Genomic DNA, 131,582 nt, shown 5'->3' on the forward strand with positions numbered 1-131,582 from the left:
ATTTGTTTACCTGTGCTTAAATAGGAACTAAGTCAGACAGATTTCCTTTTGAAACAAATTTGACCGAATAATTGCATGCAAAGTTATTTTTTTCCATGTGAAAATCAACCAGACGTAACAAATAAATAGTAGTGAAACCCAAACACGTCAACGAAAGAGATTAGCCGCATTGTAAAATATTAAACATGTGGTGTTATGCAGATGATTTCAGTTTCAATGCATCACATGAATAATTCTTATATAGGAATAGACGCTTTTTTATGACTTTTTGGAAACAGCTTTCGGTGTGAAGAGCTATTATGTGTGAATCTCTTCCACTTAAACAGTTTGCGAGCAGTGCAGTTGAAAGAGAAAGCTTTAAAATTAAAATTTTATACAAAAATATACATTTATATTACTTGTGTGTGTGAATATATATTACATAAAACATTTAATAAAAAGGATTAAAATCAAGCATAAAATCCCATGTTCCAACATGATGCCACTGGCCTTTAACAAGCCTCATCTCAGACTGATCTGCATACAAATGTTCGGAGGGCACAGATGATCATTTTCTCTATAATGAGGTGGAGCATGTTGCTGTTTTGCACAAGAATAGAAAGTCTCATTCAAATGCAAATGAAAGTGTCATCCATGCTGTCACCCCTGGCTGAAATAAAGCCTCTCAAAAATCCAGCTATTTATTCTGGCGCCACCTTTTGGTTAGTCCTAACATTATAGATATCATTTGAGAAGCTAGTTTGCGAGCCCTCTTTAATTATTGTCAGCTTTTGGGTGAATTATTAGAATGTACAAATAAGAGCAATGACAAATAATACGACAATCGTAAGGAAAAAGCTTTAAACAAAAAAAAGTTTCAAATGCATGTACAATATTTTTATTTTTGTTTTAATGTAATCTACCGTATTTGTTGATGCTGGTTTTCCGTGTTACCTTAAGATAACAATTATCACCTAAAGTTCTGAAGTGGTGTAATAATCAAATATAAAGTCACAACATATTGAATTTTTTAAATAATCTTTACCTAAAAGATTTTGCAAACATATTTTTTTATTATGAAGTTTTCTTGGGGGTTTACAGATTGATAAGCAGTATTAAAAAAGGCTTGGCACAGTCGTGAGGGTCGACAGTGGGGTTCCCTGTGATGTCATTTCCTGTTTATGGTAGTATTGTCACACGACAAAAAAATGGCTTTTTGCATGATGACTACATAAAATGTACATTAATTTAGCTTTTTAATTTTTTTATTTTAACATTTTGTAACTTTTTAGTTTTAAAATAAAACAGCTTCATCTGTTATTTTTGAATACATTAATATTTTTTAAGACTTTTATTTTTATTTTTTTACTATAGATATATAGGTCTTGAAACATAATTAGCAGGGCGAGTGCATTGATTGGTAAATACATCATTTTTTAAAATATGCCAAATTACTTTATAATTTGTTTTTTACAATTTATATTTTTTTTATACAATTTCCATTTTAATTAATCTTATTTTAAATATTAGAACACTATATTATTTAATATAATAATATTTATTGAATAATATTATGTTATATATAATATCTTTTGTTTTTCTTTATTTATTTTTATCTGGACTGTAAATCTTTTAGACATGTTAATTTTAAGCGCAGGATAAAATATCAAAATAAATTTTATTTCAGATATTTTAATACTGTTAAATCAAATAAGGTAAAGTCATTGTCTGTACGAAATGCTTTGGTTATGTTTTTTTTTTGTTTTTTTTAAGTGTGTAAACTGATACATACAGAAATGTCATTGGCCCTTCAATGTTTAGTGCTTTCATGACAACTAAGAAAAGTTGTTCTGAATCATGAAAATGTGTTTTAACACAAAAATTAAAAAAAGTGTGTGATCAAAAGAAACGAGAAGAAAAAAAACAGATGAGGTTACTCAAGCTACTTGACTCTAACCTTTGACCCTGAATCCTTGTCGAGTTCATCTTCTCTGTCTGAAGCTGAAAGCTCGTCTGGTTTCTCCTCGTCTGGCGGTGAGAGGGTGCTGTCGGCCTGCTAATCACAAGAAAAGCAGAAGTTACACTTCACTAAGATCAAATAGTAAGGATCTCTCCACTGCACTTCAATCAGCTGATGCTGACAAAACAGCAGATCAATGGGCCAAACACATTCTCACAGACATACATGGATGGATATGCATTCTTATACAGAGATCAGAAAAACTTAACTACAGGAAGATTGTGTTTTCATGCAGCTACTTTCATATTATAGGCTATTTCTGTTTAACGGTTTTCTAGACAAAGTTGGCTGAAATAAGCGCTGACAGGAAACCCACACTATTATGTGTTGAACTCTATGTTGAGATGAACTCAATGTGTGGCTGAAAACTGCCAATCGGCAACCAGTATTATTTTAGTACAATTTACTATCAAAGTTTATATTAAGATTTTGAAATAAATTTACTTTCAGGTTTCATTTTATTTTTAGTTTAATTCTAGTAGTTTTGTCATGTGCTTAATTCTTTTATAAAAACATTTGCTAGTAGTTAGTTTTAGTGCTTCAGCTTAAACTAATTCCTTAAGAAATAAGACATTTGAGTTTTTCTTTGAACATAACATTCTCATATTAAAGACTCAGAATTGGTTTCAATTTTTTCACTTTAAATTTTTAGATTGAATTGCATTTTTTTGCATTTTTATTAGATTTCTTAATTTTATATGTATATATAAAATGTATATAAATGTAAGATTTTTCCCAGTTAGTACTTTTAGTGCTTCAACTTAAATTTCAGTTTGGCATCATTTCTAATTGTTCAATCAAATACTTATATTTTATTTTAGTTTTACTTCAATAAAAAAAATAATAATAATACTTTTAGCTAACTATAATAACCCTATCATCAGCTCACAAATTCTTGTAATAGAGACTCAATGGATATGTTTATGATATTTACCTTTATAGAGAAATATAAAAATTTTCACATTGAAATCATAAGACCATCACCGATTTGCACAAACAGTTATGCTTGCAAATAAAAGTCATGTTAATGTTGTGCTGAGACACTTTAACACATGACATTGTACACAGATCTTCTGTGTGAGGTTTTTGTCAAGGCCGGCACACAGAGATGCAAACCTCAAAAACTTCTATGATCCAAAAATCCTTCAAGGATTCAAAGATAAGTGAAGATTATCTTAAAACCAAGCAAAAAAATTAATAAAAAAACAGCAGCAATGAGTCATTCCAAAAATGAAAATTTACATGCTCACTATACTCTCCCTTGTTGGAAGTTTCAATATGCAAAGTTCAAAATAACGTTTTTAACGGCTGAAGTCCTCCAGCTAAGGGACAGGCAACTGAAACACTATGTTATCTTCTTTTGACAAGATTTCTCTGATCACCAGCTGCTTCTGTAATGCAGCTAGAAAACATTTAGTAAAAACACCTGACTCTGGGTGATATCCTGGAAAATGATTAATAGTGACCTGAAATTCACAAGAGTTTTACACTAGTTGATGAGAATATATCATGCTAGGCATTACTCAGATTTCAGATTCCTTTTCAGCTCATTTCTTCTTCGTAAACATCTCCACACGTCTTCCTTGATACTTTTACCGTTTTTGTTTGTTTATCCTTTCTTAAGCATCATTTTTCCGATTAGCTTTACAAGAAAAAAACTCTTGGACATAAGGACTAGCACGGATACATTTTTGCCGACGTAGGAACATTCAGACATTTTACTAAACATTTAGTCGGAGGAGCTGTGTTCCTATACAAGCACTAAAGGCGTCGCAAGCAATGGAAACACACTGTATGCTTGTGAAATTCCAACATCGTGGTTTTAGGACTCTGCTGCCGAGTATTCATCTTCCGAATCTCTGCTCCCTTGAAAATAAATCAGACGAACTACAACTCACCCGCACAAAAAATGACTTTTTATACTCCGCAGCACTCTGCCTTATGGAAACCTGGCTGAACGGAGCCATCCCGGACAACGAGCTTTATCTAACAGGCTTCCAGATGTTCAGAAAGTACTGCATCACCAAAGTCGTCTGGGAAAACGAGAGGTGGTGGATTATGTTTCTGTATCAATGAAGGCTGGTATACAGACATGGCAGTTTTAAAGAAGATGTGCTGCCCAAACATGGAAGCTCTCTTTATTAACTGTCAATCATCCATCTTCACACTGATCTTCAACAGATCACTGGAACTGTGTGAAGTCTCCTCCTGTTTCATACACTCCACCATCATCACTGAAACCAAAAAATCTCAGGACTTAATGACTACAGACCTGTCGTTTTAACGTCTGTGGTGATGAATTCATGTAAGAGAATGGTGTTGGCCCACAGGACATTACTGGACCCTTGCTGTTTGCTTACAAAAAAACAATAAAGGTCTATGGATGATGCAGTGAATATGGGACTACACTACATCCTGCAACATCTGGACAAACCAGGGACTTATGCAAAGATCTTGTGTGTGGATTTCAGCTGTGCTTTCAACACCATCATCCCGGACCCCCTTCAGAATAAACTGACCCAGCTCTCAATGCCCACCTCCATCTTTCAGTGGATCACCAACTTCCTGACAGACAGGCAGTGGCTAGTGACGCTGGGAAAACTCACATCCAACACCTGCACCATTAGCACCGGAGCTCCTCAGGGCTGCGTTCTTTCCCCACTGCTATTCTCCCTCTACACATATGAATGCACCTCTAAAGACCCCTCTTTCAAACTCCTGAAATTTGCAGATGCCACTACAGTCATCGGCCTCATCCAAGAACATGCTCATACCTGTGGAGGCGATAGTGGACTTCAGGAGAAACCCCCCTGCTCTCCCCCACTCACCATTATGGACATCACTGTAGCTGCAATGGAGTCATTCAGATTCCTGGGAACCACAATCTCTCAGGACCTGAAGTGGGACACTCACATTGACTCCATCATGAAAAAGGCTCAGCAGAGGTTATACATCCTTCGTCAACTGAAAAAGTTCAACCTGCCACAGGCGCATAGGACACAGTTTTATTGGGCTGTTAGTGAGTCGGTTCTGTGCTCCTCTGTAACTGTCTGGTTTGGGTCAGCCAGCAAATCAGATGTAAGAAGACTGCAGTGGACTGTTAGGACAGCAGAAAGAATCACATTTGTGTCCACCTGCACAATCTTCAGGACTTGTACAACTCCAGAGTGAAGAAACGGGCAGGTAACATCATCACAGACCTGTCTCACCCTGGACACAACCTGTTTCTGTTCTCATGTCAGATATGAATATATGATATGTATATATTTATATATGCACGTATGTACCAAGGGCTTCTTAAAAACCACAACAAATTCCTTGTTTGTTTGTGTACACTTGGTGAATAAAGCTGATTCTGATTAAGAGTAAAGGAGAGCTATCATAATCAATCACTCACATTATCTGTATAGGTCGGTTCTGTTGCCTCTGTGACTGTAATCATGGGTCCTGAGCACCAGCCCACCAGTGCCGGTTTCTGAGCTGTTGGGTTACGGTTCTGCCCTGGATTGGAGACCTGGAGATCATTTTGTGTGTTTGGATGAAACTGCTTGATTGATAGTCCTTCCTTTCCAGAGCCAGGCTCTTGATCTTGCATTTGCGGTCTATACTTCTTCTTGAGGACAAGATATTTCTCCCCCTAAAATTAAAAAGGAACCATTACTTTTATACTGTTATATAAAAATCTAAAACAAAAAATAAATGGTTTATGACTACATTTAACAGAATTATATAAACATAAGTGTTTTTCTTAAAGAAATTTATATTTTTATATACTGTATCATCAATACATTAAATTGATCAAAAGTGACATTAAAGATATGGTTACAAATAATTCCCATTTCTATCTCAAAAAAAGAAAAGAAAGAATTGATCTCAGTTTCCACAAGAATATAAAGCAGAAAAACGTTTTCAACATAGATAAGAAAATCTTTTTCTAGAGCAGAAAATCAGCATATTAGAATGATTTCTGAAGATCATGTGACACTGAAGACTGGAGTTATGATGCAGAAAATTCAGCTTTGCATCATAGGAATAAATAACATTTTTAAATATATGTAAACAGAAAACAGTTAATTAAAATTGTAATAATTTCTCACAATATTTTACTTAATTTTTGATCAAATAAATGCATTCTTTGTGAGTACAAGAGATACCCTTCAAAAACACTACAATTCTTACTGACCCCAAATTTATGAATGGCAATGTATGGCTGGAAAACAATGGATTACAGTTCATAATAGACTGAAAGTGATCTCATTCCAAGGGAAAGTAAACACGTAGGACAATGATCTTAAATCATAAGGGTGTTGTTATAGCATAAACGTGAGAAAGTGAAGCCTATCCCAGTCACAGTGTAAATAATGAGTCACTGTGGGAATAGAAACCTGTTGCGAATATTCTTCAGGGACAGGGAATAAAATCTGATCGTATTGAAACTGAACGATGAGTTAATTCATTTAAACTCTGCAATAATGATTTGACAACACATGTACTCACATTTTCAGATTTCCCCACTGCAATTCTATCAATGACGAGTTTGAACTCTTCTCTGTATTTGGCTGGAAAGAAAAAAGGGAGATTAAAGTGTCATGAGTATGTGCTGGCAAACATTTTTTTCACAACATGTTTTCCCAATGTATCTTAAAAGAAAGGTTACATTTACAATATGACCTTGCATTCGTTCTTTCCTTTGTAAACCAAAACTCAACATTAGAAGAAATCCCAAGCATATCAGAGGCTAGAGGCTTTATTTTGTGGAACACAAAATTAGTTACTTGTTCTAAATGCACTTTTTTCTTTTGTGTAAAAGATGAAAGAATTAGCATTAGCTTTAAAAGGAATAGTTCACCCCAAAATTTACATTTTGCATTTTGAGATGTAGTTGTGCTTGTTTTTTTCATCGTAACAGATATTTAGCATTCCATCACTTGCTCACCAATGGATTCTCTGCAGTGAATGGGTGCCGCCAGAATCAGAATCCAAACAGCTGATTAAAAACATTACAATAATCCACAAGTAATCTGTAAGAAACGAATCCATAATTGGATTTGTGTGGATTACTTGTGGATTATTGTGATGTTTTTATCAGCTGTTTGAATTCTCATTCTGATGGCACCCATTCACTGCAGAGGATCCATTGGTGAGTGAGTGATATAATGCTACATTTCTCCAAATCTTTTGCGATGAAGAAACAAACTAATTTCCACCTTGAATGGCCTAAGGGTTATTTTTGTCAACAAAATAACAAAACTACTAAAAACAATATTACCTGTTTTCTGTGATTAAAATTAACCCTTGAACCAGTGCTTTAAGTGGCCCGCTTTGAACTCCCGAACTGATTCAAATGATCATTCGTGATCACCAAATTGACTCAAATGATTCGCGAACCCGCTTTGAACTCCCGAACTGACTCAAATGAATTGCAAACCAACTACGAACTCCCGAACTGATTCAAAAGATTCTCGATCCCGCTCCGAACTCCCGAACTGACTCAGATGATTCGCGAACCCGAACTCTCGAATTGATTCAAATGATCCGCGAAGCCGCTCCGAACTCCCAAACTGACTCAAATGATTTGCGATCCCCAAATTGACTCAATGATTCGCGAACCCGCTCCGAACTCCCGAACTGACTCAAATGATTCGCGAACCCTCTACGAACTCCCGAACTGATTCAAATGTTAGATGTTTAACGTTTGGCACACACAATGGACTCCGATTCCTGATCTGTGGGAGTTTGTGAGGTTATGCAACATCACTTCAGCACAGACCGACTGCAGCAGGGAGAAACCAGAAGCTGGCTTGAGTTACCATACCAGAACAGAAAATTATTAAATAACAGAGAGGGAGTATCCTCATATGCCTTTTCAACAACCATTCCTGCTGGATTGTAGTTTTATTTAGATCCCAGGAAGACATTTCCCCTCCTTTAGTTTCATTCTATTTCCCTAAGTAGAATATATATTTGCTTTATTTGTGCCACAAATAAGAATACCTATACTGACATAATGAGCTTTGTCATGGAACTTCCAGTTCAGTTAGCGAGTAATATGATGATTCAGTAGCCCCTCTGATGAAGTTCATACAAAATAACATTCATCATACTGATTCAGTCAGTTTGTTTGAATCAGTTATTAACCAACTCATAAGAGTCATTTGTTACAACTTTCGGACTACACAGTAGATGCTGATATATTCCTACGCACATTTTCAAACCAAATATGCATTTAAAAAAAAATAAAAAATCGATGGTGCAATGGTGCTGATTAATATTGTGAATATAGGGACACAATGAGCTATGAAATGCAAAGTGAGTCATATGTTGATTCAGTAGCCACTCCGACAGAGTTCATTCAGCAAGAGATTCAGCACACTGATTCAGACTCTTAAGAGTCATTTGTTCATGAATCAGACTACACAGGTGGTGACTGTTTGTTTTTAACATGCACTGCAGACCGTGAGGAGAGGGAGTTCAGGAAGCGCTGCTGTAATGCGTCATGTCAGAAATATGTAAACAAGATGTGAACACCATGAACTGAATCTGAGAACACAGACATTTCACATTTCTGACATGAAATGAATGTACCATCATTCTTCCACTTATGTCCCCTCTGTGGTGATTTGAGACCCACAGTTTGAAAACCGCTGCTTTAGTTTTAACTGTACGTGGTCCTGTTAAATTTTTCTATCACACAGGCTTGTTTGCAGATGCTGTTTTACTGGATCCAAGGTTTCATTTCTGTGAAATAGTTATTTTGTTGCCACAGCAACAGACAGTTGATTCTAGATTTTGAGCCACTTTGTTGAAGGTCAACATGCAAGATTTTTCTGAAGTATTCATCTTTCAAAATAGCATAAAAATATAAATAAAATAAAAAAAAAACATGTCATATTGGCTCAACACATATTTAGTGCATTGCATAGTCTAAGTCTGGGCTTTTCAATCTTTAAGTTGCCACTGACCCAAAAATGTAATCACTCTCACTCAAAGGGACCAAAAGACTTGTAGCCTATAATTAGCTATATAATTTGAAAAAAAAAAAAAGTTTTATAATATTTTATCTTTGTTAAATTATATTTTTACATCTCCCCTACTCACTGTATTACTGAACTGGCAGATTGATTGATTGATTTCAAATGTTTTATTTTACCTTTTATTATATTCTTATTTTTATTATTGTTTATTTTTACATTTGTTCAGTTTTTTGTAAAAAAAATAAAAAATAATAATACATAAATTTATTATAAACTTTCAAAAACTTGTTTATAAAATAGGTTAAAAATGAGAATAAAGGGTTAAACGTTGAGAGCCACTTAAACTGGACTGTGCCAAACAGGGAAAATATATCTGGACTAAGATCTTTAAGTACAGAATGTACCCTACACAACCTTTCCGTTTTCCTGCCAGAGGAAAAGACAGGGATGACAACAGGAAACCATAAGGGAAGTCAACACTTAACAGTTGTAGCCCACAGAATTCCTGTCGGGGTGCTCAGAGGCACACAGTTTAGATTTCTGAGCACATTTATTAGTCTATGCTTGCCAACTACATGAGGACTCTATCTTCCCACACAGAATATAGCAACTGCCTGAGATCCCATCAAAACATCCCTAAAAAGGACTAAAATAATTTTAACTCCAGAATTACACAGCACATCATGCCTGACTGGTGTGGTAATCACAAATAATTATGAAAATTGGTTAGCGATGTCAGATGGTACCAGATGAATGCAGATTTTGAAACCTCTGTACACAACTGTACCAGCACAGCTGGACAAGGCATTAAAGCCATTACAGATAATTGCTTCATAAATTCATGTTTGACACATGCATGTAGGATTAAATGTAACATCGTCTAATTTAATTACAATTTAAATGGCTTATGAGAACATCATGTTTGATAATTTGGCCCACTTTGCTACACTATTTCATTTTTACAAAAAAAATTAATTAAATATTAATGTTCATACACAAAACACTAGTGTTCAACCAATATGTTTTTCAGTGGCAGATGCTGAGATCTATAAATTATTCAGGGAAGCAATACTGAGAACACATAAACACACACACAAATAAAAAATAAAAAAAATAAAAAATTGTGAAAATAAACTGTGCATCAACCAACCGATAAATGTGCTGAAACTGAGCATTAATGAGGTGTAAATCTAAAAATTATCAAATATTTGACAATTTATCAGCAAACACACATCAGTCTATTAGGGTAAAACAACAAACGATTCATTTGAGCCATCAAAAAAGAATTAATCAGCATTATCAACTCAGCATTTATCAAAATAAGATACTGAATGTGTTCACGGGGACAGGAATATTCCAATATTATTAAAAATGAGGTCATATTCAGATTCAAGGAAAAGAGTCTCTTCCTTGTGCCAAATCCCAATAGCTCAACTTTTCACAACTTTCTATACATAATAACACTCAGATTTATCTTAATTTGGAAATGCACAGATACAAACGAACGCCAGATGTGTTATTCAGATTTACAGAATTCGGAATATCAGCTTACTCCGGTTATTACTGCATTCAGTGTGTTGCACAATTCACTATGACCATTTGATAAATACCGGGATATGAATCAAGTAAGTGAATATTGCATTTAGAGCTCAACTGTTATGGTTTGGGAATGTGGAGACCCTTTCTGAGGGAGCAAAAGGAAATGACAGAATGCTGTGTGTAATTCTATCTGATGGAAGTTTTCTTTGTATTTTTTCTTTTTATCTAATTGCCACAGTTACTTACTTTACAGGTTTTTAATCAACTAAAAACGTTACAGACATTCCTCAAGCGAAGCGAGTTTTTAATTCGACATAACGTTAATTTAAAAGTGTATTCTAACCTAACGCGTTCTGTCACGTGCGTCAGTTGCTTCGCTCCTCGAGCGTTTCGTTCGCGTGTCAAATAAAAAAATCGATTTTATTAAATTAATTTACCAAAATTAGTCTCGAGACCCCACGCGTTGTGTTTCATTCAGTTGAGCTTGCTGTGTTTCTAAACGCAAAACGTTGTTTGTGCATGTGAGCGCGCATTCCGTCGCGTGCTTGCAGTGCTCGAACGCGTAAGTGAAAAATTATATTCTTATTTACTCACCACGTAGCTGCAAATCGCTATGGTTTATAAAATGCTTATATGCTTTGGACAGATCAGAATTTTTGACTTTTCCTCCAGAGGAACAGATATAATCCAGCAAGGACGCTTCACTGATCTCGCCCATCTCTGACAGGGAACTGAAACAAGATGTTTTACAATATTTTACAATAAATGTGATGTAAGTTAGTCGTCACGGGTTCTTCTCGAAGATGCTGAGACATGGCTTTGCTAGAAGCCAAATAGCCAATGCTGGAAAAAGTGTTCACACACAGATTGGCCAAACTCACTCCACCCTTCTCTGCAAACAGAACCTCCTACAGTTAACCCTTTGTGTTCTGAAGAGACCAATAAAGAGAATTAATAAAGGATAAGTAAGGATATCTGTGTGTGTGTGTGTGTGTGTGTGTGTGTGTATATATATATATATATATATATATATATATATATATATATATATATAGCTATATATATATAATGTTTAATGACTGGATGTGACTGAACATTTCGCAACAATCTCTTCTGGACACTCATTTGATGACGCTTAGCCACACGCTTCACCCGCACTATAGTCAGACTTATTTAGCTTCTGTTCAGTATGGAGTAACATGATAAAGATTTGGGTAGGAAATCAAACACAAATAGATTGCTGTAAACAGCAATATTTTAAAGCAGTGGGCTGTTTTTCTAATAATACAGCATATTGCTGTAAACTGCAGTGTATTCTGTGGTCACCTGGCGTTTTGAAGCAAACATACAGTATATTGCTGTAAATTTCTAATTTCAGAGGCATTGTGAGTTATTCACAACCGTGGTAAACAGAGGCAGAGTTAACCATAGGCAAAGGTAGGTGACTGCCTTGGACCCCTAAAGCCAAGGGCCCCTAAAATGCTTTTCATATATGATATACACATAAACGCTAAAACATGAAAGGTTGCTATTTTCGCTCTTTATTACCAGGACAACCATCTACGTGTGCGCCTTGAACGTGTTTCTTGTTTACCCTACTTGTAGCAAGTATTTTTTTTTTTTATGTGAATGATTCTTTGAAAGGAACCAACTGTCTTCAGAACAGTTTCAATGGTATTTTCATTTTATATGATAACATTTATTAGCACAGCGCTGCTCTGTTTACAGCCATTATCTGTCTGTATCTGACTGTGTCTGTCATCCCTATATCCGTTTTTGACTGTGTCTGCCATCATTTATCTATCTCTATTTCTGTCATCCCTCTATCTACCTGTTTTGTTCTTTTCAATATTTCTAGCACTCTTTGCAGCTGTGATGGAATAGCATCTGTTCCAGCATCAGTTTGTGGTTTTTAGAACTGTTTTATTATGAGAATGTTTGTTAATTTTGGTTTTAAAGTCATACAGGGTAATATGTTTCAAGTTCTCAATTTATTTTGGAATTCAAAATAATAAATACATAAATGCAAATTTGTGAAATTCTGTGGAAAACCCTGTTTTTCAGAAGTGTCAAATTATTATTTTCATTATTTTGTTTTGTGAAATAATAAATTAATATGCATTATACAACATTTCATGCAGTTGAATACTGTTTAAAGCTTATGCAGTTAATGAATAGTTTAAATAAAAAATTCAGCTGCCAGTCATTAATATTCAGCAATCAGGAAAATATATATTGCATTTTACATCCTTCCTCTAAATATGGCATACACATTTTAAAGTAAAAAAAAAATGCAGTTAAAATAGTTATTTAATGTAATATAGGAATATACTGTAAATTAAACTACAGCAACACCAGTATTTTACTGTAAAATTCACATGGTGGTAAAAACAACTCTACCTCCTTTCTCACTGGCAGCGTCTGGCATCTCCAAATGGATTTCCATTTCATTAAATAATATGCTTTTCATTTCATTATCATGTGCATTAACCTCTTTAAAAATACAACAGTGGAATGACAATAAGCTTCTTAGGGCTGATACAATAACAGTAATCTCTGTAAAGTTGTTTTTTTTTAAACTGTGCCGTATGGTCACTTTCATTTTTCGAAACACCTAAGTAATGATTATGAGCTTGCAGACATATGTTATGACTAATGGGACAGAATCAGAACAGAAAAACAGCTTAAATATTAAGCCACACAGAAGTCATAAAAAAGGTTGCCTGGTTCCTTATGGCATATAAATTATGTGAACCTTATTAGTAATAGTTTGTGATGCTTTTTAATGTTTATATTTATTATATATTTATCTTTATTATTTGTCATGACAAATAATCACCAAAAAATAAATATAATTAAATAAATAATATAATAAGTATTATTAATCATCATATTTTTCCTAATATTATATTATATTATATTATATTTGTGGTAACAAATAATGACAATTAAATAATACATTAAGATTAAGCAGTAAATTTGTCTTAATAAAGTGGTCGGGACAGGACGGGATGGGAATGTGGGTGGTAAGGTTACATCTTCTTTAAATATTACAAATATTATTAATCTATTATATTATATAATCTTTTATTTTGCAGCTAAAATATAAATTATTAGCTGCAAAAATAAATATAATAATAAAGCGGTTTTAATATTTATTTGAGATTAATATTATAATTTTTTATTTTTATTATTTTAAATAATTGATTTTATTTGTGGTAACAAATAATTATGATAATTATATAAAATAATAATAACAACGGTAATTAAAACTGTCCAAACACTATTTCCCCATCTTATCTTTGGCGAGATATCAAACCTCAAACCAGATTTTCCATGTCTCCTCTTTGGATCTGTATGCATTATTCCATGTCTACCTGATAAAAACCACTGTGCCTAATGATGGCAGATGTTGTTTGGCAGCTTTAGTGTCAATACAAAGGTCAGTCAGTGTATAATGGGCTGATGATGGAAGCAGCTGTTCTCACAGTGAGTCTCTCCATATGTCCACTGCTTGTCGCGGGATCTTTATGCACATCCTAGTAAACATACCTCAGCTCTCATTCCCATTTCTCCCTCTCTCACAAACACAACCTAAATCCAATCACCTCGGCCTCTAAAGTGGATGAGGTTGATTAAAGAGAACTCAGAGAACGATGTTCACTCCATCATGACCAGAGGAACAGCAGCAGGATTACAGGGGGATTGTTTCGACAGACAATGGTGTCTACCTGATCCTGATCCCAGAGCTGCAGAGAATGCTGGGATTGGCAGCGTTTAATAAAGGAAAGTGCTCTCGTAATCCGGATTTACCAAAGTGCCCTTTTGTGTTAATCAGACAGTTTTTTACAGGATGCTTTATGACATCTGTCACAAGGAGAAGCAGGAGTTCATGATCGTTTGGGTCAGACATGGTGACAGACATAAAGTACAGTGTCCATTTAATTGGAGAAAAATAACAATCTTTTCACAATACTCTTTTCATCGATCTGTATTATTATTAATATGCATCAGAACTACACATTTAAGAGGCATATACATTTATGTGTAATATATTACAGAATAATAATATATTGTTTTAGTATCTTTGACATACTATAGTTTATAGTCAAAATATTAGTATATAATATTTTGAATATTTTATGTCTATATTTTATGTTTTCATCTTGGTTTAGGTTGTAGTTTTAGTAATTGGTTTGTGTGTCTTCTTTCTCTGTCTCTCTCTCTCTTTAAATTTAAATTTAATATAATTTTGCCTCGGCAACTAGCTGAAATATAAAAATATATTTATTTTACTTAATGTTTCTTTAAAATAAATGTAAATCTTTAGTAACATTATTATGAAACTTTACTGTCACTTTTCAGAATGTATAATATGCCCAAAATGTATATACTTAGGTTAAAGCTTTAATAATGTTGTTGTTTTCTCATTTTTATAATTGATTGTATTTTATTATTATTATTATTATTATTAGTAGTAGTAGTAGTAGTAGTAGTGTTTTAGCATTTGTTATTTCAGTAAAAGTTAAACTAAATTAAAATGTTGCCTCGTCAACTTTATTAATTACATTTTAGATAATGTTTCCTTTCAAGTAATGAAACGTGTGTGTGTGTGTGTGTGTGTGTGTTTAATTAAAATGTAATTATTTTTCAAATTAATGCATCCTTGTGGAGTAACGTATTTTTTCAGTGTATATACTGAGTGTGTGCGTGTATACACACATGCACACACACACACACACACACACACACATATACACATATATATTACACAGAGAATCATGAGATACTGTACCACGAGGTGTGTATGAAGGTACACACACACACACACAGAGCAGCTAATCGACTAATGTTGTGTAATTACTTTTGAGTCGCAGCGAAAAGCTGCATTTTTATAATGAAAGTGCAGTGTATCAGCGATGGAGCATAATAAACTACTTCTAAAATTGAGGATTACATTGATAAACCTCAGAAGGCCAGATGTGGGAATCGAGGAGGTTGGGGCTGGATCCGGCAAATCTAGGATGGGATTAATGTAGAAAATCCCACGGGCCGGAACGCTGCCTTTTCCATGAGGATTAGGGTCTTGTGTGGAGTCAACATGCTGTAATCCACCGATTAGCTGAAATAATCACCTGTAAATACACCTTGGCCCGCACACATCCCAGAATACCAACCGCTGCCGTGAACAGAGAGTCAATGAGTTAAAAAAAAACCCAGAAAAATCTGAACATACACGAATGAACAGAATAAAAAAAAAAAAAAACATAATTCTTCCCATGAAACAGGCCATGCAAGGTTCAACATCTGCCACATGTAAATACACAGATATGTGTATCTTGTGTTTATGTTTCTATAAAGTATATTCAATGTGGTAGATATCTGCCGTTTGTAATGCATGATGAATCAAAGTCTGTGATTATATGTGGTCAGTGCTCAACAGATTTAGTAATTGTAGCTGAATTTCGATCAGTGGAAGTAACTGTTTAGATGGACTGTTTATACAGCCTCATATTACCTCTTTCTAGATTACACTTTCTAATGTTTGACTGTCCGGCTGCTAAAAAAACATCATAAAGGAATATGAATTGATATGATGGTCATCAGTCACTGGCCTTTTTTTAATGCGAAGTACGTTTAGCAAGTTATTATGACTGCCCAAATACTACATATACTGGGAAAGTGAGCGATAAATATTAACTTAAAAGCTAAAGTACTATTAGCTTTCTATTGCAGAGCCAGTTCACAGTTTACTATGAATCAGCATCACTGAGCTAGAGCTTGTCAACTGTGACTCGGTATTTCCCTCTAGTGCTCATAGTGAGGAGTTACTTCAGCCTGAAAGTCTTTTAGTGTGCACTAACTAGTAGGACAGGCAGGGGCGTAGCACCAAATTTTGGGCCCTGGGTACAAACCATCTTGCTGGGCCCCCGTACCAAATACCATAGTGATACCAATGGGTGGGATATTTTGAAGAAAGTCGGTAACCAAACGACTGATGGACCCCATTGACTTCCATAGTAGGAAAAAAAATACTATGGAAGTCAATGAGGACCAGCAACTGTTTAATTGCCAACCTTCTTTAAATTATCTTTTGTGTTTAGCAGGAGAAAGGAAACCATACAGGTTTGGAACAACTTGAGGGAGAGTAAATGATGACAGAATTTTTGGGTGAACTGCCCCTTTAAAGTTTAAATGTGTACAAAAACAATGTACCCATTTTGCTCATTTCCTCTTAACACTTAATTACTAATTACTAAGTGTTAAAACAGGCAATTCCGCTAAAAGCTCACATTGTCTCACTGTCACATCCACCTCACTGTCACTGCTTTCACCTGGCCATGATGAGGGGCCTGCTGCTGCAGGGTCTGAAACTGAAATATATGGCTTCAAATGGTTGCTAAAATATCCCTTATTGTCATAATACCTTTTTAAAAGTGTAGGCTAAGTACAAGTTAATTGCTGATTATTTGTCTGTTTAAAATAAATGCTGACTATAGAATCACAGGGTACACTAACCACCAAACTATAGACATTCAGTCTTTGAATTACGTTTTAAAATAAGTCATTTTCAGTCATTAAGATGTGCATTAAACTGATAACAATCCTGAGCGTGCGCGAGCTAATTTGCATAACAATGCGTTAAAATAGGCGCTAATGATCTGTGTTTTCGCGGGTGTTAGATTTTGACAATGGAGGGAAATATACAGTGTTTTCATGTAAACTTCTGACTCTGGGGAGAACTCCTCCAAGAGTAGATATTTATGTTAAAACAATGTCAATGCTCGATTATGCATTTGGAGCTCACCGTTCTTTTAAAAAAACTGAGTGAGCAACTGTTTGCCCTCATTTACTTTTCTCTCTTTAATCTTCCTTTCTTTTCGTTTTTGAGCCCCTGATTTTCCTTTTTAAGGAAAGACATGACTCTTCCCCTGTCTTCCTAGTTCATATCACGGCTAACTCCAGCTCTTGTCTTATTTTACTGTTTATGCTCCTGTCTCATTAACTGATTCACCACTGGTCCGTAGCTGAAGCACCTGAACTGCGGGTCGTACCATTTACATTGAATCGAGAGGGGTGGTGGGGCCCTGCACAGAATGAAAATGACTTTGTTATACCAAACCAGTGCCTAACTACAAGTTTAGTTTTGCACAGGAATTTTTTTATTTGTACATAAATGCTATACAAATGTTAGTGCATGTATATGTATGTATAGAAAACTGACTTTTAAGCCCCCCCCCCCCCCCCCCCGCCTCCGGCCTTGGGTACCCCCCCCCCCAGTCCGACGCCCCAGAGGACAGGGCTGTCAATCTTTTAGATGATATACAAAGACTCAATTTATATAGTGTAAAATATTATTTGCATCATATATTGTTTCTACAACGTAATATATAACATTATCATGTTTGTTAATATGTAGGTTTATTAATCAGAACTAGAGGCATTAGAGGCATATTTTAATTCAACACACACACACAAGATTATTCGATGAATGTGAAAATCAAAACAATGCCATTTATTTAAAAGAAAAATCTTTTGCAACATTAAAAATGTCTTTAAATAAAAGTTTCTTCCTACCCACAACAGAACTGTACTCCTAATTGTATTATTTAAATTATTATTTTTGAAATAATTTATTTCAGTCAGTTTATTTATTTTGTATTATAATATTTTATAGGTATTTTTGTGTGTGTGTGTGTGTGTGTGTATATATATATATATATATATATATATATATATATACACATCTATCTATCTATCTATCTATCTATCTATATTACATACAACAGAGGTCATTAAATAAGGCACACCAAAATCGACAAATACTGAAACATGTCTTTTATTTCGAAAGACATTTAAGGAACACTCCCTCACATGGGAAAACAAGGTTATTTTGGTTTTTAGCAGATTGCGAAATGAATTCATCAAATGACAATGAACAAATTAAACTAATTAAAACGAAGAAAAAAATATAATACAACAGTAAAGTGAAATTAAACTATCATAGACCATATTTTATATATAAAACAATGCAAGCTCAATAAATATGACAAACACAAAAAGCCTAATCAGTAAACAGACAATACACCATCTTTTCTTTGGGCAGGGTGTTTTTCTTTTTTGTTTCTTTCAAAACGGGAGTTCAGAAGGGCTTGGTTTAGTGAAAGCACCAGTTAGTTTCAGTCTAACCTTTCGGGGAACAGCAGTATCTGTGAAATCAAAAGAGTACCAAAACATACAATAAATCATCAATACATCTGTTAATGCTTGAAAACTAACATGAGCTTTCACTTAAACCAAACACCCTATTCAGTGTCAGCTAAACTCGAATAAGTGCTCATCTAGTGTCAGGCGACGCTTCCTGAATCCTTAAATGTTAGAAACCAAAATACAGAGTTTTTTCAGTTTCTGTTTGCCTTTAGCTGCACATCTGCTGGAGCATTTTGGATATCATCATGCATCTATGAATCCAACTTGACCCACACAACACAATATACAGTAAAAGGTTTGATGTGCTCATGTGTAACTAAAATAAGCTACGTCAACCCAAAGATTCAATAGTATAAGCAGTAGCATGACAGAAGTATTCCTGCCATATGAACATAACACTGGTCCTAAGTTAATGTGTAACGTGCCTTAGTGGCTACTCAAGTTATCTGAAGTCAAACAGTGATTGGGTTTATAATGCACTCAGTCATACACAAATGCACGTGAATTCGCACACTTTCTCATTCATAAACACACACACAAACATTCACATAACAGTAGTGCAGTTAACATGAATCACTTCCATCCTCAAAGCAGAAATACTCTTAGAAAGCAAACAGGGTGATAAAGGAATCCAAGATGTGGTGTTTTATTCTCATGTTCTCATTTCTACTTCCTTTCGGCATCACGTGACCCTCGGAAACCTCAAATGTCCTGCGGTAAGGGCTCCGGTCACACTTTCTCTTTGATCGTTTGGTCTTGGGTTCTCATTCGGATAATGGTGCAGTTTCACTAAAAGCTTTGACCTCTTAGTAGTTGGTTGTTTTACAAAGTGCAAGGAGTTAATGAGTCTGAGAAACCACAGGAAGCTACACGCTGAGGAATCCATCCGACTGGAAGAGGGCGCGAGAGGGCATTTGTGTCCTGTAGAATTCAGTCTCACAATGTTGTCCCAAAACGTCTGTTCCAGAGGGATGCTACACTTCTCTGAGGAGAAAGAAGACAAGAGTCAAAAAACTGAGCTTTTAGCAACACTAAACGTTTCAGTGTCGATCTGAGACCAACATTTTATCCATTTAATTTAAAAAGGTAAATCTTTTCAAATGTAAAAAATAAACCACTACAGCCTCTTACCAATTTAAATAATAGTAATAATAAAATGATAAATCAATGAATCGTCCTATTGTATTTTTTCATATTTTTATGAAATCTGATGTCATTGATTACCAATATAAAATTACTATTTGAGAACTCCTATCTTAATGTGTAATTTTTTTTAAAATATAATATAAATATAAATTCAATAATATAAAGTAAAAATAAAGGAAATTTCATGTATTTAAAATTTTTATTTCATTACAATAAATAAACATTCTATTATATTATAAAAACTAATTTTATTAATTAAATTGTCCATTTTTCTATTTTCTGGTAATCTGGAGAAATCTATATTGTAAAACTGAACACAAAGGTCAACTGATTGCCAATGTTACAATAAAATAAGAGCATAAAATTTGTATTTAATTTAAAAAGTGTTTATTTCATTTAACATATATAAAAAATATTATATGATAATTACTTTTTACTATATTTTTACCCTATATTTTATTTTTCTGTTTTATGAAACCTGCATTGGATCAAGCTATTTTGTAACAAGAGCTACAGGAATTGATAACATCTCAGTTCCTTCATACAATAAAACAACTACCATATTTTCCGGACTATAAGTCGCACTTTTTTTCATAGTTTGGCTGGTCCTGCGACTTATAGTCAGGTGCGACTTATTTATCAAAATTAGTTTGACATAAACCGAGAGAAATGAACCAAGAGACAACATTACCTTCTCCAGCCACCAGAGGGTGCTCTATGCTGCTCAGTGCTCCTGTAGTCTACACTGAAGACATAGAGCGCCCTCTCGTGGCTGGAGACAGTAATGTTTTCTCTTGGTTCTATATAAATGCGACTTATAGTCCAGTGCGACTTATATGTTTTTTTTCCTATGACCTATGACCTATTTTTGGACTGATGCGACTTATACTCAGGTGCAACTTATAGTCCGAAAAATACGGTAATATATCATAACCTAATTAAGGAAAAAATAATTTAGGTAAAAGCACTAAACAAAACAATCTTTAAATACATATGCACTCAGAACCGAGTGTTACTTACGAGGCTGTGAGCGTTGAGTTGAGCACCAGTGTGGTCTGTATCCTGTGGAGTTGGGCCAGTGTGAGTTTTCGGTGCTTCTGGGGTCTCTTACATCGGCCCTTTCGCTCCAGGCGACAGGGTGGCGAGAGCTCCCCGTCTGACGCACTGCAGGGAATCTGGTTGCTGTCAGCCTCATGTGCAGTTCTGGCTCGTCTCAATGTGTCCATAAGCATGCTCGAGGGCAAGCTGCATGTGAGACTGAGGCTTTCATCCGTCTCTGGATCAGTCGGGAGACTCTCGTCTGATTCAGCAGCGTTGAGCTCCGTCAGGCTCCTGCTGAGCGGCGCTTCTAAGTATTTAACCCTTTGTTCCCATTTGAGCCGACTTCCTGTGCACTCTGTGGCTGCCCTGGTGACACTGTGGTTACTGTTACAATGGTGTACTGTGGACAGCAGGTTGTCCTCGGAACAGGATTTGACAATAAGTCTCTCTAAAAACGGCAGGCGACACAGGATAGGCTTTCGGCGCCTGTGCTTTACAGAAACTGAGTTTTCGTTTTTCGCCACTGAGTTCTGAGATCCGAATGAGCTTTTATCTTCCTCATCGTCCACCTCATCTTCCCCCTCGTCACCCGTCGTCCCCTTGTCATCCTCAGAATCATCTTCCTCTCCCAGGGCCACTCGACTCTGGGTTTCCAGTATGGTCTCTGGCGAAAGGGTCCCGTAAGCGCTATCCATGGACATGGAGCAGCACTGAGGGTCCAGGTCTGAGCCCTCCTGACTGTCCGGATGGGGCTCAAAGTCCCGCTGTGGGACGCCAGGGTCAGAGAGCGGAGACACGCGGGCATCATGGTCTGAATGGCCAGCTAGGTCAGACTGAAGAGTAGAAGGATCCAAAGATGATACAGACTCATCCATATCCATCACCGACAGGGTTTCTGCGGAGCCATCTGATTGGCTAAGACAGGAAGAAAAATGTGAGTTTATTTATTCTAAAACAACATGCCCAACAGGTCAGCTAATTGATGGTGTTGCATTAATAAAAAGAAAAGAAAGAAAAGAAAAATGAGAAAATGGTAATTAAAATATGAAATACAAAAATAATATAGTAATTGTCAGAATATTTTAAATCAAATGTATAATTTTTCTAATTGATGAAAATTTTATTTCTTTAATTAAATACAATTGAAATTAAATATTCTTAAATTATTCATTAATAAAATAGAATAATGTATTTATTAAAATAAAACACATTTTAAGAATAAAAATTTTTTAACAACATTTTTATATTATTTAAAAATTAAAGTCAACCTAAATAAATATTAAATATTTATTAAAAGATTAAATAATTAATTAAATTGTTAAGTAAAACATGTATTTTTTTTCAACAAAACTAAATAAAATAAAATACCTGTTGCTCTGATTTTTGTGTATAAATTGAGGAGAACTAGCTGTGGAGTTACAGCTGTCCTCATCTTCCTCCTGATTTTCCAATAGTCTTTTCTTCAGACAAGCCTTCTGTCGGCGAGCTTCCTCTGACCGCAAACGCTGCAGCTGTTTCTACAATGCATGTAGAAAACAGCTAAATCAGCAAACTACATTACTGAGCGAACACTTTAAATGATTTCTTATATAAGATTATTGGTAACAGACAAGTATGATTTTACCTGGACATTGCAAATCGCATCAGTCCAACTTTTCCCCTGGGTGGCGCTGTTGGCCTGGAAAGAGTAAGCAGCCACCGCGCTCTTGAACTCATTGAGGTAGATGAGGACAAACGAGCCTAAGAAAGGAAAAAAAGAGAAAAGAATCAGAAACAAGACACTTCTAAATCTAAAACTTCACATTACGTTCTCTCGAGATCCTAAGCTGCTTGTTTCTGCTCCTTTGTCATATTAATTGTATGCAGTATTTGGAAGTGGGCTCAGTCTCACCTGTGTCTTTGAGTTCTCTGCACACCACATTCTGCAGGAGGAGAGGCTGTCGGATCACTTTCACCTTCTCCAAACGCTTCACTGGTTTAGTGATCAGCAGCAGATCAGTGAAAAGGAAGCAGTAAACATCCATCTACGCAGAAAAAGACAGATACTTGTAAAACATAAACTAAAATACTCAATTACAAGCAATATTAAAACTTTCAGGAAACTTAAAGGGACAGTACACCCAAAAATGTGAATTAAATTATGTCCATTTAAAACCTGTATCCAATTATTAACTGCTCAACAAAAAAATTAAATAATTCAAAGAATGTTGGTAACCCCAAAAAGAAATGTTAGTTCTAATTATCATCCATTCCATTTGTTGTCCATACAATGTAAGTCAATGGGAAACTAAACTGTTTAGATTCCACAGCAGAAAGAAAATAATACAGGTTTGGAATTTCATTTTAAGAAGAGATTTACTGCTTATAATAATAATACTACTACTAAAAAAACTCAATTGCAAATGTTTCCAAGTGCATCTGAAATTTGGAGAAACTGAAGCTGATGACTAAATCTGTACGCACCCTGTTGTCTTTGCCCTCTTTCATGCGGAGCGCCCCCTCCAGGTGCAGTTGCCTGATTGCTTCTGGTGAAGTGTCAATCATCGGTGTAGTCAGGTCAATTCGGTTGAACTCCTTTAAGACCTGTAAACATACAGCGAAAAAGAAATGAAGTAAGATTGAAGAGTCAAACAATACATTTCTATGAAATCCATAATATCGTACTGTAATGATACATCGGTTTTTATTTTATTTAGAGGCTAGATAATGAATTATTTGTACTGTGCACAGTTCTTACCTTCTCCACCTCCTCGCTGGCTCCCTCCACGGCCTCGTACGACTCCACTCGAGCCGAAAAGGTGGCCATTTTCTCCTTCTCCTGTTTCTGGCGCATCTGAGAGTCCACGCTGTAAATGAAGCTCTCCACACACACCACCTGAACACATTTACAAACATTTAGCACATTCTATGGTCTAACACACACACACAAAGGCTAACTGTGAAATGTCTAACCATGTTACTGAGAGCCTCTCTGGAGGTCTGCTCGTCGGTTTTCTTCAGGATGGTCTTCAGGAGCAGAGGGTACTTGGTGAGTCTCTGGTGCGGTTTGGCTAGCATGTCCGCTAGCCTCAGACGGTTACACTGTTTATTTGTTTCTGCCCACTGCAATGATATAAGATTCAATGATTTTGTTCTACTTTGGTTTAATATATGGTCTGATGGTTTGGTGTCAAACTCCTCACCGTGACGTAGATCTTGAAGATTTCATTGTCTCTCAGCAGCGAGCGCATGTACTCCATACAGCTCTCCTCCTCCATACAGTAGCGGACATACGGCTGGAACCTGGATGCAAACTATACACACAAACAAGACATTTTTAACCACTCGAGCCTGTAATTATTCTATTCCACATACTTATCTAGCATTTTGCTTCCCAAGTAATTGTATCTTGCTTTAGGATAACAAGTGTGTTTATATATATATATATATATATATATATATATATATATATATATATATATATATATATATATATATATATCTCCCAACTGACTTAATGCTTAAAACATAAAAACTTGTAACAATAAACCTGAAACAAACTAGTTTTTCATTTAAAGTGAGATTTTGAAAGCAACATTTTTCTTTTTTATTGTTCTAAGCATAAAGTGACTTCATTTTGATACTTCATATCTTATATCTCGAGTAAATCTGTCTTGATTTAAGAATGCGAGGAAAACGAGACAAAAATCATGGTCTGTTGGAATAACGCCTTCATGTGTAACTCACCGTACTGAACCCCTGCTGCAGGTCCGCGGGGTCGATCAAGATCTTTGTGCTTCGTGCTTTCTCCAGCACCGGAAGCATGACTTGAACCCACAGTGCTGAGTGCAGACGTACGATGTCATGGATGTTGCTGAAGAGCCGCTGGGGCTCCACCTCAACCAGGAGACCGTTGTCCTGTAGATTCAGCAGGCCGCACTGGAACAACTGCACAAACAACACAATCAGCATCCAGTTTCACTAGATAAACACAACACACACTCACAATTTTAGAGGGAAATGACTTGATTGCATTATCTAGAACTGATTGAATTATACACAGTATACATGAAGAAGTCTCACAATAGGACGAGGAATGTTGATTTAAAAAGGGCAACTTCAATACATTTCTGAATCTACTGAAATTGAAACGGCTAAAGCGACTTACATCAGTGATGACCCTGAGTCTCTTGATGTACGAAGCCTCGGTTTGGATCAGTTCCCATATTGCTTCTTGTTGTTGAAACTGACGTCTACTTAGACTCTGAAAACGGGCAGAAAAAAATCAGATTGCTTGTGAAATATTACAAATCATATAATTATATTATATTAGCAGTCTGGAATGCAAATTGCAATTGGTTTATGTGAAAACAGAGGCCATTGCAATCAATAATTGTAGCTGGTTATGAACACATGTTAGATGGAATGATCAATGGATGGGAATGGTTATGTATTGTCCCATCACAGAAGTACCTTGGGGTCTTCCAGCAGTTCCCTCCAGCTCTCCTCGAGTGTCAGGTTTGGCTCCTCCTCTTCCTCTTCCCAGGAATCCTGGTGGAAGGCGAGCTGAAAAGGAACCTTGGGCAGACCGAACTGTGTGTACGCCTGCAACTTAGTCTGAAGGAGCTCCACGCGGTCCACCTCCTAACACACAAAACAAAATGAGAAAATAATACAATATAAACTATGTTAACTTCTTTTTAAAGAGATTAATACATCTTTTCAGCAAGGATGCATTAAATTGATCAAAAGTAAACACATTTATAATGTTACCAAAGATTTCGATTTCATAGAAATGCTGTTCTATTTATCAAAGAATCCTAAAAATATGTGGTTTATATCCACAAAAATATCAAACCAGCATATTAGATGGCTAATGTAATTTATTAGTAATGGCTAATAAAAATTCTGCTTTGCATCACAGGGATAAATGACATTTTAAAACATATTAAAGATTTATTAAGATATAAAGCACAATATTGCTGTTAATTTTCTGTCATTTTGATCAAATAAATGCAGCCTTGGTGAGCATAAGATACTTTTTACAAAAACATTTACAAATAGCACCAACCGTAAAATGTTGAATGCTAGTGCACTAAATAATTACCATACTCATAATAGCTTTATAATGGTAAAATATATCAAAAATTCCATAGTAGTTTGTGTTGTTAATGAAGGAACCAACTATAAGCAACTATAAAGAGTACCTAGCATTAACAAAAGTCAGCAATTTAGCAGAATCACAACACAATTCACATCAGCAGACCACCAAAAACTAGACAAGTGAGGCAATGCCTGTCGGTTCCAACAAAACACCCCCGACAGGGTTTATGACACCTTACTACACACCCCTTTCATTAAACACCACCTTCTCTTTAAACCCCATCCGTTCATTTCAGTGACCCTCTTTGACGACCCATGTGCCGCTGGGGCTATTGGCTTGTTATGGGACGGCCAGTGTACTTATGACAACGATTATTACGCACTGAGTGCTTCTAAACAATACAGGCCAGGCACAGGTGGACTACAGGCTCTCTGAACTGGCTGCTGGAGATGCTGGTTTGACAGTGGTTAACCCTTCCTTTGTGAAAAAGAGTCCCAGTGGGACACCAGAACACCCCCATCTGTCTTCTTTGGGGGTTTCATGGCTAATTGTGAAAAGGATGGAAGTGTGAAATGACAGGTGAGTGACAGCTACCATCTCTACTAGTCAAGCATCTGGTGTAAACGCCTTTTTTAAAGGCTCATGGGATGTGTGATTTTGTTTGTTGTAATGCTTAGTCATCTACTAAAAGATTAGTTAACCCAAAAAAGAAAAATGTACTCACACTTCGACCGTCAAAGACGTAAATGAGTTTTTTCTTAATTAGAACAGATTTGGAGAAATATAGCATTACATCACTTGCTCACCGATGGAGCCTCTGCAGTGAATGGGTGCCGTCAGCATGAGGAGCTTATAAAACATCACAATAATCCACACGACTCCAGTCCATCAATTAATTTCTTGAAGTGAAAAGCTGTGTGTTTGTATATGAAACAAATCCAATATTAAGGCATTTTATATTTACGCCATCACTTTCCGCCAAAATATGTGTCTGTAATTCATAATAGCGTTTCCTTCAGTGAAAAAGCCCATCTTCTTGTCCTCTCACATAGAAATCCACCAAAACATTTGTTTAGAGCTACTTTAGACAGTTTTTGGTTATAAATGGTGCTTGATTTGTGCATATTTCTCTCCTGATTCAGATGAGACCATATTCTTAACTGGAGAAAGCAAGCAATACTATGGAAAGAGGATTCATATTTCAACTGGAAGCCACAATTTTAAGTTTAAAATAGCTCTATGGATTTGTTTGTTTCAATCAAGTGGCTTCTCACTTCACAAGATTACTTCTCCATTATTGGACAAAATGTGGATTTTTGTGATGTTTTTATCATCTGTTTGGACTCTCATTCTGACGGCACCCATTCACTGCAGAGGATCCATTGGATACCAAGAGTAATGCTACATTTCTCCAAATCTGATTCAATAATAATCTAAACCTTATTTATAAATCGTAATATTCCATTCCAGGTTTATTTGAAACTAGATTACGGTGCAACCTACTATAGACACAGATATTTCATCAGCCTCTGGCTCATCTTTAAATGAGATCTTTTTACTGGAAATCACACCATGGAAAGTTGCACCATCATGTCCTGCTTTCCTTGAACTTCCTGAGGTTTTCAAGATGAGTGAGATAAGGTTTACCTTTCCAGATCCGGCGCCGAAGAACACGCTGATCCGACTGGTGGCGCGGTTCTTCCAGTTATCGGTTCCGGGGGCCACACCGGGCATTGAACCTCCTGGAACCCCACCTGGTAAAGGCCCACCAAGCATGGCCATAGTGTCTGGTGATGGGATGTTGGCATCACCAAGAAACTTGGTTATGTCCTTCCGCCGAGGGGGCTGACCCTGTGAGGAGGAACAGATGGAAATCATAAGAGGGTGGGAATGACAAAATGTTAACAAATACAGAAAAACAGAGGTTTGGGAGAAGGATATTATCAAGTGTGTCAAGGACAACAGACCGAGAGATACGAGAGAGAGAGCGTTATCAGTAACACTACCCTACAGAATGAGGGGGTGTGAGAGAGGTAAACAAGAGATTTAGAAAAAAAGACTGAGAGAGATAGGTCAGGTAGAAGTAAATAAAGTAAATGTACCAGCATTCATTGAAAGATAACAAAGCACAATCACAAAATAAGATCAACTGGAAAAAAGGGTTGGCTCACTTTTACAATCACAATATTTTTAAAGTTAAAACCTGACCTAGAAATAGAACCGAACAATTAAGATTTCTAACTACACATCATACAATTTTTTTTCTTCCAAATAGCTAAACAGGTTTAAATAAGCTAAAGTTATTTTCAGGTTTAATTACATTTGAATATATTAAAATGTAAATATATTTTAATTCATTTAAATTATATGAAGAAATGAATAACTACACAAATAATTAACTGAAATATTTACCTAAATATATAAAAATATAAATATTTTGTGTAAAAGTAATTTATTTCCAATTATTTTCAGCTTTATTAAATACGTAAATATATTTATTTAAATAAAAACATTTATAACTTACTAAATACATAAATTAGAAATACATAGTATATATATTTTTTAAACAGTCAATTGTAAATTGCAGGGGAATATACATTTAAGAGAACATAAAAACACTGAGAAAAAAATTAATTAATTAAAACTAGGATTAGTTGACTCTGTGAGTGTTTGCTTTGCCTCTAAATCAGACCTCTTCATCACAAACAATTTTATGCATATTACCATTTTATCATTTAAAATGACATTTCGCCCAACCCTAGCTGGACACATGGAAAACTTTGAGCTCCCACAAAGTGATGACATAAACAGAAACAACAATGCATTATGATTCATACTGATTTTTCAAAACAATAAGATCCTGCTGAATGTTAATATTTCCCCCTTTACATCATACCAAAGTCAAGGAGGTCAGCAACCCTGCTCCGAAAGATTAAGATTGCTATTGTTTCACAAGCATTTGTTTTGCTAGAGTGCATTGCAAAATCTTTCTATTTAGGCGAGCTGCAGCGAGTTAAACAAACAAACAGCTGTTTAGTATCTAAGGAAGTAGACTTCTCTCTGAGAGGGACGCAGATGGGCTTGTTGACCCTTCGCCAGGGCATAGGGAATTCCACTGCCCTCAGTGCCGTTACCCATTAAAACTCCTGCAAATTCCAGAGATGACTACGACATTTTTGGGGAATGCACAAAAAAACAGGAAAAGTCTGAAGACATAACACAATGGAATCCCCTAAACAAACACGGGTGAAGCTGATACCTGCTGCAATAACAGAAGTATTTGATTTGAACACATCAGAGACTTTTGGAGGTGTTTTATACAATTGAATGCATTTCTAAAAAAAGTATATTTTACTAAGACTTTTCAAAATTATTTTTAAAGAAGACTTATATGCTTACCAGTGCTGCATGTATTTGATAAAAAAATACAGTGAAACTATATATATATAAAAAAATATATATATATATATATTTTATCTTAATATATTTTAAAATGTAATTTATTTCTTTAATGGTAAAGCAGATTTTTCAGCATCATTACTCCAGTCTTCATCATCCCTGCAAAAATAAATGAATGGTGGACTAGCCACAATGTCCCCCTTGCTAAATTTAGAACAGAGACAAGCAGACTTCAAGCAGACTTCAAGCAGACGATGAGCTTTGATGAGGGGATTTTTGCGGAATCTGGGGTAAAAGGATGAGGACGCAGATGTCAGGAAATGTCCCTAACTTTGAGGAGGATGGACAAGGGACCTCTGACTGGTTATAACTGCACTATCAGCACTGGGGATGTAAATTCAAGACAAAAATTGACTTTTGGCACAAAATTAAAAGTTACTGCCATCAAAAAAAAAAGGTGTATTAATTCTATCCAATTTTACATTTGTTTTATGATTTTATAATTGGTTTATATTATATTACGCACAACCAACAAATAAAGTACTGTATAAACATCAATGGGTAAACAAATGTAACATCAAAAGTAATCTTTCTGTTGCAATCCACACATCTATGCATCTATAATTAACATTCTGTTGAAAGCCTCAAATCACATCTATAATTTACATAGATCGTTAAATCAATATTTTGAACCCCCCCCCCCCCCCCCACACACACACTTAATTCAACTTACAAGCAACATCTTGATAAACTTTACACAGCACCAGTAAAGTAAATAATTCATCCAAAAGCAATCTATTGAAACTCATTAGGATCAGCTGTACCGGTGATTCTCCTTCTCTGTGTATAGACTGAATGACCAACAATGAAGCAAAACAGCATCTGTTCTACTCACCATGGAAGCAAGCGGCATGTCAAATGAAAGGTAGACCATGGTAATCTCTCAGCCGGGTTCACGGAGCCTGACCCATGCTAGAGCCAGCTGCTATGATCACTCAAAGCCTCCTCTCTTCAAATGCTCACAAAAACACCAAGAGATACACTAATACTTTAAACCTCCTGGATGGGTGTTAAGAGTTCTAGAGACAAAACGAACTGCGAAAAATTATTAATCAGTGCAATCCCATGTCAACCCCATCTTTTCTAGAAATTCTAAAAATATGTAGCACATCAGGGCTCGCTACTAGGTCCTTTCTAGTTTCCCAGTGCTTCTCAATCTGCAATGAGAGGTAAAGCTGTTCGACTGAGCCTGTCTGCCTGCATTTCTGGATAGGACAGCCCAAACGTCATGGCAACTAGGAGGTCCCAGTCCCATTGTGAGAGACAGGAAAGAGAGGTGTGGCTGCTAAAGAGAGAGCCAGAGGGTCACATGTAAAGAGGGAGGGGAGAAGAAGACAGCTTGCAGGATCCCAAGAACACATCCTGGTGCCTCAAAGAAATCCAACATATTTTTTTATTCAAATTACCTATAAAATAAATTTACTTTGGTCCTTGTGCACAAAAAAAAAAGAAAAAGAAAAAAAAGTTACACAATTAGGAAAAGTACATTATTTCACCATCAGCTTGAAATCATATTTCACATAGCAAAACTGTCACTGCGAGTTTATTCATTTAAACCATTCAATGATTTATTATTATTAGATAAAGGTTCTTATGATCCTCTAAATTTATGATAAATCAAAAGTGACAGGAGAATGGCATTCCTGTACTATGAATGATTTCCAAGCATCCCATTCCGGTTTACTACGCGGAAATGATCTCTACAATATGAAACTTTGGGGAACCACAGACTTTCGTATGTGCTGAAACAAGTCTTGAATTTCTGCATCGTTGTTATTAATCTAAACAAGGTATGGCCAACCCAACTGACCTGTGAGCACTACTTTTAAATAAAAGAAACATGTTTATCATCTTTAATGAAATGACTAAGTGGATGTTAACTCCTCAATACAGCGGTTTCAAAAATGACTCACAGTCCTGGATCTGCATAATAATAAATCATATTTATTAACCTTATTTGATGCACAGAAATAAATAACTAAAATTGCTATGAATAACTCCTAAGTCATGTTATGTGTTTACCAGTCAGCTGGGGTGTTCAAGTTACCATTTCCCCACCGGTTGGGTTTACCAGCACTCAAATCAGTTCCTCCTCCACCTAGTTAAAATATTACTGCTTACCGCAACATACTCCTAAGATTCCCGTACGAGACCCTGATGCCATTCAACAACAGACTGACAACTGGGAAGTGATGCATGAGGCTGCTTTTTAACTTAAACCTTCTCTAGACAACATAGTTCAGCTCAAGAACCCAACAAAGCAGTGTGAAGATAAGAAGAGCTTTTGATCAAGCTTTAAATAATAATGAAACAAACAAAGGGAAGTGGAAGAGCACCAACACTAAAGTCACAAAAACACATTAGACAAACACCATTCTGACCAGGTCACATTTCATCGGCTAACTTTACCTTGAGTTTCAACACAGGACCAATCTCAGGGCCAAAGACACCCACAATGCCATTCACTTTGATAAGTAGAGGCAGAACAAAGAGCCATTGAAGCTTAAGGACAGACGATTAATCAGTGATCAAAACCACGATACGGCCTTATCGTCTGACAGGGGCCTAACTTGTGTCATCAGTTCGCAGAATGATGCTAGTGGCTTTCCATTACGTGCACATTCAGCTTCCATTACACATGAACACGTAACATCTTCCCACTCAATACAAACATTTGCTCAATGAGAAACACAGTGGTGTGGAAACAAAATGATGCTACAAAGAAGTTTAATAATTGACTAAGCATTCATTGAAACATGAATGCTCAAAATATGGCTACATGCATCATGTTCAAAAGAGAGCAAGTAACTCATAAATGGTGCAGCATTGCTTTACCTGATACTTTGCTGGCGATGGACTCTTGAAAGACGCTTCGCCAGACAGACTTTCAGGATCCATGTGAAGCAGGTCCCAACTGTGCCATGAAGACAGATGGCCAAAACGCACCATGATCCAGCCTGGACGCCCTTTCTAACCTCACTCAAGCACTGAAGTGCACGTCCTACTCTAAACTTCAGCAGTCAACATCCAGAGAAGAGGCAAAAATTAAGAGAGAAGCTAAAAATCCCCACATGTGCTTAGGGTCTGGATGATAGCCAGTCGTTTTTAAGCTTTTTGCTTTGTGATTTCATCAATGCCTCCTCCCATCTCCTCCAAAGTCAGGTTCCACATCACGGCACACAACAATCACAAACTAGATGCCGGTCCCTCCCCCAGCAGACACTCACAAGATCACTTCCTTACAGTGTGGAAGCATTGGGGAAGAAGGTGAGGGAATCTACTGTAGGTCATGTTTCTCATCAAACTAAAAATAAACAAGAAATTATATTTTCTAATTACTATATTGCTCTTGTTTCTGTAATTAAACAAATAATTATATCGTGAAGTAATGCAATCATTGTAGTATTTGTTGTTCCACAACTTTATGATTGATAAAACCAACAAAAATATAAAAGAAGTTGCTTAGAAGCAAATGTAGGATTATTATAAGTCACATTTTACCCCAAAAGCAAAATAGAGATTTTTTATTTTGCTACCATTTGCGCAATGTGACAATTTCATGACAATTAAGCATTTTCCTCACTGCTGTAATGCAAAAAAAAAAAAAAAAAAAAAAAACTGTTATAGAAAAAATATAATTCTATGGGTATATAATAAAAATGTAGGACGATAACAGGTCGCATTTCACTGCAAAATCAAACTTAATAAAAAAACTATTTTTCCTAAAAAGAAAATTAAGCTTTTCATGCACTGATGCATTATTCCATGTTACCATAATGCATAAAAATCCCATTATGATCACTATAATGTAAAAATGTATAATAAGTAAATGAAGATGCTTTATGTTATGTTGCAGATACTACTAATTCTCCATTTGAAGGTGATTTATGCAAAACAGTATGAATTTGCTTTCCACACAATGTATGCTAAGAAAACTAACAACAGTTTATATTCGCCCCACTAGTTTCCCATGAAGATAAGACCCATTTTTTGCTAGTCATCTTTTGTTCTATTGTCTTTGAACACTGGGTGTTAATAGTCAGATACTAATTGCGTGCGGTGTTAACTTCAGAAGAGCAATCACACGCGGGGGTTTGCTGCGTCAAGAGGAGCTCTCTGTTGATATCACATGTAAATAAATGATTACTACTGTTTGCATTGGTCTCTTGCTTAATGCAAGAGATTGTGAAACAGAGCTCTGCCGTGTGCAGTTTTTTTTGGGCCTAAAGCTTGCAAGAGTTATTTTACCCCTTAAAAAAAAAAACATTAAAGAACTTTAAAGAAGGAAACCGATGCAGATTAAATCTGTCTGCTCCGACGCTAACCTCAACGCTGTGACATTAATACACTTTTGAACCTTATCAGAGAGGTCAAATAGGAACAGGAAAAGGCTCATTTCCTGCAGTTAGTCGCAGATGAAAGATGCTGCACGGTTTATCCAGATCTTTGATATTCCATTGACTGAGGTAAATTTGATCAAACACACCCTTTCCTTATTTAACCCTTCTCTGACAGCTTTTAATGCCATTTTCCAGACAAAACTCTGCAGTCTCCGAAGACAAATGTTCCTTTAAAGGCCAAATATTTAAATCACACCAATAGCTTCTGTATAGCTATTGATTCTTTCATAAGCTAATGTAAATAATGTAAACACAGTAAAATAAAACCAAAATCACTATATATATATATATATATATACACACATATATATATATACACACATATATATATATATATGGCATATGCTACATGAACAAGATTCAATAGATCTATCATAACCCATTTCTCTGCACCACTGCACATTTGGGGCCCCTGAGGGCCATGGGGATTTCTGATCTAACCACCTGTAGGCTTGTGTAATACATCTCTCAGGTCATTAGACAGTTGAGATCTGTGTGGGTGAACAGTGCAACCAAATGCCAGCTAGCATTATCAATCTGAGGCTATTTGACTGATGCAACAGAGCCTCAGGTTAAAGGTGAAGAGAAGTGCCCTGAAGTTGAGGTCTTGGAGGTGACAGATGAATCTTATGGCGCTTTTCCACTGCATGGTATGGCTCAGTACAGTTCCCTTTTGGGGGGTTTTCCACTGGGTACAGTACCGGGTTCTTTTTTAGTACTACTTTGGTTGAGGTTCCAAGTGAAATGTACCATTACCAAAATGTGACATGTTAACTCTGCTGATCACGGACTGGCCGGAGAGAATCGTCACTACCTGCATCACTGAACTTGCGACACAAACACAAAAGAACGGCAAGATTCAAACCAGCACACCCAGTGAAGTTTTGAACTCTTTTTTTATACATGTGCACTTTAAAAAAAAAAAAAAAAACGTTTCTTTGTCTGTTGTGGAAGTATAGACATTCCTCTCGTTAAAACTGTAGCAGAGTAGCGGATCCAGCGAGAGCTTGACGGGGTGACCTGGAATGAACATTTTTTTTGGAGCCGTGGCAGTAGGGGCGACAACTATAATGACACGCGAATAATCCCGCCCACTGTAAAGCGGTACTAAACTGTAGTATAAATATCTATACACAACCATTAGAGTGCCATCATATTTAGGCAATTTGATGCCAACAGAAGGGCAAAAACACGACTTTCACCTGAAAACCTGCTTTTGTGAGATACTGGTCTTTCAGCTCCTGGGAGCGTAAAAGTCACGACGCTACATCAAACGCTCGCGCTTCAAAGGTCACTCCCCCACCGGGGTGGATCTGGCCAATCAAACCTCAAAGAGGAGTCCTGGTGTCACCGCCGCACCAATAATCCCAGGGGTGATGGGTTCCTTTCTAAAGGTTAGGCTTTGGTGAGGGGGCAAGACACAGTGGGTGAGTTACCACATACAGGTCAAACGCACTCACAGACAAAACCCAGCAGCTCTCATAAAAATTCCAACGGAATAGTTGGCAGATGACTTGAGAATTTCATCAGCGGGAAACTAAGAGGTCGGACTTTACAATAGATCAGAAAATCTATTTATTCTCTATCTATCTATCTATCTATCTATCTATCTATCTATCTATCTATCTATCTATCTATCTATCTATCTATCTATCTATACATTGCTGTTTAAATGATTAGGGTCAGTATTGCAATTGTTCTGCAGGGACACATTAAAAATAATAAAAGACAATAAAGACTTTTATTATGTTACAAAATATTTAGATATAAAAAATATAGTATTCTTTTGAATGTTCAAATAATGATTATCAAGGTTAAAAAAAATATTAAGCAGCACAACGGTTTTCAACATTGATAATAATCTGAAATGTTTCTCGTGGAGCAAACGATATTAGAGTGATTTCTGAAGGATGACAGGAATAAAAATATTTCAATAAACATTCAAATAGAAGTTATTTTCAGATCTGTAGTGTAGATATAAATATAAATGCTTCTGTATATATATATATATATATATATATATATATATATATATATATATATATATATATATATATATATATATATATATATATATATATATATATATATATTCCAGAACCTTAAGAGAAATTTAATTAAAAACAAATAAATAAATAAATCACAAATTTCTTAAATCAAAAAGGATGCCACCAAAAAGGTTCTTGACCCAGTCAAATTTAATGATAAAAATTCCATACATTAAATGGCCATCAAGGTTCTTCAAAAAAAATAAAAAATAAAAATAAAAATACTTTTTGGGAAAGGTTTGCCCTACATTGTGCTATTTGAATATAATGAAAAAACTACAATGGGAATGGAGTGATAAGAAATGCCCTGCTGGAAAACTAGTGGGTGGTGGAACTTACAAATTTAGAAACTGATACCATAATGCAAACTCATGCTAGTTGTTACGAAACAAATGTGTGAATGCAAAACCACTAGCCTTCAAAGACACCAGACGTGATCTCTGTGAAAGCAGAAACCGAAATAACAGCCATTCTTTGTATTGAAATTGATGGAGCAAAATTGCTTTGAAAAGTAACAACATACATTTTCTAAACAAGCTGTGTAATTTGACACACAGTATCTTTCCTGAGTTTTTCTTCTATATTCAAAGAAGAAACTGTAATTTCTGTAATTTAACTATTTTTCCTTTCTGGGTTGCAAATGAACCTTTCATCACAAACGAAAAAGTGTAAATCAGATCCCAGGTTGGATTAGTAAGATTCTCTGTGTATGTTCCAAAAAGGCCAGTGTTACAGAAGAACTAGAAAAACAAACCCGATTCTGATGTGCAATACCTGTGCAACATTCATTCAACACGTGGAGACTTGTTTTATGCCTTTATGTGACCTACATCCACACAGCACCCAGCAAAGCCTGACGGGACGACACAGCCTAGACCTGTATGGTCTGTTCTCAAGTTTTTGTTGCTAAGCCTGAAAATTCAACCTTGAATCACAGTAAAAACCCACAGGGTACATCGACAGGCCTTTGCCTACAATCCTAAAGTCTGCACTCATCTGCGATGCCTGCATGTCCATGTTTGTACACGCACACAGGAGTACGTTCAGGCTTGCCTTTTCATGAATCCATTTTTACTGAGTATCACGGTGCAGGCGGGGAAATCCAGCCCCATGATGTTGAAAGAGTAATCAGCCATTTCTACAGAAAAGAGCTAAAACCCAAACAATCGGCAACATTAGTCAGAGGGTCAGAGTGCTGCATGTGGCGGAGGATGCACTCCGTAAACTTCCTGTATGGGGTCATGTGTTAGGTTTAAGATGATTTACACCAAGCTGGCATCTTAAAAGGAAGTTCAAGTGGGACTAAGGTTTTTAGAAATCAAGAAAGACAGGGGTGCATGATATAAGAGTAACACGCTTATTGCACATGCAAATAGATTAGCCAATCATAAAAATAATTCTTTATGTAAAGACGTTGCTAACTGGCAAAAAGAAAAGAGCCTGTTTACTTTTGAAGGGGTGGAAATTGGTCTTGAGAAACTAAATGATTAAAACCACTAAGGACTTATTGCAAAAAAAAAATATTGCAAAGATGTAAAACATAATTAAAAAAATAAGCACATTAGGCTGTGTTCCTGAAACATATGAAAATAAAATAAAACATTTCTAAAACAGATATGACAAAAAATAAAATAGAATAAAAGAATCACCTACTACTATCTATAAGTGCTGTGAAACGATTAATCGCGATTAAATCGCATCCAAAATATAAGTTTTTGTTTACATAGTATATATGTGTGTGTACTGTGTGTACATTTATTATTACACAAATACAAACACATGCATGTATTTAAGAAACATTTTATGTTTATATATTAAATATATTTATATATAATATAAAATATAAATATATATACACATGTAAATATTTTCAAAATATGTACTGAATGTGTGTGTGTTTATATATACATAATAAACAAACAAAACTTTTTTTTTTTTTTTTGATGCGATTAACGTGATAAGCAGCAGTACCATCTGGCAGAAAATGGTCTCTAAAATAAAATAAAATAAAATCTAGGGGGCACACATGGTCCCTTTGGCATCCTTAGGACATTAGGACATGTTTCTAAAATCTTAATTTATGACACAAACTGGCTTTTGTTATGCTTAAGTGTCTGTAGACAGGGAAAAGCAGCATCACTTACCAGTACGTCAACATTCTCCCGCCGCGGTAAAGACGCGTGCTCTGGCTTCTCACTGCCCGGTGTGAGGATGTAGACGCTGCCCCCTACTGGCGGATTCATGGAGGGTAGACTGAGAGAGCGCAGATCCTTCACACTCTGCTCCACCTTCAGCTCATCGCCAGGCCGAGCTGCAGAAAAACACACACTGTAATAAACACTCATTTAATTGTATGAAAAAGACAAATCATATTCTTATCCTAAAAACACTGTTTATGAAATAGATCTATAATGCATAAAAAAAAAACAAATTCAGATGACTTGAATGTCAAATCAAATCCTAATAAAGTATAGTTTAAAACATTAAAATAAAATTACAGCGTATTACTACATTACTTTATAAAAATTACAACTGTGGTAAAAACAGTTGTGCACATAGCTTTGAATGGCTATTTGCTTTTATAATTTACAATTTTGAATATGACACTTAAAACCCACTATTAAATATGACATACCAACATTTCAAATAATAGATTATTATAATTGTTTATTATCATTAATAATCTTATATTATATAAATGTTATATAAATAAAAGGAATAATAGCTGTTAAATTAATCAATAAAAATAAATAAATTAACAAATGTACGAAAATAATATAACATTAAACAATTAAATAAATAAAAAATAAGCAAGAGCAAATACTTGTTTAAACAGAGGTCAATTCTAAACGGAATATTACAAGTTCACAAGGTGTTTAGATATGACAAAAAACCTTGACCAACACTGTAAGGGAGTGTAAACAAATAAAATAAAGTTTAAAACAAAATAAATGACATCCGTTGCTAGTATGATTAAAGTAACAGTAGGATTTTCAGCATGAATGAAACTTCAGTCTGGCTGCTAATGTCCCAATCATTTTAATGCTAACCCCTCTCCTCGTTCTCACATCACAGGCAATGCATTACACAAGCAGCCTTCGAGCCTCGGTGGGATGCCTGAGTTAGCGTGTGTTTGCATTATCTGATTAAAGATGTGGGGCCATGGGGATTTGTAAAGACAGGCACATGGCTGTATAGTCATTAAAAGCATTGTGTGAATGAGATGATCTATTTGAAGCAGCAGCATGTCCCTCTGAGCCTTCTTTAGAAGGATGACGGCTAACAGAAATGTAATTGGTCACACCTCATTTCCCGGGAAACTGTCTGGTTCTGTCGACACAGTGACTCCGGTGTTGTGTAATACGGAGATATGGTGTATGTTTGCAAATGTGTAGGAAGAAATGGTTACATAAACAGAGGGGAAATGCTGACAGCAAGATTAAAGCAATATGTTGTCACCGTGATTATCTGGAAACGATGCTGATGAGAAGAAGAAGCTGTAGACCACAGAGGAAGCATCACGCTTTAAACAACACGACTCTTACCTTTCACTTTGATGTCATGTCCTCCGAAACGATACGCCTCAAAGTGGAGTGAGAGTGGAGTGTTGGACTGGTCCAGGAACAGATCCACTCGGGATAATTCAATGCCCTTGCGCTCAAAAATGGGTCCGAGCACCTCTCTAAAGAGCAATTAAATGAGTAAATGAGCTTCACGGCGAAAATGAACAAAGACTGAGTTATGGAGATTTCAAATCAAATAAATTTAGACCTTTAAAAGACAAAACATCTGTAAGAAATTGTGTTTTTATTTGGTAAGATGGCATGAAATACGCCTTTCCTTTGGTATGACATTTTTTTTATCGTTTTTATAAATATGTTTTATGACATTTAGATACTACATGCATGTTTTTCTTTTAATTTTAAATTATTATATTTAAAATAAACTATAGTGAAGGTAAAAATAGAGACTTGTTCTTAAAAATTACAGTTTATGAGGCTGCATAATACAGGACAAAATAAAATACAGGAAAACTGTTATATTCTGAAATATTATTAAAATTTAAAATAACCATTGTCTATTTAAATATACGAAAATAATTTAATCCTGTGATCAAAGCTGAATTTTCAGCAGCCATTATTCCAGTCTTCAGTGTGACATGATCTTCAGAAATCATTTTAATATGCTGATTCGGTGCCCAAAGAACATTTTTTATTATCAATACTGAAAACAGTTGTGCTGCTTCATATTTGTTGGAAACATTAACACTTTTTTGATGAATAGAAAGAATAGCATTTACTTGAAATAGATTTTATTTTTTGATCAATTTCGTTCATTACTGTGGAATAAAAGGCAGAGAACAGTCTCAGCAACACCAAGGTTGTGTGTTCGATTCCCAGGGAACAGCGATCGGTTCTCTGACTCACCGTAATGTCTTCTTCTTGACAGCGGGGACGATCTCGGTGTCAATGTCTATGTTGAGGTCAAACTTGAGGCTAAAGCACTCCTTCCTGGGGTCCTATAGGGGGCGACAGACCAGCGCTGGTCAAAGGTGGGCGACAGACAGACAACTTCCAGTCATTTACAATGAACTCTAGATGCTATCAGATCAAGATATCCGTCAGGCTACCACATCCTGGGGCTGCTGATGATTCAGAGACATGTCATTTCCTGTACACTATGTTGGAAAGGAAAGTCTGTACAGGTACTTGTACAGAAAATATCGGTAGGGTATATTAATATAATATGTAGGATGTAAAGGAGCTATACATGCTTGTTTTTAGACAATCAGTGAGTACATTCAGCTAAGAATAAAAAAAGTTTCCCATGAGCCTTTGCAAAAGGAGGACAGCACTCACATCAGTGTGGCGCCGCTTTATTCCTTCTCTAGCTTTCAGCTTCATTCCTCCTGTTTTATTTTCTCTATTTAAAAGACAGAAGAACACCACAGACACATGAGGACAGTGAGCCAGATTGACCAAGTGTGTTTCACTCTCGTTCAGGAATGCAAACGCTTCATGCGTGTCACCTTGATTTGAAAAGACATTTTGAATTTTGCAGCAAATTGTTGGGCCTTTTGGTGTGTATAGGCTGTAAGATTTCACACAGTTATTAAAATGTTGTGGATCATCAACTGACCCTCGTTCAGTGCTTCCTTCTTCGTTTTCATCCAGGTCTGAATGGGGACTTGTGCGAGGGGGACAGGAACGCGTGGACACATTCCGCGCCAGGATAGAACCTGACAACACAGATTTAATGCAAATCTGATCTCACATTCTTTACTCCAAACAGAACCATTTGCTTTATAACAGTAAATCAACTAATAAACTAACTATTAACTACATAATGTTTCAATGATGGTGTACAAATATATATATATATCGTATTTTTGGGACTATAAGTCGCAACTCAGTATAAGTCACATCAGTCCAAAAATACGTCATGGTGAGGAAAAAAACATATATAAGTCGCACTGGACTGTAAGTCACATTTATTTAGAACCAAGAGAAAACATTACCGTCTCCAGCCACGAGAGGGCGCTCTATGTCTTCAGTGTAGACTACAGGAGCACTGAGCAGCATAGAGCGCCCTCTCGTGGCTGTAGACGGTAATGTTGTCTCTTGGTTCATTTCTCTCGGTTCATGTCAAATTAATTTGGATAAATAAGTCGCACCTGACTATAAGTCACAGGACCAGCCAAACTATGAAAAAAAGTGCGACTTATAGTCCGGAAAATACAGTATTCAGATATAAATATAATATATAAAATAACATTTTAAAAGATAAAATCAAAGTAATTAAATTATTTTAAATTATCAAAATAAATCAATATCAATAAAAAAAAACTTTATACTATTTTTACTATACTATTATATTATTCATATTCAGAGGGGAAGTCGTGGCCCAATGGTTAGAGGGTTGGACTCCCAATCGAAGGGTTGTGAGTTCTAGTCTCGGGCCGGATGGAATTGTGGGTGGGGGGAGTGCATGTACAGTTCTCTCTCCACCTTCAATACCACGACTTAGATGCCCTTGAGCAAGGCATCGAACCCCCAACTGCTCCCTGGGCGCCGCAGCATAAATGGCTGCCCACTGCTCCGGGTGTGCTCACAGTGTGTGTGTGTGTGTTCACTGCTCTGTGTGTGTGCATTTCGGATGGGTTAAATGCAGAGCACAAATTCTGAGTATGGGTCACCATACTTGGCTGAATGTCACTTCACTGAATGTCACTTCACTTATCTGTTGTTGGGTGACTGAATTTTATTGGTAGTTATTAGTTGTATAAATTACCGAACTTCCGAACACTTTTGAATTGAGACTCATTTGTATGAAACATAAACCTGTTTGACAGAGGGTCAGAGAAGTGTTTGCACCAGTGGGGGCGTTTACCTTGTGTCTGTACATCGAAGCGCAGATGCCTGTCAAAGTGCATGCTATCAGACTCATCCAGGTGACAGCTAGAATCACATGACTCGCACAGGTGCAGGGGGCTTTTACCGTTCAGTTCCTGACAGTCGGGATGATGACACACCTACAGAAACAGAGAGAGAAATCACATCAGATGCTTGGAGTCACTCACGGTCAGGTTCATTTCACTTCACCAGACCACAAAAAGAACTTGTGTGAAGTTTCGGCAGCTGACATCATTCCATCTATTGTAAGCTTTCTCTTCTGAAAAAGACGCACATCGTTTAAAACCTCGAAACAATCCAGAAACCCAGAAGTGAATGGTCTAGAAGAATTCACATACCATGGCATTTACATGGTACAAAGACAAAAACCATTGTTTGTGATATCATTTACCATGTTTTTGGACGTTACTTTGGTAGAATTAAGATTTTCCAAGATATTTCCTAATTTAATATTTAAAAATGTAATTTATTCCTGTGATGCAAAGCTGAATTTTCAGCATCATTCCTCACATGATCTTCAGAAATCATTATAATATGATAAATAATATGAACATTTAGGTAGTAGAATGCTTCATAATTCAACCAAATTTTGTAAAGATAAAAGTAAAAAGACCACATCAAGTTTATCTTTAGTGATAAGCCAATGGTTGCCTTGTTTTGATAAGAAAACCAAGAACCACAACTAGTTTCTTGTGCATACTGCACACTTTCACATCTGTAACTTGCTGTTTTATACAGTAAAAGCCTCGACTGCCACACCTACTCAAGATTAATCCAAATCACATCTGAAATGACTCTTACTCAAACACATCAATCAGACGGCCGTCTCCTACTCTTACCTTCCACATCATGGGATGTGTGCAGGCCGCCCCCTCCACTGGACGCTGGTCCATGGCAGCAAAGAATAGCACTTCAGTACTGTCACACACCCCAAAACCACATGGAAAAGTCTCAGTTCAAGCCCTTCCCCCCAAAGAACCAATAAGACTTGGTCCGATTAATCCACCCCCTGGTGTCTAGTCAAGTTAAGCGCTCATGGGGGCAGGGCAGTTTTAGGGCAGCCCTGGTCTACCCCAAAACCAAATCAGTCTTCGGATGTCCAAAGCCCCTCTAATCTGAGGAGCTAATCATCTGTGTGCTCTCATGAACCCATCTGATGGGGCGGTGGAGATTAGATGGGGCTCATCTCTTTCTCAGACTGGACTCCTCAAATGAATCAAGAAAGGTGGTCTTGACTCGAAAAAGTTTTTAAATAGCATTTGCTTTTAAATGGGCCTTGTTGTTTGTAATAGGCATGACATGGTCTGCCACGATGAGCGCAATTAGGTTAGGTGTACTTTCATGTTTTTTAGATTCAAGGGCTTGCTGGGACTTCATGCAAAGCCTTAACAGCTTTATAGGCATGAATGATCAAATATGGAGTCAGTTCGACTACACAAGTCACTTTAGGGCAGAACAAACTTAATTACTGGTGCATGCTTGGAAGTCAGGTTTTTATGGATTTGCATACATTTGGAAATTAAATGGGCAAATGTTGCCAGATTTGCAAAGCAAGCAACATTGTTGGGTTTTCATGGTCACTGCATGCTTTAGCTTTTTCACACTGAGATCCGAGGATCACTAGGGGACCGAAAGGGGAGTCTGTATGACATGAAAACATAAAATAAAATGTATTACTAATTTATTGTCAAACAAACAACAATGTAGTTGTCTGGAATTTCTTGGTGAGCTCTGACACAACTAATACACTAAAGCAATAACAAACACATTCATACATACATAAATCATTCCAACCAATTTTAAAGAACAAAACACAAAAGAGTAAGTGCCACAAGAGTTTAAAACATAGACCATCCTACAACAGGTATTCAAAAGGTGTGCATGCTTATTTTTAATTGTTTAATTAAAACATTATTATTTATTATTATGTATTTAATAAAAAAAATACATAAAAACTGAATTAAGGGCAGTCTGCTGAAAATTTTGATTTTAAAAATAATGTTAATGTTAATATTAATAATAATATTAATAATAAATAAAATATAAAAAGATCTAAAGTTTTAAAATATTATTCAATAAAAAAATATTAAATTAAAATCAATATTAAAAAATAATAAAAAGATAAAAACATATTACATTAAATATTATATATATATATAAACAATTATATAAAAACAGACAATTAAAATAAAATTAAATAAAATAATAAAATAAATTAAATTATTATGAAAGAAAGAATTTAGATTTGTCAAAAGGACTATTCATGTCTTTAGGTCTCTTTTACAAAGTGGTGCCCCTCTAAAAGAATACTAACAAACATTAATAAAGTGTTTTAGGCAACAGATCACAAAGTAGTGATGGGTCAACCTCTGCACAACCACCAAGTGAAGACGACTGGTCAAAATATACACACATATACATATATATACATACAACATAACAAATACTGTAAAGCAGATTATAGTTTTTATGGTGGGGGTTATGACTGATAACAAGAGAAAGAGACGACAGAGCACAGAGCTCAACAGAACAGCCTGTATGCTCATGTAACGGTGTGTTTGTCATGAGCCGCTGCTGTAACAACTGAAGGCTTTTGCTGTGCTGTCACCGGGACTCATGTTCTCAGATGAATTACAGCACATTTATCTGAAGGAGAATGAGAGGGACTCATTGCTTCATTTACAATAAAGCGATGGAGAGAAAGGTGATACAAGAAATTGATGAAGTTGAGGTGACTGATGAAGTTTGAGACTATCAGTATTGTTACTAAAACTAAACTCTATTAAATAAGTCTTAATGTAACACTACTACTAATAAATTATTATAAAAAATTCGTTTAAGGACTAATCCTTACAAATCCAGATTCTTCCATGTTTTAATTAACATTAAACATCTGTTGTGCTGCAAATTGTTTGTTAAAAAATAAAAGATCTTTTTTTTTTTCAAACAAATAATATTGCATTTAACAGTGTTATGAAATAAATAATATTTTTAGAAATGAACTGGAAATGAATGTTTAATTATGGAAGATAATCCAAATGTAAACACAGCGGATGAGCAATGCACAATTAAATTATTAATATCAGCTGGTTAAAAAAACTGCTTTACCAGTGTTATTTTAGTATAAATGAGATACTTTTATAGTTTTTATTAATATTTTGAATAAGTTGGTTTACAACTTACATTTTCATTTTAGTTTTATGTTGCGCAAAAAAACAAATCATATAGTTTTTATTAGTTTTTGTTATTTTTGTACATAGTTAAACTATTAAAATGAGAAATGTTGAATGCCAACAAGCTGAAATCAGTTTGATATTTTATTTATATTTTATTTTCAGTTTATTAGTTAACTTATTTCATTTCGAGTAATAAAAAATTAGTTTTATTAAATGAAAAATAGTTAACAACAATAACCCTGATCTCTACCTATAATTACCTTTAGATGTTGTCTAGGTAGGAAGTTCAACTGGTTTTAAAAACAGAACTGGAACAGAGGCTGAGTGCACAGATGAGTCTTTCTGAAATAGCTAAATCGCGAGACTTCAAGCATGTTATGCGCTGACCAAACAGTTGGTCATTTAAAGGACCCTCAGCGAGGGATCCAAGCCAAGGACAGCTGAGAGTGTGTGTGTGTGGACTGTCTGATTCTGAAGTTCTGCTGTGTTACTCATGGGCCTCAGGAAGGGGAGTGTTTGGAGTGTGGAGATGATCGTCAGTGAACAGCAGAGAACAACAGACAGCTGTGAACACACACAAGAGTCCAGAGGGGCTTATCCAATTCAGACACACGTGGCACCACTCTAAGCTATAGGGCTCTGTAAAATCAGTTTGACTTTTTTCAGTTAAAAATTTTCCCACTCTTATTTGTGGTTTAATATTCATAGGCACTAGTCCACTAGTATCGGCTTTCAATAAAATATTTATAAATTTGACAAAATCTGTTCTACAGTTTACGGATTCAATGATTCCATCTGTATTTTTTTGCATTGCAGAAATCATAGGACCAAACTACTATTTTATTATTATTTTTTTTTACGTGAGTAAAGAATGTGAAAATATTTACATGTGCCAAATACAGAATCACCTAGACAAAAAAGAAAAAAAAAAACATGTCTATTCTGTGTTGGAGGTAGTGTTTTTTTTCTTTAACGAAAACTATGCCGAAAAAAAACACACATAATACCAGGGCTAAAACAACCCAAAAAACAAATTACTTGTCACTGGAAATGTGTTTCACTCTTGGTTACAACACATAAAACGATAGCAGCCACCGTCCCGTCATTTATCAGAGTGTGTCTGAGGATTATGACGTTAATGTATGCTTTAATAGTTTCATGCCCACATTCCCCCCTACCCCTAAATCATCTTTCAAGCTATTAATCCTTGATTTAGAAAAGCTTTTCATGCCGAAGGGTTTTTTCATCAGTATCGATCTGCAAACATGATCTGGAGTGAAGGGGACCCATGGTAAACAGGTTCTGTGGTCTCTATGTGGCTAGCATGTTCTCCTGCCCATATCTGGTGAAGAGGGTGCTGTTCAGACAGTGTGAAGAGTTTCAGGTCAAAAGTCAAGTGCAGTGTCCTTTAGCTCAGGATTAATCCATCTGCCGCAAAACTGAGCACCTGTTCCTTTCAACAGTACAGCGCGAGCGGTCTTACATAATATACATTTTCATCCCTCTTTCTCATACAGATAATTATGCAGGCATTTAATCTCTCTTTTCATGGAAAGCTGCACAAAAAATTTGCCCTTGCCATTTTAAAGGGTGAATGAAAGTATCTGCGAGCAACAAGGAAACACAAAAGACCGGAAAATGGAAGATTGATATTTATGTTTCATTATATTTAAGTTACATCAGGGTTTGGTTACAACTCTACTGCACCTACGTGTTTTCAGTCACATTTACAGGTCCACATGGTTATTTTTTAATTTCTATAAAACTGCATTGACTGTAAAAATTTATACTATAATTGGATTGTTATATATCTGAAAAGAACCTATACCTTTATATAGCTTAAAAACCCCATGACATCATTTACCAAGTCCAGTTTTCTGTGTTGTGTTGACATATATCCTGTTAAAACAGGAAGTTTGGGGGGCGATTTCAAAATATCTGCAGTGCAACATGAGACATTAGTATTTCTGGTCTGTTGTCCTGGAAGTTCAAGACCGTCATTTTAAATGCATATTTGTTAAAAATGCACTTCCAGGAGTGCATTAGCATGTAGATGACCTCACAGCTAGCAGACATTGCCATTTTCATGGAAAAGCTTGACTTCAGTTTGAAAAACAAGACTTTACACTGGCGCACCAGAGATGGTGAAACTCAAAACAGAGGGACATTACAACATTAAGCAACATACATGAACACTCGTGGGGCAAAAATGGTAAAAAGCACACCTGTGCTATACATACATTACATATGCATCCAAATGCATCACACGACTGCACATGCATACGTCAAATCAGCAGATAAAACACATAAGCATAATTAAATGGAGGAGTTAGTGAAGGTCACACCCAAATGACAAACTCTTCAACAGATTTCCCAGTTCTGTAGTCTTCTCTCACCTTGACCATAGAAGAAGTGAAGCAAGCATGGAGCTATGGCGCTCACGCTGATGTCACAAGTTTGAGTCTGTGACAAAAGGTCAAACAAGACCTGAAACTTACTGACGGCTGCTTCAGATTCTAGCTAAAACCACTGAATCATCATTGGCAAAGCATATGAGATATTTCATAATCTCATGCAAAGCATAGTTTCAAGCTCAGACACCATTCCTAGTGACCCGTTCACAGAGCGCTCAATGCATTTTGCACATAAAAATGGCAAAAGATTGATAGAATGATCCCAGGTTAGTGGAATCAAATAAAAAAGCCAGAGTTTGTTTGAGGAAATTAAGAGCAAGTAAACTAGATCTTCTGTCTGAATCATTAGCATGTTTAAACTGTTTTTATGTCATCCTTTTTTCGCTTTTAACAAAAACACTGACTCATAAACAGAATGATCTTAAAGCACACAAAGCCTGATGATTAAAAAACAGGCTTAAATTCTGCCCAACCCTGACAGCATCATGGTGACTTAGGGTGAGAGAACGGTCTGAATCACTAAATGGCCTTAAATGTCTTGATTCGCACTCACGGAACTGTGAAAGTCCCTTCTGATGCTTGTGACGTCTACAAACACTGACACACCGCCACTTAAACACAACAGACCAAAACATACAAACAGACTCGTCTAACACTGATTCACATCCCTCCACACAGTTATCAGTCAAGCTACACTTAGTAAAACACCAATTCAGAATACAGTTAACTCCACACAAACCATTTAAAGGAAGTGAGTAAGAGTTCTTCTACAGCTGTCAGAAGTCTTAAAGACCTCGCTGTTTGTCTTCCATTTATATAATATATTGTGAGTATGTCATCAAAAAACAGAGCTGGGTGTGAACTTACATAAAGCATAGCCAAACTTTTCCATAAGAATAAGCATGAAAACTTGTGCCGCATGGACCTTCGTATTGTAAAATAATATAAACAGACAAAAAACTAAACAAAAATCTTATATATTAACTTTTATTCTACACTATCAGTCAAAAAATTGGGATAATACTTTTCATATAATAAACCACTAAAGACTGATGAAAATGTTAACTCTGCATCACAGGAATAAATTACATTTTAAAATACATTCAAACTGAATATTTTTTTTCAACTGTAATAATATTTTACAATATTACTGTTTTACTTTAATTTTGATTAAACAGATGCACTTCTTTCAAAAAAAAAAATAATTTTTTTTCAGTCACATTTATAGATCCATTTAAAAAAAAAAAGACAAACTATTAGATAATTCTATAATTACAAAGCTAATATAAAAATAAAGCAAAAACATTCTAACAAACAAAAAATTATTCTAAGTTAAAATAAAATGTATACAAACCATTACAATAAAATAAAAAAAGAATCTTGCTAGCAAGAATCTAGCAATCTTGCTACTGCATCTACCCCCTCTTTTATGCTTACAAACTACACCCAGACACATGGTGTGATTAAGCAATTATGTGAATGTAATTACTCAATGGAAGCCAAGGACAAACATCTTTCGACTTCTCTGCTTCTGAGTGTTTAGAGAAAAACATAACCTATTTAAAAATCGCAATACTATTTCATAACATGACCGTATTTTTAATCAAATCAGCTTTGACTATAAGACACTATTATTCAAGATTATATTTTCCAAACAAAATGCCATTAATTTACACAAACTTGCAAAAATGACGTTGATAGCTGGACACTACCTGCATAATCGGCGCTGTTTTCAGAAACAGTACATATCGTGCAGTATGCAGTGAGCTAGTATTTAATTCCAAACAAAGACACGAGAAATTTTTCATCTCTAAAAGAGATTAAACGGGTCTAAAGCAAGGAAATTACCAGCATACAAGAAGTCGCAGAAGTATGCAGGCCGAGGCTAGTGACTGACGGTTCACAGTCTTGGGTCAGTGGACATCCGGAACAATTCAGAGGGAAATTCGCATTACCACAAAAGTGGTCTACATGCATGTCAGAATACAGTGACCACAGTCTAAACTTACCAAAAATGAGCTGCTATAGCAGGATTATGACACATGCAAAAACCAAAGACTTTCAGCCAGCAGAAAACTGTCACATGGACTTCTTTTATAGTCTTTTAAAGATAGACAAGCATTGGTCAAAATATGCATTGATTTTATGAACAAAAATCATCCACTCAAAAATTATTTAGGCTCAATTTAAGATTCATGCATTTGAATTGCATATAAAACTTCCACCAATTTGGTTTATTTCAATAATCTAATCATATAATAAAAAAAGCATCAAATGGCCATCATTAAAATACGGCTAGCTGTGGAACAAGCAATACTTAATATTAGTACTATTAAATAAATCCAACCTGTTTTTTTTGTTTTTTTTTCATGTATGATTGACATGCATCACATTAAGTTTATTAGTCTGTTTATGTTAAAACTTTGAAATCAAAATGAATGGAACGTATTGGACATTCATCAAAATATATTACTCAGGAAAACGAAGTAGAAAGTCGCACAGGTTTGGAATGATAAAGGTAAATGAAGACAGAATATTAATTTTCAGGTGAACTGAAGCATATCCTTATAGATCAATATGGTTGAGCCAACACAAACAACTCTTAAAATAGAGGTTTTCACACTGATGCAATAGAAGAACCATTTTAAGTTCCAAAAGATCCTCTCAGTGAGCAGATCTTAAAAGAACCATTTTCTAGAGAGAACTAGAAAGAAATGTTTCATGGATGTTAGAGGTTTTTCATGGAACCATAGATGCAAATAAAGAACCTTTACTTTTAAACTTGTACTTACAAAACAAGCTCCATTATTGAGTTCCCCAGTGGTCGAACCCTTTAAAAGTTCTTGAATTAACCTGCAACTTCAACAACCAAGCAGGGGAAACCAAAAGCACACACTCAGACAAACTTCTTGTTATGGTTTTAGTCCACCGACCAAAGGAGACCAGCGACAAAGAGTCCAGGTAACCAGCCCTTTCACAGAAGCTGATGATAAAGCTCTGCGGTATGGTGTGGGATTTCCACACTTACGTACTGAGAACATCGAAGGACTCACATTTCTTTGATTGACTAATTCTGAGTTTAAACCACTGCACAATCACTTACCTCCAAAAGCAAAGTTCACTCCGGTACTATAGAGTTTGCCAACCCTGGGATAGGTCACAAAGTTTCATGTCTGTTGCTAAGTTTTTTCATCTCCAAATTACTTTCTACCAGTAGTTTTCCACATTTTAGTGCCCTAAATGAAGTTAGAAGTCTTGCAAAGCAGATGTTCATTAAATCAATTTTACATTTATTGAAAAATCTCAAGGAAAAAAAAGCTAAGAATGACCAAAAGGACAAGTCCATCCACGCTAAAGAAGACTAATTAACTTTACTTTTTCACAAGAAACATTCCTCAGTGTGTGTTTCAACAAGCAAATGTGCATGTTCACACCCACACCTGGAAAACAGCCATCATTATCACAGAAGTGAGCAAGAATATGAATTACAAGAAACAGGTTATGAGAGAGAAACGGAATTAACGTGAAGTTAAGACAAAAACCACCATGAAGAAAATTGGCTAACAGTTTTTCGTACTTTGGTTCACTATAAAAACAAAATGAAAACCACAATTTTCACAAACCGCTGCAATAGTGAAAACTCTGCCGAGCTTAAACCCAATTAGAGACAACGACTTGTAAAGTTTAGCATACATCCGCAACCTTCATAAAAATGCTTTGAAATAATACTTATAGTAGTCTAAATGACATAAAACAGACATTTAAGAAGGAAACCCTAGGAAGCATTATGTCTAGCCATCTGCTGGGTAACCAGAGACATATGTAGTAAAGACAGAAGTGAAAACTCACCACCAGCAGCTGCGCGCATTCAACTTAAACTCAGTCAAGTTCGCTGAGAGAGACGACTCAAGCTCCACTTTGTGATGCAACACTGCTATCCATAGCTTAAGGGGAGAAATAGGAGGAGGAACTGACATACATGAAAGAGGGAGGGCGAGAGAAAGAGAAAGCCAGAGAGAGAGAGAGAGTCTAGAATAAAGTGAAAGAAACAATGCTATAGCATTATAAAATTCAAAGTTAGTGTTCTCTTTAAACTGGAAATGACATGAGAGGGAGAGCTAATTCTCAGGAAGGTCAATATTTCATGCATGAATATATAAAAATACATTCATACACAAATATAAATCAATATGAACTACAGATCCGTTTAAAACTACATCATGTTTTTTTTTTTAAATAAACGGTTTTAAAATGCAAAATGAAATAAAAGTACAAAAATACAACACAAGATAAAGAATGTTTATGCATTAACATTTTCATGGCAATTAAGGAGATTTTCACCCCAGAGCTTCATTACCATAATACATCAGGATGTTTTCATTTTTAGATTTTTTTTTGGCCACTCTTATTACAGTAATAATAATAATTTTACTCTATACAGTATATACTACAGCAAAAATATTTTTTGCCGCAGTATATGCACTGTAATATAATTATGCATGTAAATCATACACGAAAAGCCATACAACTAATACTAATCTTATGTATGAATACCTAACAATTAATTTTTTTAAGTGTACATAAAAGTAATTTTATTTTATATGATTATATATGGGGATTATTTAATTGTCACAAAATTAATTTCCTAACACAATAATAATAATAATAATTACTATTCTTCAAAGAACACCATTATTTCACCATGGTACATGTCTTATAAAACAGTGAAGACTGTGGTCCTTAATGACTACAATAATCATGTACAATGTTATTCACATGGTACTGCAAATATATATAATATAAATGTATATTATACTTTCTGTAAATTTATCACTTTCTAAGTTCAAAAAAGAAAACTGAGCTTGGGTTTGGGAAAAAAAAGTGGCAAATCCCTGCACATATCCAGTCCGGACCTGCACGCTCAACCCACTTACTTAAACATGTTTAAACGCTTCCCACTACTCATCACGATCCAACAATTCCATGCAATTTTCTCCTGAACTTTCTGTACACTCACGCACCATCAATGGAAACATAAGAATTACTCATGCATCCATGATAGCCAAGAAAAATAAATGAACAAACATTGAGGAAAAAATAAATAAATAAATACAAATAATTACAAGGAATGGCTCTCTGGCATGCCACTAGATGCACTCACCGCCAGCTGGTCAGAGTTGCATGCGTGTTTGCATGTGTGCATGTTGCTCTATACATCAGAACAACAAACCGATGCCCTTATTCTTGTGCTGGAGCAAACTGCATCGTCCTCCTGAATTCTGGCAAGATTTGTTGGACGCGGGTGCTTTCAATCTAATTGCTCCATAAGCTGGTGTGTGTGTGTGCGTGTGTTATACAAGGTGAATGTTTCTATCCCTAATGTAATTTCTTCCAATGTGGGCGCAGCTTAGACCCTGAGGGTGTTTGTGGAACTACTTAACTGCTGGAGTCTCAATGAGGAAGATAGACATCAGATATAATCTTGTTGACAGTCAGGACTGAAGACCCGTTGTGTGTTTATGCTCGGTCTGCTCACACACAAAAATGCACATAAACTGCTGCTTTGACTTGCTGACATCTTCAGATGAAGCTTATCTATGAATCAATTCACGTGAATTGATTTAATGGATTCTTGAGGAGGAGATATGATATCTGACAAAAATGATAAAAAAGGGAAAGGAGGAAGCCTAAAAATGATAGTGTAACGAGGAGTCAGAGACATTCGGATCCATGTGCGTTGTTTATTTAGAAAACATAGAAGTACCAGGCAGGGGTCAGACAACAGTGTCAAGGATATCAGAGACAATCAGAATCAAGATCGGTTACCAGGCTTGAATCAGGGCAGGCGGCAGACAATAAGCAGGTCAGAGACAAAGCAGAGGGTCAGTAGAGCAGGTGCCAGAGGATCAGAACAGTTTTTTCACTGAGAAACTCCTTTCTGATATTGCTCCACTATTTTTCACTGCAGCATTGGGGGAATTGGTGATCCTCTGCCCATCTTGACTTCTGAGAGACACTGCCACTCTGAGAGACTCTTTTTATACCCAATTGCCAATTGACCTCATAAGTTACAAATTGGTCCTCCCGCTGTTCCTTATATGTACATTTAACTTTTAAGGCCTCTTATTGCTTATATCGGCCTGATATCGGCATTTGCTGTCAAAAAAAACTATATCAGCCAACCACTAGTCATAACGAGTCCATCTCAACCAAACACAGACTCTTACTAGTCAACTAGAACAAATCAGAGGTTCCAAAGCTTCCTAAACAAAACTCACTGTTCCTCTGGCATTCAAAGTAAATCAGGCTGAGCTTTACTTAAGTCCTCTACAATTAGGTTCCTACATAAGAGACTGTGTGTGTGTGTGTTTGGGGAATAGCATCCCATCCTCCAGAAACCCCTGCAGTCTACCTCAATTAAAATATTTAAAAAGGCATGCAGACAGAAGCAATACAATTACCTGAGGGGATCAGGTGCTCCGGGCAAAGCAATAGAGAAGATGCAGCACAAGTGCTTTAACACAGCTGACGCGAATCACACACAATATAGTCATTTTTTGTCATTGCACAAGGACGCAGGCCAGTCCTGCTTGTGTGTCAACCGCATCTTATTTGGAAAACTACCAGTGATTTCACACCTGACAAACCGAATTTATTAGATGAATTGCATTTGATTATGAATGTGAAATTGCGAAGCTTGTCGTGTTAGTATTTTTATTAATGCCATTTATGTTTGTTAATACAGCACATAGCACTAGTCAACTAAATGAATGTAACATGGCAAAGATGAATGCACTTTTGGAATTTCTGTGGTCTAATGTGTTATTGTTGTTCATGTTCTTGTTCATGATGAAATTGCATTTCATTGCTGTGATTAATTTATAGCATTAACAAGATGAACCGTTGAATTGATTTTGGAAGCGATGACTGGTGAATGTATTTTTAGTCAAGTGACTGTATATAAGATTAGTATTGACCTAATTCAGAGGCTGTCAAATGTGGATCAACTTACTATGTTGTGTATTTTCCTCAGTTTCAATATGAAATAATAACTTTTTATTGATTCACCGGATTTATTGCCCTTTGAAAAAAAAAAATACGTATCATGGATTTATTGCATTTTGGGGAAAACATTTTTAATTTTATAATAAATCTTTGAAAATCTAAATCTGGATTTTAATTTTTAAAGAAAACACATTTTTGCTCAAATTAATCTAAATGGATTTATAAGAGTTTTGGAACCCAATTCTTCAAATTTTTAATTCTAAAAACTTCTGAAAAGCAGTTTACAAGTCACAAACATTGGGTACAAGCGGATTTGAAAAATCAGATAAAAGAAAATTAATAAACACAATCCAATCAAACATACTTTGTTGATTTTTTTTTCAATGAATGAATAAATAGATTTGCTCAGGTATAAGTTGTCAATCTCTTTAGAATTTTAACTTTAGGATAATTTCAATGAACTGAAAAATATTGAGGATCAAATTATAATTACTGCATTTTGATTTAGCATGACTGAAAATACTGCATTTTATGCATTTGCCCACTATTATGTTATTTTCTCTGTGGGCTGTATGTAAAATGAGGGTTACCCTGGCTTTATTTGATAAATATTATTCCCTGTGCACAAAAACTTCCCAGAATACTGAATGTCCCATTGATTACAGTGTTTCCACCTTTTTTATTATATTTTTATTATTTTATTTTTTTTTTGTGAAAAATACTAAAGTATGTTTATTTTACAAATGTATTTTTTTATAAATAAAATTCTTAAATGTTAATAATAATTATTTAAAAATTCATATTGGCTTTATATCGGCCCCCTGTTTTCCAGGATATCGGCATCGGCTGTCAAAAAACACATATTGGTAGACCACTATGGGCCCCTTTAAAAAAAACTCAAATAAAACTAATGCTAAGTTTAAATAATTCATAATCAAATCACTGGTGTGTGAACTGGGTCAAATTGATTAAACAGATCAAACTAAAAAAAATTAAAAATAAACAAAAAAAGATGAAAATACAAATAGACTGAAATTAGTTCATGTTTGGAAAATCAGTGAATCAGTGAGTTAAACTTGAGAAATGAATCAGTCAGATTCAACCGATTCAATTAAGCATTTGACAAGTGCTAATGTTTTACCTCTCAACCTAAAGCCATTTAGCAAAATAACAAATGAAAAATCTGACTAAATCATTCTATAATTTTTATGAACTGGGTCAAATAATTCATTTAAAAGATCCAACTCAAAAAAAAAAGAAAGTGCTTGGCAAGTGCTCATTTTGGATGTTTTCCACAACCTAAATACATTTTGCAAAACAGCAAATGGAAAGTTTGTCCAAAGTCCAAATTTCTGCAACTCTGTAGGTCACATTTCTATCTCATACTAATAGTATTTCTGTGTTTTAGGTTTTGTTGGAAGGATCTCTGACACCAAAGAAACAAGCACTCATCATGCAGGATGCAGGCAGGCTTTTAATGGTCCATTTCTAAGAAATAAACATTACGCAACAGCTTCTTTCCCAAGAAGGTGTGCAAACCTGTCCAGAAACACCTCACACGGAGACAGTTCCAGCTAACACATAACGCCTATTATAACGGTGACGCAGAGGTTGATAAGCACACTGATTAAAAGTGGTCAAATCTTCATCATATACGAAATCAAATCCGCTGAGGTCATAACAGATGACTGAAAAAGGCTCCTGTGTGGTTTCCGTGAAATTCTTGAACAGCGCTCAAAAGACACTATGTGCATTCGGCATTGAAAAGCCATTATCTCACTCTGACCGGCAGGTTTGATGCCCAGTCTTCTTCCTCTTCACCACACCGGCCTTCATGCCAGCAGACGCTCCAATGGCGAGCGGTCAATGAGCATCACGCAACAGTAAAGCAATCCTCCCTTTCCTTCATGAAGGAAACTACTCATCTGGGCCTTCAATCGCTCATTTCATCTTATGAGCCATTAGCTTGTCCATTAAAGCTATATTTATGCTTTTGGTGGTTATTTAATGGCATTACAATGTGTAGGGACCTGGGCACACATCTTACAATTCAGACACTGAAGACAGAAAGCACACACTGAAGAGTGAGAAACCATACGCTGCCAGAAAGACCCGTCAAAACATCCAATATGGAACTTAAATGGAACTTAAATTTAATTGTTTAAAGTGGTAATGTTTAAAATGTGACATTCAGAAATGAATCAAATAAATAGGATGTGGAAAACCAGCCATAAAATTAATTTACAATCTAAAAATTCTCATCATTTCTCTGTCGTTTTGACAGACTTTTCTTCTGTGGAACTCAAAAGCAGTAATTTAAGACAGCAATAATGATTTAATATTAAAAGAAGTGACTGAGCTTGAGAACTGAATCGGTCCAATTCATGAGAAAAATCATTTTTGTGAACTGGATCCAACTGTGTAACAAACAGGTAAAAATTTGACATTTAGTTGAAAATATAAAGTTGACTCAAACTTGATAACTGAATCACTTCTAGTGATGAGAAAATAATTCAGTGAACTGGGTCAAATGTTAAAAAGAAACAAAAAGTAAAAAAATAAAATAAAATAAAAAGAACTTAAACTGATTCATTCTGATTCAAGAGTGAATCATTTTTGTGAACTGCGTCAAATGTTAAAAAAAGAAACAAAAAGTAAAAAAAAAAAAAAAAAAAAAGAACTTGAAAACTGAATCATTCTGATTCAAGAGCAAATCATTTTTGTGAACTGGGTCAAATGTTTAAAAAAAAAGTAATTAAATCATAATTTTCCAAAAATCTTTTTAATTCGTGAACAACTCATTTATGTGAACTGAATTGGATCAAATAATTCTGTGAAAAGACACAATAAAAAAAAAAGATTAATTCACAAATTAAATCAAAATATTTGGGGGACAAAAAGACAAAATAAAAATCATTATTTACTGTAACCTCAGTGAGATGAACCTGAGAACTGAATAAGTTCAATTCACGATCAAATCCTTTTTGTGAACTGAACCGGAACAAAAGAATTCATTAAAAAGATCCAACTAAAAACGGATTCATTTACAAATTTTAAAAGCCAAAAGACAATAGATTTGTGGCAAAATTCTTTAAGTGAGTTGAACTAGAGAATCAAATCAGCTTTAAATCATCAAATTCTGATCAAATAATTTGTGTGAATGGAGTTAAATGATTTATTGAGAAAATAAATACATCTCACACCTTACTGGTTTGAAACAACATAAAAGTGAGTCGATACATTTTGGATTGAAATATTTAAATTCAAAAGGTTAAACGTGAAGTCAGAAATGGTCTAAACAGTCTGTATGGCCTTAATGCAGGATCTTAAAGAGAGCCATCCAGGATCCTTTATAAAACCACTCACTGCTCAGAGTTACCCATGAATCATTAGAGTGATGAAACGCTAAATATTTATGGGCCGTATACAGGAAGAACTTGAAAAGAACAGATGTAAATGAGAAAAGACGGCATGTGCTTCATCACTCACCAGCATGCCTCGGGAAAGATTAATAGCGGAATAAGGAAACAGAAGGAAAGCGGGAGTTATCTGGAAACGGACACCGAAGACGCTTTCCCTGAAAGAAACTTTGAGAGTAGTGATTGAGTGGGTGTCGGGACGGCAGACGATTGATTTTGACAAGGATGAGGTGTTATGGAATAAGTGAGGGTAGATATCTGATCTATTGCTGTGCCTGACACACACACACACACACACTTGTCTAGTCTAGTTTACCATACTTGTGGGGACTGTATACTGTAACTGTTCAAACCGCATATATTCTTTCCACCTACACCTAAAGCTACGCCTAACAGAAAACTTTTAACATATTTACATGATCAAAAAAAAAAATAATTCTGTATGATTTATAACGTTGTTTCTCCATGGGGTGCCCACAATGACACGAGTCTCCAAGAGTCAGTGTGTATTTAGGTTTAAGTCCCCACTGGGAAAGAGAAATGCACACACACACACACACACACACACACACACACACAGAGAGAAAGCTCTCAGCTGTTTGTCTTTGGTTGGGTGGTTTTCTCTGGTGATCCACACCTTGTCTAGTCCTGTTGGGGAGCAAACAGAGGTAATTGGCTCTGAGTGATGGAAACATGCTCAGACTGGCCCCTTCTACACACGGAAACACGATCAGATAAATACCAGAAGATACAAACTGAAAGACAAACAGACAGACTCCAGAGTCCCGTTAGCCATTTATGTGTTTATCAGAAAAGGGGGGAATAGGATCAGAAAAGTGTTGTTATTGCTAACTAACTGAAATATGTTTAAGCTGAAATACTACAATTATTAAAACTGACAAAAAATAGTTTCAAAAATAAAAAACTATATAGAAACAAAAGTACTAAAACACTTAAAATAAAAATAAAATATAAAACTTAAAAAAAGGTAAATTAAAACATTTACTGTATTTTTCGGACTATAAGTCGCACCGGACTATAAGTCGCATTTATTTAGAACCAAGAGAAAACATTACCATCTACAGCCACGAGAGGGCGCTGTGTGTGTTCAGTGTAGACTACAGGAGCACTGAGCAGCATAGAGCGCCCTCTCGCAGCTGTAGACGGTAATGTTTTCTCTTGGTTCATTTCTCTTGGTTCATTTCTCTCGGTTCCTGTCAAATTAATTTTGATAAATAAGTCGCACCTGACTATAAGTTGCAGGACCAGCCAAACTATGAAAAAAAGTGCGACTTATAGTCCGGAAAATAAGGTAAGCTGAAATAAAATGCAATATAAATATTAGATGACAAATAATACAAAAGAAATTACAGCTATATAAAAATATCAGTAAAAATTACAATTACATAACCAAATTACTATTACTAAAACAATTACAAATCTTTTTTGAAAATAGAAATAGAGTTGAAAAAATGAACTTAAAACAAAATTTTTAAAAGAAAATTAAAAATGCTGCCTTGACAACTAAATCAAAATGAATAATTTTAAGTACTAGATTTGCTAAAACTGAAATTAAAGCTATCTAGAACTAAAAAAAAAATAATAAAAATTATAAAAGCACGGAAATTAAAAATAGTTTTTGATTACTGAAAAGGCTGAAATAAAATGCAAAATAAATATTATATTAAAAATATTAATAAAAATGTTCAGCTATATAGAAATAAAAATATTTATAATAATAAAGCAAAATAAATATTTAAACTATAAAAAATAATTTTCAGTTATTTAAATAAAGTTTAACAATTTATAAAAATGAAACAAAAAATTACTGAAATAAATTATTGTAAATTAAATTACTAAAATATCTGAAATAAAGCTATATATATATATATATATATATATATATATATATATATATATATATATATATATATATATATATATATATATATAAACTAATACAATGACAAGCACATAACATTATTTAAAAATATAAGAAAATAAAATACCACATGAGGGCCACTAAAATAACACTGGATCAACTGAACTGAATTTTGACTCCGTGCAGCACAACACGACACAGCGTGTGCCATACCTTCAGGCAGCATCTCCAAGACTTTCCATAATTACCCGGTTAAAGCGGCAGATTTCGACTAGGTTACATTTACCCAAAACAGCACACTACAGCATTTTCGAAACTGTCGTAATTTCCAAATCATCTAAGACATGCATTTAATCTTTGTCTTGTCAGAATTATTCCTATACAGCAGTCTATAAATAAACATAATCCTCCTTAAACCAGTCAGAAGGCCTGTAGAGCAACATTAGCGACTGTTGAGCAAGAGCTGACACAGACAGTGATTCAGACATCTGCACCAGTGTGTTTGTCTTCAAGTTCTAGCTAGACTTTAGCATTTAATAGCAAGACGCTAACAGACCTGTCCTCAACAAGCTGCACAGTTTCACACTACTTAAGGTCATGGGTTGTTTGTCTCAGGAGGCACCACTAATGATTTGACAACAGATTTATTTTCAGTTAACGGACTCCTGTCTTGCACTCAAACACACACACACACACACACACACACACACACACACACCGTGTCTCTGCCTCCACCTAGTGGTCGGGTTGAGTTACTGCAGTGCATGGGTCATGACACTTACACAAAGCTGCTTTTATTGTGTAAGGAATTAAAAATGATGACTACAGAAATTGTATATTTATAGTAGAGGAGTGAGGTTTTAAGATGTGTCAGTGAGTAAGTCGTGTGAATTTAGCAGCTGGAGCATTACAACACTTCACCACATTTTGAAAGGATCTCATGCACAGTAACAGTTGTCCACATGCAGGAGAAAAAAAAACAAAAATTTTATATATATATATATATGCAAAATATTTTGATAGCACAACAATAGTGATAGAAATACTATTCAAATAAAATACTTATAGTACTAAGACTATTATATATATATTTATAAGTTTCACTACAATCATATATTCTGAATATATTCTGGAAAATTTCCTTGCTTGTTTATACATTTTTACAGATGCATTTTTCTAATTTCAGATTGTAAATAATTATTTATGATAAATTATAAAATAAAGTTATTAATATATATTAAATACTTAATACATTATAATAATACTATAACATAATATAATATATATATATATATATATATATATATATATATATATATATATATATATATATATATATATTTGTAAAAAATATGGAATGTTATAGTTTTTAAAGTGGCTTGTTAAAAAACCTTTCCATCATGTGACACTGAAGACTGGAGTAATGATGCTGAAAATTCAGCTGTGCATCGCAGGAATAAATTACATTTTAACATACATTACGATAGAAAACAGTTATTTTAAGTTGTAAAAATATTTTACAGTATTACAGTTTTTACTGTATTGTTGATCAAATAAATGTAGCCTTGGTGAGCAGAAGAGTCTTCTTTCTAAAACATTCAAATCTAACCACCCCCAAAGCTATAAAGAATATTTCACCCTCTCTCCTCTAATGCTTAGCACGCAAGAAGTAACAAGGAGTAACAAGTCATAAACAATCATGTTACAAGACAAGCTGACAAAATTAAGATATTAGCAAGTAATAAAAACAATGAAGGCCCAGAGGGAGGCGAAGGTGACAACAAGACAAGAGACATTCCTCCTTCATGTAATCTTCATGTAATCTCTTTACATAACCGCAGCCCGTGACCTCGGGGCGCCAGACGAGCACAATCACTGTAGAGCTTTTCCTCCAGGACGACCCCCTACAGCGGTCCCGTCCCGCACACACAATCATAAACCCTGAGCCCTCGTGTGCTCGCTTACACACACAGCGCTGGAGAACGGCACACACAGACAGCGCATGAACAGATATTTGTCCTTTCTCAAAATAATGATTAGTTAAACTTAGCAAGCACCAACAGGTAACAGCTCTCTCAGCTGGATTTCTGGCTTTGTCAAATGAAATGAGCTCAACACTCTCTGTTCATACCATAGAGTGCAAATAAACAGCTCATCTGCTTTGAGAGAATCTGAATGAAAAGTGCAGTCCATAAATGCGTTTTAGTGTACACTCATCAGCTTCAACTTTTTCCACCACAAAAGCCGGTCGTTGTCAGCTTGCAATGGTTCTTTTCATAACTCAGAATCTCCTGTAACTAGATGCGCGAATGAGGCGAATTCGCATCTACCGCGCCGCAAGACATTGACTTAACATTGAAATCATTCGCGCCAGATGCTCTATTCGCTTTTGGTGTGAACGCAGCATAAGAGGTCGCTTTCGACGTCCCTGGGTCTGGTATTTTCTGTCTAGCTATTTTCTTTTTCTGCTTGTTTGTGAGTTTTGTTAAATCTAGATTTTTTAATTGTTTAATTATTTTAAAATTAATAGTGTACATATTTGGTTAAAATCGATTCCCTATTTTCATTTTCGAAACTTTTTTTTGGTTGGTCCGATCGATTGTGCAATCGATTTTCTAACTAAAAGTGACAGCCCCAGGTATCAAATTACTAAGAGTACCTAACAAATAAAACTTTGAATATGCACAAATAGTTTCTTGTCATCATTACAACTCAACCTGCTACAAAACATGCCCCTGATCATGATATCAGCAGTTTACCTCATTCCCAAAGCAAACCCTGAGTTAGCAAAGCATGGGCTTCAGGAGAGGTGACTTGTGCTGGCTGCTCTCCTCTGATCATTCTCCTGTTTCAGAGAGCATCAGCTTATGACAGCGAATTCATTTCACAGTCTGGTGGCCAGAGAGGAGACCTCATATCCCAGCAGCTCTTTCTCTGATCCTTTAAAGCACGAGATCTCCCAGCAGTCTTCAGAAAGGACGGATGTCTGGTGTACGGTTCTTACCTTTGAGGCGTGACGGCGCTCGCTGCAGTCTGGGTGCTGGCAAACCACACACTCCTCATCCTGAGCGGGCTTCTCATCTACAACATTAAATCACACACACATATACATCAAAACACCTTATGAACCCAATGTGAAACTCTACATTTTCTGAAAAAGAGATAGTTCAAATGTCTAACTTTTATTAATTGTTTATTAACTTTTTATTAATTGTTGCTTTTAAATAACTGTATTGTTTTTTTTTTTCATTTTCATTTCAGTTTTACCATTTATTAAAGGGTTAGTTCACCCAAAAACTAAAATTAAAAATAAAAGGATATTAAATGCAATGAAAGGATAAGGACTGATACAGAATTTTGAAGGACATAAAAGACAGGAGAAATTAAGAGAAAATAAAAAAGGAAGTAATTTATGGACTAATTTAAATTTTTGGGTGAACTATCCCTTTAAAAGCACTATGCAAAACTAAAGCAATTGACCACACTATAATATTTGTTTCATGAATGCTAATTATTTCACTTGCATTAAGATCGATGTGTCTGTATGCAGATGAGAATTTCAAGACAGTTCTCAGCCACATACTTCAGTGATTCTCAGTAGAAATCGACCCAACAACAACTTTCCATTCTCCTCTTTGCCTATAGATGCATTACTCTCAGGAAAATTCCCAACATCATTTCCATCTGGAGATCTGTCGCTTTAAATCAGCTCAAATGTGTGCCCTCTTCAATAATATGCCTCACTATCCAACCTTTTAGACTGAATCAAGGGTGTCATGAATCAAAAACTTGTGGCAAAACCTAAAATCATGTGAGTCACCAGCGTCTGACCAGCAGCAGCTGCCCGCTCTAACCACCTTATTGTTTTTATCATTATTCCTTACACTTATGGTCTGCAAAACCCTAAGTATCACACTTCAGTGACGATAAAACATCTGCGGATAATAAAACAGGTGGAGAAAAGGTAGGAACTGTTATTGTTTTGTTTTTTAATAAGCTTTTTTTGCTGCTTCAAGACTGTCCACTAGCTTAGAATGAAGACGCTAAAATGCTCTTATATTCACTGAATAGATACTACTTTGCTTGTTAAATAAAATAAAATAACAAACATCAAATAATGGAAGAAAAAAAAAAGATAGAACTAAATTATTATCTGAGAGACTAATCTTACAATGGTATTTGGCTTTATAAAATATAAATCACACAAATAAGTGATCCGTAAAAAAAAAAAGCTTACAGTTCCCAACCAACAATCCCAGAGTCCTGCAGCCTTATCAAACTCTTCCTCAAAGAAGACCACACAGCAAGGACCCTCAACCTGGACTGTACCATGTTTACCATGTAAAGGCAGAGTGGAGATTTCTAAGAGCATGTTTACGCATCGCTTTTGTACAGGCTTTTATGAGGAATGTGAGGAATGCCTCAGATCAGCGGTGAATTTATCCCTCTGTTCTGCAGCTTTGGAATGGCTGGCACACTACTGGACCTGTCTGATGGCCTGCCTCCTCCTCCTGCTTCGCTCTGAAAACTGGAGCAAAAGCGGTGTGAGTTATGTAACGCAAGGCGTCTGCTGGAAGACAGATAGCAGACGGCCAAGGTACGAGGTGCTTCACTTGAATGTCAGAGAAGCAGCCAACTGCTGCGTCACCACACGGGACAGTAAAATGGTTTACTCTCAAGATCAAGGGATATCTATATAGAAAATAAAACAAAACAAGGTTAACAGGACCCCATTAAACTGACTTTTGACTGATGAGTTCATCTGTACCCTTACTGTAAAAAATACCTGTAGATCAGACAGTAAAATAATGACAGCAGCATTGCCAACTAGTTACTGTATGTTTTAATAGTAGTGTTACTGTCATTAAATTACTGTATTTTCTGATTACAGTAATTTTACAATTGCTGTTTTTTTTACAGTAAACTAATGTGTGCATGATATAATGAGAAATAATGACTGGCAGCTGATTTTTTAATTAACTGCATAAGCTTTAAACAATATTTAAGTGCTTACAAATACACAACTAAAGATTTTTGGTTCTTAAGGAAAGGAACATGAGTGATGCTTGCTTTTTCATGCACTAGATGAGAAGCTGCATGAAACAGCCTCTCCCGGTTTTACTATATTTACAATATATTGCAAAAAAGGAAAATGTACTGGAATTTTCTCCAGGGATATTATCCAGTAATTTTATTGACATTTCCATTAACCTTAAAACACAACGCTACATATGAAGTGCAAAGTTCAAAATACAGGTAAACCGCTAAATGTATAAAAAAAAAAAAAAAAAAAAATATATATATATGTAGTAGATTGTGCCCAAAATGTATTATCCTTTTTTTAACAATGAGTAAAATAAGTAAGTTGCATTTGTGAGAGACTTATTGTGAGAAATTTAGCTATGAGGAATTAAGTTGCAAATGTGAGCTAAAGAGTCACATTGTGAAATCTAAAGTCAAAAATTTATAATACAATTTTGCAATATAAAAGAAAATAATGACAATCACAACTTCAAGAAAAATTATTTCTACAAATTTATTAGTAGAAATGTGACCCCTCAGACTTCATGAGTCCAGCCATACTGCTTCTTACACACATGCCGAGAAGACTTAAGAGGCCACACACTTGAATCCTGAGTACATACAATAATACGACCATTTTGAAGCTAATCTTACAGCAATGGTCCTTATAGTTTGTGACATTTTCCCATCACCATTACCAACTCAAACACCAATGTGACCACGACCCACCATTTTAATCCCCCAGACTAATTATGCCATTTGAGAAGACAAGTATGCACTTAGAAATGCAGAACGCTCCTCTTCTCTAGGCCGCAGAGGCCAGAGAGCGGCCCTCAGCAATGGATCTGCCTTAATTAAAGGTTTTATGGATGGAAGAGATCAAAGAGGAGACTCATTTGCAGTTTTCCATCTCTGTTTAAGTGTCACAAATGTTCTGGAAGAAATCTGGGTTGTGTAAGTGACAAACAAATAAAGCATCGTAGACTAAGGGTGTACTCACACTAGGCACGGTTGCCATGAACCGGGCCCGAGTACGACTGTCCCCCCTCCCCCCTCCCCCTCTGGCCTGCACTCACATATAGGGTTTCAGCATTCGTGCCGGAGCACGCTTACGTCATTATGGATGCGACGGTTTCGGGATAAACAGGAAGAGTGGCGCTCTCTGAACACAATGGAGTGCATCGCTTTGTTTCCTTTGTGGTTAATTTTGTGTTATTTGGTCCACAGCCTGTTGTTAAACAGATGTGTCGCCTTAGTGGTGCGAACATTTTCACATAATCGTGCTGCTCGTATGAGGATGTTTGCAAGGTACCAGCTGAAGTGCAGCAAGGACTTTGCAGTTTTTAGTTTTTATGCGTTTTGCACCTCTGCCGTAGACCAAAGCGACCCTTTCCCTGCCATGTTGGTTTTGGAGCGTCGCAAAACCGTGATGCAAAGCGTCCTTTTCCGTGCTCCGGCATGGTTAGCGTTCACACTGCATGCAAACCGCGCCCGAGTCCAACTGAACCGTGCCCTGGCCCACCTCTTCCAAGCGGGCCAGGGCCGGCTAATCGAGCCGCGCCCGGGCACGATTCGGAGCACTCACACTAGTCAAACGAACCGCGCTTTGGTGGTCAAACGCACTCGGGCATGGTTCAAACTGGCAGTGTGAGTACACCCTAAATGATGGGCTAATGAAAAACAGCATCATTATTTACTATATTAACAGGAGTAAGACATGGGTAAGAGTAGTGAAGAACATGGATGTTACAGCAATGACTGACCATGATAGCACATTTTCAACTTCAAAACAAACAAATCCAAGGCGTTTGCGTGACCTGTGGGCGGAGCTAAAGAATCACGAGCGCCAGTAGGCTTTTGTTGAGAGCATTTGGAAGCTGTGACATTACCGTGAGGACAAAACCAACCAAAACAAACCATGGCTAACAGTCAGATTCAGCGTATATTTATGATCCAGAATCAGATCTCGAGGCTGAAACTGAACGACAGCAGCAGCAGCAACGACTCGCTCCGAGCGGGGCTCGAACCCGGGTCTCCCGCATGGGAGGTGACGCACTAACAAGGAGGCAGAGATATTTGAAGCAGTTTTACTCACCGCCTGCGGTTCCAACACACGATTGTGGCCCTTTTTTGTTGGGATTGCATCATCCTTAAGAAATAAACGATACGCAAATCCGTCGTCAAACTGGGCCATGTTTGTAAAACAAGCATCTTCGAAATGCAGGGAACGAACACTTGCACAACTCCGTTGATGCTCTGTAAAAATAAACTCCATCCACTGGTCCCTTAATGCTGTTTTTTTGGTAATCTGTGCAGGGTTGTCTTGCCCTGGCAACTAAAAATACACTTTTTTTGTGACATTTCGCGACACTCTCGCTCTGATCACTGAATGCCTCTGCTCTCAGTGCTCTGCTATATGGGAGCGCGCTCTTCCGGCAGACGTGCCTCAGGACCCATATAAGGAAATTCTGCTCCATCTAACGTCACACAGAGCCATACTCGAAAAAAACTTTCCGAAACTTGTGATAAACCGGAAGGAGTATTTTTGGAACAGAAATACTCCTTCAAACGTACAACTTAATTTTTGAAACTTTGTCCATGTTTAGCATGGGAATCCAACTCTTTAACGGTGTAAAAAACTCAGTATGCATGAAATAGCATTTCACCCCCCCTTTAAAAAAAATAGCTTTAAAGGTACAGATTGTAGGACCTTCCACGAGAGGGCGCACTATCAAAACAATAACAATCACGTGGTTTGATGACGTTAAGGAGGAGCGTGGAATGATGGGATTTGTGGTCTTCTACCCAAGCGCTGACGGCCATCAATCAGACGGAAAGATAAATCATGGATTTAATGCAAGTTCAATTATTTGCGCGAGTAGATTACATATAAAGTCAATGCAAAAAAACAATCAGACTATGAATCAGACACGTCCTCTCGCGGGTCTAGGGACACGATGCCCCGCATTTGGCATGTATGCTCCATAATACTAATCTTGTCTATCGTTATAATAGCATATGTTTTCTGTAAAGATACGAATCAAAACAACTCACCTGTCGAGTAAAACACAAGCGAGATCAGCATCTCTTTCTAGTTGAAGTTTGTCGCGAAGCTACTTACCGCATTTGTCCACGACACTGTTGTCATGTGGTTTCTACGTCAGTAAAGGCGGAAACAAAGGGTAACTAACGTCATCGACAGGCGACTGCACTGCCCTGTGTCACGGTTTAGAATGGGAATTTTCTAATGATTTACAAATAGTTGAAAACATTTGAGATATTGTTAGTAATCAGCTGGACAAAATATATAACACTAACCTAGTGGTTTTTGGATATTTTACTGCAAATATCTTACAAATTGTACCTTTAAGTGACCATAAGATTATGCAAAGGTAAGCTAAATGTAAATATTGGGGAAATGAGCATTCAGAATAAGATATACAATATCAACAGAAACATATATATAATAAATGTAATTAATTAAAACACACACACACATGCATACCTGTTGTTATATGTTTACGTGCACTAATTTTCATCAACTAGAATGAATCAAATCCGATTCGGTTTCTGAAAGTTCTGTTTACATGAACCCTAAACAATGCAATTTGATTCACATATTCACATCTAAAAAGGGAGCTGACAGAAGAACATTTTTGCAAATGTTTAGTAAATATTCAGCCTATGCACTCACCAATTCGTAAGACATGAGATTTAAGTAAACATACATATGATCATAAGCTGTAAAACATGCAAAATCACGGTCCTGGACATTATTTTTTAATCCGATTCAGAAAATAGTCAGATTCAAATATTTACAGCTTTTCCTAGTGATTAGATTATTTCAGGTCTACACCACCCCTTCCAATCAGTCCAAAAATTAATTCGGGTTGAGCTCAACTGGACCGATTATGTTTAGGCTTTTCAGTCACACTGAGCCACGTATTAGTTAACAAAAGCTACATCAACATGCACCCAAATATTCGATTTAGCTGTATATTCAGTCTAATCAATAACTCATATGGTACAGAAACAACAAAATAGCACAGAAAATGTTGCTTTATGTAACAGTTTAGAGAAAGTTGAACCTGAAATCCTGAATGATAATACAATACAAAGAAAAATACATTAAGGACTTTCGGTTGCAAACAATTTCTCAAAGTTGTAGGAACTTAAAGCAAGTACTTTCCGAGATTGGAGTGTAAAAAATACAACAAATCGCTGGTTAGTGACTGAAGTGTGAGAGTATTTTGGGTAAGTGGATCCAGCCTTACCATAAACATCATAGATGACATCCAGAGGGGATGACCAAGAGTAGCGTTCTGCCCCCAGTTCTGTCAGAGATGATGGGAGTGTCTCAAGCTCATAAGCTCCCCGTTTCTTCCAGTAAAGGAACATCGTGAAGGACGAGGCTGTAAACACTAACTGTAAAAATAAACCAATCTTCTGAAGGCTACTTTAAAAGGAAGCAATACCGACTTGCACAATAATCAAACACAAAACATCTAACGCGGCATCTTTATGTTCACCTCTGGTGTGCCCTACATGGGATATACTCAATCTCAAACAATTCCCCATAAAGCAGGCACATGTAGTTACCTCATCTTCCCTAACAATTAAACCTTGCTTTGATCCCGCTTCATGAGTTCCAACACATAAATGTGCGCAACTATGCATGCCAAAACTGGACCTACGTTCCAAAACAGAGCAAATCCTGGCACCCATTTCCCAGCAACCCTATGCCACTCTTGACAGTAAATCTCAATTAAGAATGTACGACGTGTTCCTCGCTTCTTGAATTGTGTATCTCACAATGGGATCTTGCTGTAGGCTGCACAGGAACACCTAAAAGTCCTCGTCCTCTACACCTTGGCAAGAACATATAAAGTTAAAGTCTTCCAAAGATGTCTGACGTCTTGACAAAAGTGTCTCGCCTTCTTTGAGAAGTTGACTGCGCTGCTTCTTCTTCAACTTCATCTTAGAAGCTCTTCGGTTTCTTCACCAAACAATAAGTCTTTTCCATGTCTGCAAGGAACAGGCACATTGGTGTCAAAGTCTGTGCAAGCAGTTTGGGCAAAGAGGTCTGGTCATCAGAGGGTGTTCGACCCACACTACCAGACAAATGTTGTATTCATACTGGGCTGAAGTGCATGCTGGGATTGACAGACTAGGCCAATACCTTCCAGTCTTTGAGAAACAAAGATCCCTTGCAAACCCCTCCTACGCAGACCGTGAACTTTGTCTATGATTTGCACAAACAATAAAAGCCAGACATTTTTGCATTGATTAGAGTCCTGGTCCTCCTTTTTCGAAGAGATTTAGGAGTCACGAATGCCGTGTGACTACAACAATGTCAGCTCATTCCTTGGATGGACACTGGCCAGGAGTGGCTCCTGATAGGATATCTGCTCTACAGAGGTGGATGCGTGTCAAAATGACAATTTCAAACATGGCATTTCCCCAATGTCTTGCTGAAGTAAGATTGCTTTAGTTATCCTGAATAGATTAATTATTGTGAGAATGTACCATGTAAGAATCGGAGGGGAGACACGATGTTGCACAGCCATTCAGATGCCCAATTTTGGGATAAGAAATTAGAGGTTATGGCTGGGGCAGACTTACTCTTGGAGCCTGGCTTTGCAGACATATGGTAGTAATCCAGAACCTGGCTTTGAACTTGCAGCTTTTTTAAATGAACAGGCCGCTCGGGCAGCTGTAGAACAAGTCTCAACATAGAAGCAGATTTCAGACAATGAATCTAAGATTTTTCCTCAGCAACTTCAGTGTCTTTTTTAAACACATATAGCAGGCTTGAATATTCAGCATTAGGATTAAAAAGTGCACTACATGGAGTTGACAGAGGCAGAGTGAGTGTGTGCAACAGGATGAAGTGAAGAAGTGAGTTTTCCCAAGCCTCAGTGGTGTTGACGGGTACACAGCAGTTTGACTCATGGTGCCAAAGTAGTGGAAAATATATTTAACCCATATTTAGACGGAACGACCAAATCATCTGACATACTTAACCCTTAAATGCTAGAAATACTATTGTAATATTTCAAAACTTATAACCCAACAACAAACTGAAGACATTAACTGAAGATTATTCAGTGACCTCACTGAGCAATCCCCTTACGCTACATAGTAAGTGTCATAGTAATCTGTATGTGCCATGGACATGAATGAGGCCTCAAATCATGTGTCCTGTTAAGGAGGTGTGCTGTTCCCTTTATAAATCGATCGGACAGTTTAGTAAACAACAGGTGAAAACAAAATCTGATAGCCTTACAATGAAGGAGTAATCCAACACGCTGGAATACCACACAGACTTGAAGGTGGGTTTTTTTGGACTTGGGCCAGTAAACAACCACCTAGCAACAGACTTAAAAAAAACAGTGAGACTTAACAAGCGCTTAGCAACATTATATTCTTTGCTAGATTTCTCTGTTTAAGATGAAAAAAAAAAAAAACTTGTAAACTTGTAAACAACGGGGTTTGCTAAGACTAAAATTATCTTATGCTAACCACGTCTAATTTTTTTTGGCTAAAACATAAAATAAAATAAAAAATAGTGGTATTGTGAAAAATTATTACAATTTAAAAAAACTGTTTTCTATTTGTATATATTTTAATTTTAATACTGCTTTGGTGTTCTTTGATGAACAGAAAGCTACAAAACAGCATCTTTGGTTACATTATAAATGACACCAAACTTTCAAATGCAGTGCATAATATTTAATCATTCATAAAATATTATTTTGAATTAGAGTTCGACTTCAGATTACTCCATAGTTTCAAAGTGTGTACAGATAATGCTTTCATCCATGATGTTTAATGCAAAAGGAAAAAAAATCAGAAAATCTTTCTTCTACACAATTTAGTTTATATAGTGTTTTTCACAATGTATGTTTATATATTACGTCAAATTCAGAAAAAAAATTGGCACAAAACTGTAATGAAAATAAATTTTGTATAAGCCACTGCGGCTTAATAATATAATATCACATAACACATGAATAAAAACCTGGCTATTGACAATCATCTGTAACATGCTGTTACTAAAAAAATGTTTTACCTCTCACTAGGTGGATGGCTTTGAAAATAACTGATATGCCTTTCACTCAAATCCCTAAATAGTTACAGTTAGGGATAATTAGGGCATAATGAAAAGCTAGACAGTCTTGCTCTGTACAGAAGCAAATATTACAGAACTCATCCTTGGCAGAGACGTGGTCACTAACACAAGGCTGAGATCTGCCTAAATCGACCTAAACTGGATGAGTGAGGCTCTTCAGAAGCAGTCGACGTGAGGCAAAGTGATGACAAACTCAGGCTGAAGGGCCCTTTTAATCTACCGTAATCCCACCAGTTAGAGGGGTAAAACAAGAGTTTATTTCTCTAATGAGCCCAGCATGATCACTGCTAGTCTATTAGGAAGGCCAAGAAACTATTGGTGCTTCTGAAATTGCATACTGTCTGAGTAGGTACTACATTTCAATTTGAAGTTACTTCACAACCGTAAAAAAAAAAAAAAATGAATTCTATATAGTATGAATATGGGTAGTGTGAATGAAATGTCATGTTGTTACTGTCACATGACCTACCAGCGTCAGTAGTGTAATTTACTGCCCTTCTTAAATCCTTCCCCGTGGCCCCGTGGGATTGTAAAGTGTCCGGCGAATGCTCACGTCAGAATCCAGGTGGAAGAAATAAGTAATAAGGTGACTTTTTCGCCTACTACGATTTCAGATGTACTACTCACCACACATAATGTTTTTCGCCTAATATACTGTAGGGAATTATGCGATTTTGGACACAGCACAAGCACAAGTTACTTTAGAGCTAGAGTAAATAGAAATTGAAAATAAAAAACACAGTTTAGATTCTAAATTCTTTACAATTTGTAATTAGGAGATGAACACATGAATGAATTTTTTTTTACAATATACATTAATGCACCGAGTTGTTATGTTGCTTGTCAGCTATAATAGCCCTGCTGAAAAGTGATCAAACTTGTTTGCTAGTCTTAGCCAGTTTACGTCTAGCCAAGCTGGTGTTTAGCTGAAAAAATGTACTAAGCCACTCTAAAACCAACAAAAAGACTAGTCAGGCTGGGATACCAACTAAGACCAGCTTAGGCTGGTTTAAGATGGTTTTTGTTTTGAGACGTTTTTTCAGCAAGCTCTGATTGGATGTTCAGTTAAGTGAACGAGTCAGTGCCATTCAAAATGGCAAGCAAGCACTGCTTTAAGTTTCATGTATCTTCGTTTATCTTTGTTTTAGTTTCTCCTTGTGAATGACGAATATATACTATTGATAGCTGCTGATATAGGCAGCCTTAAAAGCAAACATTCTATTAATGTTAATAGAAGAATGTTTGTTCATAACTTTGAAAGAACCTTGACAGAACATTTGCCAAAATTCTGAGAATTTTCTCTTAGTTGCAGAAGCGTACTGTTATTAAAATTAGCTATATTCCTTGGTCAAATAACGGTCTTTTATTATTATTAATAAAAAAAAAATCTTGAAAATTGTTACATTTTATCATATTGCAGTTTCAGCCATTTAATAAAAGTAACTGAGGTGTATTTGTGTCGTGCCAACATCACACTTCGTGGCCAAATAAATGACCATTTGCTTTAATCTAAAATATGAGTCTAAGAATATTCCTTATTATGACTTGAAGTGTAAATACTTTATTTTTTAAGCCAAAATCTTCAGCAGCATCTGCAATCTACAAGAGTGAACATTTTCATTCCTCCTCACAGCTGTGTCCCTTAGGCTCCAACAGCGGCGCTCCATCAGTCAAAGAAACTGAACACCTTCAACTGTAAGTTCACGGCTAAATTACTGCTAATCTCATTCATTCAGTGAGTCTAATAGCAGTACAACCACTTAAACCAAGGTCAGGGCCTTCAGGAAGAACAGTATGCTAATAGCACTGTATTCAGCCTTTTTGTGTGTGATGAAAGCAAACTGAAAGCATGACAGAGTGAGGGATGATGGGAAAGCTGTAAGGCTAGGAGGGCTGTTGAATGGTGGAGGGAACGGCTGACAGCTGCGAGAGCCTGTTCATGAGCATTACATCATCTCAGGACTTGAAAAGCTGATAGTGATGACCCTGCGGTGTGTTTTTATGTGCATGTAGTGGGTTGCATTTGGGTTTTGGAGTCAGACTTACAAAATAGTCTCTTCAAGCAAAGGCCATAATCAATTACATCATTGAGAGTTACCAAAAATATTCAATTTCTTGTTTACTCTTGATAAAACTAATGGAATGCAATGCGTCTTTGGACTAAAACTAAGTACTTGTGAATGAATCATATGGGGTCAGGTTAGACAAGTTGTTAAATGTCCTTTTGTTTCTTATTAACAACTTTTGTATTATGAATAACTAGATTTTTACATTTTGACCATGCAAAGCTCATAGACACAATGCCAGGCTATTGTTATGCAGTTATTATCATTTGTTGACTCGTGTTGCCAAAGTAGTGGAAAAAATATTTAACCCATATTGAGATGGAACGACCAAATCATCTCCTGTGTATTCTGATTATTGATTGGTTTTCTGGTTTTTAGATATACCTGGGTCCCTACTTCAATGTACATCTATGAGATGGTTTTATCAATTTTACTGTCCATCCACCAAAAAATTGGATCATTTATTTCAGATGTTCTGATGTATAAAGTAAAAATGTCATCCACCGTTAAAAGTAAAGGTTCTTTGGCATTGATGGTTTCATGAGGAACCTTTAAGATCCATGGAACCTTGCCACTGCACTAAAGATTCTATACAGTGGAAAAAGTTCTTTAGATTATTAAAATGTTCTTCACACTAAGAAAAAAATGGCTCTTCCCTTAAAGGTTCTTTAGGGAACCAAAAATAGTGGTTCTGTGGCATCGCTATGAAAACTACCTCTGAAAGCTTTATTGTTAAGTGTGTACAGTAAAACAAAATTAGCAAAATTAGAAAAACCTCTTGCATTTAGCTAATTTTAGAAAACCTGACTATCACTGGACAAACCAAATATAGTTGAGAGAATCACAAACTGGTAAATAAACCCCCTTAACACTTCAGATAATAAGATTAGTCTTAAAGCAGAAGGATCTGCCAGTGTTTAAGGCAAAGAGTTAGCCGATGCAAGAGGAACCAATTTAAAACATGTGATGTAATGACAGTTTTCCGGAAGCATATCAAGCTAACAGCTTTAAAGGTCTGTCAGCTGACATCATGCATCCAAAACGAGGGGGGAAAATACACACTCGATAAAACTGTTAAGATAAAATGACTAATCAAATATGAGTGAGCCAGAAGCTCCTCTCAGACAAGCCTTAAACACCAGATGCTCTGAGAATTAACCCATGTAATTCAGAGAGGCTTGAGTGGTCTGGTAAACTAAGGGTAACTTGCAGCCCCCGCTGAGCTAAGAAGCCTCTGGTATACACCACACAATAGTTTGGGGTTTCTATAAATAACCATTCAGGCTGGAGGGCTAATCTTATCGTGATTGCAGAGGTCAATATAATAGAGCAGGAAAATGTTTGGCAACAGCAGGAAGTGTCTGTGCATGTCAGTCTGTGAAAGAAGCAGTACTGAATGACCAAGGCACCCAAGAATTGGATTGGAATTTGTTTTAATAAAATTCCTAGCTGATTTTTAAAGTCTAAAAAAAACCTTTACTGGACTTTTCACTATGCATGCTTTGGTTTATTTAGGAACAGAATAGATTAAATATTCCAATGAAGTCCAGTCAGCAACCATGCACCTTTCCATCAGATATGTAAAATGCATGTAAAAATATTGTAATTTATGAATTTAATTAAGAACAGGCCACTTCTGGTCTGATTCTCAACTAATTGAAAATCCCTAATATGCAAATGATCTAAAATTTATTATAATGAACTATACTGCCAGTTTAAATAATGAGCTGAGGGATTGTTTCTATGACTCCAGCGGACAAATAGATCACACAGAAAGATGCACTGCAGTAAACAATAAGTAAAAATGTCTGTTTAACATTTCTACAGGTATAAACTATGATCAGAGAGTGCTTATGCTACAAATGATGGTATACAGTATTGTTCAAAATAATAGCAGTACAATGTGACTAACCAGAATAATCAAGGTTTTTAGTATATTTTTTATTGCTACATGGAAAACAAATTACCAGTAGGTTCAGTAGATTGTCAGAAAACAAACAAGACCCAGCATTCATGATATGCACGCTCTTAAGGCTGTGCAATTGGGCAATTAGTTGAATTAGTTGAAAGGGGTGTGTTCAAAAAAATAGCAGTGTGGCATTCAATCACTGAGGTCATCAATCATTTGTTCAATTTAAAAAGCAATGATATTCCAAACATGAATACAGTTGCATCAAGTCGAACAAATTCATGCTCGTTCGCCTTTATTGCATTATTGTTATTTGGATGAAATTAATTAACATCTCATACGAGTCAGAAGAGAAAGCAAACTTACGGAGACGTAGCCGGATGCCAAGCCAGCTTCTGGGAGGTGATTTGTGAAGAACTGGATGCATAATCCACTTGTTGGGAACCATGTTGTCTGCTTTTACTCTGTGTCCCCTGGGTGGAGATCCACACTATAACAGCTGGCGGAGGGGTCACCAGCGGTCAGATAGCACTCCTGGCATGATGATTGGAGAATGAACACTGCTTTCACTGCCAGGGGCATAGATCCCAGCTGGGACACATCCCACAGATTTAAGTAAGCATCATTTTGCCAAAGTTACATCCAGAGTATTTATATCTTTAAACAAACTAGGTTAATTTGAAAACATACAAAACACAAATACTGTTAAAATTATAAATAAAAATACAAAATGTTGCTAAATATCATTAAAAGTGGTTCATTGGCTCTTAATCATAGGGGAACCACTTTAAGTGCTATATAGCACCCTTTTTTGAAAAGATGTTATAAGGCACCTTTGTCAAATGGTGCTAGGAAGAACCATAAGAAGGATCTCTCATATGTTTAATATGAATGGGAATTTACTACAATGGCAAAAGCTGTTCTGAATCACTTTTATGCTTTTCTGAGGTCAAAAAGTCTTGTGTGGGTGCCCTGAACATTTCCTTTTGGGGGAGGGGGGGGGTCATGGGGCAAAAAGGTTGAAAACCACTTTATCTTCAGGAAATACACTGTACTTTAATATTGTTTTTAATCCTTTCCTTTGCTTAACTAAGAGAGAGTTTGAGAACCTCTGAAGAACCTGTGTGTGTGTATTGGTCTATATACTGTATGTGATGCTAAGTTCATTCTCTCCGGGTCTATAATGTTTTTCAGAAAGATATTAAAATAATAATAATAATAATAAAAAACATAATGCTGACATATTTTGTTTGGCTTAAAGTTAAAAACATTAACATGGGTAAACTGCCCAGGTATTGTATGGAAAAAAATTAAATGATAATTTAAAAAAACTTGACAAAATCTTTCATAATTGCTTTTCATTTCATTGTAAAATATCACTTGAGAAACATTTTAACTTCTATAAAAAAAAATGATTAAGTTGTCAAGCACACACGTTTTAAATATGCAATGAAAGTAGTAATTTTTTATGAGAATTTTACACCACTTGACTTTTTGGAGTCTAACTTTTGTTAAAAATGGTATAAACAATGCGAAAATGAAACCAACATAAACTACATGTCTAAGACTTTGCCACATTTTAAACTAGATTCGTTTTTAATTTTTATTTCAACAAATCCTAATGTCACTGATCCACATTTTACTAGGAATGCATGCACATATTAAATGCAGAGCCAGGCTGCACATTTGAAACAGGCCTGATTGGCTGCATCTCCTTTGATCTCACAGTATTCTGTTGCATTGAAATTTCAATGGCTCGGTAAACGTGCATGCTGCTTACTTTTGCATCTCAGAGATTAACAAAACGAACTACAACATGACCAATGCACGTATTAGATCCAGCGATCGCATTCGATTCTGTGGTGTTTCTAATAATCTATCTCGAAACTCACTCTAACCTGTTGCATTGTAAAGCTTCATCATCGACCCGCGGAGCCAAAATAAACTCATCCATTCAGCAGCAGCAGGACTTTAAATTCACTCCAATATCGCTTTCATCCCCTCAGAGGGGTGTTGAATCTACTGCACCGCCGCTGTCTTCTGTAAATCCATGCTTGGTGGGACAGGACTGGCGATTAGCAGCGTGAAAGTTTCTTGCCGCTTTGTCTGGGCTGCTCCCTCTGCTCTGTTTCAGCCGTGGACAGCGTTTTCCATTCATACAAACCTCCTTTAGTCAAGAGATCCCGCTGCACTACCTGCGTTCAGCCGCTAGAGGCGCCAAAGAGACACTGGTGCACAATTTCTCATTCTTATTCAATTTTTTTAATGCACCTTTTAGTTATTAAATGGAATATTTTATGTCTATGTTATAGACACAAATGTGGCACGTTTACAAAATTATGCGGCTCTTTTTTAGGAATCCATTTCCACACTCTAAAATTGCTTTCATAACATTGCTTTTCCCATCAGCGGTAGTAGTACAGAATTTAATGTGCAGGCTTGTCTGAATACTTGTGAAAATTTGGCGCCACCTGCTGTTCATCATGTGCATCTGCAAATAACCGCTTAAGTTCCACTCGTGCATTTAGGTGTATTTTAATGACATTATTTATTTTAAGAGGTGATGAAGCTGGTTGGTAGAGAGAGAGAGTTGAGCTGTGAATTGGATTATTTTTATTTATTCATTTTTATTCAGTTTGCAGCCTGGTGGTAGCTTACTAGTCCTTGATGGTGTGGTAACTGTTACATACAAAATCATGGGTAAATCAAAAAGAGGCCTAATACTCTCAAGATGTATTACTCACGTGAACACAATGTGAATCACTGCAAACAGTTTACAAGTATTCTCTAGCTTTGACTGAAGCCCTCTGCTGGGAAATCCACATGATGCTGTTTAACGTAACAGAGATCAAAATGTGTTTCCACTCTTCGAAGAACAGGAAACTGAAGGCTGTTCAGTGATCTGCTCACTGCACATTTCGGAGGGAGCGAAGGCCAGTGCTAGTTATAGTGAAATAAGGAGCTATCAGCATGAAAGTGTTGTATTTCTTTACAGTTTTATTTCTGATGTCTAATATATCAACATCCTCATCGGATTTGAGTTGGCTAAATGATGTCTTGAATATTCTGGGTTAAAAAAAATGGTTCAGCATTTGTAAAATACATTACATTACATATTTAGATACAGATTATCTGTCTTTTGATTCTAAATGTGAGTAAAAGCTGAAATGCATTTATCATATTTATGTTTATAAGCTGTTTCATTTGCACATCTACCAGTAACAAACAACATGATATCTCGAAACATCTTCAGTGAAAAGACTTATATAGTGTTATTTTTAAAAATGGTTTCTTAAAATATTACATTTGATTTTTTCCTTTAACATGCACATACATGGTTAAAAATGTTTTAACAGGGACCTATTTTCAGTTTAAGGAGCTGTGAGTAGAAACAAAACAGGGATGCATTGTTTTTTTTTCTAATTATTACTGTTTTCTAAAAAGAAACCATGAGAAGTTGAATGATACTTGACACACAAGTCAGGAGAATGTGGAAGAACCTGGCTTCATAAAGCCTCACCCTATCTTGACTAATTAAAATGTGACTGTCATATTTAATTTGTGGAACTTTATAAAATTATATTGTGCAATGCCACTTCCTCTTCACAGTAAAACAGCATAAAAGGCTAGTAAACCAGAGAAGAGTTGAATGACAAAAACAGCACATAAAGAATACACAAAATACAGAACAAAAAGATTTTTCATAAACAGTTCATACACAATGTGAGCTCAATGTTGTGATGATCAGGTGTGCTATGCCCAACCCCTCATATTTGGAAGATGGATCATTCCATAAGAGGGTCCATCACAAACACCTGGCTTCCTTATAGTTGCATCCTTTAAAATTAGCCATTCTGCTACTCTTTTGGCGTCCCCTTTTAATTCACTTTGTTTGCGTTTGTCATTCTTATCTTTCCCTTTGTTACATTTGTATCAGGCCACTGTACAATCATGCACAGACTTTACATTACACCACTGACTTTACTAATGGTCATTGTTCACATTAGCACTCGTTTCTTTCTTTTCCTATTTTGTTAACATATCTTGAGTTCGATATCCGTGTGTGACCCTTTCTTGTTTTGGCCTTTTGGAGCAACACGTCATAACAAAATGGCTCATCCATAACACTTTTTTATATAATTTAAGGTTTCATAAAGTTCAATATTATTATCACCCAGGTTATAGTAAAAAGCGTAATGTGTAACTTATTAATGTAAAAAAAATACTGTAGTGGTCATGGCTACAGCAGATGAACATACTGAAAGCAAGGAAACCAGAAAAGCGTGTTTCTTTCACGTCATTGTCAGTAAATATGTAGACTAAGGGCTATAGATACAAGCTGTAGAGAGATAAGCATTTATCCAGTGTTACTCATCCTCGAAATCAAGACTGAAATATACCTGTATGATTTGCTTTCACAATGAAAGCACAGCATTTTGTAGTAGTTTTATTGCTGGTATCTAATATAACATTATCTTCAGGTTTTCTGGATGTGTTCGTGGCTGCTGCATCTGTGGTTTACACATATTTTGAACGGGATGACTTGCTGCCTTTTGATTCAAAACGTGAGTAAACCTGATAATTACATGTTCTGATGATTAATTTATGAGTTTATGGTTCAAATGTCAATTTTTTTTCCAAACGGATATATTATCGAATAACTTTCCAACAAGCACAACTACATTGTATTTTTTATTTTATAATTTGATTTAACTGTTAAAGGGATAAAGATAATGTAGAAAAGGGTAAAATGCATATATATTATGAAAAAGACAGTTTTCCAGTCCGCTCACTAATGCGATAAACTCCAAGACACGGACGGAAATGTTTACTCATCCTCACTCAGGCAGTTAAAGGGTTAGTTCACCCAAAAATCTAAATTATGTAATTAATAACTTACCCTCATGTCGTTCCAAACCCGTGAGATCTCCGTTTATCTTCAGAACACAGTTTAAGATATTTTAGATGTAGTCTGAGAGCTCTCAGTCCCTCCATTGAAGCTGTGTGTATGGTATAATGTCCATGTCCAGAAAGGTAAGAAAAACATCATCAAAGTAGTCCATGTGACATCAGAGGGTCAGTTAGAATATTTTGAAACATCGAAAATACATTTTGGTCCAAAAGTACCAAAAACTAAGACTTTATTCATCATTGTCTTCTCTTCCGTCTCTGTTGTGAAAGAGTTCAAAACAAAGCAGTTTGTGATATGCAGATCGCAAACAAATCATTCGATGTAACCGGATCTTCTTGAACCAGTTCACCAAATCCAACTGAATCGTTTTAAACGGTTTGAATCTCCAATAAGCAGTAATCCACAAATGACTTAAGCTTTTAACTTTTTTAATGTGGCTGACACTCCCTCTGAGTTCAAACAAACCAATATCCCGGAGTAATTCATTTACTCAAACAGTACACTGACTGAACTGCTGTGAGGAGAGAACTGAAGATGAACACTGAGCCGAGCCAGATAACGAACAATAGACTGACTCTTTCTAGAGTCAAGAACTGTTTCTGTCAGACGCGTCCGATTCGAGAACCGAGGAGCTGATGATACTGCGCATGTGTGATCCAGCGTGAAGCAGACCGACACACAGAGCGTCTGAACGGAACTGATTCTTTTGGTGATTGATTCTGAACTGATTCTATGCTAGTGTCATGAGCGCGGGTAAACCGAAGGCTTGAATCAAGGGCAATCATCGCAAATGACGCCATTACGTCGAGTGCAAAAGAACCGGTGAACCATTTTCTTCAACCGGTTTATTAAATCGAACTGTCCGAAAGAACTACTGGTGATCCGAACACCGAAGCAACCGGTTCTTCACTCATGAACGACTCAGTCTATTGTTCGTTATCTGGCTCGGCTCGGTGTTCATCTTCATGGTACACATGAAATTTGTGTATTTATTAGTCATTTAAACTAATGTCGCTCTATAGAGGGGGCATCCAAATTTCTTTTAATTTATTTATGCATTTTTTATTATTTATGCATTTAATGTTTGTCCAACTGGAACTTTTATTTTCTATGAGCTGTATATTTTAAGTACTTTTATGTAATCTGTGTTGATAAATTACATGCAATGAATGTAAAGAGCTAATGTCAGGTCTCTCAGTCTTGCTCCTGGACATAAAGTATTACGGCCTTCATTGCTCAGATAACGAAAGTCAATAGGATTTTTTGGGAAGGTAGTCTGACCAGTTATACAGCAACGCGAGTCTGAAGGTCTGAGCTGAATTTGGTGAAACAAAAATTCTAGTCAGTATCAATTACTCTCATAATAAATAATAATAATGTTCAAATATATGTTGGCTTTCTCAAGCCCAACAAAGAATACTAAGAAGAGAAACGTCATTAAGTTTAGTATGTAATAAAATGAATATTACTAATTTATTTCATAAATTCTACTTTATTAATTTTCACAATTATTTATTAATGTCACACACATATACCTAGTGCTTTTAGACTTAAAAGACAAGAGTAATAAATGTTACAGACATATTATCATGGAACTGTTCAGTCTATTATTGATTTTTATTTCCACTTCAATTTTATCTACAGAACTATTTGCACTGTAAAGTTTCAAAAGACCGAGCTGAAGGCGGAGCGATTCAATCCAATCAGATGCAAGCAGCGTTTCTATGGAATTACATTTGCTTCAATAAAAATGAATGAAACTTTATAAAAATGAACCATGACCATTTTTAAATTTAATATAATCTGATTACAAGTACTTAATTTTTGGAATCTGATTACGTAATCCATATTACGTGTAATCATTTACTATCCGGCATTGGATATACAGTATGTTGTCAAATAGTACTACATAAAGTGTTTAACAGCATTAATGAAAAAAGGGAGAGGGATAGAAATTAAATGAAACTCCAGACTTCATAATGAGACTTTATAATAATTCCCTTTCTTAATTACAGAATTGTTTACTGAATTTTTGTCCATTTTATTTATTTGTAATTGTATTGTGATAAAAATGACTGAATTGGCTGGTTTCACTTTTTTCAGCTTGCTACGCTCTGCTTAAACATAACAACACTGTTATTTGTCAACTTCACATATCTTTACATCTTTCAGGTTTGGAGGAAGATTTAAGAGAAAACTTCTTTGGACAGCACATTGCGTCTAATGTTATACAAAGAGCTGTGTCGTCATTTATGACTGACAGAAACCCAAATAAACCGCTGGTCCTCTCTTTCCATGGGACTACAGGAACTGGAAAAAATCATGCTGTCAAAATCATCGCAAGAAATGTGTATGAAAAAGGGGAAAACAGCAAGCATGTACACTTATTTATATCTGAGCATCATTTCCCACATGAAAAACAGTTACACTTGTACAGTGTAAGTAAGCCTAAGACTATAGTAATCACATTAATTGCTTCTTATTAACCATGGTCAGCTCTAGATTTAACCCTCTGGCCCTCTTCGGTCATTTTTGACCACGAAGACTATGAGTGTGACTCCTAAACGAAGAGGGCCAGAGGGTTAAGGTAGCTGGGGATAGTTGGGGATTTGGATCATTACAGTTTCAGTATTTAAATGTTATACAGTCATTATGCTGCTTCTAATCTGAAAGTATTTTTGCCCAGTATTTATTTATTAAAAATAACATTTTTGTCAAACGAGGTACGTTGAGTGTTGCTCATATCAGAAGTAATTTCTTCAAATGGGGTTTGCATGTTCTGCACTTTCAGGCACAGCTAAAGCAGCAGATTCATGAAAGTGTATCACGTTTTCCCCGCTCCATGTTTATATTTGATGGTATGGACAAAATGCAACCACAGCTGATCGATGCCATAAAACCTTTTCTAGACTACAATGCCCGTGTAGATGGAGTGTCATTCCACAAGGCAATCTTCATATTTCTGAGGTGATGCCCTCAAATCAGGGGGTTGTAATATGGATTTATTTAAATGTAGCTGTAGTCAACTTATTAACTACATAAAATTCAAACACAGTGGTAATGAATAACATTTCATGCTCCCAAAAAGTGTGCCACAACTGATGATAAGCTTGTTTGTTTATAGTAATTCAGGTGGGAATTTAATTAATGAAGTGACTCTGGATTTCTGGAGAGAAGGCATTCCTCGGGAAAACTTATGGATGGAAAGCAAGGAACTGGAGACTAAAATCTCTCAAAACATCTTCAATAATAAGAACAGTATGTAGACTATTGAATTGAGCATTGAAATAATTTACATTTCAAAATAAACAAAAGATAGATTTTAAAATATATATAACACAATACATTTTATTTACTTATAAATTCCTCATATATTATTTTCATTTTATATACTTTCAAAATATATTATGTGGCTGATCAATATGTGTTTTTCATAGGTTGTTTCTTAAATTATTGTATTTTATTTTGCTCAAACCTGAATATGTGTTTGCATTTACTCCATAAATAACTTGTCTCTTCTACAGGTGGATTTTCGTACTCTAGTATCAGAGATGAGCATCTGATTGATCATTATATTCCTTTCCTACCTTTGGAGATGAAGCATGTATGTCAATGTGTCCTGGTTGAGATGGCCCATATGAGCATCACCCAAGACTTCGATCTGGCAGATCAAGTGGCCGGAGACATGTCTTACTTCCCTAAAGAAGAGAGAGTATTTGCTGTTCATGGCTGCAGAACTATCAGACAGAAGTTGTCACGGTATTATGATTTTTTTAGCAGCAAGTTGTATAGCAAGTTGTCCAGTTAGGCACACAGTTGAACAGCAATGAACATACACTACTCCTTTGTTTTTATGAGTTACACTGATATCTGGACTATTCTGCTTTTTGAGAAGTTAAGATTGTCTCAGTATTAAACATTTTAATCTAGGCCTATGTGTACAGCCTGTATTTGGGTCAACATTCTTTAGTCCTACCAGATTTTGGAAGTACCTTGGACTTTTCCATCTGATACATCACTAGGGATACCGTGCAGTGTTTTCTGAAGGCCAAAAACACCATTAAAACTTTTATTAGTGTAACAAAATGCCATTGAATAGCTTACAAAGAGAGAGAGAGAGAGAGAGAGAGAGAGAGAGAGAGAGAGAGAGAGACTTTTGGCTTCTACAAACCCTTATTTTACACAAACAAACACACAAAAAAACATTATAATCTCATTCATAATAAACATCAAACATTATACTGTATATTCCTAATTGTTTGAAGACACTATAAGTTGCATTATCAATTTAAAATCAAACCACAAAACTCATTCATCATAACCAGAGAGAGAGAGAGCTCAATATAAAAACAATAAAAAAATGACCAAAACCCATTGGCACGTTTATTACACCATCACAAATAAAAAATTTAAGAAGGCACGTGGACAAGACAACATCAGCAATGAAATGGTCAAACACAGCAGCCCTTACATAATTCAGGCGCTTGCAAAATTCTTCCTGAGACCTGGTCAGAAGGTCTGATCACACATATAAAAAAGGAGATAAATTTGATCCCAGTAATTACATTATTATGTTGCATTTGTGTGAGCAGTAACCTAGTAAAGATTTTTTTTTTAATAAAAAATAGCCGCATAGTTACATTCCTTACAAGATTAAACATCGTAAATAAATCACAAATTGGCTTTTTACCAAAACAACATCCGATCACATCTATATCTCTCCACGCTCTAATTAACAAAAAATCTAAAGAAAAAAAAATATTTACGTTTTGTTGATTATTTTGTCGACTATATTCTATGTGAAAGAGATTTTTAATCTCAGTGTCTTTTTTGGTTAAATTTGGCATGATGATTTACTTTACAAATTATTACAAATTAGCATTGGTGGAAAAATATTCAATGTTATACTGTACAATCCATGTTTAAAAACAGTAAATGTGCGGTCCGGTCAGATTTGGGATTCTCAGGACTGTGTTCTTCCAGCATGGCTGTTGAGTGAGGAAGGGATGCGGTGTGAACCCAACCCTCTTTAACATCTACATCGATGTTAAACGAGCTGACAGTAGCTCTGGATCGTTCCGGCAGCATCCCAAGGCCTCACTCTGCATGACTCTGAAGTAAAATGCCTGCGAATGCTGAGATGTTAAGATGTGACACAGGACTTATTTTATTTCTTTATTCCAACTTCCAAGTGGTCTAGTCTACGTTAGTTATAAGTAAATTATGTTAAAACATGAATAAATTGTTCATTGTTGGCAAAAGGCAAAAGAGCTGTGTGCGTGCGCACATTTGAATAATGTCGGGCTGTAAACGGGTTCGGGCTTTAAAAAAGCTGTCAATCAAAGTGTACTTGTCGGGCTCGGGCCGAAACCTGTCGGGCTCGGGTCCTGTCGGGCCTAACTTTTAAGGCCCGATTACAGCTCTAATTTAATGTGCAGGCTTGTCTGAATACTTGTGAACATTTGGCTCCACCTGCTGTTCATCATGTGCATCTGCAAATAACTGCTTAAGCTCCACCCGTGCATTTAGGTGTATTTGGATGACATTATTTATTTTAAGAGGTGATGAAGCTGGTTGGTAGAGAGAGAGAGTTGAGCTGTGAATTGGATTATTTTTATTTATTCATTTTATTCAGTTTGCAGCCTGGTGGTAGCTTACTAGTCCTTGATGGTGTGGTAACTGTTACATATACAAAATCATAAACGGCTATATCAAAAAGAGGCCTACATGTTGAGAATACTCTCAAGATGTACTCACATGAACACAATGTGAATTTTACAATCATTGCAAACAGTTTACTTGTGTTCTCTAGCTTTGACTGAAGCCCTCTGCTGGGAAATCCACATTTAACGTAACAGAGATCAAAATGTGTTTCCACTCTTCGAAGAACAAGAAACTGAAGGCTGTTCACTGCCTTAGGCCAATCTGAGGGAGCGAAGGCCAGTGCTAGTTATAGTGAAATAAGGAGCTATCATGATGAAAGTGTTGTATTTCTTTACAGTTTTATTTCAGGTATCAACATCATCATCAGATTTGAGTTGGCTAAATGATGTCTTGAATATTCTGGGTTAAAAAAAATGGTTCAGCATTTGTAAAAGACATTGCATTACATATTTTGATACAGATTATCTGTCTTTTGATTCTAAATGTGAGTAAAAGCTGAAATGTATTATCATATTTATGTTTTATAAGTTGTTTTATTTGCACATCTACCTGTAACAAACATCATATCTCGAAACATCTTCAGTGAAAAGAGTTACAGTATATATAGTGTTATTTTTAAAAATGGTTTCTTAAAATATTACATTTGATTTTCCTTTAACATACTTTTTTTTTTTTTAACAGGAATCTATTTTCAGTTTAAGGAGCTGTGAGTAGAAACAAAACAGGGATGCATTGTTTTGTTTTGTTTTTTCTAATTATTACTTTTTTTCTAAAAAGAAACCATGAGAAGTTGAATGATACTTGACACACAATACAAGTCAGGAGAATGTGGAAGAACCTGGCTTCACAAAGCCTCACCCTGTCTTGACTAATTAAAATGTGACTGTCATATTTAATTTGTGGAACCTTAAAAAATTATATTGTGCAATGCCACTTCCTCTTCACAGTAAAACAGCATAAAAGGCTAGTGAACTCAGGAAGAGTTGCATGACAAAAACAGCACATAAAGAATACACAAAATACAGAACAAAAAGATTTTTCATAAACAGTTCATACACAATGTGAGCTCAATGTTGTGATGATCAGGTGTGCTATGCCCAACCCCTCATATTTGGAAGATGGATCATTCCAGAAGAGGGTCCATCACAAACACCTGGCTTCCTTATAGTTGCATCCTTTAAAATGAGCCATTCTACCACTCTTTTGGCGTCCCCTTTTGATTAATATTGTTTGCGTTTGTCATTCTTATCTTTCCCTTTGTTACATTTGCATCGGGGCCACTGTACAATCATGCACAGACTTTACATTACACCACTGACTTTACTAATGGTCATTTTTCACATTAGCACTCGTTTCTTTCTTTTCCTATTTTGTTAACATATCTTGAGTTCGATATCCGTGTGTGACCCTTTCTTGTTTTGCCCTTTTTGATCAACACGTCATAACAAAATGGAGGCTCGTCCATAACACATTTTTATATAATTTAAGGTTTCATAAAGTTCATTAGTATCACCCTGATCATAGTAAAAAGCGTAATGTGTAACTTATTAATGTAAAAAAAAATACTGTCATGGTTACAGCAGATGAACATACTAAAAACAAGGAAACCAGAAAAGCGTGTTTCTTTAACGTCATTGTCAGTAAATATGTAGACTAATGGCTATAGATGCTGTAGAGAGATAAGCATTTGTGCAGTTTTACTCATCCTCAAAATCAAGACTGAAATATACCTGTATGATTTGCTTTCACAATGAAAGCACAGCATTTTGTAGTAGTTTTATTGCTGGTATCTAATATAACATTATCTTCAGGTTTTCTGGATGTGTTCGTGGCTGCTGCATCTGTGGTTTACACATATTTTGAACGGGATGACTTGCTGCCTTTTGATTCAAAACGTGAGTAAACCTGCTAAATACATGTTCTGATGATACATTTACGAGTTTATGGTTCAAATGTCATTTTTTTTCCCAAACAGATACATTGTCGAATAACTTTCCAACAAGCACAACTATTGTATTTTTAATTTTATAATTTGATTTAACTGTAAAAGGGATAATGATGTAGCTGCTAAAGGTTCAAATGCATATTACTTTTAGATTACTTTTGACCTAAAATATATAGTCCATTGTTTGTTGTTAATATCATGACGTGTATTTAACATTGCCAGGGAATCGTGAATGAACTGCAGGGGTTTGTGAGTTGATGAAAAAGACGGTTTTGTGTGCGGCAGTTTTCCTGTACGCTCACAAACGCGATAAACTCCCAGACACGGACGGAAATGTTTACTCACTCACCCACGTACATCCCTGTGGATGACTAGTCTCCGCGAAATCCAGGCAGTTAAAGGGTTAGTTAACCCAAAAATCTAAATTATGTCATTAATAACTCTCATGTTGTTCCAAACCCGTGAGACCTCCGCTCATGTTCGGAACACTTCGGAACATTGTATAGCTATTCTGCTAGGGCACAGATGGGCAAGCTCAGTCCTGGAGGGTCACTGTCCTGCAGAGTTTGCTCCAACCCTAATTAAACAGACCTTAAGCTAATCAAGGTCTTCAGGATTACTAGAAGTCTACAGGTCAGTTTGGTCAGGGTTGGAGCAGAACTCTGCAGGTCAGTGGCCCCCAGGACTGAGTTTGCTCATCTCTGTGCTAAACTCTGTTACTAAACTTAGTAACTTCTGTAGCATCTGAAAGGCAGAATTAAATGAAAAATATGGCATGGTCCTGATGGTGCCATTAGAGTTGTAGAATGTATGTGTCTGTCTGATTGAGAGAACATGTAATCACTGTCCTGTCTTTGCAGTGTCCATTGAAAGTGTATTCATAATTTAGAAAAATGTTTAAACATTTAAAAGTTTACATAAACTGGATGACCCACAGCTGTTTTTGTTTTGGGATAGTTTTTCATGAGCTCAAGTGTTCCTGTAGCTCAAGTGGTAGAGCATTGCGTTGTCAAGATTGGGGGTTCGATTCCCCGGGAACACATGATAAAAATTGATAGCCTGAATGCACTGTAAAAGCATCTGCTAAATGCATAAATGTATTCATTTAATTTAAATTCATGAGTCCAGAGCAGTTCAACTGCATGCTGTTCTTCAGAAAAATTCTCCAAGTCCCGCAAATTCTTTGGTTTTCCAGCATCCTCTGCATATTTGGCCCCTGTCTGACAATGACTAATAATTTTGAGATCTAACTTTTTACTCTGAGGAAAAATGAAAGACTCATACACAACTATAAAAGGTGAAAACATTGTTCACTGATGCTCCAGAAGCAAACACAATGCATTAAGAGTTGGGGGTGTACATTTTGAACAGGATCATAAGTACATTTTTCTTGTTTTGTTTAAAGATCATGTCTGTTCATTTAGTACTGCTCTTCAGAAGCTACATACATTTTTAATACTGATTTTCAGAAAGAAAAAAAAAGTAGTTTTTCTTGATCATCCAAATTCAAGTAGTTAACATCTGTGTCTCTTAATAAATTGTGTTGCTTTCTTGAAAATCAATAAATGTGTTTACCTTTTGAAATAGTTGTGTATGAGTCCTTTCAATTGTCCTCAGTGTAAAAAAAATATACATCGAAATCATACATTTATTGCTGGAAAGGGTTTAGATATGCAAAAGATGCTGGAAAACCTGAGAAAGTGAAGGATTTGGAGGATCATTTAAATGGTTCAGGACAAAGGACTCATGGAACACTATCCCAAAACAAACATGAAACACTATATATTTTTATTTAATCAGCTATAATGCTGACTAGACTAAATGTAATTAAATTACAATCCACAAGGTCACATATGTATGTATAATAGAAAGAATAAGCATATTTGGCCTGCTGTCGTCTGGGAATGGACATGAGAAAAGTGGCGATATATACTTCCTATGATGCTAATTGGTTGGATTGTCTGAAATGTTTCTTCTAAACTTTGTTAAAATAAACCATTAATAATTGAAAAAAAGCTAGGTAAAGTGATTTATTAACTGAATAAAAGATAACTTTAATAATAAAATGGTATTCATTAACTGTGTTCAAGTTACCTGATGACTGTTCTTTAAACACCTGAAGAATGGCAACACAGGGTTTCCCACACATTGATAAATTTGTGGCAGGCGGCCACAATATCCAAACTGACGGCCTCAAATAGATTTTTCTAAAAGGCTTTGATTTAACCCTCTGGAGTCTAAGGTTATTTTTGGGGCCTGGAGAAGTTTTGTCATGCCCTGATATTTGTGCTTTTTTCAGTTTCTTATAAATATCTAAATGGGTAAAGTCTAATATCACTGTAATCAGCACAAACTGGGCTATAATAAAATGTGAAATGCATGCATGTACATGATTGTATTTTTGAGAAAAAAATATAAGGCCATAAAACACATACATAACATTGGTTCCCGGGATTGTTGAGAACTGGAGCTTGTAGCCTAGAATTTTTCTTTCTAAATTATGTGAACATCATCTGGTTTACTCACTCACAGAAAACAATATATTGATTTAAATTTTCTAAGACACTTTTTTGTTGGTAAAAGTCATATGCAAGTAGTCGTCAACTATCATGAATATCATTGTGATTTACACCTGAGAAGACAAAGGCCTGCATAATGAGCTGCAAAATGAGCCTCTCAGTCAGCTGTGACACTGAGAGGGAGGTGTTACAAGAAAGAATGTGAGAACAAAATAAATCTATATAATTTTATGTTTGTAGTTTATTAAGAATATATTTAATTATCCCACAACATAATTTAATATCCACTTGGGGGAGCAGTTAAACAGTTTATTAGGAACAATCAAAGCTTACTTTCAAACAAGTTTTTTGGCATCCTTACTCCAGTCACACAATCCTTCAGAAATCCTTTTAACAATCTTATTTTCTACCAAAAAAACAAACAACAAAAAAAACTGAAAACTAGTACAAATAAATAAAAAGAGACTTGTTTATGATGTTTATGATCTCTGCTGAATAAAGTGCTTCATTCTTTTTTCTGAGGAAATCCATTTCTCAAATCCTCAACCACATCACATCTTTTTGGAGTGATTTATGTCTTATTCCTCTCATAGCGAAGCAAACAGTAAAATAAAATAAAAACTCGAAGAACAGTCTGGCTGCTTTTTCTTCTGTGTGGGCGTATTCAAGCGCGCGCTTCAGTTTGAATCTGAAAAGCGCGTTAAGCGCGGGGGCGTGATCAACTTAAATATAATGAAGGGAAACATGAAAAACATACATCGCGTTGTTTTCATATGGATTACTTTATCTCAGAATATTTGTTTTCGGCAGCACTTGTTTAGTTTAAAAGTAGACATTTCAGGCTTTCTATAGATATCTCTCTCATGTCTCTTCGTTGAGTATTCACGGAGTTACAGTTCATTTTAATGACGTGTTTGTAAATGATCAGCGCAGACAAAGGCTGCAGACAGCGCACCTTGTTTGTTATCTTTATTTTATAAGTGCACAAAGGTTTTTTTGTTATTATGTCTGTATCCAAAAAAAAAGTAGACCCTTTACAGATTCGATTGATGTATTGCTCTTATCTGTACGATTAAAACTGAGAGTGTAATTTAAGTTCTTTTCCAGGTTATCAGGAGAAAATGACAAAAACGCATATATGCGTTAATCGACTCCAGAGGGTTTTAATTGGATAAACATGAGCACTGCACATTTCAAAATCAAAACCGGGTGTTTTTTTATCACTGTATTTCATAAGGAAACCGACTGTATTTAGAAAATGTTCGATTTCATTTTCATTTCATTTTGCATGCAAGGCAGTGTTTGTGAGCTCAGCACTGATTTGCAGCCATTAAAGCGCGCCATGCTGGCAGAAAATGAATTTGCATATATGTATATATGGGGGAGTGCCAACGCAAATAGAGTGTTAGGCTGTTGGAAACCCTGCAACATTTGCTATCTGACCTAAAAACATTAAATATATATTTACACATTAAAACATATAAAATAAATCACCTCAAAATAAAACAAAATACATTGTAGATATATAAAAATTAAAACTAGAACTCTGACATTAACAAAACAAGTTAAATTTACGCTGCACTTTAAATATTATGATATATTAACAAATGAAGACAGCATATTTCCTCCAAGACTGTCTCTGGTGAATCAAAAGTCAGCTGAAGTGTTTGGAGACTCTGAAATCAGATGAGCAGAATGTGTCGATGGGGAATATGTTACCAACTAAAGCACGCTAGCTAAACAGACATTAATTAATAAACATGTATATTATACTAAAAGCTAACTTTTAAAAATGTAACGTTATGTAGCAGTTGCTTACTAAGTTACCAGTTAGAAGTTTATCAAGATATCTAGGCTAATTTACATAACATAAACCCAATCAAATACATCCATTACAACACTTAACATTAAGTTTTGGTAAATAGCTTATTCAAAATGTGTCTGTAAATTCTTCCTTATGTAACTTTCTTCTGATATAAATCTCTCTGAAGGCTTTGACCGCGCACTGAATGAAGGCCACTGAAGTGGGAACAAATGGCTCGAAACAACACCGGGCTAGAAATACAGTTCGAGAGAAATGATACAACATTGAACACATTTTAATGTGATGTTTTGAAAAATGGTTTTATGAATGTATTGAGAGTGAGGAGTCACGTGCCGATTTGGGTTGATTTGGGAGCGGTCTGAGCCGGTCGGCCCTGATGGGAGGATACGCTATCGGTTGCCAGGGGCAATACCTTCAGAACTTCACAGAGGCGCGACTAAACATTTCAGATCTCTTTAATTTTTGCACATTTATTTTGTCGGCGGAACAGATCGAGACGGATCTACGAATACGAGAAAGAGAAGGAAGAAAGTAAAGCAATGCAAAAACATAAGGCAAAAGAAAGGGGACCTTACAAGAACAAGCGCAAAACAGCGGTGTTTGGAGAAGCTCTCAGGGATCCAGTCAAATATCGACCCATACGAGCTCCCTGCAGTGGCACAGAGACCTGAACAATTTACCTCTGTGCACACATATGGACATTGGGAATTATATTGTTTACGATGTACCTTGCATTCACCTTGCATTCACGCTGTTAATGGCTTTAATCTATCCAGGACATTTACATCTTGCAATCACACATTTAACTACCCTAGCCAACCCAGAACTAGTTTGTCCACTTTGCAGCCCCCAACACAAAAACCTGGTACAGTATGTGTCATTGGGCTAAAATCAAATTATGACTAAACATACATAGCTTTAGCCTACATCAAAACATGTTGGAAACGTTCGTATATATATTGAACATCTCGTTACAATCTAGTGCTTACGAAAAAGTCGGTGTTAATTACTTTGTCATTTTGGTCAAGGAGTGCATTCTAAATGCAATGTAATTACAATACACTAAAACGCATGTGAATAAACTTTCTTTGGCCAGTACAACGCTGTTTTCATCACCTGCTGTAGATGGACCCAGCCACAACAGAAAGCCTCGTAACTTTCCAAAGACTTGTGGTTTTTAAACTCCTGCATTGTGTAGTAACTTAAACCAAAAACAATATAATTCCCAATGTCCATATGTGTGCATGGAGGTAAATGGTCCAGGTCTCTGTGCTGCTGCAGGGAGCTCGTATGGGTCGATATTTTGGATGCTCGAGAGCTTCTACAAATACCGCTGTTTTGCGCTTGGTGTAACCTAAAAAAAACTGTATTCCATTGTTCCTATGTTTTCCATATGTATGGTGAGAGGTACTGGAGCAGTTTTTAATGCAGCAGTAACTTCCAGGCATGGTAAAACAGCAGGAATAAATGCCTCGACAGTGGCAGCTCCTGCCAGTTCTCTCAGGGGGGGGGGGGCAAATGTTTGCATGATTAATAAGGATAGATCACCCATTCAATTGATAAATTAACGGCTAGTTAAAGATGTAAAGTTAAGGTTACGGTATGAGAGCACTCGGGGCGATTCTCAGTTTGACAGAAATTGCCCAAAAAGGGGCAGTACTACGCAAAACGCGACTCAACGTTGATTGGACAATTTAGAGGCAGAAAAAACAGTCTAGAATAGTGAAAGCTACGCTGCGTGAGATGCGTGTCTCAGGTGCGGCTCGAGCCACGCAGAAAACGCGTGCTTTCTTGAAATAGAACGACGCCTATTTTTCACGCGACACGCAAGCGTGTTGGAAGCGTTTCCAGGCAAAATAGAATAGGAAAATGTGTTTATATGTCATTTTGTACACAAATACTAATTTATTTACGACACTTTGATGTTTGAAAGTCTATAGGTTGACATATATTAAGATATAAAAGGATGTGTGTGTGTGTGTGCGCCACGCGTGTAGTTTAAAGAGAGTTCTTCTAGCTTTTCAAAGCAACATTGAAGAAGCATACCTTGGTGCCGCATGCTTTTTCGCTCAGATTTCATTTCCTTCAGGAAAGCGAATCATCTGTGCCCTAGGAATCAGCTCGCATTCTCAGCGGTTTTCTCTGAGTAGTGTTAACTCCTCTTCGCGGACGCGATAAATTTTTGGAAATGTAAGGAACCGTGTACCAGGTTCATCACGAAGGGAGACTCTCATGAAAGGTGGGTAGTGTGCTTGGGCTTACATCACGCACAGGCAGTGCTTAGTGGCCTTTCTTCTTGCCCCCATTGGGATGGCCTACAGCTTAGAGTACTGCACTCGAGCGTAGAAGTATTTTCTAAGGTCGCCCCCACGTCTAACCCACGCCGTGTCACTTCTGCAGCTGCCGAGGCACCGCACAAGGTGATGGCTTGGGGAGACATGTGCGACATGGATTATGAGGACAGCGCTGCGGTGGAGTTTTCTCCACGTTGCTCGCTCTCCCCTACCCTAGTGCAGGAAGCAAGCTTTTGTCGAACCAGTCGTTTTCTCTAATGAGGATTTACAGCCCACGTTCAGCCTCGTTGGGAAATCCTACATGGCCGCATCGCTCCACTCTTTGGCGGTCCTTCGGGCCTACCAAGCGGAGCTCTTAAAGGAACTCGGCGAAGGGGAGGGTATCACAACTGAGGCTGTGAAAGAGCTGCGGCGAGCAACGGATTTGGCGGTACGCGCTACCAAACATACCGCTCGAGCAGTGGGCCGTTCTATGGCTGGATTGATTACGGTTGAGCTTAATGGCTTAATCTCACTGATATCAAAGAAAAGGACAAATCTTTTCTCATGTTTCTAAGGACGGTTTGTTTGGAAAGGCGGTCACTTCGGTGGTGGATAAATTTAGGGCAGCGAAACAGCAATCAGCCACCTTCTGCCAGCTGATTCCTCGTGGCCCAGGGAGATTGAACGGCGACAGGTGCCAGCGCGTTCTTGCTCAACCTCCTCTCACCGCCAACGAGTTGCCTCACGAGAAGAGCCTTCACCTATGGCGCCCCCTCGTAAGGATTGGGGTCCTAAGGTTGGACCATTTTTGCGCATCCAACCCTCTAACTGCAGTCCCCACGCTCAAACATTGACTGTCTGCCGCAAAGGACGCTTCGAGCAGCACTGGATCGAGTTACCATGTCGAGCGTTCCCTCAGACACTCTGCGCAATTCAGCTTTCAGAATCCGAGGAACGGTTCAACGGTCTGGTAAAGACGGCCCGTTTATGACTGCTCACACAGACGCCGCTTTTTTGCTAGAGGCAGAGCCCGATGTTCATCTTGTTGGATTAATTCCTGCCGTGGACATGCTTCAGGATTATACACAACGAGACGCATCGACTTTGAAACATGCGCTTCCCCTGCTTATGGATGCAGCGAGCCTTTTGTGTCCGGACATTTTAACATGTATGAAAACGTTGCAGAAGGGGGAAATCTTGAAACCGCTAATGTTATTTCGGGCCGCGTGGGAACGCTAGCCCGGCATTTCACAATGGGTGTTACGCACCATACGTCACAAATACACCATTCAGTTTCGAAAAGTCCCACCTCCTTTCCGCAGAATTCTTCCCATGGTTGTAAAGCCGAACGAAATAGCAGTGCTGCGACAGGAGATGTCAGCTCTGCTGAGCAAAGGGGCTATAGAGGAAGTACACCCCTCTCAGATGGAGTCAGGTTTTTACAGTTTAAATCTTGCACTCAGGACGAGCAAATTCAAGTTGCTAACGGTAAAGTCTACTTTGTCTCAGATTCAACCAAACAACTGGTTTGTTACAATCGATCTGAAGGATGCATATTTTCATATTCAGATCATCAAGAGACAAGGAAGTTCCTCAGATTCGCTTTAGAGGGCAAAGCGTATCAATAACGCATTCTTCCCTTTGGTTTAGCTCTGGCTCCCCGAACTTTTATCGAAATGCATGGATGCAGCTCTGGCCCCATTGCGGCTCCAGGGCGTTTGCGTGTTGAATTACTTAGACGATTGGCTGGTGTTAGCACAATCGCAGACTCAAGCACACTCTCACTGGGAACTTGTGCTGAATCATCTAAACAGCCTGGGCTTATGCACACATTTCCAGAAGAGTGTTTTACTTCCCTCTCAACGGATAACCTTTCTGGGAATAGACTTGGACTCTCACGCGATGACAGCAAGACTATCTCTTATCTGCATTGCCCGCTGTGGTTCTCCCTATGCCCTCCATCGCCCCTAGGCTTGGATGCGTTAGCTCACAACTGGCCCAGAACCAGCTTGTATGCTTTTCCCCCGATTCGTCTAATTCCAGCGGTGTTATCCAGGATATGGCTGGACAGAGTGGAGCAGCTGCTGCTGGTGGCTCCATGGTGGCCCACACAGCCGTGGTTTGCGGACCTGGTCAGTCTGTTAGCGGGCTCTCCATGGGAGATTCCCCTTAGACAGGATTTACTATCACAAGCACAGGGAATGATTTGGCATCCAAGGCCAGATCTATGGAAGCTGTGGGCGTGGCCTCTGAGCGGAGTGAGTTAATATGTCCCGGTCTTTCTGTTCTCTTACGCCAAACATCCATTTTCTCATGCACAGTAAAATCGCAAAGCAAAGAGGACACGGAGACCGACAGACAAGACAGAGCAGGATACTAATGTTATAAAAAAATAATCTCTCAGATTCTGTCAATTTTATTACAAAATTCAAGCAATAAGTTTTGGCGCTTGTAAATGTGACATGACAGATCCCTATGGCATGTGAACCGATCATCTCTAGCTAATAGTAAATAAACACGAATGAACAATGTTGAAAGATACAGAACTTACCGAAATGTATGTTCCTCCTCATATCGATCAATCAGTTTTTTTCAATGTGCAAAGAGGTCAATAAAACTGCTGGAGAACAATTATGTCACATAACATTTACCTCAAAGCCATTTAACAGTTAACCATATATGTAACGTTAGCGCGTTAGTTGGCTAGAAAAAAAAGAGCTATAGAGAATATTTAGCTAATTATCTGTAGTCCTACTATATTATTATATTTTTACTCATATCATTAAATACAGTTGTTGTTATAATCATGGCCGTAGCCAGCTGACGTCACCTCTGTAAATGTTTCATGTTCGAAAAAAAAAATTAAATAAAAATAAAAAATAAACTTCTTTACAGGGTAGAACCTGTGTATGAGCTTAAAAGAAATCTCTTTCACTTTGTCTGTGAAAAATTATTTTTGCGGTAGAGACCAGATTTTATCACCACGAGAGCTTTCCAATATGCGCACCGCTGAATGATTCAATTCAATTCAATTCAAGTTTATTTGTATAGCGCTTTTTACAAAATAAATCGTTACAAAGCAACTTTACAGAAAATTATGTTTCTACAATATTTAGTAGTAGCTAGTAGTTTGTGCATATTTGACAGGATTTTAGAAAAAATAATAATAATAATACAAGACGTAGTCAGCTAGACGATGAACTATCAATATTATTAATTAAGTTATTATATGATTCAGTCACACATTTAGCAATAATTGTTAGTTCTGTTTGTTGATTCAAGGTTAGCATCATCTGGGGTCCTCTGAGGGTCAGCATCATCTCTTCTCAGGTGTTCTGGATCCAGACTGGAGCTTGTTTAAATCCTAGTTACCACGGGATGTAAATCCCGTGGCGAAACATAGAAACAAAATACAGACATCATTAGCATAGCTGCTGATCCAACAAAGTAAAATTAGTTTAACCCAAGCTAATGAATAAAAATGCACCTTTGAACAGATGCAACTACACTCACAATTAAAAAGATACATTATTCGAATGCTTGGCGAAAGAGATGTGTTTTTAATCTAGATTTAAACAGAGAGAGTGTGTCTGAACCCCGAACATTATCAGGAAGGCTATTCCAGAGTTTGGGAGCCAAATGTGAGAAAGCTCTACCTCCTTTAGTGGACTTTGCTATCCTAGGAACGACCAAAAGTCCAGCGTTTTGTGACCTTAGGGTGCGTGATGGGTTGTAACGTGGTAGAAGGCTAGTTAGGTACGCTGGAGCTAAACCATTTAGGGCCTTATAGGTAAGTAATGATAATTTGTAACTGATACGGAACTTAATAGGTAGCCAGTGCAGAGACTGTAAAATTGGGGTAATATGATCATATTTTCTTGACCTGGTAAGGACTCTAGCTGCTGCATTTTGGACTACCTGTAGCTTGTTTATTGAAGAAGCAGGACAACCACCTAGAAGTGCATTACAATAGTCCAGTCTAGAGGTCATGAATGCATGAGCTAGCTTTTCTGCATCAGAAACAGATAACATGTTTCGTAGCTTGGCAATGTTTCTAAGATGGAAGAATGCAGTTTTTGTAACATTGGAAATATGATTTTCAAAAGACAAATTGCTGTCTAATATAACACCCAGATTTCTGACTGTAGAGGAAGTAACAGTACATCCGTCTAGTTGCAGATTGTAATCTACAAGATTCTGTGTAGTGTTTTTTGGTCCAATAATTAGTATCTCTGTCTTATCCGAATTTAATTGGAAAAAATTGTGTGTCATCCAATCTTTTACATTTTTAACACACTCTGTTAGCTTAGATAATTGGGAAGTTTCATCTGGTCTCGTTGAGATATATAGCTGAGTATCATCAGCATAACAGTGGAAGCTAATTCCGTATTTTCTAATAATATTACCAAGGGGCAACATATATATTGAAAATAGAAGGGGACCTAGGACGGATCCTTGTGGCACTCCATATTTTACTGATGATAAATGAGATGACTCCCCATTTAAGTAAACAAAATGGTAGCGATCGGACAGGTAGGATCTAAACCATCTTAGAGCCTGCCCTTGAATACCTGTATAGTTTTGTAATCGATCTATGAGTATGTCATGATCTATGGTGTCGAACGCAGCACTAAGATCAAGTAAGACTAGAAATGAGATGCAGCCTTGGTCTGACGCAAGGAGCAGTTCATTTGTAATTTTAACAAGTGCAGTTTCTGTGCTATGGTGGGGCCTAAAACCTGACTGAAATTCTTCATACAGATCATTTTTATGCAGGATGGTGCTCAATTGAGCAGACACAACTTTCTCTAAAATTTTAGACATAAATGGTAGATTTGAAATAGGCCTATAATTTGCCAGTACACTAGGATCTAGTTTTGGTTTCTTAATAAGAGGCTTGATAACCGCCAGCTTGAATGGTTTTGGGACGTGTCCTAAAGATAACGACGAGTTAATGATATTGAGAAGCGGTTCTTCGGCTACAGGTAACAGCTCTTTCAGTAATTTAGAGGGTACAGGATCTAATAAACATGTTGTTGGTTTAGATACAGTGATAAGTTTATTTAGCTCTTCCTGTCCTATGGTTGTAAAACACTGCAGTTTATCTTTGGGTGCAATGGATGAAACTGAAGTGTTAGATGTTGTAGAATCTACATTCGCTATTGTATTTCTAATGTTATCTATTTTATCAGTGAAGAAATTCATAAAGTCATTACTATTTAACGTTGGTGGAATATTTGAATCAAGTGGCATCTGGTAATTTGTTAACTTAGCCACTGTGCTAAATAAAAACCTTGGATTGTTTTGGTTAATTTCTATGAGTTTGTGGATATGCTCTGCCCTAGCAGTTTTTAGAGCCTGTCTATAGCTGGACATACTGTTTTTCCATGCAATTCTAAAAACTTCTAAGTTAGTTTTTTTCCATTTGCGTTCAAGACTACGAGTTAATTTCTTGAGAGAGTGAGTATTACTGTTATACCATGGTACAGTACGTTTTTCTCTAACTTTTTTCAATTTGATTGGGGCAACAGCTTCTAATGTATTAGAGAAAATAGTGCCCATGTTGTCAGTAATTTCGTCTAATTCATGTGTATTTTTGGGTACAAATAGCAGTTGAGATAGATCAGGCAGGTTATTTGCGAATCTTTCTTTGGTGGCTGGAACAATAGTTCTGCCCAGACTGTATCGCTGCGACATATAGTTAATATCAGTTATACGCAGCATGCACGATACAAGGAAATGGTCTGTAATATCATCACTTTGAGGTACAATATCTATAGCAGTAAGATCGATTCCATGCGATATAATTAAATCTAGTGTATGATTAAAACGATGAGTGGGCCCGGTGACATTTTGCTTGACTCCAAAGGAGTTTATTAGGTCAGTAAACGCAAGTCCTAATGTATCATTTGCATTATCAACGTGAATATTAAAATCTCCCATGGTTAGCGCCTTATCAACTGTAACTAGAAGGTCTGAGAGGAAATCTGCAAATTCTTTTAGGAATTCTGTATACGGCCCTGGTGGTCTATACACAGTAGCCAGAGCAAGAGATACATTAGATTTCTTTTGCATGTCTGACAGAGTAACATTTAGCAGAAGTATTTCAAAAGAGTTAAACCTGTATCCTGTTTTCTGGGTAACATTGAGAATATCACTATATATTGTTGCAACACCCCCGCCACGACCAGTCTGACGGGGCTCATGCTTATAACAGTAGTTTGTCAGATGTATCATGGAAATTCCTTTTTCACGCAGTGTTAATTGGGGCAAATTAAATTAAAAAATATACTGCCATTGTGTGAATTATATATATCTTAATCATATAATCTATAAATGAATGTAATCTGATTGTGATCATTTTTAAATGTAATATAAACTGAAGTACTTTTTGGAATCTGATTATGTAATCCAGATTACATGTAATCAGTTACTATCCAACATTGCAAATACTGTATGTTGTCAAATAGTTCTACATACAGGTGCTGGTCATATAATTAGAATATCTTTAAAAAGTTGATTTAACTAATTCCATACAAAAAGTGAAACTTGTATTATTATATTCATTCATTACACACAGACGGATATATTTCAAATGTATTTCAAATGAAAATCCCAAAGTCAGTATCTCAGAAAATTAGAATATTACTCAAGACCAATACAAAGAAAGGATTTTTAGAAATCTTGGCTGAAAAGTATGAATATGAAAAGTATGAGCATGTACAGCACTCAATACTTAGTTGTGGCTCCTTTTGCCTGAATTACTGCAGCAATGCGGCGTGGCATGGAGTTGATCAGTCTGTGGCACTGCTCTGGTGTTATGAGAGCCCAGGTTGCTCTGATAGTGGCCTTCAGCTCTTCTGCATTGTTGGGTCTGGCATATCACATCTTCCTCTTCACAATACCCTATAGATTTTCTATGAGTTTAAGGTCAGGCGGGTTTGCTGGCCAATTAAGAACAGGGATACCATGGTCCTTAAACCAGGTACTGGTAGCTTTGGCACTGTGTGCAGGTGCCAAGTCCTGTTGGATAATGAAATCTGCATCTCCATAAAGTTGGTCAGCAGCAGGAAGCATGAAGTGGTCTAAAACTTCTTGGTATACGGCTGCGTTGACCTTGGATGTCAGAAAACACAGTGGACCAACACCAGCAGATAACACGGCACCACAAACCATCACTGACTGTGGAAACTTTACACTGGACCTCAAGCAACGTGGATTGTGTGCCTCTCTTCTCTTTCTTCAGACTCTGGCACCCTGATTTCCAAAGGAAATGCAAAATTTACTTCATCAGAGCACATAACTTTGGACCACTCAGCAGCAGTCCAGTCCTTTTTGAAGCGAGACGCTTATGACGCTGTCTGTTGTTCAAGAGTGGCTTGACACAAGATGTGCGACAGCTGAAACCCATGTCTTGCATACATCTGTGCGTAGTGGTTCTTGAAGCACTTACTCCAGCTGCAGTCCACTCTTTGTCAATCTCTCCCACATTTTTTAATGGGTTTTGTTTCACAATCCTCTCCAGGGTGCGGTTATCCCTATTGCTTGTGTACATTTTTCTACCACATCTTTTCCTCTACTTTCCCCTCTCTATTAATTTGCTTGGACACAGAGCTCTGTGAACAGCCAGCCTCTTTTGCAATGACCTTTTGTGTCTTGCCCTCCTTGTGCATGGTGTCAATGGTCGTCTTTTGGACAACTGTCAAGTCAGCAGTCTTCCCCATGATTGCGTAGACTACAGAACTAGACTGAGAGACCATTTAAATTCTTTGACAGGTGTTTTGAGTTAATTAGCTGATTAGAGTGTGGCACCAGGTCTCAATATTGAACCTTTTCACAATATAAAATTTTTCTGAGACACTGAATTTGGAATTTTCCTTAGTTGTATAATAATCAAAATAAAGAAAAAAACTTTAAAAAACTTTATAAATATATAATTATGTGTTTAATGAATGAATATAATATACAAGTTTCACTTTTTGAATAGAATAAGTGAAATAAGAACTTAATGATAGAACTTAAATGAAACTCCAGACTTCATAATAAGACTTCATAATAATTCCTTTTCTTAATTACAGAAATTATTGTTAATTGTATTTGTATTGTGGTAAAATTATCTGAATAAGGTGGTTTAAATATTTCAGCCTTCTGCACTGCTTAAAACTTTGTCAACTTCACATATCTTCACATCTTTCAGGTTTGGAGGCAGATTTAAGAGAAAACTTCTTTGGACAGCACATTGCATCTAATGTTATACAAAGAGCTGTGTCTTCATTTATGACTGACAGCAACCCAAATAAACCGCTGGTCCTCTCTTTCCATGGGACTGCAGGAACTGGAAAAAATCATGCTGCCAAAATCATCGCAAGAAATGTGTACGAAAAAGGGGAAGACAGCAAGCATGTACACTTATTTATATCTGAGCATCATTTCCCACACACAGAAAATTTACGCTTGTACAGTGTAAGTAAATAAATGGTAGTGTTGTAGTCTTGGCCTAAGACTCTAGTAATCACATTTATTGCTTCTTTACCATGGTCTGGCTCTAGATTTAAGGTCTAAGATGGCCCACAGGACAGCAGGATAGTTGGGGATTTGGGTCATTACAGTTTCAGTAATTACAGTAATGATGCTGCTATTAAACTGACAGTATTTTCGCCCAGTAAAAATGGACCTGAGGGAGTGTTGCACATATAGAAGTCATTTCTTCAACTGGGGTTTGCATGTTCTGCACTTTCAGGCACATCTAAAGCAGCAGATTCATGAAAGTGTATCACGTTTTCCCCGCTCCATGTTTATATTTGATGAAATGGAAAAAATGCAACCACAGTTGATCGATGCCATAAAACCTTTTCTAGACTACAATGCCCGTGTAGATGGAGTTTCATTCCGTAAGGCAATCTTCATATTTCTCAGGTGATGCCCTCAAATCAGGGGTTTGTAATATGGATTTATTTAAATGTAGCTGTAGTCAACATATTAACTTAATAATATTCAAACACAGTGGTAATTAAATACACTTCATGCTCCCAAAAGATTGCCACAACTGATGATAAGCTTGTTTGTTTATAGTAATGCAGATGGGAATGTGATTACTGGAGTGACTCTGGATTTCTGGAGAAAAGGCATTCATCGTGAAAAAATATGGATGGACAGCAATGAACTGGAGATTAAAATCTCTGAAAACATCTTCAATGATAAGAAAGGTATGTAGACTATTGAAAGAGCATTGAAATAATTAACATTTATGTCAAAATAAACAAAAATTAGATTTTAAAATGTATTTACGCTAAAACATTTTATTTACTTATATTTACTCATATATTATTTGCCCATTTAATATATACTTTCATAATATATTCTGTGCCTGATCAATATGTGTTTTTCAGGGTTTGGTTCCTAAATTATTATCTTTTATTTTGCTCAATGAATATGTGTTTACATTTACTCCATAAATAACTTTTATGTCTCTTCTACAGGTGGATTTTTGCACTCTAGTATCATAGATGAGCATCTGGTTGATCATTATATTCCTTTCCTACCTCTGGAGATGAAGCATGTGCGTCAGTGTGTCCTGGTCCAGATGGCCCATCTGAACATCACCCAAGACTTCGATCTGGCAGATCAAGTGGCCAGAGACATGCCTTACTTCCCTAAAGAAGAGAGAGTATTTGCTGTTAAAGGCTGCAAATCTGTCAGACAGAAGTTGTCGCTGTATATTGATTCATAGCAGCACATGTTGTCCTGTTAGACACACAGCTCAACAGCAATGACCTTACACTACTCTTTTGTTTTTACTTATTAATATTTCAGTCTTGATGGGTTACACTGATATCGGGAGTCTGGACTATTCTGCTTCTTGAGAAGTTAAGATTGTCTCAGTATGAAACATTTTAGTCTAGGCCTATGTGTACAGCCTAATTTTTGGGTCCACATTCTTTAGTCCTACCAGATTTTGGAAGTGGATCCAATTATATCATGCAATCATTAAACCAGTTCTACTGTATGGAAGTGAAATTTGAGGACCAGTATTACATTTTGAAAATTGGGAGAACACAATTGGAATTTGTAAAAAACATTCTAAGGGTAAACAGAGGCACTTCTAACAATGCTTGCAGGGCTGATGGGCTTATATCCCTTACACATTAAAATACAAAAAAAGAGCTGTTCAATTCTGGCATCTATCTGACACTGAATCTATTCAATATAAAGCCATTCTTGCCCAGTGTCTCATCTTCTAAATATACTCACGCTTAAACTAATGAATGAAACTCAAGCTGAGACTGACTCCAACCACAACCCCAACATTCAAAGAGAAATTGACAAAAATCTAAAGAAATTAAAATAAAAAAATCTATTTGACCTCCAAAACAAACTCCAGTGTTATATCGGGCCTAAACAGAAACACCAAATTGGCAAATTAATTATCAAATAAACAACAAAAACAAAAGAAAGATAACTTCTTGATGGCAGTCAAACTACCTGCAAAATATGTGTACACCATACACACCATATGAAGTGGTTAATCCATTGTATTCATTTTACACATTCCTCATTGCATATAATTGTAATTATTATAATTAATATTAAAGATACTGCCTGTTGTTGTTATATTTATTTTATTTTATTTATTTATTTTCTCTCATTTATTACATATTTATTTTCTCCTTTATTACCTTGGTGTAATTATATTCTGTATTTTACACATATTAAATGCTTTGGCAATAATATAATACAAATGCCATGCCAATAAACATTAATTAACGCATGTGTTATGGTTTATGAACGCGTCACTCGGATGGATGAATTTCTGTCACCGTTAGTAGTGGTATATTCATAATCCATTCATGTTTTGATGGTCTCCTCTCGTTTTGATGTCATTTTTGTGATAAAAGCATAAGCTAGGTTAGCTAACAGACTAGGTAAGGATGTTTCACATTCGTCAGATACCTTGAATTAACTTTTATTTATATATATATATATATATATAGATGTGTGTGTGTGTGTGTGTTTCTAATTTTCTTTTCATTTTATTATTAATATATTTAATATTTCAGTTAAGGCAGCATTTTTACATTTTTCTTTCAATATTAAGTTTTCAACTTCAAATACCAGAAAAAACATGAACAAAAACAATGAATATATTTTATTTGTTTATGTTTATTTGCTTTTCATTTATTTAAAAAATTAGATTTATGTTTATTTAGTTATTTATCCTTCATATTTCATTATATTTATTTTCATTAGAAATTAATTCACTATAAGAATGTGTGCCTATAAAATGTAAATTTAAATACAAATTGTACCAAATTTAGAAAATGTCTAAAAATAAGTTACTTCCATTAGTTAATTACTACTTTATTGTGTTTGTAATACATTTTGAGCATATATAAAATGTTATATATACTTAAAAATATTTCAACTATATGTAGAAATATAGTGTTCATTATAGGCATGTCTAAATACAAATATTATAAATAATTAAAATTCTTGATTACATTTTTTAATATTTTTATTTTCAAAAATATATTAAATGTTATAAATTTATATTTAAAATAAAATATATAAATTTAAATGTGTTTTATTAAATATTATATCTCTCAAATGTATGATACTATAGTATGTTACTATGTGTATAAAGTATAGCAATATACTACACAAACAACAAATCAAATGCCTGTTTTTATTATATAGAGTCTAGACCTATTATACAATGCAAACTGTCCCTTGCATTTCTGTGACACTCATGACAGTGTGTACAGTGTCACAGTATAAACACACCTTCACCAGCTAATAAAGCTCAGGCATACTAGAAACTTATATACTGCCGTGTAAATATGGTTATGTGTAATCTATTACCAAACTGTTTTATTGTCAAATGCAAAAGACAAGAACACATTATTTCAATACTATTCTAATTCTTTATTATTTTTGGCTTTACAGTGATTTCCAGCCTATATACAATGAAGTCAGCATGCATTCAAAAGTCACCCAGTTTGCTTTTAATGCACAGGCACAATCATTCATCTGAACATGTTCTTCCAAAGATTGTCATTGTGAACTTCTCCAAACATAATCACTTGCTCTATCTCTGAAATGACATCACAAACCCCAATTACTTTTTCAGCCTCTCCAACCAACTGGTCACACACACATTTCATAATGCAATCAGTTACCAAAAGTTAAAATCAGATTTGTATTGAATATCCTGTCAGAAAAGCATCAACTGTATAATTTATTCAGCATTTATTTGCCTCATTTTTAAGAAATATTCAGTAAACTGTGATATACTGTGAATATAAATATATTCACATTATGCATGAATATGTACTTGGTTTAAACTGTTATTCTAATGAGTCATTAACAGCATAAAGTATTCTTAATGTATATAGTGAAAAGTGCAAATGTCAGTGATAGATTAAAGTGCTTCCACAGTCTAATAAAAATAACTGGAACTGAGCTGTGTTTGTTTCTCCAGTAAACACTCACTCCCTCACACACACACACACACACACACACACACACACTATGGCAGGGATTTCCACTGCTCATGTCCATACATGAGGAAGCTGAGCGCGGTGTGGAGATCCTCCAGGTCTATGTTGGCGAGGAAACATCTCTGGAGTTCAGCTTCCACGGAGCTACCGCCGGACCCTCGACCCTTCAGCAGCACCACAGCAGACTGACACAGCAGCCAGTCCGTCAGCTCATCCATTCTGGCCCCAGTCAGTCCGGCCAACACACGCCTGCCCCACAGACTGATGTGAAGCATGTTAGCAGCCACACGTGCACTGGGGCGCTGCAGATCATCAGGGACATCAGAAAATCAGTATCATTTTGATGACTGGTACAGATTTTGATAATGCTGTATCCAATAACACATGCAGAAATGATATTGTGTTTAAAAAAACACAACAATAAAAACAAAATAATAATAATAAATTATATTAACTATTAAAAAACTTAATGCAAATCAGTTTTGTGAAATAAATGGTCTTTTTTAAAATGGTCTTAATATTTCAATCTTGACAGTTGTAAAGCCCAATTATATATATATATATATATATATATATATATATATATATATATATATATATATATATATATATATATATATATATATATATATATATATATATATATTTGATTGATATATACAGTTCTCCTCTGACTAGACGAAACCAGTAGTTCAATATATATCTTGACAGTGTTAAAATACAATCATATATATATATATATATATATATATATATATATATATATAAATATATATGATTGTATTTTAACACTGTCAAGATTAAAATATTAAGCTAAATGTATTTTATTCTTTTGCATTTTATGACCTAAATATTTTTGTTAAAAAAAAAGTTCTTATTTAAAATGAGAGTAAACATTTTTGTGCGATTTAGTCATGTTTTGTTAATGTTATAAAACATAAAAAAATAGACTATAAAACTTCAAGCCAACTTTAATGACATGAAACAAAACCAAACATTGTGAACACAACTGTTTTTGGCAGTATAGTTCTTGGTGTATATTATACCTTGCGAGTGTTTCTGCGTAGCAGCAGCTTCACTACTAGCTGTACATCGTCAGGTACAGAGGCAGGAAGTGGAGGAAGCTGTTCTTCCTGATAAGTGCGTCCCTCCAGCCCCTGTGAGCTGTAGAAGGGGTTCGGCTGACTGAAGAGCTCATAGGCGATGGCCCCTACAGCCCAGACATCTGCTTTACTGTAATCTATCATCACCCCTGGACCTGGAACTGCTGTGGCCACCTAGATGATCAAGAGAGCATAAATATCCTTCATTTGATAATATAAAATGTTCAGTATATGTCATTTTATTAGTCAAAAGGTAAGCAGCTCAGTTATTTAGCAATGTTCTAGGTCTAATACATGGTGTATGGACAGTATCTATGGATTGGAGTAATGATGCTGAAATCTTCAGCTTTGCATCCCAGGAATAAATTACATCGTAAATTAAGCTGCAATAAGTTTAAGTTGTAATAATATTTTGCTAATTACTGCTTTTACTGTATTTTAATCAAATAAATGCAGTCTTGGTGAGCATGGGTGACTTCTTTCAAAAATATAAAAACTTCTTGCTGTCCCAATGGTAGTGTACAGTACATGCATAAAAGTAGTAATATTTTTTAAAGTAGATATTTGAATTACTGGCCTGAAAAAAATCCTTCATATTGAGCCCTGACACTTCAAGTTTTATTCCAGATGTTTCTTACCTCAGGTGCCATCAGACAGGTGTTTCCCCCTCTGTTAACCCACCGGCTGTCGAAGGGTAGTTTGAGGCCTAAATCTTCTGCCAGACAACAGCCGAAATCAGTGATCACCAGTCTGGGACACCCGGCTTTCAAATAAAAACACATCACAGCAATGTTACAATTAATGTGACTATACCAATTACCTAATGATGGCATAATGCTAAAAGTAAACACTGGCCTAAAATGTTGTTTTGCACCGTCTAGGGACCCTTACCTCTGTCAAATTCCAGGAGCACATTGTCTGATTTGAGGTCTCTGTGAGCAATGCCCTGTTTGCAGAGATGATCCACCCCTTCCAGCAGCTGCAGCAGCATGAGAGATGCCTGCATCCGGTTCGGCACACACACCTCCAGGTACTGCCGCAGGGTGCATGGGTAACTACAGCACAGACACATCAATCGGGACTTTAATTTAATTACATTTATGCATATAGCAGACGCTTTTAGCCAAAGCATCTTACAGTGCATTAAGGCTAACATTTTTTACCTAACAGATATTAAAAAATAATAAATAAATAAACCACACGAGCACCCTTGATGAAAATGAATCTAAAGTCAAAAGCTTTTTTTGTTGTTGTTATTGTGGCATGTAATAAATAAATATTTAACATATTCCAAATTAAACGAAAAATAATATTAAATTATTATAAAACACAAAATTATTATATATATTATATTATTATGTGCATTATAATAAAATATTATCATTTATTTATTTGTATTTTCATAATAAATAAATCTAAACAATACTTATTGTTTTTAACAAATACTTAATTTTTCATAATAAATCAATATTGTACTAAATGATTTTATTCTATTTTATTTAATGTATTATTTTTTATAACAAACACATCATATACTTTTAATATTTATAATATAAACAACATAATTGTTATCATTTATTATTATTATTTATTTGTATTACTCTTTTTTATTTTAGATATTTGTTTATAACAAATACATTTTATAATAAATAAATAAAATATTTAATTATTTATTTTTATTCTTATTTTTATTTAATTTATTATTATTAAATATTTCTTAGAACACATATTACTTTAATAAAACTGTAAATAATTAAATATGTATTTTATTGTTATAATATTGTTTTATAACAAATACATAATTATAAAAAAGAATAATAATAATTATTATTATTATATATTAAATAATAATTTATATATAAAATAATATATAGTGCTTTCATGATTCCTCACTTCTTCATGACCAGGAACAGTGTGCGATTACTGCCCAAACCCTGTGGATTGAGTCGGGCAGGCAGGACATCGGGGTACTCCTCCTGAGCTCCAGGCAGCAGCGGGACCTCAGCAGTGAAGGCCCGGTACACTGTGATCACGTTGGGATGAGCGCTCAGTCTTTTAGGCACCAATCCAAAGTGGCTGTAAAAATAGTAAAACCATTAGCAATGATTAAGTCTATTTCCAGGCCATGATGTAAAGCTAAAGTTTGCATATGAACTCACCCATCCAAAGCAATCTCTCCTTGCTCTTTTGTTAGGGCCTGTGGACATGCAGGAACCAACTCCATGGACATAGAGCGAAGGATGGCGTCACTTGATGAATCAGCCTATTAAACGGTGTCAAATTTTTTTTTTTTTTAAAGCTGTGGATCTATTCTGGAATACTGTATTGTATAGGCATTCTACAGAAAACACAAAATAATTCCTTTATTCCAAAATAGAATAATACTAAAATGGTCTAAATTCTCACCCCAATGTTCCACATCATTTTGATAGCTAAAGGAAAGCTGGGTGTAGCAGGAAATCTAAGCGGTCCTGCTTTCTTATAGTCATCATCTGTTTCTTTCTGGTTCAGTTCCACCAGTGAATACTTCCCGTTCTCCACAGGGGCCCCGGACGGAGCCGCTGCCTCATACACTGCTGCATTGCAACCTTTCCCGATCTGTTTCCCAATCACATAGTCCTCCAACTTGTACCCTGATGTAAAGGGCTTCAGAGGGGTCTGGAACTTCTTTTTTCTGAATACAGCCTGCATTGAAAAAACATAGTGTTATTGCAGCAGACACTTTTTCATGAGTTTATTTATATAAATATGAATGGAGACATTGTATTCCTAAATAATAGCATGCACTTACTGAAAAATTATAAATGCATACATCTTATAAGCTATAATTTGCACATATTTATAATACTCTCTGCATTCAATTGTATATGGGCTTTTCCGAAATTGACTAGGTCTAATGAAATTTAGATGTAATTAGTAATCTGATGCAATAGATAAGGCCAAAAATGACATGAAAAACATGAAATTATTACTACTGCACTGTTCCGTGATCAGACTAGGTTAACTAATAACCTGTTCCTTTCTTAATTATGTTTCAATGACATTTATGTGAGCATAATATTATAATATTAACTTTTATAAGTATTATATAACAAGTAAAGAATGCAACATTGTAATATTATATTAATATAACAAAGTTAAATTATAATAACAATAATTTGTATTACCGATCTGTTTGGATTAATTACGTTTTTTGTAAAGTTTTTAAAAGTCTTTTATGCTCACAAAGGCTGTATTTTTATGAAAAATCGGTAAAAGCAATAATATTTTCAAATATTATTACAAGAACAAATGTTTTGTATTTTAATTTTAATTAAAAAAAGGTAACCTATTCTTTATAGGTGACATATTTATATTTAAACTACTTTTACATTTAAGCATTTGGCAGACAATTACCAACGCAAATATAATTATTTTCATGCATCATTTGGTAATCAACTAACTTACGACCATGCTCTAACATTTAAGTTAAATGAATGTTCGGTTATTATTATGCTATATCATTATAATTAGATAACACAACAGTAGTCATGCTGTCTTTCACCTGTATCTCCTGACACAGAGCAGCGCTTGTCCTGTCCTCCTCCAGCTGCTGTTCAATTAGCCCCAAACCCACCCCAAAAGCCAGGAAAACAGCCCTGTTTCTGGGTGCACCACCTCCAGCCACTCTCCTGAAAGCCCCAGACTGGAGCTGGGCGGCCAGTCCGCTGAGAGAGAGGCGGAAGAAGCGGTACCGACCTGGTAGGAAAGTCTGCGGCTGGACGGTGCGTGTCGGTCGGGACACACGCAGCCGCTCACCGCGGAGCTTCGCAGCAACTCGGCCGGCTGGTTTAAAGAGCCCAAGCTGGACAAGCGACCTCCCCAGCTCCAACCCCCGACTGAGAGCATGTTTCACTGACATTTTGAGCCGAATGGGAACTAAATTTCACTTTGTCCCTTCTTCCTTCTGACTTCTCGCAGTGTTTATGTAACGATGATTGGTCCGTGAGGTGAGACGTCACTTTTTGTTTACATCGTACAAAATAAAAGTCACAGGAAGCGTGTTTCACGAAAGATCGCACATCTTTTAAGATAAAAGTACCTATAAAAAGTTCAAAGTGAGTCAATTATTAAACACACAATAGTTCAGAATATGGTTATAGTTTATTCGTTTACATTCATATATTTTAATTGGCAAATAATACAACTATACATCCATTAAACACATTTTAAATCAGTTTATTCTGCTCATCTGGTTTGTAACATGGCTTATAGCTTAATTTAGATTACAGTTTCGAATTGCCAACAGTGTTTTCTCTTGCCCCAAGGTCATCAGGGCCAAATGAGAATGGCAGGAGCTCCTCCACTGTCATCAGTTTGTAAGTTCCATCAGATTTTGACAGATAAACGTCCCACTGAGAGCCAAACTGCGAGACAGATGACAAACAGTCTGATAAATGACATCAGTGGACGCTGAATCATTATTTGTCTATTACTCACATTCTTTTGTAATTGTTCTTTGTTATAAGCAACACCTAACATCACACCTACTTTTACAGACATTTCTTTCCAAATGCACAGTTTGTCATTGCTGACTCATGTTTGGTTCTGACTGGTTACTTTTTCAGATATCAGATTTTAAATGCACATTTGTCTCTTTATAAATTATAGTAATAAAAGTTATTTTTTGAAGAACTGACCTCTCTCATGAACTGCCTGCAGGCTCCACATGGAGAAATAAAGCGGTCTTCAAGGTCACTGCACAAAATATAAGTTTATACCAGGACAACACTACTCACTTATACTTCAATCAATACATACCAGTAGCTATTGAAATACTGTACCTGGCAATTGCGATGGCTTTGAAGCTGGTATATCCCTCAGACACAGCTTTAGAGATAGCAGTCCTCTCAGCACATAGTCCAAGAGGGTAGCTTGCATTTTCTACATTACAACCTGTTAAGAAAACAGTCCTGTAGATTTTTACATAAATTCATGCCTCATATTGCCTGTTCTTTTTGGGATTCATGTATTATTGGTGATTCATTGGTACCATTAAAAAGTTTTGGGTATGTAAGATTTTCCTTTAAAGAAATTATTCAGCATTAATGATCGCATGATCCTTCATGAACATTCAGATTTGCCATCACAGGAATAAATGACATTTTAAAATATATTCAAATAGAAAACGTTGTTTTAAACTGAAAATATTATTTTAAATTGCAATATTTCACAAATGAACATGAAATGATCAAACTGATGTACATAAGAGACTTCGTTCAAAAAACATTTTTAAAATCTTACTAAACTACTTTAGTTACTTACTCCTAAACTTTATATGTATGTACAGTATAGCGTTCAGATAAAAAAAAAAAATACACATATTAACACTTAAATCATTAAAAATGTTGTGTCCTCTCACCTGTGAACACAGTTCCATTGCTTGTTAAAACAGCTGCTCCAACTCTGAACTTGCTGTAGGGACAGTATGCCCGTATTTTGGCTTCCTGAGACTTCTGAACTAGTGCTTCTGGGTAATATTGATTCATAATGCTGCTGACTGGAGACACAACCTGTTCTGACAGCCAAGCACTAAATGTAGAAAGTTTTGTGTGTGACTGTTAAAGGAGGGAATTAGCGATGCAATGACTCTTTGACACTTATGAGTAATTTGGTGAAGCAATAGAAAAATTCCCATTTACTTCAAAATGTATTTAGATAACAAAGTGTAGGTGAATTTTCACGAACAGGACTCTGATATTCATTAGATAAAGCATCCTCAACACATATATATAAATGTTGTTAAACATTCTCAGGTGTACTAGAAAACATTTAAAGGATTAGTCTACTTCCATAATAAAAATTTCCTGATATTTAATCACCCCCACGTCATCCAAGTTCATGCCTTTCTTTCTTCACTATAAGACACTTATTCCTTGGCTGGGATCGTACAGAGCCCTTTGAAGCTGCGCTGAAACCACAGTTTGGACCTTCAGCCCGCTGGCCATCACTGAAGTCCGTTATATAGAGAAAAATCCTGCATTGTTTTCCTCAAAAACCTTAATTTCTTTTCGAATGAAGAAAGAAAGACTGAAGAAAGAAATATGAACATCTTTTGTATGACATGGAGGTAAGTAAATTTTTATTCTGGAAGTAAACTAATCATTTAATTGAAGTTACTAAACAGAACGGTAAGTAACTAGACGGATGAGTAAAGATCGTCCTGTTTACTCAGTCCAGAATGAATGCAATAAAGAGGCAAGTATGAGCTTGTTTGAAATTTGTATTTAAAAAACAAAACCGTGATGGTTCCATCGATCTTATTAACAGCTAGATTTGTTCCAGGTCATTCTATCAAACAGCTTCATGAGATGCATCGTGGAAAGAATTTCATGTTAGCACAGTTTATATTTACCTTCAAGCATTCATGAAAAAGCCTTACGAAGAATACAGTGCCTTGCTAATTTATTTGTAGCCCTTAATTTTCTTTCACATTTTATGTTGCTGCCTTATGTTAAAGAGCCCCTATTATGGGTAATGAAAGGTTCATATTTAGTTTAGGGAATCCCCAGTAAGAGGTTTACATGCATGCAAGGTCATCATTTTTTATATGCATTTATTTTTTTCCTTTTTTGCTCAATGAATTCCAAATGTTCAAACACTATATTCAGTAAGTTTTTTTTCTTAAAAGACATTAATAATGTAATTCAGTTAGCATGCGTTTAATTAATCAAAAGTGACAGTATTAATAATTATCCAAAAGATTTATATATCAAATATATATATAGAAATGCTGTACTTTTGGAATAATTTTCTAAAGATTATTTTCATCAAATAATATTGAAAAAATTATCATGGTAAATTATCATTATCAAATTATACATGATATGAAGCAGTACAACTGTTTTCAACACTGATAATAGTCAGAAATGTTTCTTGAGCAAATCAGCATATTAGAATGTTTTCGGAAGGATCGTATGACACTGAAGACTGGAGGAATGATGCTGAAAATTCAGCATTGCATCACAGAAATAAATTACATTTTAAATGATATTCAAATAGAAATTTTTATTATTTTAAATTGGAATAATATTTCACATTCTTACAGTTTTTACTGTATTTTTGATCGAATAAATGCAGCCTTGGTGAGGATAAGAAATCGTAATGACTTCGACATTTTTTTAATGTTTTTTTATTTATTTTACACATTCAAACACAAAAAGACACATTTCTTAGAGCGTCCTCACCTGTGAACACAGTTCCATTGCTTGTTAAAACAGCTGCTCCAACTCTGAACTTGCTGTAGGGACAGTATGCCTGTTTTCTGGCTTCCTGAGACTTCTGAACAAGTGCTTCTGGGTAATATTGGTTCATAATGCTGCTGACAATACATGGTTTCAAGACACAAGCTGTGTGTGTGACTAAGGAGGAAATTAGTGATGCAATGACTCTTTGACACTTAGCATGGAGTAATCTGATGAAGCAATTTCCCATTTACTTTATAATTGACATAGATGACAAGCTGTGAAATTCCAAGAACAGGATTGTGCATTGCATCTTTCTTTCCTACAAAGAGGGTAGGCCTTCTATATAAATAAATAAATAAATTACTGTATTTGCCGTAACAGCCTCTTTGGCGCCATTCCATTTAGGTGTTTTATTTTCCTAATTTCTTACATTTGGATTGACAGGATTTGACTTACAACATGTCTACAACGCCACTACAGCTTGACACTTGAATCTGTTAAATCGCTTATATGAGGATATCTAACCAATCAATCACATTTATTTACACAGTGCTTTAAACAAAATACATTGCGTCAAAGCACTGAACAACATTCATTTGGAAAACAGTGTGTCAATAATGCAAATGATAGTTAAAGGCAGTTCATCATTGAATTCAGTTATGTCATCTCTGTTCAGTTAAATAGTGTCTGTTTTTATTTGCAATCAAGTCAATGACATCGCTGTAGATGAAGTGACCCCAACTAAGCAAGCCAGAGGCGACAGCGGCAAGGAACCAAAACTCCATCGGTGACAGAATGGAGAAAAAAACCTTGGGAGAAACCAGACTCAGTTGGGGGGTCAGTTCTCCTCTGATCAGACGAAACCAGTAGATCAATTCCAGGCTGCAGCAAAGTCAGATTGTGCAGAAGAATCATCTGTTTCCTGTGGTCTTGTCACGGTGGTCCTCTGAGACAAGGTCTTTACAGAGGATCTGTATCTGGGGCTCTAGTTGTCCTGGTCTCCGCTGTCTTTCAGGGCAGTTAAGGTCCTTTCTAGGTGCTGATCCACCATCATGTCTGGATACGATCCGGGTGACCCCCTGATCTGGATACAGACTGGATCTGGTGGCCACGGTGACCTCGGAACAAGAGAGAAACAGACAAATATTAGCGTAGATGCCATTCTTCTAATGATGTAGAAAGTACATAGGGTGTTATGGGAAGTGTTTCCGGTTCCGGTTTACCTAATTAATGCAGCCTAAAAATCCTTTAATGGATTTGGATATTAAAAACATATTAGTATGTTATGTGTATGCCAGGTTAAAGAGATGGGTCTTTAATCTAGATTTAAACTGCAAGAGTGTGTCTGCCTCCCGAACAATGTTAGGTAGGTTATTCCAGAGTTTAGGCGCCAAATAGGAAAAGGATCTGCCGCCCGCAGTTGATTTTGATATTCTAGGTATTATCAAATTGCCTGAGTTTTGAGAACGCAGCGGACGTAGAGGAGTATAATGTAAAAGGAGCTCATTCAAATACTGAGGTGCTAAACCATTCAGGGCTTTATAAGTAATAAGCAATATTTAAAATCTATACGATGTTTGATAGGGAGCCAGTGCAGTGTGGACAGGACCGGGCTAATATGGTCATACTTCCTGGTTCTAGTAAGAACTCTTGCTGCTGCATTTTGGACTAGCTGTAGTTTGTTTACTAAGCGTGCAGAACAACCACCCAATAAAACATTACAATAATCTAACCTTGAAGTCATAAATGCATGGATTAACATTTCTGCATTTGACATTGAGAGCATAGGCCGTAATTTAGATATATTTTTGAGAAGGAAAAATGCAGTTTTACAAATGCTAGAAACGTGGCTTTCTAAGTAAAGATTGCGATCAAATAGCACACCTAGGTTCCTAACTGATGACGAAGAATTGACAGAGCAGACATCAAGTCTTAGACAGTGTTTCTAGGTTATTACAAGCAGAGTTTTTAGGTCCTATAATTAACACCATATGAAAGCAATAAAGAGGCAAGTAAGAGCTTGTTGTAAACTTTACAGTATGTATTTAAAAATATTCCATCAGTCAGCTAGATTTCTTCCAGGACATTATATCAAACTGCTTCATGAGATGCATCCTGGAATCATATTGAAAGAGTTTTCTATATGATCCAACGTTTAGAAAAACTAAATAGAATTCAGTTTTCTAAAGAAATTCATATTTTGGCACAGTTTATATCTACCTTCAAAACTAGCATTAATTTTCAAGCTTTTATGCAAAATCCTTATATGAAAAAAAAAAAAAAAAGAGGACAGCCTAAATCTCCCTGGGAAGGAAAACAGCATGTATTTGACAATTTTTTTATGTAATAGATTTTTTTTACATCACAAATAACATTATCCCTATAGAACGAAAACAGGATATTTCTACCTATTTTACATTATAACTTTTTCTGTTTTCCATTCTTTGAACTAACATAAAGAGGCTGAACATAAAGCTCTGAAAAGCTGTGCTATATCAGAGGATATCTAACATCTTCATGAATTGTCAGCAGTGTACCGCACCCTTATTTCCAGAATGCCTTATTCACAGAAAACCCTTTGGCAGGACCCTTGGGAGGGTCATCAATTAGGGAAACTGACAAATGCTGTGACAAAGAAGGTGTATTTGAGGGGTCAAACGAAATTCAGGAAGCACTAAGAACAGGTTAGAACAACCCAGCTTATAGTTTGTATATTTCATAAAGTGTCTCTAAACAAGAATATGCCAAAAATAAAGATTGTATATTAATATTCTTTTTTTATCATAAAAGATCAAATAAAGTAAATTTAAGTATTTAATGTTTTATTTTATTATTATCTTTTGTAAGTGTCCAGAATATGCATCAATGAGATTCTGGATGGTTATTATTAATAATTCTTTTAAATATTATTTTCTCAATCAAGTAATATCAAGTTTCTTTTGTGCACTAAAAAACGTGGCGTAGGAATAATTTCCATTCAGAAATAATAATAATAATAAATTATAGCAAATAAATTTCACAAACAATTACAAAGAAACAGCAAGCAACATTGAATTAATCATGACATTTTAAATCTGCAGTCCGTAAATTTTGCCTCTTTTTATATTATTACGGAATTATATTCCATGCGTGGGTTGTGATCATTCTATGGTTTTGATCCAGCGTGGATGAATCTGTTTTGAGGTGAATGTGTAGCTGTCAGTCACCGCACTGGTGTGGATATTCACTGCTGTGAAGACACTTGTGGGCGTTTCTTCTGCTTCCTCTAATGTTATTGGTAGACTGCACGTCTTGACATATCTATAGAAAATGCAATCACAAATATATATTGGCGGTAAAATTAAGATATCATTCTAATATGACTAGGGTTTAACAGTGGAATTTTTTGGTGAAAAAACTACATTACCCATGATCCACACAACGCTTCACCGCTCAAGAAAACTGCACCAAAAAACTAACACTTTAGTGCCTCCTCACTCCCATGAAACACTGCAAATGACATAAAATCAGTTTCCTTACGCTCCCAAACTACCAATGTTTACCAATAAACAACAACAAAAAAATATATGTATATATATGCTGATGATCTCCACATCCACCGCACTAAAGGTGAAAAGAAAACAATTTTATTTTGAAAGTCTTCTAACTGTACCACAGATTCAGTCATTCTAAGCATTTGTTAATGTGTTTCTTACCTTAATGAGCAGGATGTCTTTGTTACATTTTTTTTAGAAAATGACTGTAGATTCTGGACATGGTACATACTTCAAATCCCTCTTCTACAGCAAGACTGTGCTCACTCAGCACTACCTGATTCATGGTGGCACCGTCCTTTCACATACACTTTAACATACAGAGCAGGTTTTGAATGAAATGACCTCCTTCAACTTATTTAAAATTTACCAATAAAGACATTTGATTCCAAAAAAAAAAAAAAAAAAGAAGAAGAAGAAGAAAATGTTGTTTTTTGTTGCAAGCTGCAGTACATATGGTCTCCAGCAGTAGGCAGCAGTCAACACCCATTATTTACCTTGACAGTTAAAACGAGCACAAGAAATACCCACAATAACTGAGCCATTCTGTCAGCACTGTAAGAAAACAGCATCCAAAATATAGTGAAAGACTCTAATAAATGAAAACGAGACTCTCAATGCTTATATTGAATCGCTGAAGTCTTTATGTCTACTTGCATCCTTCAAAACTGTACAATAGCAACTCGATATAGTTCAAGAGAACAGAAGAAATAACTAATGCCTTTTACACACGCATGTCAGGAATGAAAAAGGAAATATAATATGTGAAGACTCACTGGTGATAATTCCTCACCTCCCAAGCCTTGAATCACCTCCAACTCCTCTCCTTTTATACTGACACCCTATCCATGTCCAGTGCTTTTTGCGGGCCTGCTGTTGTCAATTATAACAAACGGTACATCTGTCCCACAGTATAGCAGACACTGACCTAATACCCGACACAGATGAAGTCCCTCAGTGTCATCCATATCTGATGCAAAGCTCTTTATTATGAATGATTGTGTGCTGGAGTTTCAGAACAGCGTTAAATGCAAGTATTGTGGGTGTTTTCCAGTGAACAGCGTTTCAAAATATTGCAAGCTCGGGTTACATGATCAGAAATGTTTTTAACAACAACTTATAAAATATATAAATATTATATATTTTATATATATATTATATATTATATTATATATATATATTTTGATTGATTGATTGTAAGCCGCCCTGATATATATAATTACCTTTAACAAATAGGGCTTTTCAAAACCATAATCTGACATTTTTCATAATTACAACTGAGCAAAAGACTTTTGAGACTCTTTATAATAAGCTATTTCTCACTAGATTAGCAGATCAGAACAATACAGTTTATTTGGTGACGCCTTGCTGATTTAAAGTATTTGATTTCAGTGTAATAACATACTTTGCTAAAAACAGAGTAATATCTTCATCTGTGGATGCTATTTATGATAGACAATAAATATGGTTCTCACATTTAAGCTTTTGCGACATTTGTAACTCGAACATACTTAAATGATTCAGTTCCTTTATAACATTTAATCAGTTCTTTTTTTCTGGTGGATGAGCACATAATGGACACATTATTTCCCAGGTACATATTTATATCTGTGTATGCAACTAAAGAATTCGATTTATTTACCTTTCTTTGTTCAATCAGATGACATGCATTTCCTTTCATTCTCCATCTCACCCGCTCAGACTGGGAGTTTTATCAAACACAAAGGTTGGATGACTTCCAGAACAGCTTTAGAATCACTTGTGGGAAAACGGTGACTTTATAGGAGTTATATGAACTTAATATGAAGATAAAATCAGGTTATCTGGGGAGTGTCTCAATACTGTCTGATTTCGTTAATTTGATACATCAGTGTTAAAACTTTGCTTATATTAGAACTACTTCCTTATGCAATGTTTCTCTAACAAAGTTTTATTTATATTTATTATAGTTTATATTTAACACAAAAGCTGAGGTTGGTATTATATGGCTAAAGATTTGTTAATAGTCTTACCATTTTCTTACCATTTTAAAATAAAGAGCACAATTATTTTAAATTCATTTGAATAAAAGTATTTCAATAATTTTTTAAAAAGGAGAACTGTAGAATCAAATCATTTCAATAAAATAGGTCATCAGCTTTAGTCGTTTGTGAATTTCATCTACAGTTATTACACACAATTATGTATTACTTTAGGATTTGCAGTAATTAAAATAAAATGTCAACAGCTTTAGTCATTTGTTACATCCACTGAATGTAATTTAAATTTATTTCACAAAATTATGTAGAATTTTAAAATGGTATTTTTTTTAATAAAGTAATTTTGCTAATAAAATAAAACAAAATCAGAACCTGTCATGAGCTTTAGCTGTTTGTTAACTCTAATAAATGCCATTTAAACTTATTTCACATAATTGTGTGGAATTGTAAAATATCTTAAAGTGATTTATAACAAAAAAAAAAAAAAAAAAACAGGTCATCAGCTTTAATCCTTTGTTACCTCCAGTGAATGTCACTCAGAATATTCCATATTATTATTTTTTTAAATGGTGAAAAATAAAATAATAAAATAAATAAATCAGATTTAGATTGTCATCTAAAGTTATGCCACATCATTTATAACCTATCAACTGCTATAAAATACTATAAACCTTTATTTATTATTGTTAACACAACTACAGAGTCTATAAAATAAAAGACTGAATGGTTTTGTTGATTCTTGCCAACACTTGTGACATCACTGTTGCCCTAATTACCATGACAACTGTATGGATGGAAGATCAAGTTATTAATGAATGCTGATGATTAATAGTCTGCTGACAACAGATCGGCCCCCAAACTCTCTATTAAACTGTGACAGGACCCTGCAGGGCTCTGAGGAGTGAATCTAACACAGAAACCAGAGACATAATGTCTTGATGATGAGGAGGGTGATGAAGAGGGCTAATCGCTCTGTTGTGGTAGAACAACGGATCAGGTGTAAAAACGGCAGCGGTCAGCACAGGGGAACCAGCCATGAGCGAGAGACGGAGAGATACACAATAAATGAGATGTGGATTGTGCTGTGTCAGGTTGAGAGGAGATCATTAGCTAAAACTGGACACAGAGATCACCCTTAACTGAAAACTTTCAGAAATCATTGTTACAGCTGCAACAAAACATCATCTAAAATAGAAAGAGATTTACAAAGTAAAATAAATTTAATTTAATTTAATTTAATTTAATTTAAAATTATTGCAATAATGGCTCAAATGGATCATTTGATTGAGTTTTCATAATTAAGGGGAAAAAACCTAATCTGCAATCTAGAGAGAAAAGAATAGAGATAAATAAAAAATAAAATAAATAAATAAATAAAATAAAATAAAATAAAAAGTTAAAAGCATTGTTACTTATCATTGGGTTATTACAGTATTTTTATATTTTGTGTTTTCATGTTAATTTTAGTTAAAGATTAAGTAATTTTATTGTGTTGTTGTAATTTTTTTTTATCACTTAAAATACATCAGTTTACATTTTTATTAATTTTAATTGTAATTTCAGCTTTAGTTTTGGTTATATCAGTACATTTAGTAAAAGTTAAACTTTTAGTGAAAATGAGAAATGTTGAATTGGAAACTAGCTGAAATATTTGTTTTATTGAAATATGGGTAATTGTAAAGTTGCTAAGAATATAGTTCGGAAAAATGATGAAAAGATCTACTGATTTCATTACATTATTTTTTTTTTTCAATTTTATTTAAAGTATATTTTAAACATTTAAAGTAACGACATACAGTAAATGTGAATTACTACATACTGTCTACATTGTCTATATATTTTATGTAGCCACTAAAAGCATCTACATCAGTAATATGAACCAAAAAGCCTTATTCAAGACAGAATGAAAAAAGATACGGTAAATATGATCGATTCTTTAACTGTAGAATTTAATCTGAGATACGACACTAGTAGCATGTGACGTAGGAATTTTTGTACTGATCTTAAATCAAACTCAAAACAAAAGGTTACAGGTTTGGTTAAGAAAGCTTCAGTTATATATTGTTCCCGCTCTCAGATGACATTGTGACCATGGAGACGGAAATAGGAACTAGGAACCAGGAAACCCGAGAATGCAGAGGTGATCCGTCCCCAGGTGAGGAATCAGAGTAGCTGAAGCAAAGCTCCTCTCAGTCTGGTCTGCACCTGTGGATGTGTCTGTCTCTGTCTCTGTGTCTGTGTCTCCATCAGTATGAACCTGCCGCTGCTTCTGCTCTGTGTTCTCCTGGAGATCCTCGTGGTGAGCTGTAAGTACAGATCTATACTTCAGTCACACAAAATCCCTTCAGTGGGTTAACACAGTATAGTGGCACTGAGTGCTGTGCTGTGCTGTGGGAGTCGTATAATGTACCTTGAGCAAAGCAATGAACTGAAGTGAGGTTTTTACTTTTCACAAAAAAAAAGCTTGGGTGACTTATACTTTGAATTTTTATGTAAATAATAGTATCATGACAATTTTAATTTTAAAACGCCAATGATAATTTCACAAAGTCTGTCTTTTAATTTTAGAATGTATTTTATAATTAAATAATAATAATAATACAGTATATTTTTAAATAAATTAATGGCATATTGCAATGTTGTAGATTCATGTTTACAACCTACAGGAATAGAATAGAATAGAATAGAATAGAAAAAATAATTGTAATGTTTTAGAATCACAAGAAAAAAAGTGCAAAAATAAAAAATCCTTTAATATCTGTAACACAAAACGAAATGTTTTCCTGTCCAAAAAATTTATATGTGTCTGTATACATATATATCATATATTTAATATAAAATGTTTTTCTGTGTGAAAACTGTATGTGTGTGTGTGTCTGTATACATATTTTTTATATACTTAATATAAAACAACATATATTTACATTTATGCAATTAACAGATGCTTTTATCCAAAGCGACTTACAGTGCATTCAAGCTATAAAGGTTTTTTTTTGTTGTTGTTGTTTTTTATCAGTATGTGTGGTCTCTGGGAATTGAACCCACAACCTTTGCACTGCTAGCGCAATGCTCTACCATCGAGGCACAGGAACATATAGTTATATTTTATATTTTGCTTAAGTCGCCAGAGGGAATTTTTTTTTATTTGCCAAAATATTACATTCTGCAATAAAAGTCAAAAGTCATAGATATGAAAAAGAAAAAGAACCAAATTCACCCAAGACAGAGATTATTTTTTTTCACGGTCAGAGATTTGCATAAATAAGCAAGTAAGTAAATAAGTAAATAAATTTGTGTTTTTCTGGGAGACATTTTTGGATCCGACTTTTAATTCAGTAAGGAACAGGTCATTTATTTTTGACCATTTTTTTTATGTTTGGCTGAAGTTTTGTCAGCTTTACGATTTATTAGTGCAGAAATTAAATATGAGGACAACTTAAAGGTTCGTTTTATTGATGGATGGATTGGCCCTTCATCCTGACAGCCTGCTCTGAAGGAAATCCAAAGAAGTCACAGCTAATTTTTCATTTCCAACACACATTAATCCATCAGATGCTGGAATTGCATTGAATTGAAATGAATTATAAGAACACACAGAAGATGTTTCGATCCCCACACGGTGTAGTTTAAATCCCTCTACACTGTAGTTCAGCCCTGTACACTGTTTTTTGCCACTTCACAACAAATAGCAAACAATAGAAGTACATAACCTCTTCATGTGCTGAGAATTCAATGCCTCGTGCACTTTAACGTTTAGAATTTCCTCACGTTGGGAGCTTCATAAAGCAATCTGATCACGGTCATGCTGCTGCCAATCCTCGTGAGGTCTAAGGTCATTCAATAAAGGTTACATAATAGGTTCAATCCAGCACATATGTGTTTCACACGGGCAGAATGAAGGCCTGCTCAGATTGTATAATGTATAGGATTACTTTAACCGCGAAACATACAGCTGTCTTATTGTTAAACGGCGATCAATATGCCCAAGGGCAACATATAGAGCAGAGATGACTTTCCAGTCACCAGTCACATCAAACACAGTCTCTATTCATGATGCACGTGTTAGGAAATTATAGTCTTGTGTGGACTATAAAAAATCCCATATTGTTTACATTGCATTGTTTAGTATTGACTTACTGTAAGACATATTTATCAATCTTAAGTTCCACTCTCTCCTTCTGAGACAAAGGTTTGGGGTCAGAGCGGCCTCCACGTGTGTGCGCACGTGTAAAAGGAAAATCTAGACCAATCTCACCGAGATTGACGATGCTGTCAGTGAATTCACTTGTCTGCTGGTTTGTTTCACAGGTCAAGATGTGATACAGCCTCGTATCATCGGTGGATACGTCCCGGCGCCGCACGCCATTAAATACATCGTGTCCATTCAGAGCGCTACGGGCCAGCACTTCTGTGGCGGGACCTTGATTAACAAATACTGGATCCTGACCGCAGCACACTGCAATGTAGGGTAAGACACAGAAACTGTTTGAGGATTTCTACATATTTTGTTTATATATTGTATACAAGCATTTCAATGAAATTCAGTGTCAGGTTAGACAGTGTATATTTCTATTTGACGACACTGACTCACTGAACAGATGTTGTGTTCGTCTGAGGTGGTTACCATTATAACAGTAGGGCACTTGAACATTTGATGTATTATTATTGGAAGGTATAATGACAAAATAGAATAATATAAACCAAAAATATAAAATAATATAACTAATGAAATGCAGTTTAAGTAAATGTAATGATAAATGTTAATGATCAATTGACAAATTAATGATAAATTATAATTTAAAAAAAAATATGTATATATATATGTGTTTCTCTGGGAATCGATCCCCCAACCTTGCGCTAGCTTGCTAGCTAACGCAACGCTCTACCAGTTGAGCTACAGGAACACAAATTATGTAATGATAAATGTAGTAATTTTTCAAATTAATTTTTTTGCAAGCAAAACATTTTCAAAAATACTACACAAAACAATAATAGTTTACATAAAAATGTGTGTGTGAGTGTGTGTGTGCGTGTATCTGAACATCATAGCTTAAACCAGCTTTGGTAAGCTTTAACTAGCAAAGAGCCGCCACCTGTAAAGGTCTAGATTTAGAGCAGAAAAGACACTAACTTCAGCAGACCGCACTTTAGAAAATACTTAAAAATTATGTTAAAAAAAATTGTTTTAATGCTTTTTAATTACTAAAAAACAGGCAGCTGCGGTTGCCAGAAATTGACAGTATAAATACAATGACAGTGTTTCAGGCATTATGGGATTAGATATTGGTACTTACAGGGTATATTTTATAACTCATAACTGCATATTTAAAGTAATATAATGTTAATTCACCGAGCTACTTGAGTTATCGAAATCTGCATAATACAGGTGGTAAAATAGAACAGAATAGAGTCCTTAAAAATCTAAACTACTTAACCTAAATAACAGAAAACATAGTACAAAACACACCAATGTACATTACTGATAATAAAAACAAGAAAAAATAATTACATGTGATTTCTGGAAATCTGAAAAATTATAATTTAATTAATAGTTTTTATTTCCAAAAACAAGTGTAAGCATATTAGAGTAAAATTGCATATAATGTTTTATACTTTTGTGAATTACATGTAATACAGTTTCTGAATGTGGCAAGGTAACTTACAGTAAACCAGTTAACAGATCGTTACAATCTTTTTACAGTGTATTTTAAAGAAGTCTTGAACTTCTTGAGTCTTTTTTTGTGTCTCCAGGGCTGCAAACATGAGGATCGTGGCTGGAGATTTTTCTGTGGGATTATATGAGGGGACGGAGCAGTTCCGCAGGCCTCATGTTTTAATACCTCACCCAGAGTATAATAAAGCCACCAATAATGCAGACATCATGCTCATTAAGGTGAGGCAGTGGAATCAATGCTTCTGTCCGACTCACTGAACCTTCATTAGCTGTGAATCATTGATTCGATTCATGCATATAAAATGAACAAAATGATCCAGCATCAAGTCAAATTACATGAAGTGATGGACGTGTCTCTCAGTAATCTGTGCTATACCCATCTGCATGAATTTTTTACACAATTAAAGTTTTACGTGTAAACTTAATACTGTACTTTTATCTGTTAATAATAGTTCTTGGACTATTGAGCTGTAGCATGAAAAAAAGTTGTATTTTTATGAAATAAAACAATAAAAAATATTAATAAATAGTGTAACAAATGTATAGCTCACTGTTAGATGATGTTAGTTCATGCATTAATTATTGTCAGCAAATGGGACTTGTGTAACAGTATAACGCAGATGCTTTTGTATGAACACAAATTACCAATGCCCCCCTTAATTTTATCCTTAGTAAAATTATATCCGGCATTATGAAACATGATATGAAGAAAATAAAAGCAAAATGAAGGTAAATATCAAATATCAATATGCGTCATTTTCAAACAAGATGTAATTTGTCAAATTATACAAAAAGTGTTTATGCATATGTGTGTATATTAATATGAAATTAGCCTTAACGAGTAAAAGGAGCAGACCACTAAATAGTTTCAAATGTCATTTCCATCAGAGAATGCTATTAAACATTGCAGAGTTTCAGAAAAAGTTTACTTAATAACTAAAAGTAATATAAACACTTAAGTATTTTATTGTATGCTTTATGTGCACTTTTAATTCTTCAACTCTCTCATCTGTTTAGCTGCAGTCTCCCATCTATCTGAACAGCTATGTGTCTCTGGCGCCGTTGCCTCGGCAGGACACCATGGTGGCCATGGGATGCGTGTGCACGGTGTCCGGCTGGGGCTTCACCACTCCAACGGGAGGAATACCTGAAACACTGCGCACAGTCAAACTGCCCATCGTGTCCAGCTCAGTGTGTAACGGCACAGACTCTTTTAATGGAAACATCACAGAGAATATGATCTGTGCAGGATACAGTGAAGGAGGAAAAGATGCATGCAAGGTGAGACAATCAAATACTGCTTCAGATGCACTTCATGTGAACGGCACAGTGGACTGGATTTATTTCAATGCTGTTCGAAATCTACAATTAATGAATAAGTGCAGGGACGTGCACAGACATTTTGAGGGGCAGGGGCTCAAGTGAAATAAAGGGCACTTCTCATAATTACGTATCTTTTTGGGGGTCAATGAGCGCTTCAGAACTCTTGACCTGATATTTACTATTCTTCAGTAAATATATTTGTTTGACAGGGAAGCTGTGCGCAAACAGGAATATATATTATTAAAAAAAAAAAAAAAACACCCCAGAGAAAAGGGCACTTTCTCTCCAGGAATAAAAAGGGCAGGTGCTCAAGCCCCCTTTGATGTCTATGTGTGCACTTGCCTGAATAAGTGGTAAAAACAAGAAAACTTTTTTTTTAAATAAACCACTGGGTAACTATTAGCACAAATTTAGATATTTACAGGAGTTTGACTTTGTTGTTAGGAACATGATCGTCTTATATTCAATCATTATTTGGATGTGTCATTGTTTTATCAAACCATTTATACATTTAATTGGTTGCATTTCTGAGTCTAATTAAACTTAGAAATGTGTGGCCATTTACTTTAGTTATTATATGCAAATCAGTGCTTTAAGTGGGCCGGTATGCACTGGTACTACTCAGTACCACCACTTCCAAATATAGCTCTTGAGCATACTACCACCTCTCCATGTGCCCAGAACGTGCTTTTAGCTTACCTGTATGTTCATTTGGACATCTGTTTTAATAGAGGTTTTAATCCTTTGCCTGCCGCTGCCGCTTTTCAGAGCACCCATCACAATGCACGCTTCCTAATTCTTCCTAGTTCGGGAGTTCGGAGCGGGTTCGCGAATCATTTGAGTCAGTTTGAGGATCGCAAATCATTTGAGTCAGTTTGGAGTTCGGAGCGGCTTCGCGGATTATTTGAATAAATTCGAGAGTTCGGGTTCGCGAATCATTTGAGTCAGTTCGGGAGTTCGGAGCGGGTTCGCGAATCATTTGATTCAGTTCGGGAGTTCGTAGCGGGTTTGCAAATCATTTGAGTCAGTTCGGGAGTTCAAAGCGGGTTCGCGAATCATTTGAGTCGATTTGGTGATCATGAATCATTTGAATCAGTTCGGGAGTTCGGAGCGGGTTCGCGAATCATTTGAGTAAATTCGGGAGTTCAAAGCGGGTTCGCGAATCATTTGAGTCAGTTTGGGGATCGCGAATCATTTGAGTAAATTCGGGAGATCAAAGCTGGTTCGCGAATCATTTGAGTCAGTTTGGAAGTTTGAATGCAGTAGCCTAACGCTGTACCTCTTTCTAAGGGTATTTTTTCAAAATCCTTTTGCACATTTTATTTATGTTCAGCAGTTCTTTCTAGTTCAAGCAAATCCACAAACTAAAAAAAGGATTTATTATTAAGGTCACCTGTTGACTGCTGTATATAAAAGCCCTTCATTATAGTTGTTGTTACCTCAGGGGATGAGGGGAGTCATCAAAAAAAAAAAAAAAAAAAAAAAAAAACAACTAGAAATATATATATATATATATATATATATATATATATATATATATATATATATATATATATTTGGCAATAATAGAGTACTGGCACCTCTTTTGGGCCACTTAAAGCACTGATGCAAATAAATAAAAAGGTAAATTAAAAAATTACGAAAAAATAAGGAAAAGAAAAGAAAACTATAGAGTTTAACATTTTATCAGCAACTCTTTGATTAACTAGCACCTTTAGTCTTGTGACAATAAATTAAAAGAATAAATAAATAAATAAGTGTGTGATAACCAGGTTAGAAATATCTGGTATTACACCGTAAAAAAATCCAACTCACAAAAAGTTAGACTAATGATTAGATTTTAGTTAACTGGACAATTAAATGCAAAAATGCTGGAATAACTAGTGAAAATACGTTGGTTCAACAATTGTTGGATGAGATAGAGATCCATTGAGATAGCAATTTGAATGTTTTTTTTTCTTTCTTTTTTTCTGCCTACTCATTTAAAGGTCCCATGACATGGATCATTTACTTATCTTTAAATGCTTTTTAATGTTCTCTAAGGTGTACTTATATTGTTAGTATGATTTTTACATTTAAAATTTAAAAATAAAAAGCATTTTTAGATCCTGATATTAGCCCTCTGGCTTGAATGCTCTGTTTGAAGGGGCGTGTCTGCTGTGAGACTCCGAGTAAACCACAACTGTTGTGATTGGCTGACATCGTTGCATTCGAAATGCGTTCATGTGGAACCCCTCTCAAATATAACGTTATATATATATATATATATATATATATATATATATATATATATATATATATATATATATATATATATATTTTACTATTACAGCTGTCGAGATTATTATTGCAACACGTTATCTCACAAAATGCTTTCACCACAGCTAACAGCAAACACATGAATGCAGTAAGAGCTTTGTTGTGCAGCATAACAGCGTCATTCATTGTAACGGCAGTTTGGGCAAGTGTGCAGATATACTCGCGATGTGTAACAGCTCCGGAAAAAAGCGAGCGTTCTTTGATCGCTCTCTGTAGTTAAATCACAATTTAATTAAAAGATTTGTTTCATGCTACTAAGAGAAAAAACGCGAAGTTGATCGCTTAGTCACTGGCTTGATTCACTGATGCATCAGTATTAAACGATTTAGAAAGAAAGTCTGTGTGAACTTGAATGATTAGCTACACATCATAAATCACTGATCACAGATCAGACATTAATGAACACTGTTACTCACTGTTTGTGCCCCGGTGCTGTCGAATCCATATCA

At 35.8% G+C, this 131,582-nt stretch overlaps 7 protein-coding genes across 15 annotated transcripts in view; 3 read left to right on the plus strand and 4 right to left on the minus strand.

The window, feature by feature from the left end:
* Nucleotides 1–11,364, minus strand: part of LOC127944780 (ankyrin repeat domain-containing protein SOWAHB-like) — a 13,809-nt gene extending 2,445 nt beyond the window's left edge. Inside the window, exons 1-4 of one of the 2 annotated variants that reach the window (XM_052541027.1) lie at nt 11,107–11,364; nt 6,497–6,558; nt 5,397–5,636; nt 1,937–2,032 (exon numbers count right to left, since the gene is read on the minus strand). In XM_052541027.1, coding sequence (XP_052396987.1) covers nt 1,937–2,032; nt 5,397–5,636; nt 6,497–6,558; nt 11,107–11,230 — 522 coding nt within the window. In that variant the 5' untranslated portion in view covers nt 11,231–11,364. Of the gene's footprint in view, nt 1–1,936; nt 2,036–5,396; nt 5,637–6,496; nt 6,559–11,106 lie in introns of both variants that reach the window. The other variant, XM_052541026.1, reaches the window with a different exon arrangement.
* Nucleotides 11,365–18,336: 6,972 nt separating this feature from the next.
* On the minus strand, nt 18,337–78,531 carry LOC127944609 (pleckstrin homology domain-containing family G member 5). 5 transcript variants are annotated; one of them, XM_052540661.1, is made up of 22 exons: nt 78,237–78,531; nt 76,705–76,872; nt 63,214–63,290; nt 42,291–42,432; nt 41,040–41,139; nt 40,760–40,823; nt 40,328–40,419; nt 39,446–39,582; nt 38,045–38,211; nt 27,641–27,844; nt 25,363–25,533; nt 25,058–25,153; nt 24,637–24,837; nt 24,093–24,203; nt 23,863–24,012; nt 23,648–23,785; nt 23,374–23,493; nt 22,802–22,934; nt 22,535–22,650; nt 22,279–22,427; nt 20,890–21,825; nt 18,337–19,707 (listed from the first exon to the last, which is right to left on the minus strand). In XM_052540661.1, exons 2-22 carry the CDS (start codon nt 76,784–76,786, stop codon nt 19,698–19,700), a joined length of 3,396 nt encoding a protein of 1,131 aa, XP_052396621.1. In that variant the 5' UTR covers nt 76,787–76,872; nt 78,237–78,531; the 3' UTR covers nt 18,337–19,697. The 5 variants fall into 5 exon arrangements, with proteins under 5 accessions (XP_052396621.1, XP_052396622.1, XP_052396620.1 ...); XM_052540662.1 differs by having other exon boundaries at nt 76,705–76,929; nt 78,237–78,519; XM_052540660.1 differs by lacking the exons at nt 76,705–76,872; nt 78,237–78,531 and adding an exon at nt 69,506–70,258.
* Nucleotides 78,532–80,732: 2,201 nt separating this feature from the next.
* On the plus strand, nt 80,733–85,101 carry LOC127944611 (torsin-1A-like). Its single transcript, XM_052540666.1, has 5 exons — nt 80,733–80,903; nt 83,423–83,688; nt 84,042–84,217; nt 84,375–84,508; nt 84,775–85,101. Exons 1-5 carry the CDS (start codon nt 80,759–80,761, stop codon nt 85,056–85,058), a joined length of 1,005 nt encoding a protein of 334 aa, XP_052396626.1. The 5' UTR covers nt 80,733–80,758; the 3' UTR covers nt 85,059–85,101.
* Nucleotides 85,102–88,582: 3,481 nt separating this feature from the next.
* On the plus strand, nt 88,583–106,110 carry LOC127944614 (torsin-1A-like). The gene is made up of 5 exons (XM_052540672.1): nt 88,583–88,809; nt 103,677–103,942; nt 104,220–104,395; nt 104,552–104,685; nt 104,959–106,110. The coding sequence occupies exons 1-5, from the start codon at nt 88,665–88,667 to the stop codon at nt 105,207–105,209; spliced, it is 972 nt and encodes a 323-aa protein (XP_052396632.1). The 5' UTR covers nt 88,583–88,664; the 3' UTR covers nt 105,210–106,110.
* Nucleotides 106,111–107,377: 1,267 nt separating this feature from the next.
* pink1 (PTEN induced kinase 1) lies at nt 107,378–113,001 on the minus strand. Its single transcript, XM_052540665.1, has 8 exons — nt 112,624–113,001; nt 111,486–111,764; nt 111,239–111,342; nt 110,973–111,155; nt 109,971–110,134; nt 109,718–109,842; nt 109,023–109,253; nt 107,378–108,278 (listed from the first exon to the last, which is right to left on the minus strand). The coding sequence occupies exons 1-8, from the start codon at nt 112,978–112,980 to the stop codon at nt 108,006–108,008; spliced, it is 1,716 nt and encodes a 571-aa protein (XP_052396625.1). The 5' UTR covers nt 112,981–113,001; the 3' UTR covers nt 107,378–108,005.
* A 249-nt stretch (nt 113,002–113,250) lies between these two features.
* On the minus strand, nt 113,251–116,438 carry LOC127944613 (cytidine deaminase-like). Of its 4 annotated transcripts, none has more exons than XM_052540668.1 (5): nt 116,306–116,438; nt 114,481–114,650; nt 113,903–114,014; nt 113,759–113,816; nt 113,251–113,485 (listed from the first exon to the last, which is right to left on the minus strand). In XM_052540668.1, exons 2-5 carry the CDS (start codon nt 114,605–114,607, stop codon nt 113,345–113,347), a joined length of 438 nt encoding a protein of 145 aa, XP_052396628.1. In that variant the 5' UTR covers nt 114,608–114,650; nt 116,306–116,438; the 3' UTR covers nt 113,251–113,344. The 4 variants fall into 4 exon arrangements, with proteins under 4 accessions (XP_052396628.1, XP_052396627.1, XP_052396629.1 ...); XM_052540667.1 differs by having other exon boundaries at nt 114,481–114,631; nt 116,306–116,409; XM_052540669.1 differs by having other exon boundaries at nt 114,481–114,636; nt 116,306–116,387.
* Nucleotides 116,439–127,578: 11,140 nt separating this feature from the next.
* The window catches only part of LOC127944347 (trypsin-3-like), a 5,768-nt gene continuing 1,764 nt past the window's right edge, over nt 127,579–131,582 (plus strand). Inside the window, exons 1-2 of the mRNA XM_052540224.1 lie at nt 127,579–127,710; nt 128,509–128,772. Coding sequence (XP_052396184.1) covers nt 127,579–127,710; nt 128,509–128,772 — 396 coding nt within the window. The remainder of the gene's footprint in view (nt 127,711–128,508; nt 128,773–131,582) is intronic.

Source organism: Carassius gibelio, chromosome A23 (genome assembly GCF_023724105.1).
Source record: "Carassius gibelio isolate Cgi1373 ecotype wild population from Czech Republic chromosome A23, carGib1.2-hapl.c, whole genome shotgun sequence".
Taxonomy (NCBI): Eukaryota; Metazoa; Chordata; class Actinopteri; order Cypriniformes; family Cyprinidae; genus Carassius; species Carassius gibelio.

What these genes read in the sequence shown, in the direction of transcription:
- LOC127944614 (XM_052540672.1), top strand. Translation starts at nt 88,665, where the DNA reads ATGAAAGCACAGCATTTTGTAGTAGTTTTATTGCTGGTATCTAATATA. An exon ending in GCAATCTTCATATTTCTCAG is followed by an intron (nt 104,396 to 104,551) that starts GTGATGCCCTCA and finishes GTTTGTTTATAG; the next exon opens with TAATGCAGATGGGAATGTGA. An exon ending in CATCTTCAATGATAAGAAAG is followed by an intron (nt 104,686 to 104,958) that starts GTATGTAGACTA and finishes TCTCTTCTACAG; the next exon opens with GTGGATTTTTGCACTCTAGT.
- pink1 (XM_052540665.1), bottom strand. Translation starts at nt 112,980, where the DNA reads ATGTCAGTGAAACATGCTCTCAGTCGGGGGTTGGAGCTGGGGAGGTCG. An exon ending in CTCTGTGTCAGGAGATACAG is followed by an intron (nt 111,765 to 112,623) that starts GTGAAAGACAGC and finishes TTTTCAATGCAG; the next exon opens with GCTGTATTCAGAAAAAAGAA. An exon ending in TACGCAGAAACACTCGCAAG is followed by an intron (nt 108,279 to 109,022) that starts GTATAATATACA and finishes GATGATCTGCAG; the next exon opens with CGCCCCAGTGCACGTGTGGC.
- LOC127944609 (XM_052540660.1), bottom strand. Translation starts at nt 69,629, where the DNA reads ATGTTCCTTTACTGGAAGAAACGGGGAGCTTATGAGCTTGAGACACTC. An exon ending in TGTCATCTATGATGTTTATG is followed by an intron (nt 63,291 to 69,505) that starts GTAAGGCTGGAT and finishes TTAATGTTGTAG; the next exon opens with ATGAGAAGCCCGCTCAGGAT. An exon ending in CTTCGATGTACAGACACAAG is followed by an intron (nt 41,140 to 42,290) that starts GTAAACGCCCCC and finishes CTGTGTTGTCAG; the next exon opens with GTTCTATCCTGGCGCGGAAT.
- LOC127944613 (XM_052540667.1), bottom strand. An exon ending in CAATGGAACTGTGTTCACAG is followed by an intron (nt 114,015 to 114,480) that starts GTGAGAGGACAC and finishes TTTTCTTAACAG; the next exon opens with GTTGTAATGTAGAAAATGCA. An exon ending in GCAGGCAGTTCATGAGAGAG is followed by an intron (nt 113,486 to 113,758) that starts GTCAGTTCTTCA and finishes TCTGTCTCGCAG; the next exon opens with TTTGGCTCTCAGTGGGACGT.
- LOC127944611 (XM_052540666.1), top strand. Translation starts at nt 80,759, where the DNA reads ATGAAAGCACAGCATTTTGTAGTAGTTTTATTGCTGGTATCTAATATA. An exon ending in GCAATCTTCATATTTCTGAG is followed by an intron (nt 84,218 to 84,374) that starts GTGATGCCCTCA and finishes GTTTGTTTATAG; the next exon opens with TAATTCAGGTGGGAATTTAA. An exon ending in CATCTTCAATAATAAGAACA is followed by an intron (nt 84,509 to 84,774) that starts GTATGTAGACTA and finishes TCTCTTCTACAG; the next exon opens with GTGGATTTTCGTACTCTAGT.